We start from the raw sequence: 144,179 nt of genomic DNA, 5'->3' as shown, positions 1-144,179 counted from the left end.
ATGAAAATGTCCATGTCCTGTTAACAAGAGCTTGAGGTTGTGAGGACCACTTGTGTCTTCCTTCTATATTTTATATTCCCCTTGCAATAAGAGCTGTGTAACACCCAAATTTCTCATTCGTGGGATAATAAAGGTTTATTCTATTCTATTCTATTCTATTCTATTCTATTCTATTCTATAACAGCAATGAAGACTAATCTAGTCCATACTAACTGATACTGTAGTGCAATAAATCAGCTATTCATTTTATTGCATTTTTTTTACCTGCTCACCAATTGCTTGGCCCACAGCGTGCAAAGGCCACACTCTCTACCACTGACACTGTATTAAACTCTATTCACTGAGTACCGATTGGTGTCACAGTGACATGCAGCCCCGCTCATTGCACAGACAGCTTCTTATGTGACAACTGCAACTGTGACTACTTTCTCTGCCCAGGAATTAAATAGCATGCTGTATTCATTTAAGGAAATTAATATAATATGTCACCAGCCTCTCTTTGTAGGCTGGTAATACCACCCTTCTGACCATTGTTGATCATTTCTCCAAAGTAGTGTATTTCATTGCTCTCCTCAAGCTTCCCTCTGCCTTGGAGACACCTCAGCTTCTCACTGACCATGTTTTTTTTTCCAAATTCATGGCATCTCAGACCAAGTCCCCTAATTCACTTCCTAAGTGTGGAAGGAGTTCTGCACTGACACTGGAGCCCAGATTTGGGACGTAAACGGTGGACTTTAACTTGACCTCCAAGACATCCTTCAGGTTATTGTACCTGCCTCTGCCTGTAAGTGGATCATCAGCTTCCTGACAGACAGGCAGCAGTAGCATGGTGTTATTTTAGTGCCTCTATTCTGAGAGCACGTAAAAAGATTTTGCAAGCGCAAATGTTGCATGTTGAGGAGAAAATTATTTTGAGCGAACAAAAGTTTAATTCGAGCGAACAAAATTAATTTCTGTATGCAAGAAATATATTTCAGTGTTTGCTATTATCCATATAACACACAATAACAGCCCCTCTCGCTCAGATCTCTGCTCTGTGCGCTCACAGACATCTGCAGACCTGCTCTCAGTGTATCCTTCACGCTCACAACATCTCTGCTTCATGTGTGCTCAACTCTTTCTGTACACCATTATAATGTGCCACAAAACCAACCAATCACAGACTTGGATGCAAAAAATTCTGATTTGCTGTTTTGGTCTCCAATCAGCTCACTAGCTACTGTAGCCAAACCCAGGCAAATATCCCAGAATGCATTTCATGCAAAACTCAAACGAGGCAGTTGCAGAGGAACACAGAGTGGTGGAGTTTGAAATATTACTCTTTCTGGGTCACAAAATAAACTTTTAAGATATTTTCAGGCGAGAATGTTGCCGTGTAAACTTCGAATGTCTGCTCGATTTATCAAGACATCACATATGGTTAAAATCTCTATGCTAACTTGATTTTGGCCTCTAGTGTTCTTCTTCATGGAGGGTACTTCTTGTTCAACTTGTAACCAAGCTGCAAGCCTGGCTGATCAGCCAGGAGCTAGTTTCAACATTTTTCCATTGCTTTGAAAAGTATTACAATATCTGGTGGTGCATCCTCAGCTACATCAGCATCCTCAGATCTGCCATCATTACTGCGAGCAGTGACTAATCCTGATCCATCTTTTTGTTTTTCTTGCAGCCATTCATCATCACTGCCACTGGCATCATCAGTTGACTCAGATGGTATTAAACTCCACTGTCCTGTAGGCCTTTCTTATCACAAGCTGTACTTGGACTCTACTACATAAAGACACTAATATTTCCTCACGTTATCAATATGCAAAAATATTGTTTTGTTGATAAAAACTGTTAATTATATTCTAATAACAAATATCAATTAAATACCAATGTTACAGTAATGGTATGAACTGCAGTTAAAATAAAGTCAATGATGAATGGCGTCTAATTTTGAGGACATGACATTAATCGCAAATTTCTCAAAATATAAAAAAATATTTGGACATTTTAACAATTATATTAATCATTAGATATAACTTGATGCTAATATATTTTTTCTACTTGCAAGGGTGTCCTGCTATGCAAGAATTTAAAAGCATACCATAGATATTCAGTATTTCTGACCTCCTGTTGGCCATCTTGGTTTTTTTATTCAAATAACCTGCACTTCCCATCACTGGCCATTAGGAAGCAGTGTGTGGGACGATGCACAAGTTTCCACTGTGGTGATTAATATGGAACTATAATAGTAAAACACATACATATACAAGAGAGTAGCTTTTCAATAGCTGTGCTCTGTAGTGACCACTACGCATGAAGGGGCTGTTGGGGCAACATACAAACTAAGAACACTTTTACATGTAGAGGGTGAAGATAACAAAGAGGGACAGAGATACACTACTGACACGCCAGTGCACACAGACACTCTCTCTTCTCAAATATTGTTTGCTGTTGAGTAGATTATATTAGCCACCTGTTGCTGTCTGGCATTTTGACAGTGCCTTCTAATGAAACGGCTTCTCATATAAACCAAGCAGTCATGTCACCTGGCCCACTGAATAGAAATGAGATTCAAGGAGATTATTTCAAAAGATCAGTCACACAGTCTGTTGTTGTTTTTACTCAGTTCCCTCTTTAAAATCACTCTGAGCTTCTTCACTCCATTTGCAAATTCAGAATCAAAGGTAACTGATCAAACAACAGATGCCCCTTAGTTGGTGCACTGACTGTGACAACGGGGTGGTAGTCAGTGTTCTGGCAATAGACAACAACTATTGCCTATCCATAAATTAAATATCAATATTTACTACATGCTGCATAGGCTCTTTGAGGTTGTTGGGAAAATTAGTGCAACAATGTTTCTGACTCCTCTTCCTGGTGATGCCAGGGGATAGCTGGATTATGACTAAAACAGCAGACCTACTGTTGCTGGTGAATGCACAGTCCAGTCTTCTTATATCTCAGTGAGACTAATTTACCGCTGTGTCACTTTCGAGGCTGTCTGCCCCAGGATGGCACAGCTCATGGTCTAACCGGAGCAGTGCAGTCCGCTTCTATGATGGCTGGATAAGAGAATTAACTGGCAGATTTACTGACTACAATTCCTGTGTTTGCTCACTGTGTCTTACATCCAGTATGTCTGTGACAGCTGTCATTTTATGTTATAGCCTGTGTCAGGTGAAGTTACTTTAACAGGAAAGCAGCTGCCAGACTATGTAAGCCTGGGTGGTGCTTACATGCCACCAAAGTCCATTTCCAATCATCATATCATCCAATCACCAAACATCTGTGGATGTCAAGGTCTGAGATGAACCATTTATGGCATGATTCACGCCACACCTTGGTTTTTACTGAGGGGACGAATGCCGTCTACGAGGGGCGGTCCCATTTCTCATACGCTCCAGATTTCCGAGTGATCTTGTTTTCCCTTTTGTATGGATTCACACTGTTGGGCCAATAAATTACATGTGAACGTGGATGACGTCATTTCTCTCTTCTGCTCAAGTTTATAAGTCCAGAACAGAATTACTAAAGCATTACATTAGTTGTTTTTTTTAGGACTGTAACTGATAGAGTTAAAGTCAGCCTGCATGTCTGACAGCCTTGGGACCCTGATAGCTGACCTTTCAAGTCCTTTGCATCACCTTGTCTTTAATTGTCAGTGTGAACTTTGAGCAGATTCGTTATTCAACCATCACAAATCTGTGGAGCAGCACGACCTCTGCAATCACCTATTATCCTGTTTGTTTTCAGAATAATCCCCACATGCATATATCCACACATCCATCCATTCATGTATTTTCTCTCCTTGTCTGATCCTGAGTCAGGAAAGGCTGCAAAACCCTTTTGGCTAAAACAAGTTCCCCACCTCCCAGGTCATTGATAATTATTGTGGGTTTGTCTGGGGTGGGAAGGTGGATGGTAGAGTGTTGCTGTGTGGTACAGTATATTGGACATTGATTTTATTTTTACTTGTGTGAATTCATGCTGTCTGTTGCCTAGCTTCTCATGATAACACTATAAGTTTTAAAAATCAAGAAATCACTGAGTTCCACACTAAAACTAATTTTACTGACATAATACACGCTTCACTTCGCAGTATTATTGGAAAGCATAGCATACATTTTCACTGCTCTGCAGATGTTACCCAGCTTTATCTATTCACAAAGCCAACTGGCACACACCAGTTAGTTATACCGCAGGAAGACATAATGGCCTGAATTCCTTCTAATTTCCTTCCCTTAAATTCAGATAAAACTATTAATGTACTCAGCTCTCGAAATCTTAGAAACATGACCATATACAGTCAGGGAAAAATTATTTGAACCCCTGCTGATTTTGTCTGCTAATACAGAAATAATCAGTTTTGAAAAGGGATCAAATACTTATTTCCTTCATGAAAATGTGAATTCATTTACAACTTTTTTGAAATGCATTTTTCTGGATCTTTTTTTTTTGTCGTTGTTATTGTTCTGTCTCTCACTGTTCAAATAAACCTACCGTTGGAATTATGGACTGATAAGGTTTTTTTTGTTAGTGGGCAACCTGACAAAACCACCAAATAATTTTTCCCTGACTGTACTCATTCTGGCTGGCATGGATTGGCCCCCAGTAACACAGGAGGGTAGTGATAAAGTACTTCTGTTGGCCAAAGAGCAAGGGGGCAATGGCAGAGATGACAGGGCACCTGAGGAGGTTGTGAAAGTGACCAGATACCTCTGGTAACCTTGTTTGGGGTCAACAACAGCAAAGAAAACTTTCTGGGGGTTAACAACAGTGGAGGTGAGAGGACACCATCAGCAGAGATGGCAGGACAGTAACTTGGCTGGGGGCTGGTGATGATGAAGGAGAGAGAGCTGATGAAGGAGACTCCCAGGAGATCAGCAGTGGAGGTGGAGACCCTTGCTATCAGTCTGTTTGATTGCAGTGAAGAGAGAACTGAGAGTAAAAGCAAAGTCTTGATTCGCTGGTCGACCTATGTCCCTACCCTCACCTATAGTCACAAGCTCAGGGTAGCATAGCTGGACTGGCCTGATGGTGATTTTTCGTTTTTATGGGCCGATGTTTTGTTTTGTTTTGTTTTCTTGTAACGGTATAAACAATGAAAGGTGGTGGATTGGCCAGATGCTGGCCGGTGTGTAAAAATAACTCAGTTGTTTGGTGGAGGCTGTGGCGGAGCTTCCACAGAGGCCAGCAGGTGGATGAGAGAAGGGGGAGGCAGGAGGGGGAGAGACCCGAGGCGGCCGCCGGTCCGAGTGTCAGGTGAACTGAGCTTCAGGTAAGAAGTTATGACCTGCAGTCTATCTGGGTCAGATATAAACCAAGTTTAGGTGGAGTTTATTTTCCTTGTGCTGACTTTTTACAGTCAGTTACAATAACTCTGCGTACTAGCTAGCATGACGGAGTTTCTGTACAGCTGGGTGGGTGCTGTGGTGTTACTGATATTGAACTTTAGGTTAGTTAGTAGAGTTACCAACTGTCCTGTAAAAAAAAATGGAATTGTAACCCATATTTAAGGATGGCTTGGATAAAATATACCAAAATGAAAAAGGGACCATTAATCTTAGCAGTACACTCTGTTTATAGTGAATAAGCCATAGGTGCAGCAGTTAAAGAGTTAACTGCTCTGGTGTAGGCGTGAGTTGCTCTAAGCCAATGAGCTGCTGAAACGTGGTGCAGAGCCCCGCCTGCCATCTCCGTCTGAGAGAGCACAGGCTTTTCCTCCTCTCTCTCTCGTGCGCGGACTCTCCATGAGTAAGCTAGTGAGGAAAAAGACACGGCGATTTACTGAAACGAGGTATGGAAAAAAAGTAATATAAACGGAGAGTTAGCACTCGCCGCTTATGAAAGATTGTTTTATTGTATGTCTGTGAAGGTTCTCAGTCATCCAGGTCATCGTAGTCAAAGGAGCTTGCAAAGAAAAGCGTCTGGACTTCTTTAAGTTACTTGAAGACGTTTCACCTCTCATCCGAGAAGCTTCTTCAGTTCTAAGGTTCTATTGTGTGTGTACTGCTAAGACGAGTAACTAGCTGGTTCCTTTTACATTGTTTGGTCGACGAAGGTCAGGAGTTAGAGACGACGCCATTTCATCATTCCTGCGCCATCTCGCGCTGCTCGGCCTTTCTTTTCTGAGATCGGTGAGCAAAGTATTTTACTAGTTCATTGTTTATCTGTGCTTTTCATGAGTTCTTTGCAAGCCAAATGTTCCAGTGTTTATTGGATAATTGTTTAAAAATATTTTGTGGAAAACTTTATTCAATTAACTGAAAAACAGCATTTGAAGCAAATGCACAGATTGTGTGTTTTACTGTCTATTTTCAATTTGTAACATGGGTAACGTTGTAAATAATACATTTTAGGTGATAGGACTGTGAACTGTGATTATATAAGGAACTTAATATGTCCTATGACACTGTTGTTGACAGGTCAGGTTTTTTTTGTGTTTCCCTTTGTATCTTCCTTTTGATGCATTGCAACGGATCCTGTAATCGATGGCGAGCCAACCCCGTTGAAGGACCAACTGACTTTGTTCTGTGCTGCACAGCAGAGTGTGGTAGGCCAGCTGCAACAAAACAGAAACACACCACGCCACTTTGAACTTGTTGTTCCCCTTCTTCACACACATCCCCCTGGACTTACGGACGGTTTATTTTAAGGACTTTTTACGGACTCTATACATCCCACAAACAGGAAGGGAAGTGGGTGTGGGCGGTTGGATCTATTTCTCCAGCTGAATAATTGTTGCAATTTGTTAACAAAGTCTATGAAGATACAAACAAGTGTTGTCATTTGGATCTTGGTAATTGAGATTGAGGTTCATTTTGAACGTGAACTTTGTACATCTAGAAGGGTGCACCCAGGTAAGGTTTCTTTTTTTAAAGTGATTACTGTGATTGTGCCACAGGGTTGTCACTGAGGAAAATACTGGTACCAAAAAGAGACACTTTTATTTGTAATGTTTTGTATGTTTGTCATATTTTCTTTTGTTTTGTTTTCTGGGTGAAAAGAAAAATACAAAGCCGGCATTTTTCAAAATTCACAGTTGCCTGAGTCTCATTCAGTTTGCCTCTCCTGTACGTAGACGAACCTACTGGTCCAAATCATTGAGCTCTTTTGCATCAAATTTGGGTGAAGTACCTTTTGATCTTGGAGTATTTGAAGCACATTAGTGTTACAGTATCGTCCTGCATTCAGAGAAAATATTACACGTTTCGTATTGAGCTGAAAAGGAACACAGTTTGTCCTGGACTTCAGCTACAATGAAAAAGACACAAAGCTGGAGTTATTCTGTCTTTACGCTGCACAGCTGCCTCTTCTTCTCTCATTCTCTCCTGTTGCTACTTCAATCATGAAACTGATCAATGATCAGCTGATCGTCTCTCTTGTTTGTTTATCTCCCACTTTGCGCCAGAAAGAGGAAACCAGCGGATGTCGCGCTAAACAACAGCAGCACGTTTAAGCTTGATCAGCTGTTGTTAGCATTTATTTAATATTAATTTCTAGGATCAGCTGATGTTTGCTGGAGCCACAGCTGTAAAGCTGCTGGTCCTGATGTCGGTTTGGATATGTGGTGAGAGGGAAACATGAAGATGAAACCAGGAGATGTCCTTACTGGATCATCAGAGCTGAACAGGTGATGGAGAAACAGGTTTACCTTTTAGGTGACATGAATGAGTTGAAGTTATGAACTGTTTCTGAGAGACAAATAACACCAGGATCCTTTTCTAAGTAGCTGACAGCTGGTAACTGTGCAGGGGCGGGTCTAGCAAAGTGTTGCCAGGGGGGCAGGTAGGGCACTAACAGGGAGAGGGGGGCACAAGGAAATACTTTTCTTTCTTGTTCTCATTTAAAATGTCTCGCTTTTAATAAACAATTATCTGAATCTTACAACCAAGGTAGTCATGTGATGTCAAATGTATAGAAATCTATTATTGTATATAGTAAATTTTTTTCAGGGTCCCAACATAATTTCTTCAGAAGTAAGTACTGTATATGATGCCAGTATTTTCCCACATTTTCTAGATACTAGATACCAGTACTGTGTGTAAAATGCCATCAAAAAGTCAATTAAGTTTTATTCTTTCTCACCTGTCTTTCTGTCTCCTTTCACCTTTTAAAGGTTGCCATAATAGAAAAAATATTTTGCCCTGCCATGCTGTTTATTAATGTGGTAAATAAATAGTTTATGAAAATATCACTAAATCTGTCATTTATTATTTTTAACCTCCTTGGACCTGGACATCACATTTTGGGTTATTTAGACCAAAATACTCAATTTTGCTCCACAAGGGCCTGATATCCACTTACGAGGACACTATACTGCTACTGTTCTATCGATGTTCATTGTGATTGTAGATGAGCAGCGGTTATCCAGCCGGACATGTTGGGGGTGGTTGGTCAGGAAGTCCAGTAACCATTTGCACATGAGGGAACTGATGCCCAGCTCTGTCAGTTTCCTGATGAGTTGTGAGGGGAGGGTTGTGTTAAACGCTGAACTGAAGTCTATAAACAGCATTCTGGGGTAGGTGTTGTTGTTGTCCATGTGTGAGAGGACAGAGTGCAGTCCGATGCAGACTGCATCCTCTGTGCTCCTGTTCTGACGATATGCGAATTGGTGGGGGTCCAGGGTGGGGGGGAGACAGGATTTGAAGTGTGCTAGGACCAGCTGCTCTAAGCACTTTGTGACGATGGGGGTGAGGGCTACTGGGCGGTAGTCATTGAGGCAAGATGGGTTGGAGTTTTTGGGTATCGGGACGATGGAGGTGGTAATCAATTAACCTATCCCCGCAAAGTGCATGTCTTTGGACGGTGGGAGGAAGCTGGAGTACCCGGAGGGAACCCACGCAAACACGGGGAGAACATGCAAACTCCACATAGAAAGACCCCGGCCTGATGGTGAAACTGATCTCGGGACCTTCTTGCTGTGTGGCAACAGTGCTAACACTTCTGACAACATGACAACGAGTCTAATGACATGCAGGGCCCTCTGGAAATGTAATAAGAAAACTGCACTTTAAAGCCACATTAACATTTGGAAGGTCCATAAAAGCCAGTTTATACAGGGAGTGCAGAATTATTAGGCAAGTTGTATTTTTGAGGAATAATGTTATTATTGAACAACAACCATGTTCTCAATGAACCCAAAAAACTCATTAATATCAAAGCTGAATGTTTTTGGAAGTAGTTTTTAGTTTGTTTTCAGTTTTAGCTATTTTAGGGGGATATCTGTGTGTGCAGGTGACTATTACTGTGCATAATTATTAGGCAACTTAACAAAAAACAAATATATACCCATTTCAATTATTTATTTTTACCAGTGACACCAATATAACATCTCCACATTCACAAATATACATTTCTGACATTCAAAGACAAAACAAAAACAAATCAGCGACCAATATAGCCACCTTTCTTTGCAAGGACACTCAAAAGCCTGCCATCCATGGATTCTGTCAGTGTTTTGATCTGTTCACCATCAACATTGCGTGCAGCAGCAACCACAGCCTCCCAGACACTGTTCAGAGAGGTGTACTGTTTTCCCTCCTTGTAAATCTCACATTTGATGATGGACCACAGGTTCTCAATGGGGTTCAGATCAGGTGAACAAGGAGGCCATGTCATTAGTTTTTCTTCTTTTATACCCTTTCTTGCCAGCCACGCTGTGGAGTACTTGGACGCGTGTGATGGAGCATTGTCCTGCATGAAAATCATGTTTTTCTTGAAGGATGCAGACTTCTTCCTGTACCACTGCTTGAAGAAGGTGTCTTCCAGAAACTGGCAGTAGGACTGGGAGTTGAGCTTGACTCCATCCTCAACCCGAAAAGGCCCCACAAGCTCATCTTTGATGATACCAGCCCAAACCAGTACTCCACCTCCACCTTGCTGGCGTCTGAGTCGGACTGGAGCTCTCTGCCCTTTACCAATCCAGCCACGGGCCCATCCATCTGGCCCATCAAGACTCACTCTCATTTCATCAGTCCATAAAACCTTAGAAAAACCAGTCTTGAGATATTTCTTGGCCCAGTCTTGACGTTTCAGCTTGTGTGTCTTGTTCAGTGGTGGTCATCTTTCAGCCTTTCTTACCTTGGCCATGTCTCTGAGTATTGCACACCTTGTGCTTTTGGGCACTCCAGTGATGTTGCAGCTCTGAAATATGGCCAAACTGGTGGCAAGTGGCATCTTGGCAGCTGCACGCTTGACTTTTCTCAGTTCATGGGCAGTTATTTTGCGCCTTGGTTTTTCCACACGCTTCTTGCGACCCTGTTGACTATTTTGAATGAAACGCTTGATTGTTCGATGATCACGCTTCAGAAGCTTTGCGATTTTGAGACTGCTGCATCCCTCTGCAAGATATCTCACTATTTTTGACTTTTCTGAGCCTGTCAAGTCCTTCTTTTGACCCATTTTGCCAAAGGAAAGGAAGTTGCCTAATAATTATGCACACCTGATATAGGGTGTTGATGTCATTAGACCACACCCCTTCTCATTACAGAGATGCACATCACCTAATATGCTTACTTGGTAGTAGGCTTTCGAGCCTATACAGCTTGGAGTAAGACAACATGCATGAAGAGGATGATGTGGACAAAATACTCATTTGCCTAATAATTCTGCACTCCCTGTATTTCAGCCTGGTATTTTCAAATGCCTGTCACAGTCCGGGTCCACAAGGCTCCTGAACCACCTGGTATTGGCCCCTGGGTAGGACTTTCATTCACCTGTCTCGCACACCTGGAGCTGGGTTTGAGGCAATCAGGCCGGGGAGACTTACGCACCACCTCACCGTCGCCTCACCGCCAGTTTGTCAACCATTCAACGTTGCTAGTTGGCTCCTTTAACGTTTGCTCTTGCTATTTAAGAATTTACTGACCTTGTTTTCCTTGTGCTGCAGCTACTTGGAAATCCGCTCGACTTCATTGCTCTGACTCTTGCACCAGGATCTCTGGAAAAGTCTCAGCCTCATTTGTGTGATTCAAAACAAGTGACTGTGAAACAAAAATAAGAGGTGACTCTCCATGTATTTTGTGCTTGAGGCTGCTTCTGGCTCTTTACTGTGTTGTAATACTCAAACACTCATGTTTGATCACTTATGGTGATGACAAATACACAATCCTGTGTGTTTTAAACCTTCACTATTCGTGGGTTACTTGCGTCATTCTGACAGGAAAGCTGTTGATTAGGACACAAATACTGCCAAGGTGTAGCAATTAGCACATGACCCGAGCTGTTAATTAGTCAGCTTTTGAACCCCTCTGTGCTGCACTTTCTCTGTTAATATTCAACTGTTTTGTCAAAGCTGCTCGTGTGTCTGAGATATAGATGGTGTTGTTTAGTGGTTTTCATCAAACCATCAAATATCCTCAAAGAGATATTTCCAAACTCTCAGTTTGACCAGAACCACCCTGCGTGTCTCATTCAGCCTCCCTTTTAACAGGAAGAAACCTCCAGCAGAACCAGGCTCAGGGAGGGGCGGGGCCATCTGCTGTGATTGGTTGGGGTGAGAGAAGGAAGACAGGATAAAGACATGCTGTGGAAGAGAGACAGAGGTTAATAACAAGTATTATTCAATGCAGAGAGGTCTATTAACACAGATTGGCCTATAATTAGCTAAGACTGCTGGGTCTAGAGATGCTTTTTAAGTAAAGGTTTAACTACAGCCAGCTTGAAGGCCTGTGGTACATAGCTGATTATTAGAGATAGTTGATCATATTTAAGACTGAAGCATTAATTAATGGCAGGACTTCTTTGAGCAGTTTTGTAGGAATGGGGTCTAAAAGACACGTTGATGGTTTGGAGGAAGTAATTATTGAAGTTAACTCAGAAAGATCAATTGGAGAAAAAGAGTCTAACTTAACATCAATGGTACTAAGAGTAGCTGTAGATAATATTACATCTGTGGGATGATTACTGGTAATTTTTTCTCTAATGATAAGAATTTTATTTGTGAAGAAGTTCATGAAGTCATTACTAGTTAACGTTAAAGGGATGGTTGGCTCAACAGAGCTCTGACTCTTTGTCAGCCTGGCTACAGAGCTGAAGAGAAACCTGGGGTTGTTCTTATTTTCTTCAATCAGTGATGAATAGTAAGATGTTCTGGCTTTGCGGAGGGCTTTCTTATAAAGCAGCAAACTATTTCTCCAGGCTAAGTGATGATCCTCTAAATTTGTGACACGCCGTTTCCTCTCCTCCGCTTTAGTGACACTAATTTGGGTCAAGTATAACCCTTCCTGCTTATTAGTGGTAAATAGACGTACCATTTCATGGTTTTTCAAAGCAGCTTTCTCTGATAAAATTTTGAATAGGAGGCAACATAAAAATATCCTTCAGCCATTCACTGCTTAGTTTTTGTGACATTAAAGTCACTGCTAGACTTTGAAATTGGATTATCATGGTATTTGTGTGACTGTAGCTGGAGCTGGTGTAACAGTGGCAGAATCAAGTTGACTTATAGGATCAAAAACTTAATAAATTTCACAGCAAATAGAAAAATACCAGCAGTATCACGTCTTATGTGACAAATAATTCTCTAGTCCACCATTTAGATCTGTGAACAAAAAGAAAGAAACATAAGAGCGCAGTGATTTTGTGAAAAAAATGATTTGGATGCACCACAGTCACCAACATCTTATACCGTTAAATAAGATTCACATGTTGTTTGTTGTGAAATGCTATGCCAAAAACAGTAATTCAACTCCTCTCTACCATAGTTAGCACTCAGGTTTATAGTGGACACACACAAAGGACTCGGATAAAGTTAGCTTCTACTGTCTTATACCTCAGAATTCATATTTCCTGAAAATACTGCCTTAATAAGTGAAGTGAAGTGCATATAAACTAACAACTCACTTCAGCTCTAATCGTGCATATATATATATATATATATATATATATATATATATGTATATATATATGTATATATACACATACATATAAATGCAGGTTATATGCAGTGAAACAAATTATTTAAAAAAAAAAACAGCAGAATAATTTACGTTTCAGTTTCAGACAAACACCATCTGACTTCACAAATAACCCCCAAAAAACTGTACTAGTCGTGTTAAATTATTGTAGGGTCTCTGCTTTACAATATTAACAATATAAACTTGAGATGACTGCTAGCACTATATAAATAAAACTGAGTTGAACTGAACATAAAAGAGTAACAACTTTACAGGCCGGGTTGGAAAAAGGAAGAATTTATTGAAACAATCTTTAGCTTCAGCAACCGTTTCTCGTTGTTCCTCATAAGACTGCTGATAAATTCTGGCATATCCAAAAGGTGCACATTTGTTTTCCTGGAAGAGGTCGCTTATCTTGTTAACAGTATTGCATCTTCACTGCATTAGACTCTTGATACTAAATCAGACGTACTTGACTCTGCGGTGTAACTTTCAATAGGTTATCTGTACCTTAAAGCAGATACCTCATAAGCTGGAGAGGAAATGGTGCATCAATAATTTAGACGATCTTAATTTAGCTTTGAAAAATTTGAATTTCTTCCATATATCCATTCTGTTCCACTTATCCTTATTAGGGTGGGCTGGTGAAAAGTGGGGTACACCGTAGCCAATCTGATGCAAGGACAGACAGCTATGCCAGTTCCACAGGGTTCAGTACTAGGACCAGTTCTATTTACATTATGCATCCTCCTCCGAGGGGGTATTGAGACTACATAAGATACGTTTATTGTCATTGTAACACACAGCAAAACTGGAGGCACTGTGAACTTGGTGTATACAGACAAATGTAAGCAGTCATCCCATTTGACAGCCATTTTATTTATAAGCATCTCAGGTATGACTATAATGAAAACAGACCTATAGTCTATGAAAAGCATTCTGACTGAGGGTCCTCAGAGCTCTAGGTGGCTTAGCAGTGGAAATGGCACTATCCATTGATCAGTTTGGTCTGTATGCAAATTGATGGGGATCAAAGTCAGGAGGAAGTCAGGCTCTGATATGTTGTGCAGACATGGCTTACATTTTTATTGCTATGCAATGACCAGTGATGACCAATTAGTTAAACTGCAGGAATGCCCTGAAGACATATGTCTGACCAGATACTTACACTGAATAGCATTAGGTTGTCCTCAACTAACACTGTGAGGAATCTTGGAGTACGTTTTGACAAGGACCTGTGATGTGAATATTGATCAAATATGTAGGAGAGCTTTCTTCCATTTGTGCAACATCTCTAAAATGAGAAAAATCTCAGAGTCTCAGAGTGACGATGAAAAAGCAGTTCAAGCATTTATTACTTCCAGGCTGGACTATTACAATTCATTATCAAAAAAACTCCCTGAAAAGCCTTCAGCTAATCCAAAATGCTGCAGCAAGAGTCCTGACAGGGACTAGAAAGAGAGCAGATTTCTCCTGTTTTGGCTTCCCTTCATTGGCTTCCTGTTAAATCCAGAATTCAAAATCCTGCTCCTCACATACAAGGTCTTAAATAATCAGGCCCCATATTATCTTAATGACCTTGTAGTACCATATCACCCTATTAGAGCACTTCGCTCTCACACTGCAGGCCTACTTGTTGTTCCTAGAGTATTTAAAAGTAGAATGGGAGGCAGAGCCTTCAGTTTTCAGGCCCCTCTTCTGTGGAACCAGCTTCCAGTTTGGATTCAGGAGACAGACACTATCTCTACTTTCAAGATTAGGCTTCAAACTTTCCTTTTTAATAAATGCTCATGGCTCATGTGACCCTGAACCCTTCCTTAGTTATGCTACAATAGGCTGCTGGGGGCAGTTCCTTCCTCACTCACCTGTTTTCACTCTCTATACATTACTTTTTTTTAATCATTTCTGGCTCTTCTACAGAGTCTGCGTCCTTTCTTCCTCCCCTCGTGGCAAATAGCTGCTCCTCCATGAGCCAGAGGCTTCCTCCTGTTAAAAGGATGCATACAATTACAAATAAAATTGAATTATATATACACCCTAACTCTAAGTTGCATCCATTGGAGTGTGAATGTGTGTGAATGTTAGATACAAACGTCTTGATGAATGCTCAATCAACCAGGTAAGGAAATCCCAAAAGAGGACTGAAGAAGTCCCCTGGATGAGTGACGAAATGTTTCTCTCACTGAAAACTCTACGTCCAGATGAACAGAATCAACTTTTTGGGGTAAGATAAAAACCAGTCAAACTTAGAGAAACGTGTTTGTGTGAATTAGTGAGTGAATGAGCGTTATATAAGAACCAGTCCATTTATCATTTACTGTAATTCTGACAGTGTCATAAAACACGTTCTGGGGTTTTATCGTCTCCACAATAGTCACATTACCCTGCAGAGTGTTTCACTATCATAAATAAGGTCCTAGCAAACATGCTAGTGCATGGCCACAGTGGGTAGGCGTGGGTGAACTGTGGGGCTGTGTGGACTGGGCTCTCAGACCCAGAGTTGGTGTTTCCACACAGGGGCCACAGCAGACTTGCCCTGATGGTTTGTCTGGGATAAGGATGGTGTTCTTTAGTGGTGGTCCTAAAAGAAAATGGTTTTATTCTTTTATAGTCTAAAACATTATCGATGTAAATGTACCCTGAGACCATGTACATGTTCAGAATTTCTGCAGTAATTCTAAACAAACTCATCAAATATCCTCAAAGAGATATTTCCAAGCTGTCAGTTTGACCAGAACCACCCTGCGTGTCTCATTCAGCCTCACCTAGCATTTACTTTGGCTATAACATAGCTCTTGTTATGGATGTGCAGCAACTGGTAGCCTGGCTAATGACACCATCACCCTTAATGAGACTGAGATTACTAACAGGTATGATTCAATGCAGAGGTCTATTAACACAGACTGGCCTATAATTAACTAAGACTGCTGGGTCTAGAGATGGGCATGTTTGCTGCGACATGATACATAACAGTGGTGAGTATATATGCGTTTACTCTCATGTGGTAGATACAGATATATTGGCCACATGCAGGTGTTATTTTCCAGCCTTAAACTCATTCCTCTGTGTGTATTAACTGGTCTGAGGAGATGGTGAGCTGGAAATCAATTCAGTCTCTTTGGGTTGTCACTGCAGCGTATCTTTTTCCTCCTGACAGATGATCAACGTGCTCTCCTCCTTTTTTGTGGTCCCGATCAGATTCAGAGGCTTCCTGTGGCTTCAGCACCTGGATGGTGATGTGATCCAGTTTACATCATCACTCAAGCAAACAGGTCAAAGAGATTTTGTCCTCTTTAGAAGGGAAAGGCTTCATTTTGTCAGTCCAGACTGTTATAGAGTCACAATCCAGAGAAACAAGGAGCTAACCTTTTTTGAAGCCTTATAAATCACTAAATTATGTGTTGTTCCCTCTGTTTTTCAAACACATATTTATTGTGGATTCACCACAGTACTCTAAGCTAACCTCTTTATCTTGCACAGAACTGTAGAGTATTTTCATGCAACACTTGAAGAACACAACGTTGGTATAATTAGTTTGTTTTGAATGAAGTTTCACAATGTGAAAAACTATTTATCAAAACACATCCTATACAGATCCAACATGTTATTACAAATAATGACATTAGAGGTGATTTTTAAATCTGCAGTTTTTCAAGTGTCACTGAGCAGTCCTTACCTTTAAATCTAACCTCTCTTCTACCATTTATCTCCACATCTAAACATCTCTACCCCTGTTTTCTCTCCGTGGGGACTATAATAGCTGGACCTTTACCCAGCAACACAATGTATGACACATTGCATACGATCACTTTGTGTGTTTGCTGACATTTCTTGAGCTATTAAAAATCTAACATTTGAAATTACCTGCCACCTGTAAGTTACTTTAAAAAAGTAATTAATTACTAATTACTAAGTCAATATTGTATTTAAAATACTTATCTAATTACTGTGTCAGAAAAGTAACTTAATTACTAAATAAGTAATTTAACTAAATACTTCTTAAAATCCCTATAAACCTTGAGTGGCAAACAATAGAAATTAAACTCTTTAAATAATAAATAATTTTTTTTAAAGACGGAGACTCTACAGCAGCGGTCCCCAACCCCCGGGCCTCGGACCGGTACCGGTCCGTGAGTCGTTTGGTACCGGGCCGCGAGAGTTGAGGCTCAGGTGTGAAATGTATAGTTTTCAGGGTTTTTATCGGTTTTCAGCGTTATTTTGTTATGGTTCTTATCGTTAACTCGGTTTTCCTGGGTCTTTTCACTTGTGTTATTTTCGGTACCGGTACTAGTTTTATTTTGTTGTATTTATCCGCGACACCTTAAAGGCCGGTCTGTGAAAATATTGTCGGGCATAAACCGGTCCGTGGCGCAAAAAAGGTTGGGGACCGCTGCTCTACAGTACGCAGCGGTAGCATCTCTTCCACAATGTAGCCTGCGATCATTTTTTAAGCTCACCTTCAGACGCTTTCTGTGCTGCTGAAGTAAAATCAGGTTTTGCTGCTTAGCAGGAGCTGCCGCGGTGTTATCCATGGATGATGAACAAGAATCACTCAGAAGTGTTCGTCTATGCTCTGTGTCAGGCGCTTCAGTAGATTACTCGTGCTATTAACAGCAGCCGATAGTTTTTTCTCCCCAGGACATAGCTTACATATCACTGTAATGTTCTTGTCTGCTTGTTTCAGAAAAGTGAAGAGACGGGAATATGTCCATGTCATAAAACAGCCACTCGCTTCAGCCGAGTCCGACAGCTTCCGCTGTAGAATACGACTGTGCAGCAAACTGCCGCGAAAAGACGCGCAGCTGCGCTACAGCGATGTTAAAGCGGCAGAGTTTACTTCTACGTTTAGAGGACAAATTATTGAAATTAAATAATGATATTCAGCGAGTTTAATTATTTTACATTGTAACGCAAGTACACTGTAAGTAACTGTAATTAAAATACCTAAAAATGAACAGTAATTAGTTACTCTACTTTTTCAGTGGAAAAGTAATTTAATTACAGTAACGCGTTACTTAGTAACGCATTACACCCAACACTGCCTGCCACTTAAAAAAAAACTTTACTCCTTTTTTGCTCACCGCTCTTCTCTAACAGTAGTTAGATGCTGAAGTACATGACTTACAGACTTCTGCACACATTTCAGCCACTTTAACTCCTGAGTGTAGACACTATAAATGATACTGTTAAACTTAATGTAAGTAGAAAGAGCAGATGTTTGTGTTAAACTGTAAGGAGTAAAGGTAAAAAGTTACAGATACCTGAAACTTCTACTTGACTAACACTCTTTTAAATTCTATTTAGGGGTCAAACTGCAGCAGGGCCTAACAGTAATGAACTCTAACTCCAGACATACATTTTTAGGTCTCATACATCTAATGAAATCTTTTTTCTTCCAGGCACTGACTCAGACTGGGAAAACATGCAGGACGTTCATTTAATGTAATGTGGAAACTTAACCAACAACATTGCTTCCCAGAACAGTGACAGTGTTAAAATCAGCTAACATGACCATGGGGTGTGATGCTAAATAAAATGTAATGAAATGGCTGTTCAGTTGTAAGCTAGAAACCAGACCTTATCTACTAATATTACGCTGAACCTCACTAATGCTCTTGTGGCTGAAAGAGAGCAAGTCCTTGCAGTCAGATTCCAATTATGCTATTCCAGGAGAGGAGGGGACTTTCGGTATGTTGCATCATCATCAGTAACATGTTTTAGAAACAGAGCTTTTAAAATATGTTTTGGTAAATATTTTTAAATGGTTTGGTCTTGAGCTAGTCAGACTGAAGCGCTCTAGAAAACTAGAAAATTGTTCAAGCAATCGGTATAAAATTGTAGTCTGAGCTTAATTTATGTTTAAAGCTGGTCAGAGAAACAAACAATCTCGACTCTCCTCTGAGAATCCTACATGTTTGTGCTGTAGCCATATTGACGGGACTACATTTGTGTCTGCCATAAAGAGACAGGGAGAGATGAGAGACCTCTGTAATCCGACAGTATTAAAACAACCTGCAGGGAAGAAGGCCATGATTAAATTTATTAGTCTGAGACAGACCCTACATTTTGTGAGTAACCCAATTTTAGCTGTGTCTGCTGGGGCCAGTGAAAACACTGCTCCCTGCGCTGCTTCCATCCAGCCACCATAAATCATCTCTGCTGTTTCATCTGGCGACTGAGAGCAGGGAAAAATATCATCAAACCTGACCTCCATGTCCTACATTTTATGTTTTATGTTTTCCATCAGAGGGAAACTCACTCTCTGTCTTTGTTTTCCTACACAGGGTAGCACCCTGTAATGATGAAAAGCCGGGAATAATGAACACAGACCTAAACAAGAGCATCATGTTAGATTGTCTTAGTGTTAGTGTCTTAATGTATGTCTCAATGGAACCTAAGATGCCACAGTGCTACTGCAGTTAAATGAACTTTTAATATTACAAAAAAGAATTCCTCAAATAGATTGAAAACAAAAAAGAGGGTGAAAACCAGAGCAAAAACAAACAAAAGATGAAGATCTGATCCAAATGGGCTTCAGAGTCGTGCTCTCCTCAAAAATAATATCAGCAAACTTAACTAAAGAGACCAAAATTCAAAAACAGGACTGCTGGTAGCCTACGACTCAAATTCTGATTAATATTCTGACCATGTGAGGGAGAGAATGGATGAGAGACCCTACTCCACCTTATTTAAATTTTTTTTATTAAGCGTGCTGCTGAGCCTATGAGTGAAGCAGGAAGAGAGAAATCACATAAGAATGATAGAATAAAACAATCAATGTGCATTTGCATCCATTTGCACTAACCAGAATGATGATTTAGCAAAGACCTTGAGCTTTTCCACTATTTTTAATGCAATTATTTACCTCTGTGAAATGGGTTAAGTGGCAAATTTGGCTCTGAAATTGTTACATTCCATTTAAAAGGGAGTACTCCTCTGAACAAAAGCTCCACAGTCTAATCTATCCGTCTAATTCATCCAAAGTGATTTTCTGAAATTCTTCAGAACAGAAAGTTTTCATTAATATTATTTCGAATCATGCTGAACTGTATTTTTCATTGTTGAATAAACAGTGTGTAACCCATGTGAAATACAGGGCTGCAAAATCCCTTTTTCTTATCTAAGGCTATAGCTTGTTATTGTCACAAGGGGATGCTGTGATGCAGTCTTGTGCTCTGACGACCTTGCGTCTAGTACGCAGGAAGCATTACCTGTCTCTTCCTGTGAGATCTTCCCTCTCTGATGGTGGTCAAGTGTGTGTCGGAGCGCATGGAAAAGTATCTTGGTATGCAATGCTGCAACCCGGTTAATGAGACCAGATTGTTTTACGTATAAATGCTAATAAGCTACTTTTATTAGGCCCCAAACTCTGACCACAAAGGGAATAACGTCTGTCAATTTATTTGTGTAGGAATATCCCGGTGAGTCACATGCCTTTTGTTAGCTACCTGTTAAGTTAGATAATGTATTTCACTAGCCGATTCAGCTCAGAAACTTTGGAAAAAAAACAATCGGGAGCTATGAGAATCTGGTGTGTTGTTTTGCTTCTCTTCTTGTTCTTTACAGTGTGTTAAAAGTGTTGAATGCTTTGAGTTAAAGATGTTTTACTGCCGATGCTAGGTGCGATGCTAGCTGTTAATAGCTGTTAGCCACCCCCCCGAAGCCATATCCCAATCGGGAAGGTATTCAAATAGAAGCACTAGCTCTGTTTATATTAGAATGGTTAGGTCTTAATAGAAATGAGCATATTTCAAGTTTAATAGTATTGTGAGTTAAGTTACATTTGCTTGTAAGCCTTAAGGATGAATGTCACCTTCATTGCAAACGATGACTGTTTACATTACTGTTTAAGCTGCTGAGGTTCTTTATTGTGATATAATTGTGATAAAATAGTTGATACTGGTACAAACAAGTTACTGTAACTCCTGTAACTTGGTAAAGCTAAAGGGAATGCCATTTGTTATTAATGCATTTGGAAAACAAGTTAATGAGCTCATGTTAAGAATGCAAGATGGAAAAGAAATTCAGTGTAGGGCTGGGCCATATTATACCGTTCACGGTAATACCGGTACAATGCTAGGCAACCATAAGAAGATGAAATATCGCGATAGAATATGGGTAAAACGCGCATGCGCAGTGCCGAATAAGCGCGGTGGTAACGGAGAATGAGAATGGGGAAAGCAGATTGTTGAGTGAAACGGATGAACCAGAATTAGTTTGTAAAAATGGTGCAACTTAACTGATTTGGTGTTTGTCCGTCAGATACACAACAAAGCACATTTTTTGTAGAACATGCAAGCGGGCCATCCTTATTGCTGTATTTGTCGGACTAAGGTGCTCGTAAATCTGGGAGTAATCTGGGTCCTAAAATCCATCCTTTAAGGTCCCAAAGTCAAACGAAAACTGCAGCATCACTGAGAGTTAAAAACTGTCTAAATTCTTCCATCTTTAATAAAACGATCAGCGTTGCTGCTTTACCAGGTGTAACTAGGATGTTTAACATCCAGGGATCCATGAAAACAGAATTCATTACATTTAACGGAGTTAGAAATTAGCAGGAAGTTAGCGGAAGTTAGCTCGCTAGTTTCGCTAGTTACCTAAGCATGATGTAGCATGTTCTGACTGAGAGATTTCTGAAAAAAATCAAACATACAGCTCTGCTATCACTTCCAACATAAATGAAGACAGGAAGCTACACAACAGTGACTTTTGTAGGGTTACTGAAATTGGGCTAGATGGTATATAATGATGTGCAACGTGATCGCTAGCGACGCAGCTGTGTTAGCATAACATAAACAGTGAAGCTGGAGGATGAACGCTAACACTTTTCCACTCGATAAAAGTTAACGTGAAGGTTCCTGATGGTTAGAGACAAATGCAATCGCATAGCAGGACGCTGTAAACGGACCAAACTTCAGTCAGGAGAACAACTGAGATAATCCATCCACAATACGAGGTTAGTCATTAATATACTGCAACAACATGGGAACAGAGCAGCTGTGATAGAATACAGCATTAACGAATCAATGGTACAGAAGTGGAGGAAGAAAGAAGAATGAGTTGAATAAAGTTTGATTTATCTGACTGCTTTGTTGCCTTATAATCCCACCTTATGGTCCGAAAAATACATATTTGACTTTTTTATTTGGCACACTATCAACCTCTTAGATACCTTGGCTCCCCAAAAAACTCGAACTGTTTCTTTCTCTCACTCAGCGCCATGGTAATTATCTGAACTTCGCCAACTTAAAGCTACTGGTTGCCGCCTGGAACGTCTCTTCAGGAAAACAGGACTTACTATTCACAAGGATATGTATCTCAGTCATATACAACATTATAAAGAAGCTATTCATCATGCTAAATCTGCTTACTACACCTCTGTTATTGAATCCGCTGAAGGAAACACTCGCACTTTGTTTTCTACATTGCATAATATTGTTAAACCCCCAGATACCTTTGCCATACATACACACTCTGCCGCAGTTTGCAACAAAATTATGGACTTTTTTACACCAAGATTGAGAATCTTTATCAACAATTGCCCTCGTGCTGTTATATGATCAATTGTTCTATCTGCATTTTTTGTCCTTCTCAGCTGTCATCCTCTCTATCCAATTTTGAACTTCTCACAATAACTCAGCTATCTTCCATAATTACAAACTTAAAGTCGTCATCGTGTAAACTTGATCCACTGCCGACAAATCTTGTTAAACTCTCATTCCCGTCTCTTGCCCCACTGATCGCTAATATCGTACACTCCTCTCTTATATCTGGTTCTGTTCCTTCTTCTCTTAAAACTGCTATAATAACTCCCATACTGAAAAAGAATGGTTCAGATCCCTCCAATCTAAATAATTTCAGACCAATTTCAAATCTCCCTTTCTTAGCAAAAATTCTGGAAAAGATAGTGGCTGCACAGGTTCATCGTCATCTCACTTGAAATAACTTGTACGAACAGCTTCAGTCCGGCTTCCGTTCATGTCACAGTACAGAAACAGCTCTAGTAAAAATCACCAATGATCTTCTGCTTGCAGCTGACTCTGGACTCATTTCCATCTTCATTCTCCTTGACCTTACAACAGCTTTTGATACTATCTCCCACTGCATCCTCCTTCACAGATTAGCATCTATACAGAGGGGAAAGGAGACTGGAGGTGAGACCTGGACATAACTAAGCACAAACACAACACGATGGCTGGGGGAAAGACAGGTGGAATGGGTCACAAGGGGAAAACATGTAAAAGAGGAGGAGACGGGAGACAAAGACATCACTGAAACACATGAAGGTCGAGGGAGACTCAAACACAGGGGGAATCTAATAAACAATGAACTATAAGGGCAACCTAGGCAAAATGGAAATGAGTTTAAGATAACTAAATGAACTTAAACATAAACCATAAACATCAAACTATAAGAAAACACTGGGTCAAACGACCCAGGATGGTGACACCTTCATCAGGTTGCAAGTCCAAGAATGTACATACGGCTATTTTGAAATTTGCCACTGAAGTTCTTTTGCCTACCACCTGTCTTCCCTCATGTGTCTTCCAGTTTAGATTTTTGGATTTTGGATTGACTTTCTGCTTGCCTCAATAAAGTTTTTTTAGTTTTATTTATTTACTTTTTCACCACCTGAAGCTCTGGTGATAACAATGAGCTGGTTAAGCTTTTCACTAGCCATCCACTCACAAAGTACTCTGGTTTCCTCCGACCGTCTAAAAACACACATCAGATTAGCTTCATTGGTGATTATAAATTGACATTAGGTGTGACTATGAATGTTAATGGTTTTATATCTCTGTGTGTTACACCTGCGGGGTGCACACTCCTCTTGTCCTGTGACAGGTGGAATAGGCCAGACTAATCTTAATGCTGTTGGGCATGACACATTCTTCTGCCATAATGAAGCATTGTGGCAGAGGATTCACATTCATTAATGCCAGGAGTCATTCTTAGAAAATTTGAGAAGCATGCTATGGCAGAGGATTCAGCTGCATGAATCCCATGATCCTTTTTGCCATCACACTAAGTCACTCAATTACATGGACAGCAAGTGATGTAGAAAATTCTTGAAATCAGCAGCTGATGAGAAAAGAACAACCTGAATGTGAGCTGAGGACAATGTTCTCCAAAGTAAAAGTTGTTAAGGCCGATTTCTGCAGGCCATTTCTGCCTTCGTGGTTCCTTGCCACTTAACTGCACATATATTGACTTTGAAGAATTCATATTCATCTATTGAGGCTCCAGTAACCCAGGGAGGGAAATGCAATCAAGTGGCTTTACTGCTGAGTTATTTACCTGCATTTTAATTCATGTTTGAGGAACACAGCAGAGGTTCTTGCTGCACCTGATTACACACACACACACACACATCTCTACTTGCTCCTATTTGGTGCACTACCGTGTCACTGTGAGGATCGATATGCCTCGGTAATGGCTGCCTGGAGAGTGGTGCGCTTGAATGACAGTTCTGGGACCGTGGCTGAGTGATGGAGCACTATTGCCAGCTTAATTAACTTTTAGTCAAGTCTCCAACCATGTTCAGCACCTCACCACCCTCTGCCGCCTCACCTCTGCAATACTCCTCTCCACCTCCACCATCCCATAAGCATAAACAATGTGCCAATTTAAAAGGCTGCCTGCACATCCACACCTCTTTGTTTGACACACAGCTCTCTAAATAAGCATTCATCTTGGTATCTATCAGACTTGTTTATTGGATCATACTTTATTGCTCAAACAGTTTTGCTAATGAAGGAAGGTTTTTCCCTTCTATAAAATGAATTTTACATGGCAGCCTTTACTTACTGTGGAGCTTTGTATGGAGACATTTACTGCATTTCAGTAACTGCACATTACTACTAAAGAATTCAATTTTCCCCCTGTCAATCCACATTTAACTCAAAACCTAATTTGCTTGCCTTGTTGTAAGGAGGATCAATAGGTTGAACAGTGAAAGTGGTGCTGTTGGGTGAGGGGGGAATTTCAAGAAAGCGTTACTGAATGGTTTACGTCTGCATGCACATGTCAGGGAAGGGCACACACGCTCCACACCTCCACAAACACACCTCTACAATGTGTATATTTTTTCCCTGATGGAGCACAACAGCAACCCACAAAAGTACGAGAATTCAGCTTAGCTAGCAAAGACCAAACTGTTTGCAGATGCAAGTCAGTGTTTCAAAAGTTCCAAGCGTTAGACTGCCAGTATCGATTTATTCTAACTCAGCTACAATACAGCTACTATGCAACAGGAGTCAGTCTAAAGTTTTGCAGCATTTCACATTGTATTAGTGTGTTAGAGGAAAGGTGTAATGCAAACCTTCAGCCTGAACAATACATTGGCTTCTATAATAAAATAAATGACACAACTGATGGTGTAATCCTGAAACTGTGAAACATCTAAATGACAGTCGGGAGAACAACAATGCAGAGATCAGGAGGAATTATGAGGCACAGTGATGTGCATTTGGAGTGCTAATATAAATTTCCTACCACAGCTAAATAAGTCACGCTCAAATAACAGTTGCCAGCACAAAAAAGTAGCAAGCGCCGAAAATGGCTGACACTGCCCTCACAACTATGCTCTGTGAACCTCAAATTTTGCCAGGATCAACTTCCTAATTTTTCCTTATTTGGTTGATCAAGTGCTTAAACATGCTGCCTGAAACACAAGGATCAAAAATGAAACATGAGTCAAATTATTTCATGTGTTGGGCACAGACTGGGAACTTCAATTTAATTCATTTCAGTTCAGTTTCATTTAAATCAAGTCCCCTCAAGGCGCTTTCTATTGTAGGGTAAAGGCCCTAAAATTGTATATAGAAAACCCCAACAGTTAGACAACCACCTATCAGCAAACATAGGTGACAGTGGGAAGGAAAAACTCCCTTTTGACAGGAAGAACTGGCAGAACTAGACTCAGGTTAGAGCAACCATTTGCTATGTGACCGGTTGGGAAAAAAGGAGAGCTAAAGGAAAATGAGGAATGCTTCCATTTTCTATTTACAGCAGTAAAAACCTACTTTGTGTTTCTGTTTTGCAAGAAGAGTGTCCCGGTTACCAGTGTGCTTGTTTTAGGTTTGTGTTTATCTGGAACTAAATATACCAGGAGTTTTTTTCCCTTTTGAAACACATTTCACTGGCTGTAGGAGAGCTGAGTCATCACCCTGTGCCAGTGTTGCCAGTCCCACTAGATTACACAGAGACAGACCGTGCAAACAACGTGGTCACGTGTGATCACCTTCAGGCTCGTGCTGAGTAGTGGCTCCATAATAACTTATTTTCTGCAGTCTTTATCTGACTGGCTGACTGACAATGACTGAGTGATGCAGTAATAGTAACTATTGTGCTTTAACTTCACTTTAACTAAAATGCTACCTCTTTCAATTACTGCAAAATAATTAAAAAAATATTTTTCTGTTAATCAAGAGTAAAAATGATCTAATGACATAATACAGAAAAAATACATAAAATTACATATAAATACTTTTAACACTTTCACTGAAGGACTTTTAGCTTGGTTTCTTAGTACTTTTACTTAAGTAAATAGTTATTATTCTACTAAATAGTTTTTCTACTGCTGGTTAGTGTGGTGTCATCTGAGATTATACTGGTATAAATTGTAAATTGAAAATGGTTTTATCGGAAGAGTGCTACGCCCTTTGTAAGCGTGTATGCCAGGATGCAGTGGGCTGCTCTCATCCATTGACAGAGTCTGGCATCAACAGGGTCCACTCTTTGCTTTATGGACCATCCTGTTATCCTTCTACCTCAGTTTCCATCCTCAGTTTGACATCTTGCATTGATTTCATTCCTCACTTGTAGACTCCAGTGGTGTCCTCATGATTGTCCACAGGGTAATCTAAGGTGAATTTAACTGATGAGTGTCACCTGGTGGAAACAGGACACTGACAGTAGCACAGTCACAGTCAGTTCCACACACCAAACTTGTACGTATGGATGGAAATGTTGGTTTCCAATTTTGCACAACCCCTTATTTCCCCTTGAAGAACACACATTTCATTTGATACTTAAAGCCTTAATAATTATGTCAATGAAACAAAACAAAAAAGCAAGCTTCAAATAAACTGGAACTCTATTCTTGTGTGTGTGTTTGTGTCTTCTTTGGTTTTTTTTATTGTGAAATTTGTGTTATTATTATTTTGACCCTATAAGTTGTAGAAGGTTTTTTTTTTTTTACACGTGTTAGCTCATTTTTTTTCTCTACTTCTTCAAGTATTTTTTTCAGACTTTTGTTGTATGACTGTTGTATGACTTACATTTTAACTACTGATTTTATCTACTGTTCTGATTTTATCTGTTTTGATTTTATATACGGTTTTGTTTGTTTGTTTGTTTGTTTTAATCAATTTTAAATCATGCTTTTTATTTGTTTTTGTTTCTAATGTCTCTGTAAAGCACTTTGAATCACCTTGTTGTTGAATTGTGCTATACAAATAAACTTGCCTTGGCTATGACAGTGGAATCACAACAAAATACTTGTTTTTAATCACTGTTTTTACTGTGATAAAAAATGACTAGTTAAGCTGACAGAGTAATTTCTGAATGTTTTAATAAATCAAAGTGTTTTTTACTAAATAAAACACAGATGAAGAACGTGAGCGTGAAATTGTAACAAGATGAACATTTTAAAGAATTATACTTAAAACAACATGAAAGACTTACCTTTGCAACATCCTTGTTTCAGATAAAGTTTGAGTTCTTGCTGTGAAGCTGTTTTTTTTATTATCAGGGTGGCTGTGGCACAATAAACCCAGATAAACTTCTAATCCAGCAACTCTTGTGTGTGAGTTTATTTCTATAAAATATAAATTGCTGTAGAAATATGTGTGCAAAGGTGAATGTGACTTTGTAGGAGTGAAAACGCTTTGACGTGTGCTCTTTTGTCCAGTGGCAACACTCTCCAATTAAACACACACCAGACAAATAATCCGATCAGACCTTGAACCATGTTTCTTTTCTATCTCTCGCCCATTTTTTTATTTAGAAAATACTGTGATATTTTATTAAAAATGTTGCAGAAAAACTTTATACAAGTGTCCAGAAATATGCGTAGTATTACCGAAGGCAAAACTGCAAATAAATACAAGACTAACTACTAAATAAGGACTTTTCAACTCTATATTAAAACCCTCGTCATCTCGACTGGTTTATAGACCAAATGAATATATATTTAATAGAATTTACAAATGTAGCTTAAAATCATCTGCCTCTTTTTTCATAATAGGATGCAAAATGGAAAGAGAGTTATGACTACTCGTGTTGTAATTTCATAATAATTAGCATCATTAATATTTACACTCATTCACTTTTTTGTAACCCAAAATATCACAATCCTGGCACAATACTTTACATATTGCTAGCATATGACAATTTAAAATATCTAACATATATTTCTTTACAAACATATCCAACTAATATTAATACAAAAAAATCACTGCCTTTTTATTTCTAAATAATACATTGCTGGTCACATCGTAAGCACAGGCAGTGCTGAGATTGCGAGACAGAAACTGCTGGAAGCATAACAGGGTGACAGCAGGTGATGGGAGTGAGTCAGTCCATACTGTCAGACAGTAGATGTCTGAAATGCAAAGTAAAGCTCGTTCTGGACATGCAGTATCTAAAACGTGGACACGAAGCAATGCACGAGACAGTACTGTATGCGGTGACCTGCAAACCCGCAGTGTGCAACTCTCCGAGTGTGGGATTGTGATCGCAATTTGGTCATTGTGCGAAAATGAATGAAACACAAGTCGTAACAGGAAGAAAGAATGACAGATGTTCAGGTATATTTACACAAACCTCAACATAAAGCACAAGCAAAATAAAAATAAAAACAATAGTTTCAGGAGCAATTTTAATATTGTTTTTCTTCTTTAAAACTTTTTGTATTTCCACTCATGTCTATATACCTTTTTTCGTGTTCTTTTTATACAAAGTTTTCATAAATACATTTCATGTGCCCAAGTCAGCTGCATGGAGGATCATGAAAAGATGGTGTTCCATTGTTGCTTTTCACCAACTGTCGTCTTTGTCTGTCAACACAGAAACTGCTGTTTTTGTGTCATGAGATTATATAACAGTCATCCACTGGTTGCCCTTTGTCTTGGTAACACTCCTCGAAAACCTTCGTGACAATTTGCTCCAAACAGAGTTATTACTGTAATAACATTCATTTTGAATAGTTTTGTGAGTTTATGATCAATTTATATTGTATATACTTTTCAAGAAGGCTTGGTAGCAAAATAACATCTGCTGAATAACTTATATTCTCCTCGTGTGGGTAGTTGTTAATCCAGAGGGAACCTGGCACAGTCCCGTCCCAGCTGAGCTATACCCGCGTGGTGGAGTGGCCGTGGGGCAAGTTGGTACTGTTCTGGCTGCCACCAAAAGTGTTGAAATTGTGCAGAGGCTGCATGCCAGCCAGGGAATTGGGGATCATGGTGATGGTGCTGGGAGTCATCAGTGGTATATCATCAGGTGACCTGCGGAGAGTCAGTGTGTAGTCTGGTGGGCAGGTGAGCCGCAGCGTGTCGTGGGCCTGAAGTGAGTCGCACTCATGGTGGTGCTCGTGTTCCAGCTGTTGCTGCTTCATCTGTAGAGACATCAGTTCCTCACTCTGCAGATGGGCTACATCATTGGCAGTAGATGGAGTATTGGTTGGAGCAGAGTTGCGCTGCGGGGTGGGGACGCGCTGGTTGGACTCATGGCGACGTTTGTCTTTCTTGTAGTAGAGTGCTGCAAAGGCGAGGATGTTCAGAAATAGCAGCGATGCTCCCACGGCGATCGTGACGCTGAGCTCAGTGGAATAGTCCCGTTTGGTCTCAATCACCACAGTTGACTCATCAGTCAGGTCCCCGCTCTTGCGCTGGTTGGTTGTTTGCTTGGTGTTGGCAGAAGGAACTCCCGGGTGGCGTGTGGTGGAGGGCCAGTTGTTTTTACCCGGGAATCGTTTGGTATAAGGATACGGTGTAGTGTCCTGTGGAGGTATCTTAGTAGTAGTGGATACATATTGAAAAAATTCATTAATGTTGTGAAGGTGTGGAACCAGTTCGAGCCAGAACGCAACCTTGGTAGCTCGGTAGTGGTCTCGGACTCGAGGTTTGAGGCCAATGTGAAGGTAGAGCTGGTCCTTGGGGTTGTACTTTGTCCACGCTACCTCCTCGAAGCGGTTAGGCTTTGTGTGGATGAATTTGGTATCCTGTGGAACTGGCTGATTTGGATCCCTGAAAGAGAAAAGCAGAAGAGATAAAACCCTTTTCAATCAACATGCCAAGGATTTCTGGACAGCTAATTATTTCTACAAAAGCAGGTTTTTCTGACTTTGAATTAGCTCTTCCTCAAATAGTTTTAAAGTGATGTGATAATACAATTCAACAATGTAAGAGTCCATTAGATGCAGTTAGCACGAATTTGTGACACTTCCAGATGAGTCATTAGCCCCAAACCCCAAAGTCTTTCATCTGTTTTCATCTGTTCGCTCCTTCTTTCCACAGCTAATGTGTTTGGAGGTGACTCTGAATTTGAATGCACAAGCTGAAAAAGTCTTCTGTGTCCTTATACACCAATGACACGTTTCCAGGTCTGTTGTCACATTTTCTTAATATTCAGTGTTACTCAGTGCACTTTCTGGTAGCTTGAGAAAGAGCTACCTCTCCAGTGACTTTGTGAGAATGATTTCATTAACTTTGAAGAATTGTGAGGGAGTGAAAGCTATACAACAACCTTGGAGCTGACACGTAGATTGTGGGTTGTTGTCTATCTCAGTACTCAAGAGGAACAGTTCACACATTGCATTTTAAGATGCAACAAGAAGCACTGTTTGTGACGTATTTTGTGATTACAGACAGATGTGTTGTGTACAGTCAGTTTCTGGCTGTCTGAATGAATGTGTTAGAAAATATCCGGTCTCTTGACTTTCTGTTCAGTGCTTGGTGATTTGCAGTCCACTTCTTTTCAGTGCCTCGAATCCTTAGAATCAGTTTCTTTTAAAAGTATTATTATTATTATTACTGTGAATCTTTCAACGCTTAAGTGAAGCCTGAACTGAAACATAGCCAGAGTATAGTGCTGCATATTGCTCTTTATGCACTGCTGCCCTCTCAAACTGACAAAAATGCAAAATTCACTTAATAGTTATGAAAGACATTTTTAATGCTATTAAGGCCAAGTTTAGCCTAAGAGCATATGTATAATTCCTACTGTCAGCAATTAAAGATTGTATTTTAAGGCGAAATGTTCATGATTAGCTCGTTGTGCGTGTGTGTGAGAGATGGTGGATTCAAATCCAGGACCTTTTTGCTGTGAGGCAACAGTACTTATTGTAATTATTATTATTACTACAGAACTGCTGCCCCTGACACTCCATCCGTCCAGTTATTCCACATATCCAGAGCTGAGTCACAGGAGAAGCAGCCTAAGGAGAGAAGCCCAGACCTCCCTCTTCCTAGCAGCCTCCTCCAGCTTTTCTGGTGGGACACCAAAGCGTTCCCAGGCCAGCCGAGAGATATAATCTCTTGTGTCTGCCCCAGGGCCTTTTTCCGATGGGACATGCCCGGAACACCTCACCCAGGAGGCATCCTTGTCAGATGCTCAAACCACCTAAACTGACTCCTTTCAATGTGACTCTACTCTGAGCCCCTCCCAGATGGCCGAGCTCGTCACTCTCTAAGGGAGAGGCCAGCCAACCTTTGGAGAAAGCTCATTTACGCCGCCTGTATCTGCGATCTCGTTCTTACAGTCACTACCCAAAGCTCGTAACCAGAAACGCAGATCAACTGTTAAATCGAGAGCTTCACTTTTACTCTCAGCTCTCTCTTCACCACAAAGCACTGGTATGTCTGATGACTTAAATCTACTGCCGAGTCTGTTTATTGGTGTTTATTATTCTTAAAGTGTCTTATCTAGGCTCGAAACATGACCGTGTCCAATGAAATAAAGTCTTAAGGGAGAAAAAGCTGACCCAAGAGTTCTACAATCGCAGTTTCCGATATGTTATTCCATATATTATCAAAAAATTCACAAAAATACACACACACCTACACACACACACACTTGTATGTGTACCTTCATATACATGAGAATATATAAGGAGCTTAGTAAAACTGGCTAGATACTGGAGAACTGGAGAATCAAACTAAATTATAATGTTATATTGTTATTAAATTGCTGGTCTTTAAGGTTAAGAAGATGTATTCATTTTGTAATCCTTTAAATGTTTATTAAACCCTGTTTTTTGTAAGCTATAGCTCAGAGCAGGTCATAATTGGAAGGTTGGTGCTTTGTTTCCTCCAGTCTGGATACCAAATATGCTTGGGCAAGATACTAACCCCATGTTGCTCTCCAATGCATCCATCAGAGTATGAATGTGTGTGAATGTTAGATAGAAAGCCCTTACATATAAAGAGCACAGTGTTTGTATGAGTGGGTGAATGAGGTAAGCTGTGTAAAGCGCTTTGATTGCTCTGATAGAGTAGAAAAGAGCTGTATAAGAACCAGTCTATTTACTGTTTTACTCTATGTGATTGTATTCTTTCCATAGTATTTACACAGTAGCAAAAAAATAAATATACCAGTGCAATGTATTGCTATATACCAAATAAATAAACAGCTAAACAAATACATTAGTGTAGACATTTATGGGGTGGAAATTGTATTTACTAATATTTCACATGTCTGGTATACAGAAGTCAAAGCCACAGCTTATGCTGTACTACCCTGAGCAAGCTTGTCTGGCCTTGGAGGCTTTGCAGATTGGGTAAAACTCTTACTCAAATAGCCTTATTTTGCTACAGAGATTAGCAGATGCCGTATATAATCAAGGCACTGCACTGCAATGGTTTGAATCTATCTAACAGACTCCAATTTGTTCATGTAAATGAGGAGTTCTCTTCACACAGGTCTAATCGTGGTGTTGCAGGGTTTTGTAATACATGCTTTGCTTAGGCAGCATTATTAGAAGGCATAGCAAATTCAGATAAAACTCTGGATGGCATTACTTTGGACTTCAACGGACATTTTAAACAAATATGTCGGACTGCTTTCTTGCATTTGTGTAATAGCTCTAAAATCAGAAGCATCTTTTCTCAGGTGCTGCATAGAAAACAACATTATGCATTTCTTCTGGGCTGGACTACTGTATTTATTATCAGGAGTGCTAAAATGCTGCAGCATTTTGGATCAACTAGAAAGAGAGAGCAGATTTTGCCCATATTGGCTTGAATGTTCTTGAATAATCAGGGCCCATCTTATCTTAAAGCCCTTAAAGTACCATATCACCCCATTAGATTACTGGATGGAAGTGTTCATCCATTCTCTTCCACTTATCCCTTTCAGGGTCGCGGTGGGGGTGGAGCCTATCCCAGCTGTCCTTAGGGTAAGAGGCAGGTTGCACCCTAAACAGGTCCTCAGTCAGTCGCAGGGCTAACACAGAGACAAACAACCATTCACACTCAGATTGACGCCTATGGGAATTTAAAGTTACCAATTAACCTAACCCCACTGTGGGAGGAAGCCGGAGTACCCAGAGAGAACCCACAGAAACACAGGGAGACTGTGCAAACGCCACACAAAAAGGACCAGACCAGGTGGTGGAATCAAACTCAGGACCGTCTGGCTGTGAGGCAACAGTGCTAACTACCATGCTGCCGGCAGGCCCTAACTATATGCTTTAGCAAAAAGGAAAGTTTGAAGCCTAATCTTGAAAGTAGAGATAGTGTCTGTCTCCTGAATCCAAACTGGAGGCTGGTTCCACAGAAGAGGGGCCTGAAAACTGAAGGCTCTGCCTCCCATTCTACTTTTAAATCCTCCCCAAGTCTAATTCTGACAGAGGTTTCTTCCTGTTGTTAGGGAGTTTTTCTTTTCAGCTGTCACCAAATGCTTACTCTGTATTATTGTAGAGTCTTTAGTTTAAAATAGAAAAATGACTTGATGTGTCCAGTTCAGAAATAATTTAGAAATAAAACACACACAAAATGAGACCCCAGCTGACAAAAAGGCTCAAAACCAGAACTTTCTGGCTATGTAGCCAGCACAACGCCACCATTGCTTTCTGCACGTCTTTAAGAACTTTCACAAAAATGAAGACTGCAGTTGTATGTATCTGCTAAGCAGTCTGCTTCGTACTTACATCCATATCTGTCCAGACCTATTCAAATATTTGTTCACCACCTTCTGTTATTGAATAACAGAGCTGAATTACAAGCAGATTTTCTACCTTGTGTGGAAGACATGAGTTTGTATTGAAGTTTGACCTCTTACCTTTGAGCGAGTGAGTGCCAAATTTGAAAAACCTCCTATAAAATGTTAAGGAGAGATATCATTTGGGCATGCTCATGGATGGGTGTCTGATTATGTAAACCCACGTTTCATTTCAAGTAAGGAAAAAAAGTCTGGAAGGCAGATGGATACATACAGAAAACAAACAGAACCAACAAAAACCAGCATCAGTGGCATTCATACCTAAACACTTCACAGTATCGATGCTTTCTATATTCTAACAGGTAATGTAGGCCATAGAAAATATTTCTATACAGTTTCCAGTTCAAAGACATGAGTGTAATATGTTCACAGCACCACCTGTGCCATTTCATAAATTTGTCCTCTCATTAAAAAGGTTGATCACAGCAACGCTGCGAGGCTTGCCCTCCAACTGGTGCTTACATATGGACTCATACATTAGGTGTTGCTAGCAGGTGGCGGGGTTTCACTTAAGGCCTGTCATCTCAGCACTAACATATGCTGGAACAATATGCCATCCCCTACCACTGCTATCAGCTTTAAGAAATGTCAATGTTTGAGGTCCTCCGTGCTTATTGAACAGCAAAATATATACTCCTCTTCCATGTTTCCATCAAGCATCCCATCTGTTGGAAACAGCGACTCTTGCTGTAAGTTGGAATCCTACATCTGTGTTCCTGTCCATAAAGCAGGTGTTTTAAGGCATATAATTCACAGCTGCAATGCAATGTCACTACAGAGGTGCAACAGATACTTTCAGTGTTACTTTGTCCCAGCTTAAAATATCTATGAATAAAGTAGTATATTAAGAAATATAAAAAAAAATGTATAGAATGTTTCAATCCTGTTTTAATCTGAGTTACAGTGATGGGGAATGAGGTAGAGGCCAAATACTTTACTTTGGGCGAGGTAAATCAGCAAATGATGATATTATGAAGTGAACACAGGCTAAAACATTACTTAAGATTGCAGTTGCAATGCAGCTTTTATGATATCACTTCATGAAAAATGGGAAATATATGGCACTCATAAAACTCATAGAAGACAAAGAGAGGAAGTGAGAAAGCATTTAAAGCAGTGAAGGCTGACATACTGCTGATTCTTCCACTTTCTAAATCAGTTGTGGAGACTTCAATATTAAAATCGCTCTAGGACTGAACAGAGAGAGACTCTCTTACGACACCAACTGTCTGCCATCTATGATGCGGTTCTGAGATCCTTCCCAGACGCATTAATGCCCACATACATCTTGAGCCATTTGACCGCAGTAAGTCATATGATAGGGTGAGACTAGGTTTCACAGTGAGCTCACCCAAAACTTGCTGATTGTGACCCACACCCGTTTTCACACCTTGGCTTGTGTGATTAGGTAGAGGATCAATAGGGGGTCCATGACCCTCTTGGGGACACTCCCATAGGGCTTAAAATCTGGGACTCTCCACCAATTGCTCTTAGAACTGAAGAAGCTTCTCAGATGAAATGTTTTCAAGAAAACCAGACGCTTTTCTTTCCAAGCCCCTTAGACTCTCCCTACACATACCTGTATCAGTGCACTGGCAATTCAAAAGTTCAAAACTTCTAAAACGTATGCCTGCTATGTGACAAATGGCAGAACTGTACAGCTGATATTCTGAAACTCAGCTGTCACTGCATCATCCAACACATCACATCAGTATGTTTCAGTCATATTGAAACGCTTCATCTTTAAGTGGCAGCCATGAAAGGCAGATAAACTATTTTTGATGATATGCCACTTCTTTAAAGAATTATGCTGATGTGTTTTGAATATTCAGCGTGCAGTTAAACCCACATGTACACTTATTATTCAGCTGTTATCTCAAACAACGTGCTTTGTACTGTCTGTTTTAAAATGGTGATCTTTAGAAAAAACTATTAGCAATAAAAAAAAAGGATCAATGGTGAGTTCACATTACATAGGTCATCGCGGTTAGCTCTATCTTAATCTTAAATGTTGTTTGGGATTATACTTAATTACTTTGATCTCAGGAGAGCAGTTTATTTTTCCTCCTTTTTACTCAAGACTCAAGTTATTTGTAAAATACCATGGTCAGCAGTGGGCTGTGTCTATCTGAATATGAAAGCCTGGGATAGCACAGTGATTAGCACTCTTACTTCATAGCAAGTAGGTCTCCCATCTACCATCTCCACACTGGGGTGCTTTGGAGTGTGCATGCTTTCACTTACTAGGTGTTTATACACCTCTGCATTTAAACATTATTATTCATCTTTGGCTCTCTTCCACATTGTGTCTTTGTCCACATTTGCGTCTTTTGTCTTGGCTCCCACACCTCGCCCTTAGCCATTCGCAGCAGATGGCCCTGCCCCTCCCTGAACCTGGTTCTGCTGGAGGTTTCTTCCTGTTACAAGGTAACAGGAAGAAACCTCCAGCAGAGGAGGTTTAACTTCCCACTTGGGGTGGCTGTAGCTCAGGAGGTAGAGCAGGTCATCTACTGATCCGAAGGTTGGTGGTTCAATCTCTGGCTCCTCCAGTCTGCATGTCAAGTATCCTTTGGCAAGATACTAATCCCTAGTTGCTCTCCAATGCATCCCTTCCAGAGTGTGAATGTACTTAGAAAGCACTATGTATAGAGAAAGTGCTTGTGAGAATGGGTGTGAATGTGGCATGTTGTCTAGCTTTGAGTACTCAGAGAGAGTAGAAAAGCACTATATAAGAACCAGTCCAACTCCACCTGGGTGTCTATTGTCTTGTGTAGTCTGGAAGAAGATTGGATGATGGGGTGGGTGCAGTTTTCTCTGCGGTGGAGTCGGGTGGGCTGCCCCGGACTCTGTGGAGGGGGTGGTGCTGCTGCTGTGGGCCCCGGTCCGGATGGGGCTGGGCCCCCTTGCCCTGGTGGGTTCCAGAGTGTGGGGGTGTCTACTGGGGTCAGCGGGGGAGCTGGCCCCAGGGAGGGGCCGCTTGCCCCTCCCTCTCTTCCCTCCCCATCCTCAGCTGCCTCCCTCTTCCTGCTCCTCCACACCCACACACACAGGGCTTGGGGTGCAGGTGTGTCACCAGGGTGCAGGGGAGGCACTCCCCCTCTGTCCCTTTCTGGCCGCCTGTGTCTCAATTTTATTCCGCAACCTAGACATCCACATTACTCGTACTCTCATAACACATACATATAGGGCCTTGGGGGTGGGCACGTCATACAGCGTCCAGAGGATGGTCGTTGTACTCCAACCCACCTCTGGCGCTGGTGCCCTACCCTCAATTTTAAATGCATATAGACACTGAGGGTTTTCGGGAGGAGCCGTGCTGCTCTCTGAGAGGAAGCTAGTACCAAGCTCTCCTGAGTTTTAAATGCACTTTAGAACAGCACACAGCAACACTACATATGAGCGGGCGTAGGGAGGTTTGAGGTCTTCACTCACCCCGGTTCTGTTAGCCGTCAGGGCTGGGGGGCTGGGAGGAGGTGCTGGCTGTCGGATTGGGGTCTGGGATACGGGGCCTCCCTGCTACTGCAGATAAGGAGGCGGTCTGCTTTCCTCCACCCCAGAGAGAAGGGTTACATCTCCTGGGTCTGGGTATGGTTTGCCCTTCTGGGGGCGGGGGTACCTGGACCTGGGATATAGAGTATGTTTGGGGAGTGCGACTGTCTGTGCAGTGTCTATTTGTGTCTGTCTACACGCTGGGTGAGTGCCGAGTATTTGGTTGTGCATATGGGGGTGGGAATGCACGTCTGTGTCCGCGTGTGCCTGTTTGTCTGTGTCTATATGTCAGGTTGGGTCTTAGACTCAGCCTCTCTGGGAACATCTCAGGCCCTCCAAAGTACGGAGGCCTATCTCACCACACTCCCTGCCGGTGGCTGATGCCCTCAGACGTTGGTGTGTCGGTGGTTCTTGGTGTCTGGGGCTGGGCGCTCATGTATGTACCGACTCACTCCTGGTGGCCGATTGGCAGGGCCTGGTGCCTGTGGCCCAGCTGGGCCCCTTCTGGAGGGTGGGATGCCCTCAGGCCTCTGGCCTCTGGGCCTGAGGCCCGGTCCTCTCTGGCACAGCTGGTTGCCGGCAGAGCCCGCGGACACGTCACTGCAACCCCCTCTGGCCTCTGCTCCGTGGCTGCTGGGTGACCTCTCGTTTGGGGCTCTACTCAGCTCTTCCCAGGAGGGTGGCACGGTTGCCCCCTGGTGGTCCTCCTTGGGTCCTCGTATTCTGGGGCCTCTGGATGTCTGGGGCCTGGATCTCCTCCATACCTGCTTCATGCCCTGGGGGACGGGGCTATGACTCCCCACATACCCTAGCAGATCGTTGCATGGAGAAACCTTTTGAATACAAGCGCGCTGATCCACCCAGGTGTGCACACAGGTGTACACCTGGGTGTTCACCCAGGTGTACACACGGGTGTTCACAGACACAAACTACACCTTTCTTAGCTGCTACCTCAAAGCACATTGTGCGCTGTTGATCTTGCGTGCTGCACAATAACATGTAATATTTAGTATCTACTGTTATCTACTGTTAGCTAGTTTATTGTGATGGTGCTGTTTTTATTATGTTGCTCTTTTGTTTGTTTTCTCTTCTGGTTTTTTTTCTCCATACAGGTGATCCAGGTGTTTTGTTTGTTTTTCTTTCTTTCTTCCCCCCTTTCTCACCGTCTCTTCTCCCCTCTGGTTTTCTTTCTCTCCCTCTCTTTCTTTCATTCTTTCTCCCTGTCCTATCCCCCAGTCATGTCTGTCCCGTCTGTAACAACCGAAAATCAAATCAAATAAATACATAATTATAATAAAGGTCAATCAAATGGACCAATATGGCAAGGCCATGATGATCCACTTGGATCCGCTTGGCATCTTTCTTGGCCTTCAGGCAACAATTCTGATGGCTAAAAATCCAAACGGGACAGGCCAAAAAACCAAACTCTATAACTGTAGGGTCTTTATCCTATTATATGAAGCACATTGTTGTGATTTGGTGCTACATAAATAAAATTGAACTGGAGTGAATTCAATGTTCTTCCAGTGTCTGCTTGAGTGCTCTTCAGGTACTTTGCTTCATCTCACAATCCAAAGTCATGCAGTTAATGGGATTATGTTAACTGGTTTTTCTAAATTGCCAGTGGCTGTGCATGTGAGTGTGGATGTTGTGTGTCACTCTGTGTTAGCCCTACAACAGAGTGGCGACTTGCGAGTCCAGCAACCCCTTAAATTAGATAAGCGGAAGAAATCGAATGGATGTGATTTAACTTTACATGCTGGCATTAATTTCTTTTGGTTAACATGCACATATGGTATCATGCTCAACTTGTCCAATTCTCTGCAGTGATCTGAGGAAAAGTAAAAAAAAAACATCACTCTGCCATGATTCATGACAGTGCTTTATTCTGTGCCCATTAAAAAAGCAGCGAGAGAAAAGAGTCTTCCAAAATGTCTGCAAGTCTGCCAGAATGAACACTACAGAGTATGAAGCTGATCATGACTTTATTTATTCACCTTAAAGTGAATTTTCAGTATGACTGGGCTGCAAACACACTGATACCTAATCTCAAGGTGTGTGTGAAGCAAAAGCGTGATCCAAATATAAACAGCAAGAAAATCCTTTCATCAAACCCAGCACTGCTGCAGCAGCTGGGCGGATTTGACTTGATCTTTTTGACTCACATGTTAATCATTCAAACTCTAGGCTAGCAAGAGTTTATGTTCTGTCTATCCTTAGAATATTAAGTATTTATACACAGTGCGTATTATAGGTTACCTGACGTGTATGCATGCCACCATACTGTCATTTATTGTGTCACAAACATACAATAAATGCATCTCATTAGGGTTTGGAGGTCATTTTGCTGCACTAGATTGGATCCACCTATATTTCTTTCATTTAAATGAAAGTCTTATTTCAAGTGATTACCTTTACCCTATGATCAAACATTTCTGTCCTTATAGGAGGAGTCATCCATTGCCCATTAGGGCTCACGGAGGTGTTTGCAAGTAATAAAAATGATTAGAATCACACGTTATGTCTTCACAGTCACAGGATCTGATGGTGATTCATGGCTTCAGTGCAAATTTTAACTGAAAATAAAAATAAAAAAAAACTACAGAAGTAATTAAATGACTATTTGAATCCACTACAGTCATGAAAACACGTGGAGCTGGTTTCTTGAGAAACAAAAAACACTTTATGATGCTTTTTTGCCACTTCACTCACAGTACAATTAAACCAGTTATGAGAATAAGAGGGTAGCGAAATGGAAATATGAATTTGGTTTCTTCCATATAGTGCTTTAAAGAAAGTACATTTCAAATAAATCTGATCCCAAAAGAATGGCAGATTAGCTTGGGTAAAAGACCGAAAGTTGAGGCACACAACGATGTGTGCTGCTGGTAAAGTTTCTGGGCTGCCTTTACTCATAACAGCCGTCCCTCAAGATTCTTTCCATTTATTGGAGATTATGTATCGGAATTTCAGGAGCGGGACCACGACTCCAAACACGCTTCTTCCGGTTGTCATCTACAGAGGTTCCCCCAGTTCTGCAAGCTGATCATTCTCGTTTACGTGCCCTCCCTCCCTCCTTGGTCTCCATTTTTTAACTTCTTCACTTCTATTTAGTCCATGAGGATCTGCCAGGCCTGGGAGCCGTCGCCAGTCCCCTTCGAGGCCTTCCCAAAACCGCAGCTCAATTCATGTCAAAGCATCACCTTTACCTACTAAAACACTGTCAAACCTAAAATGAGGACGTGGGCCCAGCGAGTGAAAAGCAATGCAATATCAGGGACTATAACATCTAATCCTTTTACTAAATCTGATGTTTTTGGCTTCTTTAATTATTTGTCTGTTTGTCTTGTGTTATTTTACGCGTATTCAGAAGAGTTTCATACTACTGATTCTATAGAGGCATTAAATAGAAAGAGCAGTGAAGGAAAAGAAGCACTTACCCTGTTTTAGCAAAGTTCGTCCAGTAGGTCATGACAACAGCACTTAACATCACGTCATTCTTGGAGAAATTGCAGTTGAAGAGATCCGTTGGGCCGATCATGGGGATTCCAAATACGTATGGGACTTCATCTCCATGAGCTGAGTCAGCCCAGCTGGGCTTCATGTCACTCTGACAGTGGTGATAGAAAGCATAGAAATATGTGGGCGAACCATACTGGGCATGGAGGTCAGCTGTGGCCACAGCTGGTGCCACCCACTGATGGTCAGTAAACAGAGCCACCAGGGTTTTGCGGCGAGTTTCTGGGTTCTCCTTGTCAGCCCAGTCAGTGTACATGAATTTGATGGTCTCACGGAGAGTGTCTTTGCCCTCAGGGTAGCCATACAGATGGTCAACAAAGTCAGAAACAGCAAAGTCAAAATCATTGGCAGACACGCCATCCTCACTGTCCACAATGCCATCAACAAATTTGAACCCCTCACCCTGATTGACCCCCAGCATAATGTCATAGTTCAGGAACTCCCCTTGCTCCATGAGAATCTGGGGGTCATCGGGGATCACATCACCATCGATCACTGGCCCGAAGGCAATGTGGTACTTAGCGGGTGTGATGTACTGCTCAATTAGTTCCTTGTAGTTCTTCTTCTGCAGACACTCCACCAGGTCGATGGTGTCCAGCATGTTGCAGCCCACCTTCTCAGCCAGGGCTCTTGTATATTTGGCAGGCTGGTAGTTGACTGCCCAGCTGGACAGAGCAGTGCCACTCTGGATGATGGCTTTCTGGAACAGATCTGAGATTGGAATTCGTGTTAGTAATATACACACTTCACTGTATTCATGCTTTATGGTTTAAATTGGTATTGCAAAATCGGCAGTACTTTTCTCTTTCAAAATAGATTTTAATGGCACTCCAATCTATTTAACTTTTTGTCTGGTTACAGTGATTACTGAGTACATGCCCTTTTACCATTTAATTGAATTCAGAATCACTGAAAAATTCTGTGAAAGTTATTTTCAGATTCATTGTCACACATTGTTAAAAACTGGTGCAGCAATTTATTGAACATGGAAATACAACATATGAAACAAAAACTGAGTTTTCAAGTTCAAACAAGCTAGAAAGTCAGTATTTGGTATGACCACCTTTAGCAAAGCCTCAACTCTCTTATGCAACCTTTCACCTTGATAAAGCAAATGTTTTGCCACTTGTTTGTTAACACTATACCAAGCAAGACAAGCACAGTTATGATCTTGGAGAACTAATTCTCAAGCAAGTTGATATACATTATTCTATTGTAAGACTATAGTAAGTAACCCTCTATGGCTCCTCTTCTTTCTTGGGTTTTGCTGCTTGAGGTATTCACTAAGCAAATGACGAGTTTTGGTCATCTTCCTGATGTACTCATGGGTCTTTGTTGTTTTATCCTGGATAGTAGTTCTGACACTCACTAGTCCTTGGCCACCTTCCGCTTAGCTTACGGTCTCAGGGTGCAGGACTTATGATCCCAGCAGGGTGTAAGCATTGATTGCCCAGATCTTGTTATTCCCATTCAGCTCACTCCTCAGGACTTGTCTACTCTCTGAAGGAATTAAGTGTTTACGGCTTTCTTAGTGGGCTCTTCATCATTCCCATTTGCCTGTGGGATTCCAAGGTACTTGTAGCTGTCTTCAATATCTCCAATGTTGCCTTCTGGTAGTGCAATCCCCTCAGTTCTGACTACCTTCCCTCTTTGTCCGAATGATGTTCCAATGTCTTTGCTGGAGTTCCGAGTCGTGTGGATCAGTGAACTGATGTCTTGTTCACTCCTGGCATACAGCTTGTAGTATGCCAGTAGTATGTAATATCTGTAGCCAGTCTTATTAACGATCTGGCTGAGAATGTTCAGGCCTATGCAGAACAGCAGTGGGGACAGGTTAATACTTGGGAAATCCCGCACTTGATGGCGTTTGCTATATACCCATAAAATTCCTGACAAATGCGAGTTGGGTCTTGTTGAATTTGTACTGTTTTAGGCATTTCTGGATCCATGTCTGATGCAGTGTTGCAGCTTTTCTTATAGTCAATGCAGGCGGTGCACAGGTCAGTTAGTCTGGTCTTACAGACTCGTAAGACTGCCCTATCTACACGGAGTTGGTGTTTTGCCCCTCTGGTGTTTCTGCCAGTTCCTCTCTGGGCCCTGCTGATGTATTGAGCCTGTTCATCTTAGCCGCTATGATGCCTTTCAGGAGCATCCATGTTAAGCTGAGGCAGGGTAATGGCTGGTAGTTGGATGGGACCAGTCTGGGGATCCTTGAGGATCAGGACTGTCCGGCCTTCAGTTAGCCATTATGGAGGCATCTCCTCCATTAGTAGCTGATTCATTTGTGCTGCCAGATCTGCTCATGTAGTAGAGTTAGTTTCTTTTTGGTTAGCCAGTCCTCCAACACTTCAACACTTACAGAAAACATTTCTATCCATCTACCCTACATGTAAAAAATAAAAATAACAAAATGTACTAAGTGGGTACAAAGTGTGATAAAATGTGTTGCCAAAGAGGTCATGACTACACATTAGTACATGATGATGTGATGTGGGTAAGACTTCTCAAATAACACTGGGCATGCAGACCAGTATGACAGAATTCTAAGAAGCCATGTCTCCATTATTTCCAGCACACATTTCATAGCAAATAATAGAATAATTCATAATATTTAATTTACGTCTTTCTGTCTCTAGCGAATGAATGAATGATAAACTGGCATATAGAAGATATTTGCTGTTACTATACTTCAGGCTGGTTCCACATTCTGGAACATTGTTAGCATGACTTCTCGAGCTGCCAGTCAGTAAGTGGGCCACAGTACGGTAGGAATACTGAAGTCATGTATAAATCCTTTTTTTCCATCGGTTCTATTTATATTCATGCGAACACAGTGGTGACTCAGCCGGGCTGAGTTGAAAGTATGTTATACGGACAGAGCAGATGTTTCCCATAAAGCCTGGTTAGTCGTGTACAAGCTTTCACCACTGTCACTGTTAGTTAGATGTTCACTCTAAAACTATACAGACTGAAAGAGTGAGAGTGTTATCAGCTTCTGGTATGCTGCTAATGCAAATGTTGAAGCTACATAAATCTTTATGGCAGCTTTACAACAGAGATCCAACTGAGGCAACAAGTGACAATACCTTCCTTTGTGAAGTCTGATAAAATGAAGGTTGCCTACAAGAGTGTATGGGCACCATGACTGCTGCAGCAATTGAAAACAAGGGATTTTATATGTGTATATCAAGCCATTCATGTTTCTTCAAGTACAAGATAAGGAAAATGAAACACCAAAATAGCCAAGACATAAAGAAATAAAAATCTTCCCTTGCATATTTGGTAAAGCGAGCAGGAGACTTTTACCAGCAAGATAAAAATATGCAGAGTTTTGTTTTTCACAAAGTTTTCATATCACAAAGAGAGGACAGCTGAAGGGGAACTGTGAGAACATTTTCCAAATCTTCCAAATCCTGTTTTTTGCTTGTTTGTTTGTTTTTACTAGAAGAATTATCTTTTGTTTTTTTTATTAAAATTTTCCATATTATTGTCTGTAAACAAAGATGTAAGATGAGTCTTTTTCTCATTCATACCTCATGCTCCAGTGTAAATGACTACAGACTGCATTTCAGTATCAAATATGATAAACAACCCAAGGAACGTGCATGTTTGTCATACGTATGAAGTGTTCTCTGTTTTAGAAATATTCTAAGAGACAAAGAGCAAACACTCCATTTTCATACAGGAATATTTTTTGTTTGAAAAAGCTACAAAGTACACACGGTGAACAGGCGGGGGCGATGGATATACAAACTGAAGCGCTTCCTTCAGCTGAGCAGAGCCTAGGTTTATATTGAGATTATGTTCTCTTTTCTGTGGTTTTGTTTCTTTGTTTACAAAAATTGCCCATCGACCTCTAGTTGCTGTGCACAGTAAAAGTCAATTAAGTGTTTGATTTGCTAGATATAAAAATGCTAACTGAATATAAACGAATCCAGTCTATGTTTGAGAAAAATCTGATTACCTAGGTATACATATATTCACTCAAGGACAAATAAATACTTCAAAATAGTGTTGCCATTGTTAACTATTGCACATGCCCCTTGCCACAGATGTATATAAATGCAAAGCAAGAGGAAACAGATGCAGGAGCTACTTGTTTGCATCCTTGATATCAAGGGTAAGTGAGGGATTGGTCTAAATAACTACAAAAAATGCAAATGCCTCAACTCTCATAATGTATTCGGTTTTAACTCTCCACTATCCATAACATATCCCAGCTATTCTAGCACGAAAGGCAAGGTACATTCAAGGCAGGATGCTAATCTTCACACCTATGATGAATTTAGAATCACCAGTACACCTAACCTAATGGATGCCTATTTTTCCACAGAGAACATGCAAACTGCACGCAGATAAGCCCCAGGCTGGATTAGAATTCAGATCTTCTGGTTGTGAGGTGCCAGTGCTAACCACTGTAGCACTGAGCCACCCTAGCATTATGATGCCCTTTAATTTTAACTAAACAAGAGAAAACAGATGTCTTTTTGCTACATTGTTTCCTCTACTATGAAATGTGTTATCATTTCAGGTCTGCTTTAAAAAAAACTTCCACGCTTCATGATTCACTGTGGGTTTGTTTTTGATGTGAAATCCACACTGCATCAAAATAACAGCAGGAATTATAAACTGATGAGAAGACCCCTGCTTTTCACCATATATTACTGTGGTTGTGCCTTGATCCGTGAAAAAGAACATGTACCTTCTGAGTAATGTGAGAGGGTTAGCAGGCTGACACACGATGCTCCAGCACCAGAGCCAAAAATGGTCACTCGCTTTGGGTCTCCTTTGAAGGCCTGGATGTTTTCTTTGATCCACCTGAGAGCCTGAATTTGATCCAGCAGTCCGTAGTTGCCCTTGGCTGCCTGGTCTCCTGTGCTTAGAAACCCTGTATTGGTGAAAACACACAAGAGAAAAGAGATCTCTTCTTTACTTCCAAAAGGCACTGATTTAATGGGAGTATTCAAATTACAAGTAATTTTTTAATCTCTGAAATGCCTAGTACACTTTTTTTTAATCTCAAGGCAAGTTAAACTGGTGAAATAGTGTTGTATTTCTCATCTGAATCAATGTGACCTTGAGTATATTATGAAAACAGAAGATTGTGCTTCTCTGTATAATTATTTCATGACTGGACCAAAGCTGCACTTCTTTTTAAAATCTTCTGAAACCATCTAGAGGTACTAGTGTGTACAATGCTGTAGAATATAGCTTAAACACACTTGAAGAAGTACCTACTATCTATTCAACTTAAAATAGTAGCTATCATCCTCGTTTCTACAAGCACAAAGCAAAAGAACCAACCAAAAGCCCATAAATTTCCTTTAAATGTGCCTCTAAACTGTTATGCACAGAGTGTATGTGCACTAAACTGTCTGGTAAATGCTACCTCCTTCTGGTGACTTTTTTAAAAATAGGAATCTTATATATTAAAGTTTCAAAGGGAACTTGTGCTAAATTCCAGCTCTGTGTTATTATTTTCAGTCTGTGTTGTTTCCTGTTTTATTGTGAAGGTCCAGGTCTGATGTCAATGTGTCTGGTTTTGCTTCCCCTGTTTCGTTAGGCCTGATTTGCCCCAGCTGTGTTTCCCTCCTGTTACCCATTCCCTGATTGCTCCCTCTGTGTATTTAAGCCCCGTGTTTCTCTGTGTCCTTATCTAGCTCTGTGTTCTGTTTGCGTAAGTGTATTTTGTATTCCTAGTTTTGTTGCCCTTTTGAGTTCAGCATTAAAGCTGTTCTGAGTTCACGTTCCGCCTCCGAGCGTCTGCACATTGGGTCCTACTACCACTCCCACCTGCACACAGCTGTCACATAACACTCTGAGGTGATTTGAGCTATGCGACAAAGACACAATAACACAATAACAAATCTCCTGCTGGAAACAGTGATTAGAAGATGGGGGCACTGGTGATAAGTGGATGGACATGGTCAACAACAATACTGAGGTAGGTTGTTGTGTTTTGACAACCCTGCTGGTTCTAAAGTGTGTTAAGAAAATATCCCTGTTGCACACCGGCCTAGGGGAGCCGGAGTGCAACACAAGGAAAACAAGAAAAAGAAAGCAAAGAAGTAAAACACACAGCCAGTATTTGTTTTATTAATTCGACAGGTAGTGAGCGTCAGGGTGGGCATGGACAAAACAACAAACAAAACACACTAGAAATGAAACAGAACTAACTTACCTACAGTGAGAAAACCCTAAAAGAAAATACAAGCCTCTTACCCGTCTCCCTAACCGAAACACGAGAAAAAGGTTCTAAAAAGAAGCGGCTTCCCAGCCCTACAGCTACCATGTCCAGATAGAGGTCTTTCTAAACTATTTACACTGCAGCCTAGCTCTTCTCATCTCAGGAAACTCAGTCACACAGAACACAGGGCCGAACGCGGCTCGCTAGAAACAGGAAGTAGGAGAGGCTGCCGGCCCAGTCAGGTCCCAATTTGTAGCCGGCCTTATTCCATCTTCCACCAATGGTCAGGCTCCACCTGGAAACTTACATAACACAAACATCACAGAGTACAAAGTTTTTTTTTTCTTCGTTCAATGCATCATTAAGTCCTTGCAAAAATGACACAAAGACAAAAAAATCACTGGAGAGTGTCTTTGAAAATGGAGAGAAAGCCAAAGATGTGACACCAGAAGAATCGGAGAGCGCCAACAAAAAGAAAGCTGCATTTAAAAGAAAACTTCAAGAATCATTATATTTGCATTACATCACCCAAACACACACACAGACAGTTTGTCCAACGTGAAACTGGTCCATGATAAAAAAGGGTTGGGGACCGCTGCCTTAAATCACCTTTTTTCCCACTGCCATGTCATTGGCTGATTAGATTTCTGATAAAAACACTTAAACAGGTATAAATAAATCAAATGGCCAGTGATACAGCACAATAGATGTCATGGAATGACTTTATGTGATGACCAAATTGATGTGAGGAACCACAAACATGCCTTCCAGTTTACGAGTGGCAGGAAATGTGCCATTTCTTACACCAAATTTCAATTTTATTCAATTCATTATCATTCTAGCATTAAAGTATTATCTGAATAATATCTGAATTCATCTCTATAAATATGCAGAATGATAAAAAATAATTTGTTATCGTTTACAAGCGACTCACTGTCAAGTATGGAAAGTCCTTTGAATTTGATTTTGCCCATGCCCACACAAACGCTTGGCCAGCAGACATCCATTTCAGTCAAGTGCCAGACCGAGCAGCTTGGCAGAAGCTTCCACATCCAAAACTTGTTGACAAATTAGCAAATGTGCCTAAACCCATTAAGAGGGTTTCTAAATGCTGACACTGGGGGAGTTGGTGGAGCGTTCTTGCCAGGCCTGGGAGCTCGGCAGCCAAGCCGGGCAGCAACAGCCAGTCCCTGTGAGTTAACCAAGAGTGAGGCAGGGCAAATGACAAATGGGATGAGGGCGGCTGGGTAAGAAAGGGGAAAGAAAGACAAGAGGTAGCCTTTGGCTTTTTCATAGAGAGCCGATCCTGTTTGTCATGGTGAAGTGGAAAGGATGAGAGAGATGGGATGGAGGGCAGGGTAAGGGGAGATTACAAGGCCTCTGGCAGCCTCGTACACCCTGTAGGATGACCACTGGTCCTGGCACTGCTCGCCTTCCTTTTTCCCTTCTCCCTTCAGTCTTTCATTCCTGTTCTTTTCCCCGTTTCTCTCTCCCCTCACATATCTCACCACAAAGAAGCCAGAGAGAGAGGCACGCCTATCAGGCAGTCTTCAGGATGTGTGAAGATTAGTCAGTGCTTCATTTCAAAGCACTATGTCCTCAAAATAGACTGCATGCATAACTAAGCCTACAGCCTAGAGATGCATCATTGACAACATTTTATAAGCACAGGCTTAAAGAAAAAAATAAATCTACATGTCAATTTGAAACATTGTTTATGTCATGGTGCTGGGTCGTTGGTCCAGCGTTTTGTGTTTTATGATTATGTCCCTCTGTTCTAGTTATTCTGTGTCCTCCCCCCTTGTGTCCGGTTCGGGTTCTAGATTTCCTGTTTTGTTCTGAAAGTCTGTGTCTGTTGTCATTGTGTTCAGCTTGTCTCCTCCGGTCCTCATGTGTATTGGGTTCAGCTGTTCTTCCCTCCTGTGTGTGATTACCCGATTACCTTGTGTGTGTATATTTAGTGGGTGTCGGTCTGTGTTCATGGTCGGCTCGTCTGCGTTCTATGGTGTTCCTGTTCCTTAGTCTGCGTCTCTCTGCTCTGCTCCCCGTTTCGTTAAGATTTCAGGTTTGCTCTTTAGTTTCTCCCAGTTTAGGTTTCCGTTTGTAATTACTCACGCTTCGTTGCCTGTTTCTGCCACCTTGTAAATAAACATCACTCGAAACATCAGTCACTGCCGCATTTTGGGTCCTCCTTTTCCTCCACACCACACGGCTCAACCCGCCAGCCGTGACAGTACGAGCCGACCAAACATGGACCCAGCAGCATCCGCGCCTTCCCAGGAGTTTCGGGAGGAAGTAATCGACTCCGTGTCAAGGTTGGTCAACCTGTGGCTCGAACGTGAGGGAGAGGAATTTCACCGCGCTGTAGAAGCCAGGCTACAGCAGCTAATTTCTGCTCACTCCTGGCTACTCGACTCCCTTCACCCGCTCGCACAGGACTTTATTCGGAACGACCTCCATCTTCACCCTCCAGCTGCTACCGCTTCCCGACCCAGCCCGGTGGTGAATGTTTTGCACTGCCCGGCGGGCAATCTGCGGCCCGGCCCGCCGGATGTGGAATTACCCGGCCGGTCGGAGCTATCTCCGAGAAGGAAGCGACGTTCACGCCGCCGACGCCCATCGCCACAGCCGGGCCCCGAGAGTTCTGAGTTGCCGGCTGTGGTGAGTGGGAAAGACACCCTTTCTGTTTCTCTGGACTTCGTGACTGTTTATTCTGGGGCCGTTTTCTGTACTGCCAGTGAGGGTAACGGCGTTTTCCCTGGCTCGCCTGCAACCGCTAATGTGAATGTGTTTCCTGAGACCGTGGCTGCCCAGCCTGAAGCTCGGTTAGCTGCCCAGCAGCCACTAGCTCAGCTAGCCGCTCAGTCGTCACCTCCATCACATTCAGCCTCACGACCCATAGCTCAGTCGTTACCACAGCCAGACTTATTAGAAACTATGTTACAATCCATAGCCCAGTCAATAGCTCAGTTGGTAGAAGACTCATCAGCCTTATCATCAGTTCAGTCACCCTCAGTTCAGCCTCCTGTTCAGCAGCCACTAGCCCTGCATCCTGTGTCACTCGCTACTCCGGTACAACAAGCTCAGTCAAATCAATCTGAAAGGAACTGTGTTTCATCCGTTTGTTCCAAGCAGAGAGACAAACCTAATAATAATGTAATCATTCCTCAAAAGCTGGCCAGTTCAGAGACTGACGCACTCCAGGGCCTCCCCAGAGGCTGGGCTTCAGCCCCCAGCCGACTCTGGACCCCTGGAGGTTAAGAAGCCAGCTGAGGACTGCACCCGGCTGTCACTGCCTGAGCTGAGTCACTGCTCTGTGCAGCTGCAGTCTGCCTTTTGTTTGCCAGAGGCCCGTGCGCCTGCTGGTTCTGATTTGTTCCTGCCAGAGGCCCGTGCGCCTGCTGGTTCTGATTTGTTCCTGCCAGGGGCCCGTGCGCCTGCTGGTTCTGATCCGTTCCTGCCAGAGGCCCGTGCGCCTGCTGGTTCTGATCCGTTCCTGCCAGAGGCCCGTGCGCCTGCTGGTTCTGATCCGTTCCTGCCAGAGGCCCGTGCGCCTGCTGGTTCTGATCCGTTCCTGCCAGGGGCCCGTGCGCCTGCTGGTTCTGATCCGTTCCTGCCAGAGGCCACCGTGACTGCTGGTTCTGGTCTGTGTTTTCCAGAGGCCCGTGTGCCTGCTGGTTCAGCCCTGCGTGTGCCAGGGGCCCCTGTGCCTGCTGGTTCAGTGACTATTTCCGCTGGGGGTTCTGGAGAGCCCGGCCAGCACTTTCCTGTCTCCGCTGGAGGGTCCGAGGGGCCCGTTCAGCCTCCTGCCTCGTCAGCTGGAGGGCCCGAGGAGCCCGTCCAGCTTCCTGCCCCGTCAGCTGGAGGGCCCGAGGAGCCCGTCCAGCCCCAAGACTCGTCAGCTGGAGGGCCCGAGGAGCCCGTCCGGCCTCATGCCACGTCAGCTGGAGGGCCCGAGGAGCCCGTCCGGCTTCCTGCCCCGTCAGCTGGAGGGCCCGAGGAGCCCGTCCAGCCGCCAGCTGCAGCTTCATCCACACCGCCGGCAGCAGCCTCCTCATCTGCTTCAGCGCCGCCTGCAGCAGCAGCAGCTTCATCCTCGCCTGCTGCAGCCTCATCATCCTCGCCTGCTGCAGCCTCATCATCCTCGCCTGCTGCAGCCTCATCATCCTCGCCTGCTGCAGCCTCATCATCCTCGCCTGCTGCAGCCTCATCATCCTCGCCAGCTGCAGCCTCATCATCCTCGCCAGCTGCAGCTCCAGCATCCTCGCCAGCTGCAGCTCCAGCATCATCAGCGTCGCCTGCAGCAGCCTCATCAGCTTCGCCCGCTTCGCCTGGTTCAGCTTCGGCTTCGCCTCCGCCTGGTCCAGCCTCTGCATCCGCTTCAGCGTCGCCTGGTCCAGCCTCCGTCTCACCTGGTGCTGCGGGGGCCACGCAGCCTTCAGGTCCCCAACTGCCGCCTCAACATCGTCGGTCATCTGCCAGGCCGCATGTTGGGCATCTTCGCCACCGTGGCCGGCCTCCGGACTTGCATTGTCGCTGCCGTTGCCGTCTGCACGGTCGGCCGCCTGAACTGTTTACCCGTCGCCGCCGTTGCCTTCCACATGGTCGGCCCCCGGAGATGTACTGTTCTAGGCTCCTGAGTTGTCAGCCTCCGGGCCGGCCTCCTGAACTATGTTTTGGGACCCTGTTCAGGGACTCCAGTGTGTGTTGTGTTTTGGACAATTCTTTTGGATCACTGGAGCTTGTTTTTTGTTTGGTTTTGGTCCCTCCGTCCTGGGCCCCCCGCCGCCCGCCCTGGGTTGGTCGTCTGTTTTTGTTTTGGGCTGTCTGGAGCCAGCCCTTGGAGGGGGGTTACTGTCATGGTGCTGGGTCGTTGGCCCAGCGTTTTGTGTTTTATGATTATGTCCCTCTGTTCTAGTTATTCTGTGTCCTCCCCCCTTGTGTCCGGTTCGGGTTCTAGATTTCCTGTTTTGTTCTGAAAGTCTGTGTCTGTCATTGTGTTCAGCTTGTCTCCTCCGGTCCTCATGTGTATTGGGTTCAGCTGTTCTTCCCTCCTGTGTGTGATTACCCGATTACCTTGTGTGTGTGTGTATATTTAGTGGGTGTCGGTCTGTGTTCATGGTCGGCTCGTCTGCGTTCTATGGTGTTCCTGTTCCTTAGTCTGCGTCTCTCTGCTCTGCTCCCCGTTTCGTTAAGATTTCAGGTTTGCTCTTTAGTTTCTCCCAGTTTAGGTTTCCGTTTGTAATTACTCACGCTTCGTTGCCTGTTTCTGCCACCTTGTAAATAAACATCACTCGAAACATCAGTCACTGCCGCATTTTGGGTCCTCCTTTTCCTCCACACCACACGGCTCACCCCGCCAGCCGTGACAGTTTAGACAAAACTTTTTGGGGTAAATTAGCACTTTACATGTAGCGCTAATGTAAAAATTGCTGGATGTATAACATAAAGTTAAACAAGGTTTGGGTTTGCATTTTTTAGACGTAAACTTTAAACAGCTGGGGTTTCATTTTAATGATGACGCTAATTTCAAATAGACAAAAGGGACTCAAAGTTTGTTTTTTGTTTTTTAAAAGAAAAATATCAAAAGCTGAAAAATGTGGTTCATTAACGCATTTTCCTTATATCTGAGTCTCACCCAGTCCTCATTAGTAGTCCTACAATTCATCAGTCTCACCTGTTAAAGGTAGTTCCCCTACTGACTGTGGCACTTGTCATTTCTGGAATGATTTTAGTAGCCTGGACAGCAGGCTCCAAGGAAAGATTCATTTAGTGCCACTAGGTTTTTATACAGTGCTCTTCTACTCTGAGCACCCATAGTGCTTTGCACAACTTTCACACCAGCACTTTATTCTATGCTCTTTCTAAGTAAGTGCTTCCATCCCACAGACATTCAGACAACGTGGGGTTAGTATCTTGGCCAAAGATATTTGGCATGCAGACTGGAGCAGGCAAGGATCGACTGGTAGGCTCTACCACCTGAACTACAGCCACCAGGGGAAAACCTGTAAGAGCTATTTGCACTAATAAAGAATAATCCTCAGACTTTTACCTTTACTGCTCCATAAAAGGTTAAAAGTGAATGTCCACAATTTAGAATTTTATTCAAGCAATTTAGCAGGAGCAAAGCAAAATGAAGCAGTAGGAATCCTAAACCAAAAATCAAATCACTTCAACTGTACCTAACTGCTCTGAGCCAATCTGATTTTGTTCTTATTTTGGTGAAGAGAGGTTTATCCCCTTGTTCTGAGTTGATGATAATCAGCCAACAGGAAAGCAGCATCCCCTGGGCATTCAGTGGAAGTATGACGTAAATCAAAATCCTTCTGAATTAACCATCTAACTTGGCAAAAATGAGCAGACAGGGAACCAAAGGAACCTCAAAACCAATTAGCAGGTTCAGAGGTCGGGCGGGGTCGATCCCTCTAGCATCCCTGCTGGAATTTTCACGTGTGAACCTTTTAGATCGGCTCTTCTGAACTGCTCGTCTCGCAGAAGACAAAAGGGAAGAACCCTGAATCTCTGTCATACCTTTTATATCTGCTCACCCTTTCTCCCACCTCTCCTACTCGACGTCACATCTTCATATTCTGGTCATCCAATCAAGTTGTTGACATCTAATCATCCAATGACACCTCCTATATCTCTCTCCATCTCCCTGGCTTACAAGATTTAACACAAAGTTTGTTCTTTTAAACTTTAAAATCACTTACATTACATTTGCCTTGTTATTCTTAACATGAAGAATTGACATCACATTTAAACATCACATTTAAATATAATTCACTTCATGTTTTATTCAGTTTATTTAATTCTACCTTAATTATCTTCAGCACATTTTACGATAAACATTTATTGTAACATAATTGCTTTTTGATTCAAATGTAAAACTCTGTGTTTGTCAATCACCATTCATTTATTTTTATTTGTTTTACAAAATATATAATTTAATACAAGACGTTAGAAAGTCAGACATCAGATTAGTGACTCCAGTGTGTCGTTTCCACCCCGTCCTGCACCACACACACACACACACACATTAGAACAGTTATTTCTACTACTCAGACTTCATGTATATATTGATCAAATGTACAGTATATTTGGATTTACACACATGCACATATTTACCAACATTCGTTTTAATTTGAGTACATTTACAACAGTAACTAACTAAACTAAATTAAAAAATACACCACATTATAAAGTTACAAAATACAATAAATAGCTCTAATTATAAATATCCCAGTATGATTATGCAAAATTAAATATATGGTTGACACTGAGCTGCCCATATTATTATAGTTGTTATTTTTCTTTGTGCAGATATTAAGGGTGAGCAACAATTGTTTTAGGTGGAGGCGCTGCACAGAGAGATATCCACACTCAGGAATGATTTCTTGTGTCGTTCAGTAGTGCATTATGGGTAATCTCAGTGTCTCGCTGAGCGCGCTCCTGTGACTGGCCAGCACATCATGGAGTGGTCTGGAGGTATTATCCAGCAGTGTCTTCACCTTGGACAACATCCACCTCTGCAGCTCCACCCCAACAATCGTACTGGCCTGGATCAGTTTATTAGGTCTGTTTGTACCTCCAACACGAAACAAGGATCGAGTACGGCACGTGACACAGCAGAACCAGAGAAAATCCAGAGAGTGATCTGACATACATTAAAAGACCTCAGCCGCCTCCAGAAACAGTGACGGCTCTGGCCCTTCATGTACAGTACAGTAGTGTTTTTAACCCAGTCCAGTCTACTGTCAGTGTGTTCTCCAAGATATTGATAGTCCTCATTGAACCCACAGACTTAAACATGGGTCACTGGTTTCCTGGTCCTCAGTCATCAGTCATTTCCTTGCTCTTTGTCATGTTCAGCTGCAGTGATTCTGCTTTTGCACCACATGACAAAATATTTTCTCAATTTGTGTTACTAAGAATTTAATTAACCTTTTATACATTTACCATTATGTGGGTCTCCCCGAATTTCAGTTGGTATGGGAAGTTTGGTTAAGCTGGTGGAAAACATTACTTTAAGTTTCCTGATGTGTAACCTAACAGGTAGGAGAGACAAGTTATACCCAAAGTTAATATTGTGATGACAAGATTGTCTTACCTGTGTTTTCTCCTGATCGTGTGCCAGCCAAAAGAGTCCCCAGGCATCTTGAGTGCCCTTTTAAAGGTTCCCAGTGGCACTAAGCATTTGAAGACGGGATTGAATAGCTATATTAGATTATACTTGGTAGGTCAAGGGGGGAAATATTTTATTTAATAACTGTAATTCTGGTAATTTTGTCTGTTGTAGTGATTTGACGTGAATAAAGGTTATTAGATTAGATGTGTGTGTGTATAGGTTATTTTCCTTTCATAGTCTGTTTTTATTCATTTATTTTGAAAATAAAAAATTACATATACCCCTATATCTTGTGACTATTGTTGGGAATAAATAATTTTTCAGTGCCTCAGTAATGCTATGCTTTTTATTAATAAGTGTTATAAAGTTATATAGAATGAGAGAGCTTCTGTAATAAAACTGTCAGGGGCACACCACCACCGCGGCAGCGTGTCGTGCAGGACGCATCTCCCTTCTAGAAGTAATAAAGTGTTAAATGGTCTACTGAGCAGTGTTTTGTCTTCCATTGGATGCCTCTGAGGAATCAAAAGAACTTGAAGTGCTGATATTAACAATTGGGGGCTCCTCCGGGTTTCCAATAGGAGGCTAAGGAAGACAGATTGGGTGATCTGGGGGCTCAACCAGCAAAGCGAACAGAGACCTGGGTCATTTCAAAATAAAGGTAAGCACCACCTGTTAAATCAAAGTGTGCATATTTTAGCATATCTAAATTGTCTGTTTGCCAAGTTGATTGAATTCTCAGTGTCAGTTTGCGGCAGTAGACAAAGAGGTGGTGTGTGATCCGTCCCAGTGGTTAGAGCAACTGAATTGGGGTGTAATAAGCCGAGTATACGAATTGGCTGTTGCGGATGATGACTGAAAGTAAGAGAGTAATTATCTTCAGGCATGGCTCACTCCACTCGCTTTGGACGCAAAGCGAGACCCGTGGGACGGGAGATAGGATGGCGACCTTGGGGAGTTGAGGACCCCTGAATAGCTAAATCGAGGTGTGGGATCCTCGTCACAGTTGAAGTTTATACAGTATAGGCTCCCCCACATACTCCGCTGGACAGATGGGCTGCGGAGGGGCGTGAGCGAAGTCTCTGCAGCAGTGCTTCTAAGCTGTGTGTGTGTGAAGCGCGAGTGGTCGCGTCTCGATTGAAATCGAGTGGCTAAATTCACCACAGTTTATTACACTGTATGCGTGTGGGCCCAAGTTCTTTCACCGGTTAGATTCTGAGCTGAGAGCTGGGATTCCCGCTACGGGGGTTTTAGATTGTGAGTGTGTATATTCATTCGATAGTCTTTATGTTGCAATGGGGCCGCGTTCGTTTGGTTGATAATCTAGATCCCGGGCTATGTTCGCAGGTTATAGTGCCTCTAGACTGTCAGGGTTAAATTTGGGGTTAATTTGCGTCTAAAACCGTGCAGAGTGAGACGCGCTCTGCAATACTGTGTGAGTACTAGAATAGTGCAGAGCAAGAGACTTTTATTAACAACTGCAGGTTGATGTCTGCTGGCTATAAAGTGTAAAACTGCTATGACCAGTGCCTGCAGTGCTTGGAAAAAGAATTAACATAAATTCCTGATTTTGAAATGTGTTTTATTTTGATGCCAAAGGGAAATAGGATCAGAACAACATGACATGAACATTTTTGCTATTTTGTTAGTAAAATAAGTCTATAATTTATTCTGGTGATGAGTCATTTTGGAAACCAAGTTGCTAATTGACATTATCAATACTGGTGTAGGGAAACCAAGATCTTGGAGCAAGTTACACTAATGCACGCTAATGGAATATGAGCACAGTCACTCCAAACTTACTTTATCCACATAGAAAATCTGAGGTGAAATAAAAAAATGAATTTTTACTATGTATATTTAGAAAATACCATCAGATGACATACAGAGTGAGTGACACATATGACAGAAAGTGAAACTGGCACTGCAGCTCTGTGGACAGACGGTGACTCGGCAGAATGCCAAGTGCTGGAGCTTTGGGCACAAACTGTTCACAGGCCACAGAGCGTATGAGTCACTGTGTTTAATTTAATAACATTCACTTACACTCATACTGGAAATGACAAGCATTTCTTTATCTCATTGAAACTTAAATGTATAAGTAACATTTAAGTTAAAAAACAAACTAGAATTACCAACAGGATGTGAATAAACAGCCACAATCTCAGACATATGTCAGACATAATATATGTTGCAACAACCATGTCAATATGTAAAGCCATTAGCAACATTGCAAATCTTACCTCATTTAAACTTAACCAGTTAATGTATCATGACATATAGCACAGCTGTCTAACACCAGGACCAAAGAAAATAATAGCTTTTTTCTATTAAAACTCTCTGACGACTCTTTCCAGCCCATATTTCCCGATGAAGCCTTTTATGAAATGCAATGGAGAGTTTTTGGTTACACGTGACCATAGAAGGCATTTTAAACTGTATTTGAAAAGAGAGTGCCTCAGAGTTCTATGATCATTTTGAGTATATGTATGCCTTCCAAAGATCACCTCAAACAAGGATAATGTGAATCTAAGAGCCGTTCTTTCTTAAAAACTGTTGAGGACCATACCTGAGGTTGGCTGAGGTTGGTATATAGATGCATATTTTTAAAAAATGAATTAATAATCTATATAAAACAAGCAAGTGATCTGCACTGGTGTCACCTTTTGTCTTTGGTAGTACAAAGAACAACAATAAATGTGAGCATCATGCTGTGACCATTATCGCAGCAGACAGTGGCTGCATGAACAGCTGGTTAACATGCAGACATTATCATATTTCCAACACCCGGCTAAGAAGCACCTGAAATCCTGTTTAATTTCACCTCCTGACATTTGTCATCATCACAGTTTTCAGAAAGTAATCTCTCCATGAAACATTAATTATCAGAGAGAATGGAAGGCAGTGATTTAAGATAAGCTTAGCAAGGTCAGCAGCTCTCAGCCATAGCCATGTCCAAACCTTCCTCATGTCACATGCAAATTTGCCGAACAGGCTAAATCAACTGAGCACAATCACCGAGGCAAGGGAAGTTGAAGACAAGGCATTTAAAGCGTGTCAATTTCTGGTAATGAGAAAGAAGAAGCATTAAAGCCCACACGGGACATCCCTGGCATTAAACATTAGCTCCTCTGACCGACAGCACAGCAGTGGAACCAACAGACCACAGCTGTCAGGTACGTCAGCCACTGTGGGTGCATTTGAGGGTCACATCATGTGGCACATTTTTGGATGGCAGCAGAGCAATGAGTCACACTCACAATGGCATTATGATAATGACTGAAAAAGATATTCCTCTACTAACTTCTCTTTTTTTCACGTAAGCTGCAGATTAGCTTTGGTTGGCTAGGCATCATCCTGTCTCTGCAGACTACACATATTTGACAGTATTTGGGAGGTTAGCACCAATGTCATTTTTTCCTGTCATCATTAATGGAGGTACAAATACATGTAATGTATGTCAATTCACATACTAACACAGTAGGTTTTACTTCAGGTCCATTAAAGAGTCTCACAGCGACACAGTGTTGCCTTGAATGATGTCATCCATCATGTTCAACAACACATGCTCCACGGTTTCATTATGCTGTCACTTTATTATGCAGCCAGTTACCAGTTTAATGATACTATGTTAAGATTATCCATTACAGCGCCCTGCTGGTGGCAATGGGGGCACAAAACAAAGGTAAAGACCAGAAAATGCCCTATGATCTATCAGTGACATAATCAGTAGAAATTAAGTGCTGATATAATCTCACTGCGTAAGGTGACGTTGGAGTGATGTCTTTTAGAAAGACCTTCTTGTAAAGGCTATTTATAGTCCAAATGTGGTCATTGTGGACATCTTTCAATCTCAAACTTTGTTTTTATAATGTTTCTACATGTATAGGCTCTGCAGTCCCATGTTTTCAGTGGAGGGCAGGTTTTCTGGACAGAAACAGTCATGTGTGAACGAATGCAGAGGGAAGAGCATCTCCAAGATGGCGCGAGCTCCTGAGCTAAAACAAAAGTGAACACCTGCACGGTGCAGAAATGTCCTCAGCTTCTCGCAAGCAGTTTGCAAAATGTGAGCATGAACTTGTACAAACTTCTACTTTAGTCGCAACTTCTCTCAGTCCTGCTACTGAACACAAACACAATTACTTCCTGTTACAAAGCTCTTCATGATAAAACCCGATACCAACCTCACTAAAATAAAACGCAAATGCTCTTTCAAACGTATTAAACACATTGTACTCCTTTTAAAAGGAATTCAAACTTTTTTCTAAATACTTGAACCATTATTATTTTACATTTTAACATCGATCAATTTAATAAATGACAGTTTTAACCTGGTTACAAACAAATAGGTTGATTAATTACAATAAATAAACCAATTAAAGAAAAGCAGGAAAACCTACATGCACTGAATGAATCAGCAGGCTAAGACACAATAAATCGTGTTTGTTTATAGATAATCAGTATTCCTATGTATCATTGCTGATAACAACAATGTTAAGATTTGTAAATAAAAATAATTACTTTTATTAATCCTGTAAATTCCCTGCATCTGTCATAGACGTCCAAAGAAATGAACCAGTCCAACGTTCAAATGCTGAACATCATGTTGATGTCCAGGTTGGGTCATGGTTGGACCTCCAAACTGTGGCTCAAGTTTGGACGTCAAACAGAATTAGTCACAGGCCAACGGACCGAATACAGGCGCGATCCGCACGTCTATCCAACGTCCAGTGCTTAGTGGGGGGTTTGGTTCAGTCTTTTATTAAGTTATTTTAGCAATTCTTAGTAAAATGCTTTGTGTAGCACATCCTCCTGAGACCCAGCCTATTCACTACTCTCCTCTGTAGTGGGCACATAAATAAAAATAAAAAAAAGTTCAACTGAAAGATATTTTCCTCAGTCCTCACGAGGTTTTGGTCCTGACCATTCAATAGAAATTCTTGGAAACTTTTCTTTTTTGCCATCTACAGACTCAATGTGGTGCAGCTACCCAAACTTTGGGCCCAGTGAGGTGGATTATTTTGGTAATTGTGTTGTAACCATATTGGATACTGAAAGTAACAAATCAAAAAGAAAAAAATCAATTCACCATAACTCAAAAAAACTAGACTAAAAGCAGAGTGATTCCATCTGGCCTAGAAAATCGTAGACTCTTGTATAAAAAGCTCTTTGGAAAGCTAGGACAGACACTTACTATTTGTTATTGGAAAACAAATATTTATTAAGGCTGCTTCTCTTGTGTTCTTTCCTATTTAATCCAATTCATCAATGTGACAATTAGAGCCCATTCCTACAACACTGTTTCCATTAATCAATGCTACGATTTTAAATATCAGTTTATCTCTAAAACGCTGTGTTCCACAGGCTTTTAAGGGGCCTGCAATTAACCCACCTCTTATGAAGCCCTTACTTGATCTAGCTAAATTTACACTAAGATTCAGACCACAGCTCAGGAAAATGCACAGGCTCCAGCTCATGAATTTGATCAGTGGAGGAAATGGAGATGGATGAATGGCACAAACCAATTACTTAAAATACAGGCATGTCTTTTTCGGCCCTCTAAATCTTAGAAACATTTAATTATCTTGGGATTACCTTGGTCTCCAATAACTATGAGCAACCTCGGACTCATTTTTGACCATGATGCATTCTTCACATAAAACAAATATGCACTACCGACTTCTTTCTTCTGTGCTATAAAATTAGAAGCATCATGTCTCAGAGTAATGCTGAAAAACTAGTTGTTACTTCTATGTTGAACTATTGTAATTCCTTATTACCAGGCTGTTCCAAAATCTCCTTGAAAAAGCTTTCATTGATCCGGTTGCACTTTACTGTTAGACTATAGGCCTACTTGTGTTTCTTTGTATTTTTAAGAATAGAATGGCAAGAAAATCCATTTGTTATCAGATTCAGGAGACAGACATCCTGTTCTATTTTTAAGATTAGGTTTAAAACTTTCCTTTTTATTAAATTGTATAGTTGGGGCTGAATCACGTCACCCTAAATCATCCCTTTGTTACTTGTTGTAAATTCAGGCTGCCGGGATACGTTAAATGATGCACTGAGCATTTCTTCTGTATTCCACTCTTTTCACTTGAGTTTGACTTTTGTGTTCTCTCTCCTATAGTGTGTGTGTGTGTGTGTGTGTGTGTGTGTGTGTGTCCCTTCCTTCCTCCTTCCTTCTGTGTGTTCCTTCCTGTTCCTGTTGCTTATAGGGCATTTCTGATTGTTTGAATTCTTCCCTAATATCGTAGGGTCTTATTTTAAGGTTCAGCCTGTAACTTGCCTCTTGCGTTTCAGTAAGTGGTATGGGCGCCAACTAAGACTGAAAGTGTCCATAACCTGCACTGTATTAGGACATTGCAAGAAGAGTGATAATTAAAAATAATTACTGATCATTCAAAGTGAAAGAAATGGAAAAGAGCACGAGGGAGACAGTGAGTGAGAGAGAGGCGTCATACTGAACATGTTAGTCAAGATGTGTAAAAATACAATCATTGAGGGTACAGAATTTTCACATACTGCAATGTAACATAATAGTACAAAAAAAATTATTCTATTATTAAATAATAGAAATATAAAGTATCCTTCCTGGAATATGTGCTCCTTTCTTGTTCGCTAGATGTTGGTAAAGTCAGAGTCAGAGCCAGCTGTAGCGTCCGCTAATCTGTGCTCTGCACACACACACAAAAGATTATGTGCCTATAAATAGATCAAGTTTTAATGAACAGGCATTCATCCATACACTTTTGTGGTGTTTGGAAAAGAAGACTTTGATGGCAACTTGAACCTGAACACAACTTCTAAATTCTGGGAATTCTTCTCAATAGTTCGTATACTGCCAGATGAACCCAGATGTTCCCCGTTTGAATTATTTGAGGACATTTCAAAGTGGGTAAACAATGTGCATCTGTTCTCTGAGGCTTTTTTCTCACTTTGAGTGAGAAAGTCTTTGATGAGATGCAACTTTTATCACAATAGCAAAGTCAGAGTCTTCTCCTTTTTGTTTACTTTGACATGAAAGAGTCTGTTTCACAGTATCAAAGGGAACAACACAGACCTCATTTGTGGATTTGGTACAGCTTTGGGCACAAATAAAGCCTTCTACACATTTATTCGCTGCCTGCTTAAATACTAATGACAGGTTTTTAAAATGTGATCAGATCAACACTCGTGATTAGATCAGATCTACACCAGTGGAACACGGATGCTGGAGCACCCCCCAGAACTCCTACTCCCCACAGCCTTGCTCCTATTATGTGTAATGTAACGATATCAGCGGTACGTGTGGTGTACTGTTTGTCGCTGTCATTTTTGTCTGTTAGCCTGTTGTTTGTGACTCTTGTCATTCAAGCAATCATGTTCATGCCGGTGTATGATCGACAAACACTCGCCTCTGTAGACACGCTGGTTAGCTCATGAAGCTGAGATCTGTCAGCTGCATTTTTCTACTGTTTTCCAGACAAAGCAGGAATTACCACCTTGCTTCTTTGTGTCCTGGTGCTTCCTGGATCCCACTGACACTTGCCTGGAACTGTGGTTAGCCTGGATGAGGTGTTCCAACCCCACCGCCTCTGTTCCCCCAGGCCTGCCTGCACAGGGTTAATCTCAGGTCCTAACCTAGAGGTCCTGCTGAAGTCCTGCTGCTCTAGGTCCTGCCAGGTTCGGTCTGGTAAATACCAAATCACCAGAAAACAAAACTTTTAACCTTAGGAATGTGTCAGTCACACAGAGAAAAGTTTAGGGGAGCTGAAAATATCCCCTAGTGCAGCAGTCCGCAACCTTTTTTGCTCCATGGACCGGTTTAATGTCAGACAATATTTTCACAGACCGGTCTTTAAGCTGTCGGGGATTAATACAACAAAATAAAATGATACAACCAAGACAAAAACGGTGGTATTTTGTAAATATAATAATAAACATGAATTCACTGTGTAACTATTAGCAGCGTCCTCCTGAAATGCACCGACAACATTGAGAGGAACATCCTCCTCTCTGCCCCTTAATGCTCTCTGGTCGCTATGGTAACGCGTAAACATTTCTTTCAAAATAAGACGCACGACTACAACACGGGAAAGACCCAGGGAAACCGAGTTAACGATGAAAGCCCTGAAAACCATACATTTCACAATTTCACAGCGATTTTAAGCTCAACAGTTAAATCGGTGCAGTAGTGAAGTCTTGTTTCTTTTGTTTAAGGTGAAAGATGAAACCTGTCCTCTTTAGCATTTGGAGACAGTACAACATGCCTTCATTATGCCTTGGCTAGTTTAGTGTAACGCACTTGATGCTGGAATTAGCCAGTCTTTCCTCTCACAGTCAATTCAAAATGAAGCGCCTCTTCTCTTAACTGGAACCTGCACATTACACATGTTCTACCTTCCCTCCACTGGCTGCCTGTCAACTTTAGTGTTTCCTTCCCTCTGTCACCAAGTGCTGGCTGAGTGGGAGTCGTCTGATTGTTGGGGTTACTGTAGGGTGTTTACCTTACAACATAAAGCATGTTGAAGTAACTGTTGTGATTTGGTGCGATTGACGTTTTGCATGTGATATCATGCGCACATCTCTCAAGAGCTGTCCACCATATTGGACGTAATAATGGGTAACAATCACATCCAATAAATCATACGTCGTTAACACAGAAATTTCCATTGTAGCACCCAACAGTGGAGCAGAATATAGACATTGTGAGGGGAAGAAAGCAGTCATCAAGATAGAAAGAGAATCATTCTTTTTATCACTTTCCCGCTGATTTGGATAGAGGAAGACGAAAACAAATGTTTACCTGATATAGTAGTATCAGTTACGCGTCTTTTGAATTTTAAAAATGAACAATATCTGTTTCAAATGCCGGCTAAACAACAACAAAGCATTATAAGCTACTGTCATGCCAGCTAACATTAGACTTAGCATCCTAAAACTCCTAATATGTTTTTCCTTCATAAAAACAGTTTAATTACACTCAAATCACATGAGAGTTTACTTGCTGCGTGCTTGTCTGCCCACATTAGCTTCACCTCAACAAGACTTTGAGTAACAGCAGTGAACCGGAGCTAACAGCATCTAACAGAGACAAAACCTACTGATGGGAAATTACGGACATCTTCATCAGCTCACCTCAGTATCAATGTCTACCTCAAATGAGATGCATTAACTTGTTGACAATGTCAGAGATAATAAGCAGAGACATGGAAATTTAAAAATGTAATAAAAATCAGGTAAATATGTGAGCAGTGACCAGCGACTCTAATTCCAGGCAAAATCAAGTGACTTTGGTTTGTGACCCCTCTTGACAGAAAATACTGATAACCATTCAAACTTTTGTAAGCCTTCAGATCCCATCCAGTATCGTCTGAGGGGTCAATTTAAATCATGTGAAGTCAGCGATAGTGACAGGATTTCACTTCACAACATCAGTAAGCTGAAACTTCCATCTTCAGCCCACCCTGCCTAAAATCTTTACATAAAGAGCAAAATGCTCACCATGAAAGTGTTGTACTTCCTCTGAGCGATATACCAGGGGTGTCCAACTCCAGGCCTCGAGGGCCGGTGTCCTGCAGGTTTTAGATCTCACCCTGCTTCAAAACACCTGAATCAAAAGATTAGTTCATTATCAGGCCTCTGGAGAACTTCAGGACATATTGAGGAGGTCATTTAAATCAGCTGTGTTGGATCAAGGACACATGTAAAACCTGCAGGACACCAGCCCTCGAGGCCTGGAGTTCCCCACCCCTGGTATATACTCTTGTTTGTTTACCCTTTAACTACCACACCAAGTAAAATCCGATGGAAAAAGCCTAATGTGCTCGACCATTTGGTTAAGCAGGTTCTCAAAGGGTTAACTCGTCTACTTAATGTTTAGGAGGTTTTTACTCACTTAACGTGCCAGGATTGTCCAACATGTGTTCTTATCTAAATCTGGGTAAGATGCTAAATAAGTGTATGTCCCAACTGAAACTTTACGAGGAAAGAAAAAGCTGATTTTTCCGTGTACTGCAGCAGTATTTAAATATCAGCTTTAAATATATTTCAGCTCCATGAAGCACAGCAGTGATTCTTTTTGTTTTTAATGTGATCAAAATTCTAAGCACCCTGAGAGGTGGTTTAATGGGATCGTAATGCATATTCAGGAACATGCACCGTTTGGATTTGATGCATTTTTATGTGATTGCAATTTGAACACTAGGGACATTAGGTAAAATCCCTTTGAAGTGATATCTATGTCCAAGATTCTGTGGCATTTGACTGTCTTCAAAAGCTCGAAATGGGTTTGATTTAGGTAGACCAATGCAACACTGCAGAACAAAAACACTTGAACAGAATCAAACATTTAAACAGTCTGTCCTCTAAAAAAGATTTCAGCAAACTTTAGTGCAGAGAGGAACTCGTCGCCATTCAAGGAAAAAAAAGGGGAGTCTGTGTGTGAGAGAGACAGATATTCTGCTACAGCGAGCCCTTCTCAACTGTGGAAAAGCGTGATTGGTTTCACATCCATTCATCCAGGGTGCTACCCCAGTCATCCACTGGCGTATGTTCATTAAGTTCTGTAGAGCTAATTAGAATCTATTTGACATCCATGGGGAGACATTTGCACAGCTTGCAGACTGCACAAACAATTCACAGGCACAAGTAGTCGTGCGCACTGTAAGCATTTTACATGGGGGAAGATGCTATCATAGCATGCAAGGTATTATAAAGCAAGTGAATAAACTTGAAATGTTTCATTAGCAGTGCGTATAATGAAACCAGTTTTGACTATTGCGCCTCCTTAAATAAGATAGGTGGGCCTGACAGCTGACGTCATTGTTCTTTTATATTATTGGCTCTTTGCTCTCTGAAACAGATCTCGTTCCGTCCCTTATTTGAACAATAAAGCAGATTTAATTACATTCAGTTACTGGCTGTGCAAAAAATGGAAAAAGTGTCCCTGTACCCCCATCAGAGTTCATGTTGACAATAAAAATCATTTGAGAAGTCAGAGTTGAAACAGAACAAAACTTGTAATATTGCAGAATGCACTGGAGGCACTTTGAGCACATTTAGCAAAATAAAGTTCTAATTAATCAAATTACTGCAAACCAACTGACAAGTGATGGATGTGGAACGCTCAGGGCTCCCGTGGGTTAGTGGCCTGAGGGCCAGCAGCCCATTGTACCTGGTTGCTGGTGAAGCACTAATAATAGAAACTCTCCCAAAGAATCCTTTTTTAAATTATTATTTATTTCTTCAAATTGACACAGATGTTTAACAACATCATCAGTGAGCGGGGAGAACATGTTTGACGAGTTCAGGAAAAAAGAAAAAATGCAAATGTTGCTCTGATCAGGATCAATCCTGAGCATTATTTCTCATAACAGCAGAAACATAATTTTTAGGACTTAATTCACAATGAAAAGATCAGAGGCCATATGTACAAACATTTATCTCAGAAAAAAACTAAGATGAGAAAATCAAAGCCAAAATTACCAGATCGCTAATCCACCATCATCTTGATTTTCTTCTTTGTCTTAGGTTGCTCCCTTCAGGTTGCCGCATTGGATCACCTGCCATCGCTACCACCCTACACCTGGCTTTCACCCACCTGAGCTTGCTGTGCCTGAACACCTCCCTCTGCAACTGGATCCTGGACTTTCTGACGGAGAGAACTCAGACAGTCCGGATCGGCAACAGCATCTTCAACACCACCACACTGAGCACTGGAGCCCCTCAGGGCTGTGTGCTCAGCCCACTGCTGTTCACCACATCATCAAGTTCGCTCATGACACGACTGTGGTTTGTCTCATCAGCCCAAGTGATGAGTCAGCATACACAAAGGATCAAACATCAATGGATCCTCTGTGGAGGTCGTCAAGAGCACCAAATTCTTTGGTGTCCACCTGGTGGAGAACCTCTCCTGGTCCCTCAACACCAGCTCCATAACCAAGAAGGCTCAGCAGTATCTCTACTTCCTGCGCAAACTGAGGAAAGCCCATCTCCATCCGTTCTCACCAACTTCTACAGAGAAACTATCGAGAGCGTCCTGAGCAGCTGCATCACTGTCTGGTATGGTAACTGCTCTGTATCGGAGTGCAATACCCTACAAAGGATAGTGAGTGCAGCTGAGAAGATCATTGGAGCTCCTCCCCCTCCATCACCGACTCTTACAGCACCCGCTCCATCCACAAAGCCACCAGCATTGTTAAAGACGCCACACACCCCACACACTCTTCACCCTGCTGCCTTCTGGCATTCGGGCCCTCACTGCCAGAATGCGATCAAGTAATTTTTTGCACAACCCACTGTCGTTGTTGCACTTCTCTAATGCACTGTTGTGTCTGTATCGCTCTGCTCTGTGTTTGTTTTGTTGATTGCCTGTCATATGTAGCACCATGGTCTTGGAGGAGCGTTGCCTCACTTCACTGTGTACTGTAGCACTGCACATGGTTGAACTGACAATAAAGCCACTTGACTTGGCTAGTATGCAGTAAGTAGCAGTAGTAATGATCAATCTTCACATTTTTTGAAGCTACAAATATGGTGATACGAAGCACATCAATAAACAAAGCACTGTTTTTCTTTAAAAATGTGTCTTGCTGTGCAGTACCTACTGTATGTGCAGTGCACAGTGGGTACCTCTGTAATGACTGTAGCATTATGCAGCATTTTTATGTTTATGTTCAGTAACTTGTAAGTAAGTGACAGAAACAGATGGGGAGGTGGTCTCCACAGTGACCTGCAATATAACATGTTTATTTATATTTTTTAGGCTCACTATTGTTCTTTTGGAGATTAAACCACAGATAGAAATCTGGATGTGAAACCGCATTTTATTCACTGTGTGCTTTGTGTACTCACCGTTCAGTCTAAACGCTTTCCAGTTTTGTGGATGTCTCTAAAACATTTATTGCTTGCATCTATCTACCGTGCATAAAATCTGGCTGCTGTGCATATGAGTGAGTTATGATTAATTTATGAAGACACCTGCATGGACACTATTCTTAGCGTCACTATCAAAACACTGCAATGCAATATTATATGCGGAATCACACTTTCCACTCCTCTGTGGTACTGAAATAGTTTGATATCCTCATAATTTATGTTCTAGGTAATGAGAAGAATTATAAAGCAAAACTAAATCCAGCACAGTTTGTAGCCATGCATTGGCTACATTTTGTATTAGAGTTTTATGCTAATGTAATTAGACAGTTTAACTACTGCTCCTTATAGTTGCTTGGAAATGCTTAGTTCAGTGATGGGCAAATGTCAAGCTTTGCCAAAAAGACCAAAACTTGAAAAAAAAATGATCCGACCATTTTTTCAGGTGCACCCCACAAAAATAATACCGTATTTTTTGGACCATAAGGCGCACTGGATTATAAGCAATGTTCCCCCTAAGCTGCACAACTGCGCACTGCTGGCACGTCTCTGCACACAGAAAATCTGCGTTGCGCACAAAAAAATCCAACCTGAATTGGAATTAAAATAAATACTTTAACAATTCTGTTCTGCAGTGTTAGTCAGTGACTGGCTGCTCCCGTATGGGATCAGAACGACGCCACCTTATCCCATAGTCCAGCCAATGATGCGATTCACATTCGTATATACGCAGCTGATCAACGTCGCTGACAGGCTATGACAGCGTCCTTATGTGCCGACGCCGGTGTTTTAGCAAAGCGGCTGATGTGGAGTGAAGCCACGTTAATGACAACGTGTACAACCATTGGAGATGTGAGCAGGACAGACGAACAACTGACGGACAAAGTGTGGACTTTATACCAGTTTTTAAATTGTGTTGATCGGCCACGTAAAACCAGAGTTATGATAAAAATATCTGCAATGTTTGTTTTTCTTCCTGAATACTGTCGTTGTTTATATTTACTGCGGGAAGAAACGGTAAAAACGGCGTTTTATAAGGAAAACGCTCGAAAGCCTGTGAGCAAAGACAAAACCAAAAAACCCCGCCCTTTCCTATTGGTGGAAAAAAGTACCATGTCGACCAATCAAAAAATGATATGGCAACATCCAGTAGCAGTTTTTGATACGGGCGACACGGGCGGTTGTCCGGGGCAGCATCGTGGTGGGGGCGGCATCACGGGCATCGGCATAAAAAAATAATAAAAATTGCTGGTACTCATGCTGCCCCGACATCAGCCAGCGCATATCGGGAATGGCATAGGCACCGATCGGTTTTCTATCACCCATTTGCTGGGAGTAAGGGCGCCCTCTGTTTGCGAGGTGCGCCTGCTGCTTGCGGCACAGGGAGGAGAGGGCGGGGCGGCGGGGGATTCTCTGGCTGGCTGGAGCAGCGTCTAAGAACCAACTCACAAAATAAAACAAAATAAAAACAAAACAACAAACACGAAAACACCAAAAATTATGATACAGACTGATAATTTGCACCGATGTTTTTTCGAAATTCTATACGCAAAAAGTGAGCGCGAGAGCCCTCGGTGCGCCTGCTCGCTGCTGAAGTCAAAGTAAACTTTATTGTCATCTCCGCTACAGACAGTCCAGCATATAGAGAGACGAGACGACGAGGCTCCAGTTACAGCAGTGCAAGGAAACAAACAATAAAGAAGAGTAAGAAAATAAATATACACTTTAGGACTCGGGGTAAAGGGATCAATAACAATTTAAAATTTATATTTTACAGTTTGATGATTTAAAGTCTCACACAACCCGTCAAAGGGGGAGGGGAGCCTGCTGCTTCCAAATAGAGCACATTTCATTCATAATGTTGTAAATCCAAGCCCATCATGTATTCATGATTTGAAACCTTGGTTGTGTGAAATCCCAGAAATAAACCTTAGACAAAGTGAATCTGTGAACACAGGTGTAGGTCTATTAGGTTAAGTTGTGGTGATCCTCGGGTTGAGGGATGGGTGTTCATACTGGAGTGCAAAATTAAAACCAATGGAAGATGGACAAGAAAAGTTCAAAGCCATCAGGTGCTCAGTTTAGAAAAAATAGAAAAGAAGAGGAGGAGAAACGAGCAACAGATCCAGGTAAGCAGATGTGTGATTGGATAATGGCAGGTCATCCTGAACCAATCAGAGTCAGAATACTTTATTAATCCCTAAGGAAATTATGTGGGTTACAGTTACTCCAAGAAGAAATGGTAAAAATAGTAACTGTAACAGACTAAACTGCAAACAATATATTATGTTACAGATTTTAATATTAATTAGTCATTGTCAGTTGTTGATTTGTTCTGTTCTCATTGTATGACGGATTATGATGGCTGTTTGGTAGCCGTTTGCATACAATGCATACTCTCTCTCTTCATATGTGTGTGTGTGTGAGGGGGGCGCAGAGGGAGTGTTCGCCCGGGGCGCCAAACAGGCTAGGACCGCCACTGGCAACATGGCATTTAGTTGTTTATGGAGGGGGAAGTTTTAGGAGTGACGGCGTGTTTGAGATGTGAGAGATTTGAGACGTTTAGCGCAAATCTTGTGTAGTTAGTGTGTAGTTAGTGTGTAGTTAGTGTCTAGTGTAGTCAACAGTTTTGTTGTGTGTCAGAACAATGAGGCGACTGCTGAATGTTACAGGTGTTACAGCAGTGATACATCTGCTGCTGTCAGGCCTGCAGGTATCAGGCTGTTGTTCTCCTTCATCTCATAGTGGACAGAAATTATTTTTTGGAGCGGCACAAATAATTTGTGTGGCATCAGATTTGATGCAGAACAGCTGATTGTTCTGTAAATAGTTTGAAATGTTTGTTTTTATGTAAACAGCTGCAAAAAACTTTGTTGTTTGCAAAACTCAGTTACTTTTTTGAAGAAGTAACTATATAATTAATTGCCCAACATTGGTCTTTATTTACTGTATTTTGCAGACAGAGTTACAGACTCTCTCCCAGACCACAGACTCATAATACAAGTCAGAGCTTTATATAAAAATAAAAACAGAAAGTTGTGTTTTCAGAATTGGAGTTCAAGTTATTTTTACTTCCAATAGTGTTAACATGCTACACAGGATATGAACAAGATTTTTTTTTTTAACCTCCTAAGACTCGAACTCTTCCACGACATTTTTAATTTCTCTTTGATATTTGGGCTGAGTGGGACCCGATGAATGTAAAAACAAAGAATTACCAGATTTTTTTTTTACCTGATTTTTGTTTCTAAGAAAAATGAGAGCCACATATGAGGATATTCGTTTAAAATTTCGATAGAACATTGGCAGTATAATGTCCTCGTAAGTGGATATCAGGCCCCTGTACGCCAAAATGTGATGTCCACATAGTGGACGCCAGGTCCTAGGAGGTTAAATTTTCATTGTAAGTGGGCTAAAGCAGTTAATTAAAAGTCATCTAACATAAATGCTGTAATTTGATTATTTTAATAAACATGTAACTTGGATGGATTGGATGCTGGCGTGACCACAGTGCACACGTCTGCTGCTGCTCACAGTGGTCCACGGGACGCTCAGGGAGTTTGTGTGTTCGCTCAGACACATGAAACATTAGAGGGAACATTGATTATAAGGCGCATTAAGTGAAACAAAACAGTCAGGTAAGTCAAACTTTACTCAACTCATTGTTCTTTCTTCCTCCACCTCCATAGCTCTCGCAGCTGCTCTGTTCCCATGTTGTTGCAGTATATTAATGACTAACCTCGTATTGTGGATGGATTATCTCAGTTGTTCTCCTGACTGAAGTTTGGTCCGTTTACAGCATCCTGCCATGCGATTGCATTTGTCCCTGACCATATACCAGGTAGTCCAACTTCAGTAACCCTACAAACGTCACTGCTGTTTAGTTTTCTGTCTTCATTTATGTTGGAAGTGATAGCAGAGCTGTACATTTGAATTCTTTCAGAAATCTCTCAGTCAGAACATGCTATATCATGTTTAGGTGGAAGCTAGCGAGCTAACTTCCTGCTAACTTCTAACTCTGTTAAATGTAATAAATTCTGTTTTCATGGATGCCTGGATGTTAAACTTAATTGTTACACCTGGTAAAGCAGCAACGCTGATCGTTTTATTGAAGATAAAAGAGTTTAGACAGTTTTTAACTCTCAGTGATGCTGCAGTGTTCGTTTGACTTTGGGACCTGAAGAGGACGGAGTTTAGGACTCAGATTACTCTGCGAGGCTCCTGACTACGATAGCCGTAATGCTCCGACAATCCATCAACTGGTGCGGCTTCGTAGCTTACCAAAGTCGTACTAAAACATTTTTGACAGATTTCTGAGTGCCGTGTAGAACAGCGGTCTCCAACCTTTTGTGCGCCACGGACCGGTTTATGCCCGACAATATTTTCACGGACCGGCCTTTAAGGAGTCACAGATAAATACAACAAAATAAAACTAGTACCGGTACAGAAAAAAGAAGATTTATTCATAACACACGTGAAGACCCAGGAAAACTGAGTTAACGATAAAAACAATAACAAAATAACGCTGAAAACCGATAAAAACCCTGAAAACCACACATTTCAGACCTGAGCCTCAACTCTCGCGGCCCGGTACCAAACGACTCACGGACCGGTACCGGCCCGAGGCCCGGGGATTGGGGACCGCTGGTGTAGCACATAAAATCGGTTTGAGGTCAGTAAGCACAACCAGAATTCATACATAAGGCGCACTGTCGATTTTTGAGAAAATTAAAGGATTTTAAGTGCGCCTTATAGTGCAGAAAATACGTTATTGATAATTAATATGAATTACTGTCATATACTACTGGATACATGTGTCAGTTGTAATCTTTATAACTTTTAAAAATCAAACCAACCAAGTCAGTTATATCTTAACCAACCATAACAATACACTATATATTACCATATGTAACATGGGTATAACTAAAATTGACAGTTGAACTGACTGTCACACAGTGCACGTTAGTGGCCACTGTTCAAACCCTAGGAATGGTGTTCAGTTCAGTATCACTTTAAAAAAGCACATACTCGGCTGAATCACCTTGAAAAACTATAATGCAAACATGTTTTATCACATTAGAGCACAAAATGTGATGATGAGATCCTGAGGCATCCTGTGTCATTGCTTCATAAACGGCAGCAGAGTACCCAGACTCTGACCATGTGTCACTGCAAGTCAGAGCTACCTCCTTACTTCCCCTTCCTCTTCTTAGCTTCCATCTGTGCCTGCAAGCCCCAGGCAGGACTGCTGTAGCTCAGACACCCACATCTTCAAAGACTCATCTTTGAGTGGCCATCCACATGATTTTACACACTCACACTCTGTGAGTGTGACAGGAGTGATGCAAAATCTATGAGAGAGCGCCCGCTCCTCTACCGGGCAAGCAGATAGACACTCCCATGCTTGCCTGGTAGAGGGAAAAAAACAAAAAACAACCACAGGCTGAAAGGATGCATCCCAATCCAAAATATTTTTTCTCTACCTTTGAGTTTCATGACATTTACCCTCTCGTCATCATACAGCTCGGTTAAGTGGGGGTGTCAGCCCCCTCTTAGTTTCCTACAATGGTCCTGAAACCCAGCCAACCATGGCATATCTGCAGTTGGCAGAGAAATGAATGAGGCCACACGGAGAGAACTATGCTTTCAAAATGAAACGTGTTTCTGAGCAAGATGACCCCTGGGAAACTGACTTGATAACAGGGTGAAGGAGTCACTCAGTCATACCGGCTGATAAAGCCAACCTTCAGGATATTCATGTGAGGACATTGCTGCACAAATGCATGTGGGTATGTTATGTGTAAGATGCTTCCCTGACCATATATCATATTAAATAGTCACAATAATGGGAATTTCATTCAAAATCAAAACTGTAGGTATTGCATTGGAGGAGGAATACAAGTGCATTTACTCAAGTACTGCATGGAAGGAGTTTCTCCTTTTAGTTTCCAAACACAGTCATGACATACGCACTCAGCATGGATAATAGTCATCTATTTTCCTCCCGTGTTTATTTTAACATTTATTTCTTCAAACTTGCTTCCTTCCTCTCTAACCTTCCTTCTTTACATTCCTTTTTTCTGCCCTTGCCCATTTTATTCCTTCCAGTCCCGTCTCCAGTCTTTCTTTGGCCCCTCCATCTTCTGTTTGTCTTCTCCATCTACCTTCCTTTTTCTTTTTGGTTCCTCCCTCTTTTTACATTTTCTGTCTGAAGTTCGCTGAGTTCTACAATTTAGTTGCAGTTGTTTCTAAACAGTGATTCTGTCTTTGAATCTTTTTCTGCTTCTGTTTGTTCTCCCTTTTTCCCTTCATTTTTTATTCTGTTGCACTGTTTAAGCTGTGCTTACATCTTTTCTTTCTATTGTTTTATTTTACAACTTCTTGCTTATAATATTACTTTTGGTAGTTTTAGTAGTGTTGATTGTTTAACTTTAATAAAGCATCACAATATGCCTTGCATGCAGCATCTACATAGAATAATGGAAGTGTACTTTGGTGTCATCAGAACACTTTACACTTGTCATGTGGGGAAATGGGAGACAGCAAAGAAGAAAATCAGTGGAAATTTGAGGTTGTGGATCTGGCAGTGAGGCTTAACGAGCTTTCCACTCCCACCTCAGCTGTGCTCGTCCCTCCTTGGAGGCTACTGCCAGCTACGGCGTACATATTTCGGGGTTGTATGATGTGTAACAGAGCTGTCACAGGTATCGAGGCTGCGTGCAGCAAATCCAATGACTGTGGCGAGGAGTGCGGGGAGGACAGGCCAGGCAGCGGGAAGTAATGGTGGGATGGAGGGGGAGAGGAGACGGGAGGAGGAGAGCTCAAATAGAGTGACAGCTTGTCCAGGTGGGGGACAGCTTGGTGACAGTGATGGAGGGGGAGTAGCTCCATCGCACACTGTCATCATGTTCCTATGGTCACTGCTATCCTTTGCAGCATTGCAGACTTTCTTTACTACTGAAAACCCAGCAGCGTTTTCAGATTTGTGCAGTGAAAGCAGATAATTCAGTGTGGACACACTGCAGCAGAGCGAGCTATGCACACTCTGCTACAGCACTGAACCCTGGACACAGCTCTGGCGAGATCTGGGTCACAAGGCATTAAATCCCCCTGTTCATCAGCTGCCCTTACACACACACACACACACACAACTGGGCCAAAATATGCAGCCTACTACTGTCACTTCACTGCATCCCATCTGTCCCCTAAAAGCCTGGCTATCAAATCCACCAGGGTCTGATAGGTCAACTTCCATGGAGCTGCCAGACGCACGTGAACCAGCCAGCTGACAATGCTCACATCCTACTAACAACAACACAGCCAGCAGAGAACAGAGGCTGTTGCTCTAGGACTGCAATGTACAAAACAGCATCTGGAAACATACCTATTTACAGCTCACTCAAATATATAAAATATGACATATTTTTCTTAATAATTATGAATTATGAAAAAAAGACTTAATATTGTAGCCCCACCATTCTCAGTCAGATTACTGCAAGCTGCAAGTGACCATAAAAAGGAGTATAAACAGGTCAGAAATCCAGAGAAGGAAGATATCCAGCAATTCAAATTAAAGGCTGTCTGGTGAAAAAGGAAGACCAACAGAGCTGAGGAGATAACCACATTGCAGAATTTTTTGAGGAGACCTCAGCACAGTTGGTGTTTTTCCAGCTACTTTCCACTGTCAGACTTCACCATGAAATTCTTGAGCTGATCCGATGTTCGTTTTTACTTCTGAAAATCAATCCAGGGAGATGAGAAAGCTGACTTCCACCACAAAACAGGGGAAAGGGTGCAAGCAGACGTTCTCTTCAACACAGTCTTAGTCTAGATTCACTTGATGCTTAAGTTCAGCTGCAATAACAACACCTGAACTGCTGTAAATAACCCAAATCAAATTTCAGCAATGCTATGTTCAAGCTCTTACAGCTCCTTTATGTTGAGGATGAGGCGAGAAATCCAATTTAATAAATAATCAATATCTGTGATTACATGTCTCAGACTGTTGATTTTATGATGTACCTTGTACCTATTTTTGGCTACATTCCATCACCTCAACCATTGTGTCGAGTCAACAGACGTAGGTGGAGAAACACATCAGGAATCACCACTAAGCAACATGCAGGCATATCAAAGCAGCTCTTTGTAGGAGGTGCTGCTTTCAAGAGCCACATGGCATTCTCAACAGAAAGGCTGATAAAGATGCTCTGCCACCCCAATGCCTGAACAAAATAAAGAGACAAACATCCATCCCCTGTTTGGGTCACGGGGCAGACCTCACTCTTCCTGACCACCACCTCCAGCTCGGCCAGGGGAAAGCAAGGCATTCCCAAGCCAGCCAAGAGACACGTGTCTTGGGTATGCCCTAGGGCCCTGTCCTAGTAGGACACACTTGAAACAACTCACTTAGGAGGTATCCCGGAGGCCTCCTACTCAGATGCCCACACCACATCTAAGTAGCGTCCCTACTCTGAGCCCCTGCACCATGTGATCAAGCTCCTCACCCCTCCTTTAAGGGAGTGCAAACTCCCATATGAATTCCCAGAAGAGCAGATTATCTTCTCTGGACGATCTTTCTTTTCTTTTTTTTAAACCACACTTGCTCTTCATGTTCTAGAATACAAGAGATAAAGGACAACAATGTACAGCTCATAGCGCTAATGTGCTACATTTTTGCACATCTTTGTTGCATCATTCTTTGATACCTTTCTCTTAAACAACCATCTTCACCAGTTTTCAGCATCCAGTCTGTATCTGGAGGGATCATTTGGAGAATCACTTGTCAGGTTGCAATGGGTTTGATCAATGCATTCCAGTAAGATCTCATGCATGAATAGCAACCTATTTCGTTGGGGTTGTGCACATGTGCACATGTGTTATGAGTAGTTTTCATACCTACTTAGGTATCGCTGTGTACTAGAAATTATATTAGACAACTGCCTGTTTTCTCAGTCACACCTGAGTGAAACATTATCCCTGTCTTGATTACACTTAGAGACAACGTGAGGACTACATGTATGAATTGCATGAGCTGGCATAGGCTAGACACACAAAACCAACAACTTCATTACTTATTTTAATTTCTCAAAAGAGCCACAGTGTATGTTTTTAGGAGAGCATTCACAATCTGAAGCAGATTATCCATCTTTTGCATCCTGAACAGATAAAATCAGATTCAGGTGTTCTGCTGGGGAGTGCAGACAAAAGCCCAGGGTGCAGGAAGCATCAGACAGCAGAGACAGAAACACTGTTCATGCTTTCACTGGATTATGTTCACTTGTGTTCTTCTCAGATCAACTGTGGTGCTCTCAATACTCCCACATACCTTAAACACAGCTGGCACGCAGAAAAGGCAGCAGGATAAAGTCCAAACACTTTCAAATTTTTCATCTAAATGCTAAAGAATCACAAAAGGACGAGAACTGGTACAGACCTGTGTTAAAAATACATAGTGAGTAAAATAAATCCGCTTGGCATCTTTCTTGGCCTTAAGACAACAATTCTGATGGCTAAAGATCCAAACGGGACACAAAAAAAAAAAAAAAAAAAAAAAAAATACATAGTGAGACATAAAGTCAGATCTTGCTCACTTCTGTACAAGTTGTAAATGAGGTTTTGATAATGTACGAGATATTAAACATACTGATGCACGCTCACCACATGTGAAACATCCTGGAAATCATAAATGAGCCATAGCAGCAAATGCTGCTCTGTAGCTAACATGAAGTCCATTCTACAAAGACCGGCTGGTGTCACAAGTACCCAGAACCTATTGAGAACTCAACTGGAGATGTTATTTGAAAATACATCTGTTAATCTCCACATAACATTGTTTAGGTAACCTGAATAATTTCATGTCTTGCTGACAGTTTTATCTGGTAAGAAGACAAAATTGCCATGTTTTTAGACTGAACACAAATTAGCCCATATGCTGATCCATAAAGGTCACCATGCATGTAGGAAGAATATGACGTTAAACCATGTGATATGTGTGGAGGAGCTCGCATTCATCAAGATTCATTTGAACTGCAATAGGTTAATTAAGGAAATAAGCACCAACCGCTGCCTCCGTGCTTGTGTGTTCAGCACATCAAAGCAGCGTTGGCCCCGCGTGGTGGTCGGTCATCTCACTCTTCTCTATCTTTGCCCTCAAGTTGTTGAGCGACAACACTCTTTAATGAGCTTTGCATCTGGGGAATGCTCTCCCTCGCAGATATCATGCAAATGAGGCTACTACTCTTTGGTGGGGCCTGATGCATGCTGGTGGTTGGCTGCTATGCAATCAGCCCTGAAATTCGTCTTCTGACAGTCTCTCAGGAACAAACACAATTTACCTCTTACGTTCTGTGTGGGCTTCCAGATGGATGGAAGTGAAAAGTGATCTTTGGTTTTGCTAACAGTGACTAAGACTTTATTGAAAAAGCTGTGGTGAATGTACCAAGAAAAAACCCATTCAATGACCGGTGTGCACATCTGCAGATCCTTCAAGGGCCAAAAGAAACTTTGATTTTGTTCATCTCTGTTAAATCTTAGATTACATTGAGTGCTTGAGTTATTCAGGCGAATGTCCAGACACCTGTAGCAATGACCCACTCTACCTCCTGAACCACAGCCCTTCAATAATCAGCCAGTAATCACATTTTCATATATCACTTTCATTTCCATACCTCACACCCTGATCCAGGATACGTCAGCCTGCAGGTAAGAAAGAATTCAGTCTGATGGCTGTTTTTGCCTTTCTGCAAGTGTAAGGAAGAGCTGTCTCTGATGTCCTAAGTGTCTGCAGGAGCTGAATAAAGGTACACTGAGTCTTTGTGCAGACAACCTACCTTTCAGCCACAATGGGCTGAGTGTGATATGAAAGCTCATATCGATGGTTGTATAGTCACATCTCTGAGTAATCTGGAACGAAGCTGACATACCAGACATTTCTTTTCAGTGCTGTTTACTATTCCATGCTATGGCTTTTATGATAAGCATCAATCAGATTCCAGGGTCTGGGCTCTGTAACATCTTAAACACGCTTTAAAAATATGACAGCTGTGATGCAAGAGCAATGGCTGAGTGGTGACACAATGAAAGCTAACTACTAAGGATAAAGGTTGAACAAAGGTGGGAAAAGGAAGACTTTACTAATATTCTTATGAAATGAGTGATGTTGAGCATTTATTCTGCATCACTCGCTGGGCCCACGTCCTCATTTTAGGTTTGACAGCGTTTTTTACTAGATAAAGGCGAATGGCTTCAAGATGAACTGAGCCGCCGTTTGGGGAAGGCTTCGGAGGGGGCTGGGCATTTCTTTTTTCTTTGCTATGAGCCCAGAGTGATGTACAATGCTGCAAATTGCAAATACAGTACAGATGGAGTCCATTATGTCAACAAATGAGTGCCAGTGTGAGGAAAGTGTGAGGTAGTCACAGGACATGACAGGGGGAAGTTAACCGATGCCCACTGAGTGATACCAGCTCTTTAAGCTCTAAAATCTTTGCTGTTATTCTCCTTCACTTTGATTTACATGTGTTGGGGATATTTTTGCTTTGTTTTCTCAGAGTGTTCATGTGGATGAGATCATTTTCTGGTCCCTTTTATTATCCTCCAAACCTGTTGTGCTGCTTTTCATTCAGAGAAAAACAAGCAGTCCATCTTGTCTATACGCAATTACTAAAAAATCATTTGTAGCTTGCAATTATCTTAACTATTCTTTGGTTGTCATAGCATTTACTCAGCGAACTATAGCGTACTCATCTAGCACAGATCTCTGAGAAAACAGGACAGGTCCCCACCCTATGCAGCCTTTGTTGTTGCTGCTGCAGCCAGCTTCTGTCGTCAGAGGAAAACAGTTTTGGATCATAGAGGTTTCCGGAGCAATAGACAATTAAAATGAAAAGAAAAAGAAGAGAACAACTGTGCTTCCCTTTGGCCATTGTATCTCCTGTTATTGGCTGCAGCACAGCTATGTTTATGTGTAGGCTGATGCTGCGAGAGGCATCCATCTCCATTCTGCCTTCTGTATATGGAGAGTAGCAACGAAAGCTAATAAAATTTCAAATGTAAGGCAAGGCAAGTTTATTTCTATAGCACAATTCAACAACAAGGTGATTCATAGTGCTTTACAGAGACATTAAAAAACAAAAACAAATAAAAAGCATGATTTAAAATTGATTAAAAAAACAGTAGATAAAATCAGTAATGCTAAAGAAAGTAATGCTTTCTTACCAAAAATTACTCAAACAATTCAAAAACTCAAATGACAAAAACTTTCCAACAAGTAGTAAAAACCAACCGAGTGCCGTCCCAAAAAGACAAAAGCTGCTAATCCATTAGTACTCGCCACGGCTCGCCACAACTCGGTTTGCCATTACAATTGAGTACCTCTAGGCTCTCCGAGGTACGGAGGCCTATCTCCCCTCACCACACTCCCTGCCAGTGGCTGATGCCCTCAGACGTTGGTGTGTCGGTGGTTCTTGGTGTCTGGGGCTGGGCGCTCATGTATGTACCGACTCACTCCTGGTGGCCGATTGGCGGGGCCGGGCGCCTGTAGCTGGGCTGGGCTCTTCTGGGGGGTGGGGTGCCCTCAGGCCTCTAGGCCTGAAGCTCGGTCCTCTCTGGCACAGCTGGCTGCCGGCAGAGCCCGCGGGCACGCCACTGCAACCCCCTCTGGCCTCTGCTCCGTGGCTGCTGGGTGACCTCTCGTTTGGGGCTCTCCTCAGCTCTTCCCAGGAGGGTGGCACGGTTGCCCCCCCGGTGGTCCTCCTTGGGTCCTCGTATTCTGGGGCCTCTGGATGTCTGGGGCCTGGATCTCCTCCATGCCTGCTTCATGCCCTGGGGGACGGGGCTATGGCTCCCCACACTCCCTAGCAGATCGTTACATGGAGAAACCTTTTGAATACAAGCATGCTGATCCACACAGGTGTACACACAGGTGTACACACGGGTGTTAAAAGACACAATGTCAGGAGTTGTGTGGAGGCTAGGAAGAAGGAACCCAAACGCAGGACTCGCAGGTAGGTGAAGCCTGGTGATTTATTATGATGAGCAGATGAAACAGGACATGAAACAGAGGGCTGGCTGAACTGGCTGGATTAACTGGCTGGATTGGAAACACGGACAGCGTACACAACATCAACATCAATGAAACGACCAAGAACTGGTGAAACGAGGAACTTAAATACACAGGTTGAATGATGACAATGATTGGAAACAGGTGAGTACAGGGCTGAACATAATCTGACTAATGACACAAGAGACAAGCTGACACGGGAAAAAACAGGAAGTGAGAACATTGATGTGGCGAACTAAACTGAACATGAACAAACGACCCAGGAACCCTGACACACAAACTACACCTTTCTTGGCTGCTGCCTCAAAGCACATTGTGCGCTGTCGATCTTGCGTGCTGCACAATAACATGTGATATTTAGTATCTACTGTTATCTACTGCTAGCTAGTTTATTGTGATGGTGTTGTTTTTATTATGTTGCTCTTTCTTGTTTGTTTTCTCTTCTGTTTTTTCTTATCTCCATACAGGTGATCCAGGTGTTTTGTTTGTTTTTCTTTTTCTTTCTTCCCCCCTTCTCACCGTCTCTTCTCCCCTCTGGTTTTCTTTCTCTCCCTCTCTTTCTTTCATTCTTTCTCCCTGTCCTATCCCCCAGTCACGTCTGTCCCGTCTGTAAAAACCGAAAATCAAATCAAATAAATACATAATTACAATAAAGGTCAATCAAATGGACCAATATGGCAAGGCCATGATGATCCACTTGGATCCGCTTGGCATCTTTCTTGGCCTTCAGGCAACAATTCTGATGGCTAAAAATCCAAACGGGACAGGCCAAAAAACCCAAAACAACTGAGTACCTCCTAATGTGCGTGCTTGTTGTCATAGCGTCCAAGCGTCCTGTGACATAATTGCTATGCGACACGAACGCTACAACAAAGGTAGACGTCGATACCTGCTGCTCAGTCTGGGTCAGACTCGGGGACCACGGCTTGTTTTCTGTAGCCATTTTCCTCATTGGCGGGTTTCAAAAATGGTGGTTTTGATCTTCATGAATGAGATGGTCTCATGACTCATCAGATGTTGATACTGACCAGCCAATTGGTGGCATGTAGTCTGACAACGTCACATTTTACTTGCTTGGATCACTTGGAACCCCGGCCGAGCAGGTACTGTTTTAGTACGTGGTACCAGGTACTATGACCTACTGGGAAACCCCAGGAACCATGGTGAACCATGCCAAGTCGATCTGAGTAGGTCCTTATGGAAAAGCAGCTTCCTACCAAGCTGTGATGATCATTGGCATTACAGATCTGATAACAAATAGTTCAGTTTTTTAAGTTTGATATGTAGAGCTACTATTAAAAACATGTTCACACATAGTCTAGTGGGAGGATATAAATATAAGGGTAAGCAACACAGCAAAATCATAAACTAGAAGCAGGGGGAAACTGCTAGCCTGGTTTTACCAAGATTTAAAAACACATCTTTAAACAACTTTAAAACTCACATGTAATATTATATTTGCAGTACGCTGGCTATAAATACCTCATTCACAGCCTCAAACTCAAACTGAACTAAATTATGTGCATGCAGGTTTTAAGAATTTCAATATGTGTATTATAATATATTGAATCTGTTTTGCTTCTTTAATACTCTGAATTGAAGAATGTTAACACTAGATTTACTAACCCTGCGCAAATTTGCGTAAATCCCCTGGTGTGTGTGTGTGTGTGTGTTGGCTTAAACAGGTGGAGATTGCTGATTTAATAAAGTTTCACCTCCCTGTTCTGAGTGGTGAGGTTGAGGTTAACCCAAGCCCAGGGACGAAACATGAATTTGGGTGTGTCCATTCTTTCTTGTGTTCATTGTCCTTGTTGTTGCGTTGGGTAAGTTGCTCTTTGTTATTTTATTTTATTTTTTCTTGTGTTGGGGTGGCACTATGGAGTTTAAGTAAGAGGACTTTAACTGTAACTGAAGAAAAGTCGAACAGGTGTAAGAAAGATGACCTCATACCTTTTGCAAAGTTCTTTGCTTAAGATTTAGGTTTTGCTGGTGTTCCTGGCCGACTGCAAAGTCCCACTGTGCAAGTTGGTGCTTCCATGGAGGAACTGCAAGTAATGCATCTCATAAAGGAGCTAGAGTTGCTCATTTAGGAACTGCTCATGAAGTTAGAGGTCATGCATTAAAGGAGAGAGCTCAGGAAATGGAGGAGCTGCATCTGCCAGTCCTTCCACTCTTTAGTCAGCCCCTCGGTCATCATCCCCTAAGCCAGAAGACAGCTTTGATGTGAGCAGTCACAAATTAGTCCCACCTTTCAGAGACTCTGAAGAAGATTCACATTTCACAGCATTTGAGCGCACTGCAGGTACATTACAATGCCCAAAGAGTGTGTAGTCTCCTTTTTTGCATGACACTGGTTCAAAACATCCCCGTATTCATGGCGTAGTCCTACTGTTTCCAGCTCAGTCCTACAGTGGCAGAGATGGGTTAGCGTGTGGAGTTCTGCATGGTGTGTGCGTCATTGCATTTCATTCAGTAGTTGTCCCAGATTGTGTCAGACAAATTTAAAATCGCTGTGCAACCTCAGTTGCAGTTGCGGTTATTGACATTATTCTCTGAAATGATTTGGCAGGCAGTGAAGTCTTTCCATTCCCTGAGGTCATCACTGACAGATACGAGTGTCATGAAACTCTGTTCCTCTATTAAACTTATAGTCGTGTCTCAAGTCTAATGTTGTGAAAGTCTGTCTCTCATTCCATCCATGTCAAATTACAGGTAAACCAGATCATGTGAGTCCTGACACGCCATTAAAACTGATCGCGGGTATTGGAGAGCCAGTCGAGCACGTGATTGTTGACTGTGTCGGTTCTTTTCCAAACACAAAATCAGGAAACCATCACATTCATGTCATTGTGCTTTAAAACCTGCGCCACTGTGAAAGTGCTTATCAGGTTTATTCAACCGTTGGGTCTTCAAAAGACATCTAAACAATCAGGCCACAAACTTCATGTACAAAATGTTTACCATAGATGTGACAGAACTTTACGTCCAGCACTTGTTACACAGAGAGCCAGAGTGCATGAGAAATGTTCTACCAAACCCAAAACACTGCTTTGCATGAGTGCCATGAGAGGTCATCGCTTCTGCTGTTTGCTACCAGAGATGTGTCAGGAATCTTTGGGGTTCAGTCCTACTGATTTAGTTTTTGGTCACATGGTGCACATTTTGTTACGTCTGCTAAAAGTCCAATCCAGAAAGAAGCATTTTGGACTACTTTACTTTGTTTGTGACTATAAATTCTTGTGAAGCTGACTCAACAGAGAAAACAAACTTTGGCAAAAAGTGATTGGTGAGTTCCTGAGTCCTTGAACTCCAGTTGACACCCAGAAAGCCAACCAGGTGAGTATGAGAAGTCTGAACAAAAGTTGCTGGGGAACATATTCTGATATCTTCTAATATGTTTGTTGTTTTGGAGCATTTTGTAAATAGTTTGTGAATGTTGAAATGAGTCAAAGTTAGACAACTGTCTTTAGTTTGCCTTTTACTCTCAGTTAGGGAAAACTAGGCAGCATTAGAAATGAGTTTGGTTTTGAACTGCTCATCTCTACAGCAAATATACTGCCATCTCATATTTTCAGTGGTTCTGTGTTGCTTGTCTTTTCTTGGGGGGTGGTTGGAGTGGGGAGTGGCACCTCGTGTTATGTGGAGGTTACCCTTTGTCTGGGGATGTAACACTAGGCTACTAGGCTAACATATCTACATTCCTCTGCTTTAAACATGATAGTAACTGTTTCATGACATTATTATACATTAAAAAATCAGAGTATTTCTCGGAAATTGTATCGAACCCAATATCCTGAATCAGTGACACATGGGGGGAAAGGAAAGGGCAGATGTAATGAGAACTAGTAGATACTGCTGAGTAGTTGGGACCAAGGCACTGGCACAATCTGTCAAAGGCACACAGAGCAACATTTGCAGAGCAACATCTGTAAGTGACAGATGACTCCACTCACCATCATCCACTCACCGTCTTCATGTGTACAAGATCAGAAGCATGTTTTTCAGGGTTTTTCAGCCCTTTTTTTTTCTTGTAGCAGAATGTGAACTGCAGCTCCAGCCATCGGCCTTTCTGTGTCATGTCAGAAGACATTACCTCATACCCTGACTCACAAGCAAAGTGGATAGCTGCTGCTCACCACTGTCGTGAGGCGACAACAGTGACAGCATATTCTTCTCTCTCGTCACGTGCTGTCATCGCTGCACAACCAGGGGGAAGAATTCTGGAGTGGTAATGACCTCCTCCCAGCAATAGCTGTCCTTGCAGAAACTGAGGAGTTATAGAGAAGCAGGAAGAAGAGGCTGCTTGGGAGGCTGAGCACTTTGCCTCTGACTACAAGAGAGGCTGGTAAAGGATTAGAACAGAAGAATTTAGAATGAAATACTAGAATAAAGAGGAATCACACAGAAAACGCAAGACAGCTATGTGACTAAAAAAGAGTTTTAAATAAAAGTAACAAACTATCAGCTTTCTGTCTCCCTATTCTTAACTTCTCTGCAATAAGCTACAAAAATCTAACTTTGTTAAAACTGTTATATGTTTAATTGTGCTCTTTGTTTGTGAGCAGGTACTATGCAGTGGTTTGATTAGAGTTCTCTCCCTCAAAGCAGTTGTCCGCTGAAGGAAAAAGAGTAACGAGAGCAGTGAGACTGAAACTCAAACTGATGTACGGAAACTAGTCTTAAAAAAACACACACACAAAATTGTGCAACACTATTACATAAGGATTCTTCCTCTTGGATAGTATGATAAAATTAAAACAATGTAGAGGAAATCCTTGTTGATGTGTGGTCAAGAAACATTTTCAGAACTAAATTCTGGAAGATTTAACAACAAGCTCGGTGCAGAGCACGGATGGTTACGTATGATGAGATTTGAAGGGGTTTTGAATCCTAATTAGGAAGGATGGGGTCTATGTCTGGATTCATTTGGGGATATATGGTGCTGGACCGTGGTGCAGATGTATCATGGATCCAGGTGACAAAACAATAATTATGTGAGAAGAACAATAAGGTCACGCAAGAGACTTTATGTTGGACCAAGATCTAAGGTGAGGCTGTGAGGAAAGCAGCAGTGGCGTTGGGCCTCATTTATGGTGTCTTTGTATAAATCTGAGTGTAAACTGTGCATATGAGCATTTTACATACAAATATATGAATCATTGGTATTTTCTTACCTTTCTTTGTTCTCTATGAACAAAGAAAAACAAACGATAAAGGCCTGGCAGTACTTGTATTTTTGTTCAGGGTAGGAACGTCTTTACACATATTAGTGACTGTTAACTGTTCTGTGTTTGTTTTTAATTAACTGTTATCACTTGTCTTGGGTAAGGAAAGCTGTGAGATGTGACATGAAAGGTGTGTTTTAGAGTGATGCTCTTTTCTTTGTTGCAGCTCTGCTTCTTTGCCACAGATTCAGCAATCAGTCACTGTGGTGCACAGTAACTGGAAAGCTTTTGTTAGCTAATTAGTGATATTACTGAGATCAAAACTAGTTGAATTACTGCAGTAGCTTGTAGCATTCCTTTCAAACTATAATGACTTGACTTGAAATTCTTCAGTGCTGCATTATTTCCACAGTGGTCTGAAAGTCAACAGCAGCAGTCAAACTCAATAATAGCTACATGCTCACATTTTGAATGTCAATACTAAAAAGGCTATTTGAAAGGAAAGTGTATTTAATTCTTCGCCAATGCAATGTGTGTCTTTATTTTAATAATTTCCAACAAGTATGTAATTTGGAGGGAATGAAATTGAGTGTTTGCGTGTGATAAATGTGTATTATCTTCCTTTAGCTGTGGTTTCAGCTTTTATAAAGTGTTAGCTTTTGTACACAAACCATCTGCATGCCCCCCCTTCCCTGTATCCATGAGCTCTGTGGTCTTCCTTATTTGCTCCTGCCTTTGTTAAATATATCCCTCCCCTGCACAAACCATCTCTGCCTTGCCTCTCCAACTTTGTCTCCAAAGCATTCCACCCGAGGTGTCCCTCTGTTGTACCCATATGTAGTCCGGTCTATTCTGGTCATCCCCAACAAAATCCTTAACATATTGAACTCTGCCACCTCCAGCTCTGCCTCCTGTCTGTTTGTCAGTGCCACGGTTTCCAAACCATACATCAAAGCATGTCTTTCTGCCATCGTGTAAACCTTCCCTTTCTCTCTTGTTGCTATCCTTCTGCAATAAATCACCCCTGATACTCACCTCCACCCTTCCTGTACTCTCCCCTTCACCTCTTTTGTGCACCGTCTGTTGTTTTGGGTGACTGACCCCAGTAACTATGCCTACTCTTTGCAGCTTCACTGTTACAACCAAAAAATGAAAATGATGAGCTGAAAACGAATGCTAAACGCTTCACAGTGCCAAACTCCATAGTTCACACTAATTAGTGCAGCACACAAAAACATTTGTCACAATACTGTTGCTGCAGCGCACTGGGATATTTGTCACTAAGGGTAATTGGAATCAGCTGTGCAGTTACAAGTCAATATGGTAGAAAGCATAATGCAACAGAAGATGTAGAAATAATAATTTCACACTCAGTGCAACAAGATCCAAAGATATACGACACAAACTGAAACTTTATTTTATGTCCAATCACTAAGGGTCTTTTCCTCCTTTAATGGTCATATAGTGAGAGATGCGCCACAACACTGACATGTGAGGTAATGCGCATGCACATTTGGATCCTGACATGTATGATCCACACAAGCATCGTTCTTGCTCCCCCGCATTGGGCAGCCGATATTGGCCTGACCCAATATTGACATGTGCTACTTTTTGACACATTATAGCAGGTTAATTTTAGCAACAGGGTGGATTGAGTTGTACACTTGTACTGTGGAAACAACAAGACCAGAGCAGAGCAATGTGAGATGTGGAAAAAGGTGTAAATGATACAGCCACTGACGGCCGTCCAGCAGGGAATTTGATGTTAAAGTGGTGCGAGCTGATGAGTGTTTGATGACTTCTTGCACCCGTCTGCAATCAGCCTGCCGGCACAGACACTATCGAGCTGCTCGGCCTGCAGAGATTGCTGTCCCTTCACACTAGGCATCTGCTTCAGCCCAGTGTCACACATTTACTCACTCACTGAGTCAGGCACCATTGCATGTTAGCACCTTCTCAACAGCTGCTGGAAATATCTGTGTGAATCCTTTGAACTGCAACACTCAGGCAATAGTGAGGTGACAATACTGCCGTGTTTACAGATGTTTCACAGACGATTCTCATTCTACCTGTTTTGTTCTTCCTTTGGTGGAGATCCACACTGGAGGATGAGTGTGAGAGCAGCGTTATCACAGAAACAACTTCTCACTGAAATCTATCTAAAATTGCAATTCTTAAATAAAAAGTCATTTTATTTATATAGTTCCAGTTCACAGGTGCTTTATAGAATACGCTACAGACCATCCTGTGTTAAATAAATAATAACAAATAACATTGTATTTATATAGCACCTTTAAGTTAACAATTCATAAAGGTAAAACAGACAACATAAAACAGGCAAAAATGAACCAAAAGCGGTTTTAAAAAGGTGAGTTTTGAATTGTTTTTTAAAAACACAGTTCTGAGTCCACAGTTCTTAAGGTTTGGGGGACAGAGTCCACAGTCTCGGGCCACAGTGGCAAAAGCTCTGTCACCCTTAGTTCTCATGTTAGTCTGTTTCATAGCAAGTAAGCCCTGATCAGATGACCTCAAGGACCTGCTGGGGACATCGGACTGTAGCAGATCAGAGATGTAGGCTGGTGCCAGTCAAAACCAGGATCTTAAAATGGACTCTGAGTTCAATAAGAAGCCAGTGTAGCTCAGATAGCATCGGTGTCATGTGTGAATACTTAGTCAAAAGCCCAGCTGCAGTGTTTTGCACAACCTGCAGAAGCTCCAGAACCTTTGACACATAAGCAGTGAGTTACAATAGTCGAAGCGTGAAGAAGTAAATGCACGTATAGCAATCTCCGGTTCAGAGCGAGATAAAGTAGTGCTTAACTCAGCCACATTTCTTAAATGATAAAAACAAGACCGAACCAGAGATTTCACGTGCCCATCCAATGTGAGAGTCGAGTCAAAGGTGACACCTAAATTCCTGATAGAGGATTTAACATAGACCGAGAGAGGACCAAGGGCTTTCACTATCTGGGATTAAAATCTGTCCGGAGCGCATACGAGGACTTCAGTTTTCCCCTCGTTGAGTTGGAGGAAATTTGCAGCCAACGTTTGATAGAATCTAAGCAGTCATTCAGAAGCTGAAGCTTCAATAATTCATGGGGCTTAAAAGAGATGTACAACTGAATGTCACCAGCATAACAGTGATAAGAAATGTTCTTGAAGGAGCCCATTATATGCTGGAGGGCGAGAAGATATATTAAAAACAATAAAGGCTCCAAAACCGAACCCCGAGGGACAGCACAAGTTAGGGAGGTAGAGGATGACCTAAAATCAGAGACCACCACAGAAAAACATCGGTGATCTAGATACGAAAACCACTCCAAGGCAGCTCCAGGTACACAAACCCAATGTTTAAGCCTTTCAAGCAGGATGTGGTGGTCAACTTTGTCAAACACCGACGCGAGGTCCAACATAAGCAGAACAGATCATTTTCCTGCATCATTACTCATCAAAATGTCACTTGAGACCCTAAGAAGGGCTGTTTCCATGGAGTGAGCTCTGCGAAAGCCGGACTGAAATTTAGCGCAATGCTGTGGTTTTCCAGAGCTGCTATAAGTTGCTTAGCCACAACATTTTCTAGAAGCTTAGCAATTAATGGTAATTTGGAGATCGGTCTGTAGCTGCTCAAAAGAGAAGGGTCTAGCTGAGGTTTTTTTAAAAGTGGGAGAATAGCAGCATTTTTAAAATAAACCAGAACTATACCAGACGCCAGTGAAGAGTGGATTAGAGTGAGCACAGATGGACCAATGGCCTGGAAGACATTTTTGAATAATTATGCAGGTACAATGTCAACTGAACAGAGGATGCTTTCACTGAATTCCCTAGTTAGAGAGAGATAGTTGACGATGGTTGGGCACAAAGGCTCTTTAACAGTCTCTCATATTTGACTGGGAGAGGAAGGGAAAGAAAAGTTGGGAAAAAGTGCACAGAGAGAATACAAAACAACAAAATAAAAAAACTGCAAGAGAGAGCAAACACAAGTTAATGGCATAGAATAGTAGCACTGGAGAGTCAAAAGCAGTGCATTAGAGGTTCTCCAGTGAGCTGAGCCTAAGGTCTAGAATATGATTTAGGGTCACCCTAATCATTCCTGAGTGTCAGCTTTTTTCTTTTTATACTCAAAAAGTGAAATTTTAAGCCCACTGTTAAAAGCAAATGGGACATTCTGAATCCAAACTGGGAGCTGGCTCCACAGAAGACAGGCCTGATAGCTGAAGCGCTCCCATTCTACTTTTGGAAACTCAGGAATCACAAGTAAGGCTATGCTCTCAGTGGGCTCGTTTTGTTTGATGCAGTATATAGGGGTCTTTGGAAGATATATAGGATCAAAACTTGATAAAACCTGCAGTTAGGGCTGATCCAGTGACCCTGAACGATTCCTCACTTGTGTTTTTTGGCTCAGACTGCTGTAGGATTTCATTTGCACTGTGGACTCCACCCACAGCACTTTCTTACTCACCCACATTCATACAAGTACCTAACACTTTAAGTAAACGTTCACACACTCACATGCTGATGTAGGTATTGGGGGCAGTTTGGGGTTCAGCAAGGACAAATGCAAAATGCAGTAGTCGGGGATCAAACCACCAACTTTCCAAATAGACAATCCGCTGTACCTCTTGAGCCACAGAAACGCCCCAAAGCTTGCAGTATTTGGTATTTCCAGATGGCTTCCCATCCAAGTACTAACGAGGCCCCATACCGCTTAGCTTCTGAGATCAGGCGTACTCACGGTGGCGAGGCCATAAGCCTTCCTATACTTTCTTTTTTGAACTTGACAGATAAAGTGCCTTGAGATTATTATTGTTGTGATTTAGCACTATATAAAAAAACCTTTTTGAATTGAAAACTAGATGGGGTTTGTTTCAAGTGAAGGATTTTAAACTGAAATGGTCAGTCAGTTTGGGAGAAACTCTCTCTGTAGTTCTTGGTAGTAAGCTTGTTAAATCAGATGGTTTTCATGGAACTGAATCTTTGACTTTTGCGTCACTTTGCTTTCTCCTAAATGTAACAGAATAATTTAGCTGTATTGGGAAACACTTTTTAATAGAGCAGGATGATGATAGAAATCTTAAAAATCAAGCCAGTCAAACCCTGAAACGTCCCATCCTCTGTAGGAAAAGAAACAAAGTAACAAACACAGAACTGTCACCAGTTTGTTCATAACGCCACTCTACGATGCTTAAGTAACCAGATTGATGCTCATGAGTGATTTTTTCCCTTTTTTTTTTCTTTGTTACATAAAGATTTTAGTATTTGAATGTCTGGATGCATGGTTAATCCAGAAAGGTGATTCTGCTGAAAGCTGAACAGAATCAACTTCCTGGCTACGCTGCCATTCTGACTGTCTTTTTGTTATTTGTCCTAATGTTCTCCTTCATCTGTTGTCTTTATCTGTTTTTTCATCTGTATTCTCTCCCTCTTTTTCTCATTCTCTGTCTCTCTTCTCTCCTCTTTTTTCCTCTCTGCAGTGCACACTTTTCCAGAACACCTTTTCCCCCCGGCTCCCAGGAAACTAAATATAGAGACTGGTGCAGACAGCTCAGCCTTATAACAAATGGTAAGCAGAGCAAAGCACGGCACAGTGCAGCAGAGCAGCGGCAGCGTTCATAAGGATATACTGTGGCTTCACTTCACTAAACAACAAACCTCATGCAAACAGCAAACAAACCATATGGAGTGCACTTTCAATTCAAACCCGGAAACAACAACCATGAAGGAAATTTGATATTTAACACCGAGATAAGTGTTTTATATATGTGTGTATCTGTATAACAAGGTGGTTGTTGAAAACAGCTTCATCAGAAGTGAACAACAACTGGTGTCAAGACAAGTTTCACTCATCCATATGTACAGATGAGTGACACATTTAAGAACAATATGCAAATAATTGAAATCCCATGTTATAGCCTTGTAACAATAAGATCTCAGCTCCGTTGAACACCTATGGAAGTTTTTCTAACGGCGTGTTAGACAGGGTTCTTGTTGGGCTCTGCCTGAAAATTTCAAGCACAGGAATAAACACGACAACATGAGACACTGAAAAGAGCAAAGGTCCTACCAGACCAGTCTGACTGGGGTTCATATGTGGCTCCCTGATCTGCAAACATTCGATAGTCTATTTCTGCTGCCTGTAGCTTTTCTACATGAAAGCCATGATCACCATGTGACTTCAAGTTTACACCTACAGCTGAAGCACAGATGGTTGTGAGAAACTAAAGGCCAGGGAGGTTGCAGCAACAGGTTTACATCGATAATTCATCGGTTACATGTCAGATATTTTTGTACACATTTTGTGTACAAATTATGCAAAATTATCTTAACAGCTTGGTAGGTGTATAGCTAACTACTCTAGCTACTTTCCTCCTTGGTTTCAGACTGGCTCCCACGCTGGTGCTTGTTTTTACTATTTAGTGCTGCATTCTGTACTTCACTGATCTGATGAGCAGATGCTAGCCTGTAGGAGATCATCATATATGGTTTGTTCAATGCACTTGTAGCTGCTCTTATCCTAACAATTTCCAGGGACTTCCAGGCTTCTACTACCAGCAGGATTTTGGCTTGTCCAGGTAACTTCAGGGGTAACCCTGGGTTTTCAGTACTATGAAAGCATTTCACTTCTTACTAGGGTAAATCGCCATGGTAACATGGTAACAAGTTCAACATACTCACACTCAATCCGGTCTTTAAGTCTGACGTGACTAGCCGTGTCTGGGCCTAAACTCCGCTGCAGGTCCATATATCAAACGATCACTATGGCATTACTGAGAGTTGAAAAACTGTCTAAAGTCTTTCATCTTTAATAAAATGATCAGCGTTCTGCTCTACCAGGTGTAACAATTGAGTTTAACATCCAGGCATCCATGAAAACGGAATTTATGACATTTAACGGAGTTAGAAGTTAGCAGGAAGTTAGCTCGCTAGCTTCTATCTAAATACAACATAGCATGTCCTGACTGCAGGGTTTTGGAAACAAATTCAAACGTACAGCTCTGTTATCACTTCCAACATAAATGAAGACAGAAAACTAAACAGCAGTGACGTTTGTAGGGTTACTGAAGTTTGGCTAGCTGGTATATAATGATGTGCTACGTGACCGCTAGCGACACAGCTATGTTAGCATAATATAAACAAGCTAACTTTTTTTCCACTCGGTAAAAGTTAACGTGAGTGTTCTCGGTGGTCAGGAACAAATGTAATCGCATGGCAGGATGCTGTAAAAGGACCAAACTTCAGCCAGGAGAACAACTGAGATAATCCATCCACAACACGAGGTTAGTCATTCATATACTGCTGCATGGGCTGGGCTGTAGTTACATCCTAAGGTTTTAAAAACTGAGCTTAAATAAATGATTAGCGGTAATAAAAGCCGAGGGAGGTCAACAGTGATCACTGACTGTTTTAGGAGCTTTTTGAGATTAAATAGAAGAAAATACAAAACATTAAACATGTTAACAACACAAAAGCCATATTAAACGCAGACTACTTTAGGCCCGGAAGTAGGATTCGTCACGTCATCACTTAACGACCGGATATTCTTTCTGTTATATGGATTCACTTAACATAACATTAGCGATTAGGTGAAGCAGCCACATAAAGCTGGTTATCAAGTTGTAACCTCTCCAGCTTGTTGAATGGTGGGGGAGGCTGTAGTGTTTTATTATGGGACATCCTATGTGAGGGTTCTGTTTTCTTGGTTAGTAAACTTCCTGCCTTTATGACCCTTTTGGTGAGCATGAGGTCACACAAACGCACCCCCAAACACAAACACACACACTCACATGTATACAGACACACATACACACACGTGCTTACACGTGCACACACATGGTGCCTTATCTTTTCGAACCATAGGGGGGTTTTACAATGGGTGGTGCTTGTGTGTACTGTAACTGTTTTCAATAAAAGGCGGCAAGGAAGGCTTTTTATTTGAAGCTGGCTAGGAGACAGGTGAGGAGCGTTTAGCTCCAAGAGCCTGGTTCCGACCAGCCTCCCTTGCTAGCAAGTAAAATCGATCGATCGCTGATTGTCTTGCTTCCTTGTCGTTAACGGGAATACGTTTCTAAACCAGCGGGGCCTGTGGAAGCGCAGACCCAACAAATGTATGTATGTAATTTGTTGATTTAGAACATGGTGTGCTACTCGATGCTAATCTGCTGCTACTCGAACACAGAACGCATACCAGGAATACCTGGAATAGTCGGTCAAACAAATGTCAATTTATCTGCCAAGAAATAAAAAGATTTCCACACCGTCTTCATTAGGCAGTACCCTTAATCATTTAATCCAGTTCAACGTTTGAGAGCTGTGATGTGCAGCTGTCACTTGAGAAATAAACAACAGCATTGACAGCACACACTAGATTATATTTTGTTTTCAAAACTTAATTTGATGTGTTTCATCAGGTTTAACAGATCCTTTAGGTTTATTTTCATAGTCACTAAATTAGTGCAACAGGTCATTAAGGGGAGAGTCTGTCTGGTAGACAAATCTGACTTGTGGGACTACTCAGTTAAATGCTATACATGAGGAAGCTGGGTAGGCACTGCAGGCAGGTAGAGCTAGCTGTGTCTACCCACCACCACTTTAAAAGGGCGACAGTCTTTAGAAGCAGAGACTCTGACCCTTTAGACAAACAGTTGGTCGAGATTTCATGTATGTAACAATGTACCAGTCAATTCATCAAACTTGATGTAAAGGAAAATCAAAGTTGTATGATGCTTCTACAAAGCAGTTTGAACACAGACACAATATCTTCCTCTTATCTTACCTAACTGAACAATTACAATCATGCTGAGTGGAAACAGGTTATTTGTATCTAAATCTAAGACATGGATGCCAAAATATGAGGGATTTATAAATATTATGCATGCTATAAAGACACTATAGAGGAAATATGGACTACTTATTCAAACTGGTAACTGTAAGTTAGTACAACTGTTAAAAGGCTTCAGTGCTTTTATCCATCTCTGTTTTATAATTACAGCGCTCCCTCGTTTATCGCAGGACTTACGTTCTAAAAATAACCCACGATAGCTGAAATCCCCGAAGTAGCCAGCTTTATTTTTTACAATTATTATAGATGTTTTAATGCTGTAAAACCCCTCACTACACACTTTACACACTTTTCTCAGACAGGCATGAACATTTTCACACTTTTACTCTCAAAGTTCAAACCTTCGTAGAAAAATAAGTCCAGTACTATAGAATGAAACCAAAGGCGCCCGCAGGTGACGACGTTTCGTCGACATTGTTGTGTCTGTTTGGCCAATCAGGACTCAGAACAGAATGCGCTGCACGAAAAAATAAAATAAAATAAAAAAATATCAAAAAAATTGCACAAAAAAAATCAGCCAAACAGCGAGGCCGCGAAAGGTGAACTGCGTTATAGCGAGGGACCACTGCACATCCCTGCAGAATGGTTGCACGCTGCCATCAGGAAAAAATGAAGCAAGTAATAAAGTTTATCAGAGAAACCAATGATTTTAGACTCATTCACAAATTCAACATACATCTTAATATACATGCATCGTTGTTTTCTAAAGGAAAAATCATAGTGCCTTTATGCCTACCTCATCATTAGCAAGATTATCAAGTCAGCAAGCTGTTTTGATCTTGACACAGTTGGACCACCAAACACAAGCCTTAGCACCCAAATCTTTGTCCATTTGCATCATGACTTAAATAATTACTATAATGACAAAAAGTGCAGCTTTGACTCTAAATCTGACCCTGGAAAAGTGTATCTGTCTTCATTTGTACATTTTCTTCTGACAACCTGGGATAGCTAGGTTAAAGGGTTTCATGTCAAATTAAAGAATGTTGTTACAATTTGATAAAATACTTTCAGAGAAACACGTCTCTTCATAGTTCATCTCGAAAAGAAAAGGGTAATTGTCCTAATAAGAAATGTGGGCTGCACTGATATAAAAGTATTTTAAACAGAGATGAATACAGACAAAAATGCAAACCACGTCCTAACCTGGCAACATGGAGGATTGGAGAACAGGAGAAAGAAACTGCAGCTTGAAAACTCCACGATGATGAGTGGGAATAGTGTATCAAGTATATCTGTGTACGTATGAATTTCAGCTGCAAATCAATTTTTGAGGAAAAGTTTCAAAGATAAATATGTGATCAAAGAAGAACATTTCTAATGTCCTGCTCCCTGAATGTAACAGCGAGCCAGTTAATGAAAGAGGGGAAGCCAAACAGTCAAATCAGTCAATAAATCAATGAACCACTTATGCCACAATCAGCACTTCTCCAAACCAGTTAAAACACCACAATTAAAGCGGCGGACTCACCGAGAACTCCGAGCCGGTAATTGATTGTGATGACGATGACATTTCCATAGCTGGCCAGGATGCTGCCATCAATCATGTTGCCAGTTCCCTCCATGTAGGATCCTCCGTGGATGTAAACCATGACTGGCTTTAACCCGTTCTCATCGTGGATATCTGTAGACAAGAAAATACAACAAAAATGTCTTTTTTAATTGAACCCAATGATTTTTTTAAAATCAGGAACTCGTTTTCATGCAGAATGTGATTACATTTTATTTTATTTACAACTTTTAAACAGATACACTAAAAGTGTTTTCAGTGCTATATTGGCACCTGAATCTACAAAAATCAGGAAGCGCACAATAATGTTTTACTGAGGTTACTAAAACAACTAAACAGACTAGATAAATAATCTGAGCTAATATTCAGTGTTTCACTTTTGTTTTATGAACTGTTCTAAAGACAGTATGATAACATATAACATATACCATTTTAATGTGTTTTAGGAAAACATGAAGCACAAATCAAATGTATGCAAAGATGACAACGTTTCTCTAACTTCCCAGACCATAAAGGGCTCCAGGCCGACTGTGACATTTGTTTGTCATTAGTGGAAAGAGATTACATCAAAGCATCAGATGCTTTAAAGACCTTAAGGCAACCACTATGTTTTAATTGCGGGGCCCCATATTGACAGTGTCATGATCTACTGTTGGGTTCTTATATTTCACTTAATGTGAAACTTTCAAACTGAAAGTGGTTTACATCGTTTGAATCACAAGGCTCTGCTTTTTGAAATAACAATTTAAAAAACTCAAACTTCCCTGTTTCAGGGGCTGAAAGATTATGAGGGTAATGACTATAGTATTACCATACTATACGATACACAGATTATTGTGTGTATGGTTAGCAGAATGATGTAAAGTGTAAAAGGTCATTCCTCAAAATAAGATCCGTGGCTCCTCCAGTTCATGTGTCAAAGTATCACATTTGATACGTCCGTTGAAAGAGCCAAGAGTATGAATTTGGTGTAATAGACTGACTGACTCTTGTAGTAGCAAGCACTACTGCTCACGTTGTGTAGCATGGCACCTTTCCGTTCACCAAACTGGATATTCAATGTTATTTTTTTACATTTCAGTAGAAAATATGACAACAAATTGTGCATTTGACTGGAAACTCATTTGGTAGCTTTTATATCAAAAAGCAAATACATCAATATAGTGTGACTGCATTATGACGACACACACAGTTATGTCGCTAACTTTTACGGTTACTACATAATTCACTTTCGTTTCATTGAACACTGTCTGAGAGTCATTTCTCTGTGGTAAGAATTACTGGTTACTGTTGGCAGGAAGCAAACATGTACAGTTGTGTTAAAGTTTCCACGTGTCTCTGTGCAGTTCTGTTCCAAACTGTGATTCAGCGGGTCCTGCCACAGTATTGAGTTGAGGTCTGGACTTTAACAACTGCAAGTGTCTCAGTGTTTATTTTGTACCTAATTCCATTTGTCAAAATAACCACATCTGTGGATGAATGCCACTGGAAGTGTTGAACTGAAGACAGATTGGCTGAGGTGGGTTTTAATGCACAGCATCGTATATGATTAGTGTGCATTAACATCTGTGCATCCACTGTAATGAACATATGACCACGGTAAATTATTTAACTATTGATAAGAAGAGTTTTAGTGCAGTGTTGTCATTTTAAAGTGATAAACTAGCTCTATAACATGTCTGTGAAGGTTCTCAGTCATCCAGGTCATCGTAGTCAAAGGAGCTTGGAAAGAAAAGCGTCTGGACTTCTTTAAGTTACTTGAAGACGTTTCACCTCTCATCCAAGAAGCTTCTTCAGTTCTAAGGTCAAATGGTGGAGAGTCCCAGATTTAAACCCAGTGGGAGTTTCCCCCCACAGAGGGACAAAGGACCCCCTGATGATCCTCACCTGACAGCTCCTTGGAGGACAGGACCAACTTCACACCCGATCAGCTCTGCACACTGTTAGACCTCTGCCTCACCACAACATACTTCAAATACAACGAAGGCTTTTACAGACAAAAACATGGCTGTGCCATGGGCTCCCCCGTGTCACCTATTGTAGCCAACCTTTACATGGAGGAAGTGGAAAGGAAGGCTCTTGGCTCTTTCAAAGGAAGAGTACCCAGCCACTGGTACAGATATGTGGACGACACCTGGGTCAAAATCAAGACACAAGAAGTGGAATCCTTCACTGCGCACATCAACGCTGTGGATAAAAACATCAGGTTCACCAGGGAAGACACAAAGGACGACTGTTTGCCTTTCCTGGACTGCACTGTGCACATTGAAGAGAACGGAAACCTCAACATCGAAGTTTACCGGAAGCCCACACACACGGACCAGTACCTCCTCTTTGACTCCCATCACCCTCTGGAACACAAACTTGGAGTAATCAGGACCCTACACCACCGGGCAGAACATGTTCCCTCTAAGCCTGAAGGAAAAAAGAAGGAACACACACATGTAAAGGAAGCACTCAAAACGTGCGGCTATCCTAAATGGGCGTTCTTAAAGTCAGCAAAGAGGCACAGAAAAGAAGACCAGACACCAGCGAGGGAGGATAAGAAGGACAGACGCAACAACATTGTCATCCCCTATGTAGCCGGTGTATCAGAGAAACTCAGGAGGGTTTTCTCCAAGCACGACATCCCGGTGCATTTCAGACCCAGCAACACACTGAGACAAAAACTGGTTCACCCGAAAGACAAAACGCCAAAACACAGACTTAACAATGTGGTGTATGCTGTACAGTGCAGCGAGGAATGCCCAGACCTCTACATTGGAGAGACCAAACAGCCACTTCACAAGCGCATGGCACAACACAGAAGAGCCACCTCCACAGGACAAGACTCAGCAGTCCATCTGCATCTAAAGGTCAAAGGTCACTCTTTCGAGGATGCCAACGTTCACATTTTGGACAGAGAGGACAGATGGTTTGAAAGAGGAGTGAAAGAAGCATCTATGTCCACTGTGAGCGACCATCTTTGAACAGAGGCGGGGCTTACGACACCAACTGTCTGCCACCTATAATCCAGTTTTGAGTTCCCTCCCCAGATGCCTTAATGCCCACTCACACCCTGGGCCATCTGACCTCAGGAAATCACATGAGAAGGTGGGGCCAGGTTTCACAATGAGCTCACCCGAAACCCTGGCTGATTGGGACCCACACCCAGTTTCACACCTTGGCTCAGGCGATTAGAGGATCAGGGGGTCCTTTTGTCCCTCTGTGGGGGGAAACTCCCACTGGGTTTAAATCTGGGACTCTCCACCATTTGACCTTAGAACTGAAGAAGCTTCTCGGATGAGAGGTGAAACGTCTTCAAGCAACTTAAAGAAGTCCAGACGCTTTTCTTTCCAAGCTCCTTAGACTAGCTCTATAACAGCATTGTACACTGGCTAGGCTAGCTAGCCTCTGTGTAACTCCCTTGTAGATTTGTTGTTGTGCTCATTCTGCTGTTTCATGACCCAATTTTAGCCAAGCTGTAGCTGTGGGGCAGATGTCCTTTTCTCTAGAATACTTTGTGATGGACAATCGTGCATTGTAGCCAAACATCCCCCCTCCTCACCTGTCCTCCGAACATTATTCCAGAAGCAGTTCATTACTGCAAACCTGTTTTTGCAATTACTCTGACCTTTGACCTCTGGCTTGGGCTGAATTTCCTGGGCTAACACACACCCGAATGCTCCTGACCAGCAAACCTTTGTGTTTATAGATGTGTTAGCTTCATTCCTGCAGACGCAGCAACAGTGTCCTTAGTTTTTCACATGCACAGAGTCCTGTGAAAACCTTTTGCAGTTGTGTAATATTCAGTTTAGATCATACAATCAATATGCAAGTTCTAAAAACTATTATAGTGTGTACAGCGGGGAAATTAGTTTGACCTTTCTCTTCTTTAGTAGGACCCTTCCATTTAAGTACCAGCCCATTTTAAAGTGGACATTTGAGGAGTGTTGTGCTGGAGATATGGTTTGACATTCTCGATCACACCTGATGGCTTTTACCCAGTAATCTCTATATCTGTCTGCTCTCCCACCTCCTCCCTTTGTTCTTTATATAATGCACAGGCAGCATGGCAATCAGGCCAGATGAATACCGTGTTTATGAAGCTCCCCAGTTGTGATTAAGCAGCATGATTAGTACATGTGTAGGTGGTCATTATAAATTAAGAGCGGGTCCTTTGCATAAAAGAAGATGGAATGAGATGTAACCAGTCAGAAAAAGCAAGGGCTGCAATAAATCGCTCAGCAGCAGCTTCTTCATCTGGACCTCAGCATATTTTAACAAGAAAATATCTGAGAGTACTCTGGGAGCACTCTGCTGCCACTGACACAGGAAAGCGTTAGTGGACACATCACTTCTATTAACCCAAGGGCAAAAACTCTAGAATGGAGTTATCAGTGCTGTCCTCACATTGCCCAGCATCTGCTGCACTATAACAGTTCTCAGTGTCCTGAGACCAACTCCGAACGAACACATTATCAATGGCCCTGCTGACTAGACTGCTGCAAACTCTCCCAAATGTCATCTCGATGAAAGCAGCTACTGAGGAAAATACTGAACTGGGAGTAGAGGTGACCAACTAAACATCTGAAAGTAATGATTCTGCATATACTGACAGATAGAAGCCTTTATACACTTCCATAAACTTAGTAAAAGCTTCTGTTTGAGAGAGCATATTACTGTTAATCTAATGTTTAACAGTATCATATGTTTTTATATTATTTTAACTTATGGAAAGTTAGCCTGCTTCTTTTTTATTCTTGATGATAATTAAATGATGATTAATTAACACAATATTGTGTTATGTGTTACATGCTGAAGAACCTAAACAACACAACCACCCCTGGACAATTTACTGATAGTTTTATGTCCTGTCAAATCACCGTAGGTTCACTGAGGCTTTCCAGTGCGAGGCCTGTGATCACCTGTGATCAGCCCTACTCATCATTTAAGCCAGGATGAATAAGGTTATTCTAGCACGTGACATTTTTTATGGAGATTATCTGCTCATGACTTTTTGGCTCTTTCAAATTGGCTCAGGTTTTAGTTACAACGTATAGACTAAAAAGGGTTAACATTTATAGAACTATTAACCACTCTGTGTCATCTGAATGAGTGAAATGTTTTAAATCATGATGTTTCACATCTCAGTATTCTTAATTTTCTTTCCATTGTCACCACAACCATCTAAACAGACCAGTTAGTGTGGATGAGTCTATCTGATTTGGCTAAAAACAAAGATGTCAGCGGCAGCTAAAACTGGTCACTTACTGGTCTGTTCTTCAATTCCTGTAAGCTGTGTGGAAAGCACACTGATGTGTAAAAGCTGGCTGTATGTATGAGGCATGTCAGTAAGCTTGCTACAAATTTAGGCAGGCGGGCAGGTGGGCATGGAGCAGGAGGAGTGTATCACTCCACTCCTCTGCATAGAAAACAATGAAGTGAAGCAGTGGAGAGCAGCCCACGGAGAGAGGTTATTAATCTCTGCTGTGCACTGAATTTGTACCTTAGATTTGCTAATGTCTCTGCATCAAAACTCTCAGAAGGAACTGGCGCTGACACCCAAAACCAACCTTGGCTTACTATGCATAAAAGCAGGCCTGTTAATTACAGGGCCATGATGGCTGGATGGTGTTAGTGTGTTCCTGTTTATCACTCAGCTCCACACTAGTAGAGGCCCAGTGGAACAGTGTGGGTGGTGGAAACAACCTTGAAGAGGCAGCTGCAGAAAAAACAACAGCCGTTGCCACTGTCATAGTCTCTAACTGATAGGCATCTGATGGTCGCTTCAGGCCTCTGTGGGCTCAGGCAAAACTATTTGTTGGCTCTCCATCAAGCTAACAGACAAACCGGTACTATCCATCTCTTCTGGTGTATTGCACCAGTGGAGTCTGAAGTCAGGAGAGAAGGAGGAGGTGAGTGAATGCACTCAGGGCACTTTTATCCAACAGAGAGAAGCCCATAGATTTAGAGCTGTGTTTTATGACTGGAGAAGGAGAGGTGGTCTTGGAGCACCATGTCCCAATCCTGTCAGCTTGGAATGCACTTAGAATTAAAGAAATCAAAGTGCTTCAAGTACTCCTCTCTCTGCCCTGTTCTTACTATCTCTGTGTATCTGGCTCTCTGTACTCTCTTGGGCATGTGGAGCTGCCTGGGTGACTGTGCAGCAACTTTGTCCCACACATTCATCACTGCCATCCAGGCTGGGGAGAGAATGTATTCTTCTACTGGCTGCGCGTGTTGCAAACATTACTCATTTTATATGGGTGTGGAGGCTGAAGAGAGTGAAGAGAGTGGGGTAATGTTTGGGGTAGTGTAGTGGGGTGGAGGGGTCCTTCAGCTTTTTCTGCTGTTGGCAGTAGAAGATGGTTAATGGAAACTCGGTAAAGTGCATCTCCATCGCACCACTATCACTGCAATCACAGTGATATAACCTCCTCTCTCAGGAGTGATAGTTGCTTTTTGGCCCAGGGCATGAGAAACAAACCTGCACCGCAGACCACCTACTCTGTATGTTTAAACCCATCAGAGAGAAGAAGGAAAAATCTTAAGCAATGACACATTACACAAGAACGGGGGGACCAGTCTGATGTAGCGATGTATCTCCATTTGAAAGTTTTGAGTATTGACAACGTTTTCTTTATATTGTATATTACTGTTTATAGCCATCTGTAAAACGTGGTGGAGGCTCTATCACGGTTTGGTGCTTCATTCCAGCAGGTGGTGTATGGGACTGTGTCAAAACTGAACCTGGAAAAACACCATCGGATTTTCATCTACGAGTCAATACAACCAGTGTTGGGGAGTAACGGAATACATGTACCGCTGTTACGTATTTAAAATACAAAATATGAGTAACTGTACAGTTACCGTTACCATTACCATTTAAAGGGGTGGTATTCAGAATACAGTTACTTTGTTGAAATAAATGGATTACACGGCGGTATTTTCCTGTTTCACATGTTAGACTGTCCCCTCTCTATTTTTGGTAATTCCACACCGGTGTAAAACCAAACACAACACGCATTAAGAGGCTCTAATGCCTGTGTCTCATTCTCGCGGCCCATGTCATCCCTAGTAAATGGTACTGGTCTGTATTTGTATAGCGCTTTACTTGGTCCTAAGGACCCCAAAGTGCTTTACACTATACACAATCATCCACCCATTCACACACACATTCACACACTGGTGATGGCAGCTACATTGTAGCCACAGCCGCCCTGGGGCGCACTGACAGAGGCGAGGCTGCCGGACACTGGCGCCACCGGGCCCTCTGACCACCACCAGTAGGCAACGGGTGAAGTGTCTCGCCCAAGGACACAACGACCGAGACTGTCGGAGCCGGGGCTCGAACCGGCAACCTTCCGATTACGAGACGAACGCCCAACTCTTGAGCCACGATCGCCCCTAGTTGAAGAAATATTTTTAAAAATTATTTTAAAAAGTATTTAATAAGAAGGCAATAGGCAGAGTGTTACCTAAAGATGGCGGCGCACACTGTTGCAGCAGCTTACGGCTCTCCGTCTCAGTACTCCTTTCTACACCCGCCAGGGCCTTGCTGAGGCTAAAAAACAACCACACAAGCCACCTCTGCCAAGCCTCTATCTCTCCAATGCCAGATCCCTCATCCCCAGACGGTGTTCACATAATTGCAGGTGACTTTAATAAGGCCGACATAAAGACCCCAGTGCTCCCAAAGTTATCAGCATGTCAAATGTCCCACCAGGGGAGAGAAAACTCTAGATCATCTTTACTCCAACATCTAGCATGCATACCCCTCCCCCACCTCGCCCAGCCTACACCCCCCTCAGACGCAGTGCCAAGCCCACCACAAACACTGTTACAGCCTGGCCTGAAAATCCTCTCTCCAAACTGCAGGACTGCTTCATACAGACAGACTGGGACAGATTTGAACACCAGGACCAGAAACCTTCGCAGGATCAGTACTGGACTATTTAAAGTTCTGTATTGGAAATGTGACTGTTAAAAGGGAGTTTTTCCTTCCCACTGTCGCCAAAGTGCTTGCTCATAGGGGGTCATATGATTGTTGGGTTTTTCCTTGTATGTATTATTGTAGGATCTACCTAAAGCACCTTGAGGCGACTGTTGTTGTAACTTGGCACTGTATAGATATCATTGAAATGAAATTGATTTGAATAAGTTGTTACTGTGTACAACTTTGTTGAACGCAGCCTCTTGGAAGAGTCCTTTGGTTTCTTACTTTAGGACATTGGTAGCTAAACCTGGATGTAGTAAATGTCTGAATACTCGACTGGATGGCAGTTTGAAGCCTTGGCCAATGAACTGGTTTCTGTGAAGCCACTATACTCTAGACTCATCACAATGCTTTCCTAATCATGCAACACAATACAAAAGTGTGAAACTGTCTTTATACTTCATTTGCAGTTGTTAGAAAAGTTCAGCTAATGCTCAAAAGCAAACTTCAAGAGTGATTGTGGCAGATGAAGTCTAAATGTTCTCTGCAGTGCTGCCTGTTGCATCAGCCACTGAGGTATAGGTGGAACCACAGGGGAGCTACAGGAGTAATAAATTGCCACTGCAGATGTTCAAACAGTCAGTATGCATCGATCCTGAGTGCTTCCCTTAAAAAACAGGCAAGCCAAAGAAGTGCCTGAAGATGCTTTTTCGAGACCTCTCAGCATAAATCAATCTATTCTTCTGGTGCATCAGCCTATATTAAAATCTGATGTTTGAACTTAGCTGGTATATTACTCTTTAACAGTGAATTTGAGCTAGCAGTGTCTCAGTAGGAAAACTACTGAGTGCATAGTCACAGGCAGTGGGTTTCGCCCTTGCAGTTAAAAAGGTGGATATCCAATACGGCTCTTTTGTCTCTTTTCTCAACACCTGCTGTCAGCAAATAGTGTGTTTTCAGATCTGTTTTAACATCAAAATATCATCTCCCAGTGGACTGGTCCATCTAATGTCATGTAAAATGTGCTAACCCTCTTTGGGGTAAATGCAATAAACTAATGTAATGAAACCCCTGAGGAAATGCAAGGTTTTTTGCAAGATCCTAATATAAAACAGTAAATAAATAAATCACAGTTACCTACAAAACATTCAGAGTATTTCAAATGTATCACTTCATAATATTTTTTCAGCATTTTATTCAACCAACATTCATAGAAAGCAAGTTGACTACACAATAAAAAGCTTTACTCCTGAAATTGGTTCATCTGTCACAGATACCCGCTTGTGGAAATGATGTAATCAGTGGCTCAAACTGAGATAGACTGAGTTAGAAATGAGGATGTTAAACTGATGATGTTGCACATATGCTTGCAACATTTTTACATAATTAAATACATAATGATTGTAACTTTTTGTCAATCACTGTTTTTGCATCAGAAATAATTAATGTAACAAGTCATAGCTAATACATACATTTTAGTTCAGTTATTTCAGTTAATTTACTAATATATTACCAATCCAGAATTTGGGATGGGATACTGAGCTGGGGAGGAGAAGGGGAATGTGATGGGAGGCATGGAAAACAGGGAGGGAAGGGAACCTTTGATTCTGCTGAGTCGAGCAGAGAATTACTGCTGTGGCAAAATAGTCTAAGCAAGTAAAGACTAAAATTAAAAGCAGGGTTGGACAAGGCGATGAGACCAAACTGGGACAGAGTAAAGTGGGTCGTTGATAACAGAGAAACTGGTGGCAGATCTGGTGGAAGAGGAGGCAGCATTGAAAGATGAGATACATTTTTACTGTTCCTTATTTTATTCTCGCTTTCTGTTCAAAAACAGATTAGAAATTATACGAATGAAGATATTTAGGTTTCATTTAGTCATAGCCAATTTTCTGTGGAATTACTAACTCTATGGCTAACTAAGAGAGAAGGTGGGCAAAGACGCTAAAGTGAAATGTCTTTAGTTCAATGTACCCTTTAACTGAAACATGCACTTTGGCTTTTTAATCTCCATATGATCTATAATTGTGTACACAGCACAGAGAACTCGATACTGTGCTGTTTGGTTATTATCATGCATAGCAAGGTGTTAATAGAAGACAGGAACAAAGAAACACACACACGTGGCAAACGTTTTTCCAGAGCTACAAATTTCTCTTTCTAAACAACACAAGTTAGCGCTCATGCTGCACCAAGGAATGAAGGAAAAAATGTACAAAAGGATGTTTAGATGTTTAATTATAGGGACCTCCTTCCTACTTACAGCTACCCCTTTGCCTGAGAAACCTCTGATTTAAAAGGTTAATCCCAAAGATCAAGCCTGGATTTGAGTTTTCTCAAGGATACTGCAAGGAGAGCAAAAACTAGGAGACTCTTGAAAAACAGCTACGACCTGCAAGAACTCGGTCACATGATAAGTGAAACTGGCACATTTTAGTTATGACTTTTAGCAGCATTTGAAAATCACCGTTTATGTTTTCTACTCTTCTGATTTTGAGGCTTCGTGAACAAATATACACAGCCTATAAAAAGAAGGTATGTGTACCATATTAGTTTTGCTGCCAAAATTAATTAATTCATTGTAAAGTGTTTGTTTGTGTTAGCTATTATGCAAAACACGTTCCCTGCATTGCAAACAAGATTTGATATGACAATGTTTTACAAAAAGGTAAAAAACAATGACTCTGATGATATTATTTCTGCACAATACTTAGGTTAAGACTTTTGATCCATGGCCCAAACAACATTTACAAATGGTGTAACTAAGCCATAAGCATTTAAGAAGCCCAAATTAAGCCCAAGTGTATATCTTTGTTCTTGTTTAAAAAGTCTTAACAACACCAACTTAGTCAAACTAATAGCTTACATAGTACAAGTAACATTATACACTACTGGTCAAAAGTTTCAGAACAGCCCAATTTTTCAAGTTATTTATTGCAGTTCAAGTCATTCAAGTCCAACGAACAGCTTAAATGGTACAAAGGTAAGTGCTGAACTGCCAGAGGCTAAAAAGGTAAGGTTAGCCAAAACTGAAGAATAATGTACATTTCAGAATTATACAAAAAGGCCTTTTTCAGGGACAACATGGGTTAACAGTTTAAAGCTGTTCTGCAGCAATGGAGGTTGATCAAGCCTTGAAAGCTGCTGCTACTAATTCCTACAGCTGTTCCAACTTTTCTGGATTACTTCCCCCTCTGTCTGCATAAAAGCAGTGCTGCAACACACTGATGTACCCTCGTGAGCATCAGTTGAACAGTATTGTACTGCAGAAAGTAATGTGTTGCTACAAACATGGTGAGAAAGAGGCAATTAACAGTGGAAGAGACACAGACCATCATAACACTTATAAATGTCGGTCTGTCCTACAGAGAAACTGCAAAGAAAGTCAAGGTGTCAATGAGTCCAGTTTCCTTCAGCATCAAAGGCTCAGAAACTGTGACAGGAGGAGGTCTGCAGACCCAAAGACACGACTGACTCAGAGGACAAGTTTCTGAGAGTTAACAGCTGTGTGACGGCAGCTCACAGGACAACAGCTTCAAGCAGCTTCATAGTGGTCGTAGTGAGAAAGTCTCAGTTTCAGCTGTGAAGAGAAAACTTCGAGCTGCAGGTTTGACAGGACGAGTTGCAGCAAGAAAGCCAGAATAAGACAAAGAGGCTCATCTGGGCCATGAAACACCGACACTGGACTACTGAAGACTGGAAGAAGGTTTTATGGACTGATGGATGAAAATCTGAAACCTTCAGTTCATCACCCAGGATCTTTGTACACCGTCGAGTGGGTGAAAGGACTGTTCCACAGTGTGTGGCATCAACTGTCAAACATGGAGGAGGAAGTGTGATGGTCTGGGGCTGTTTGCTGGATCCAGGGTCGGTGACTTGTACAGAGTGAGAGGCTCCCTGAACCAAAACAGCTACCACAGCATCCTGCAGCACCATGCAGGACCCTCTGGTATGAGGCTAGTTGGTCAGGGGTTCATCCTACAGCAGGATAAAGACCCCAAACATCAGTCCAAGCTGTGTCAGAACTACCTCAGGAAAAAGAACAAGATGGTGAGCTTGAAAACATGGAGTCCAGCACAGTCTCCAGACTTAAACCCCATCGAGCTGGTTTGAACTGGACAGAAAAGTGAAAGCAAAGCAGCCTACAAGGTCCACATTTATGGGAACTTCTGCAACAGATATGGGAGAAGATTTGACTTCTATTGTAGAAAGAAGCCACGGCTGTGTTCAGCTGTTATATCTGTCAAAGGGGGCTCCTGATGAGTCAAAGTTTTGGTTCATTTTGGTCCATAAATTGATTCCATGATTTTTTTTTTTAAGTCCAATTGCTTATGTGCACAATGCTTTCATTTCAGAGTGCAGTGAGACATTAAACAGAATAATTTTCAGTGAAAAGGGATTAAAAAAAATGTGGTTGTTCTAAAAATTTTGACCATTATTACCATATATATTACCATGGAATTTTGCATTTCTAAAAATAAACTCTGTAGATGCTAGAATGTTTATTTTTGTGGATTCTGCATGAACTGTACTTCTGAGAACTGCTCTAGTCAAGGTTATAAATATTTTTCTGGCTATTCTATTTCTATTCACATTATGCATACGTTCCTTGGGCAGTACTATTGGAAGACATAACATAAATTTCCCCTGCTACACAGATGATGCCCAGCTTTTCTGTTTTGTTTTTATATATTTATTTTTTTGCTTTGAGAAATGGATTTGATGCAATTTGATGCCAGAGTGAGGTCACTGAAGTTAAACAACTCCTTGGTGGCAGAGCCCCTGGGTGGAGGAGGTTCGCCCTGAGAATAATACTGTAATCTTGCTTGAGATGCCTCTACGATGTTGCGTGTTGATCAGACCAGGGTGTTAAATCCCATCTTTATGAAGGGAGACCGGAGAGTGTGCTCCAACTATAGGGGGATCATCTCAGCGTCCCTGGAAATGCCTACATCAGGGTGCTGGAAAGTCTTTGGAAAGTCCTTGTCTTTTCATAATTTTTATGGACAGAATTTCAAGACGTAGCAAAGAGCCAGTAGGCTTCTGCTTGGGTGGTCTCAGAATCTCCTCTCTGCTTTTTGCAGATGATGTGGTTTTGTTGGCTTCATCAGGTGGTGACCTCCAGCTCGCACTGGAGTGGTTCACTGCAGAGTGTGAACCGTCAGGAATGAGAATCAGCATCTCCGAGTCTGAGGCCATGGTCCTCAGCTGGAAAAGAGTGGAGCGCCCACGTCGGATCATGGATGAGTTGCTGCCCCAATTGGAGGAGTTTAAGTATCTCAGACTCTTGTTCATGAGTGAGAGGAGAATGGAGTAGGAGACTGACAGACGGATTGGTGCTGTGGCTTTAATGATGCAGATGTTGTACCGGTCCATCACAGTGAAGAGAGAGCTGAGCGTAAAAGCGATGCCCTTGATTCACCAGTCGATCTGCCCTCATTTTGGTCACAAAGGTAAAAAAGGTAAAAGTGCCGGAAATGAGCTTTCTCCCAAGAGGGGCTTAGAATAGAACTGCTATAACTCCACATGGAAAGGAGGTGGTTCAGGCATTTGACAAGGATGCCACCTGGGCGCCTCCTGGGTGAGGTGTTTTGGGCATGTCCAACCAGGAGGAGGCCCAAAGGCAGCCTCAGGACATGCTGGAGAGATTATATCTCTCTGCAGGCCTGGGAACGCCTCGGTGTTCCCCCGGACAAGCTAGAGGAGCTGGCAGGTGAGAGGGAGGTCTGGCCTTCTGTGCTTAGGCTGCTGCCCCTGCGACCCGGCCCCGGATAAGCAGAAGAACATGGATGGATGGTTGGATGAGTCTTCATATTATTTCCAAATGCACATTGAGTTTTAATGACTTCCAAGTCATTCATTTTGTTTTTATTGTGTTTTTACATAACATCTCAGTTCTTTTGTAAGCTGTGTTGCATATCTCTGAGATACCAGTAACTTTGGCAAAATGGCAGTAAAAGAAAAATATACTATCAAAACCTGATTTGGGAGTCTACACGAATAGATGGGCTAATTGGGTTGGTTGAAAGTTGGCAAACAGCGTGGAAACTGATCTAACTAATCTAAGCTTATGGTATCACTCATATGCCACCATGTATTTTTCAAGGGCTATTTTAAAGATGATGACAGCCAGGTGCAAGATCACACACTTAAAATGTCACATCCTGACTGCTGTCATATCGCTGTCACCTCTGACAAGCAGACTAAGAGGAGTCTGCAAGACAGACACCACTTCTGTCTTTCTGCTACGTCTTGACCAGAGATGGGCAGTAACGCGATACTGTAATCGATTACTTTTTTTCAGTAACGAGTAAAGTAAGGGATTACTATTGAAAAAAAAGGTAATTAGATTACTGTTACTTTCCTGTAAGCACGCTGCGTTACTGTGTTACTAAAACCATGATTTTTTTGTGTCTTATGACAATGACGTAAGCAAGTGCGACATTCGTGGCAACAGCTGTGTGCAGATCAAAAATGGATAATATAACGAGTGCTGCAGAGAGTATGAGCGTGCAGCGTTTAAAGCGTGGAAGTGCTGACCTTACTTTGAGTTTGAGTCCTTAAAAAGTGACAAAAACATTAGCGTACAGCGAAAAAAAAACCTAAACGTCCGAGCAAGCATGGAGTGTATGCTGCCATGGGAATGTGAAATTCACAGAGAAGCTGCCGTATCCTTCCACTGACCGCTGCGGCACACCTGCACCAGGGCAAACCTCCGCCTGCCCCACTCCTGCTATACAGGTGAAAATAGAGCAACAGGACCGCTGAGTCTTTGATTTTATTTTTTTTCTGCTGTGTTTTACGTGCATTTATTGAGTGAGTGTAAACACAAAAAACTATTTTATTTTATATGCTGGAAATAAGTTTAAATGTTAAACTAATTTCTTCCAGTCAGAGAATGTTGCAGATAATTAAATTTTTGCTTGATGCGTAAAGTTAAAAGATTAAAACTAATAAAACAAGTTTTAAAAAGAGACTTTTTTATTTGATTACATTTTGTATGATCGATTATGCAGAAAAAGTAGAATTGGGCTGACAGATCTATCGCTTTATCACCTATTTAGGGGATAAATCATGTTTTAAAAAGTAACTAAGTAACTAATTACTTTTGAAAATTAGTAATCAGTAAAGTAACGGGATTACTTTTTTCAGGAAGTAATCAGTAATTAGTTACTGATTACTTTTTTCAAGTAACTTGACCAACACTGGTCATTTCCTTCGTCTTCTTCATGTGAATGAATGTGTGTCGTAACCTTTCCTGCCTTTCATGACGCTTTCAACTCTAGAAAGCTTAGTGCTGAAAAGAGAGCCAAAAGATCACAGCTGTGGTATTAGTGAAAATGCAGCCTTGAACAGTAACAACTGGGATCAGTAAAGCAACAACAGAGTCCGTTTTTAAAAGGTGGGAGCATGAAAGGCCTCACACACGCTGCATATTCATAAATCTTGGATGTGAACACGAGTCACTCAATACTTGACGGAAATTTTGCCATTTCCCCTTGCTGTTTGGTGGAATATAGAAAGAAAAATAAATAAAATAATACATTTAAAGATGTATTACTTCCTTTTATATCTCATCTTTTTAGATGAGAAGGTATAAAACATATATTATTGTGATAAGATTATGGTAGATATTCATCAAGCTAAATGGAGCAAGGTGCAGCTGAAAACAGGCAAAAAGGGTAAACAGATTAGCAACATTAATACAGCATTATTTTGTGTTTGTGCTTCATGGTTCAGACAATTCACTTTGCATTAGCATACTTTTTTCTTGATGCACTTGTTTGACTTGTGGTCACTAATTTTAGAAAAGCTCTATAAAAATATGACATTTTAATTACATACAGTGAAAAGACATGAAACAATGTGTAGTGTGTTTCAATGTTTGTTGGATTTGGCTGTATGTAGGCACTAGAGTCCATCCCCCTGAGCTTGTAGGGCACCGCAGTTAATTGTAGGTGCTGGATCAGTCCAATCATCTAACTGTGCGAGCACAGAAGAAAGGAGGCTGAATAATACTGTAATTGATTAGAACTTTTATAATGATAAAACATATAAAAATGACTGAAAATATTAATTGATTGATTTTATTTCCCAAAAGGAGACAATTTGATCCTTAGGGAAGTAAAAAGCTGGACTGGACTGGCTTGGAAAAGTCAGTCTTTTTGTCTTTGCTGCAACACTTTCCTCCAGTGCAGCACAAAGACCTGAAAAATGTCTTCTGGTTTTACAGTTTGGAGTAAATCATGAACACTGAAAGATTAATCTGCCGGTAATGCCAATAGAAGGGTATAAGAAGGAAATGTTAACACTTTACTGGGTCTCACAATTGAGCCTAATGTTAAGCAGTAAAACAGAACCAATGTGAGAGATGTTGGAAATGTAAAAAAGGGAGTGAGTCAGCCACAGCATTGTCTTACTCTGTGAGAAAGCCCCCTGAGGAAACACCTTCACTCTGATTAATACACTACAGCTGCATACCACCTCCCCAGTCTACTGCAGAGGCTGATAAAGGAACATACACACTCCAAACTGCCTCCCTTTCTTGTGCTTCCCATTTCGTGTATCCACATCTCCATATCCACATCCTCTCTTTATGCAAACAAATGAAAAGAACGGCTGGGCATTTCTGTTGCAGACAGCCAGCGCCTCGTTTGCTCGCCCAGTGAATTCAGTAAGAAATCTAAAAGGCTATGAAAATACAGTCATCTGAACGTGCTCAGCACCGGCTGTAGTGGATTTTACTCTTTCAACTTTGGATGACAAAGAATAGGTGTCTTAATCTCTCAACTCACTTGAGGTGCAGAAAAACTATAAATCCAGTCTGATCCTCAGCTGGCAGGATATTTTGACATTACACTGGATTTCTGAAAAGGCCAACTCAAGGGATATAAATATGATGGACAGTGAAGGGAGCTCTAACTGGGATACACATGTCACTCCCTGCTGAGCTCAGTCTGTAGAGGTAATTTATTATAACTCTTTTAGCCACTGTGCCTCACACTTTTGGTTCTATATGTGCAATAATAAGACCTAATGTGATGCTGACATAGGATGCAATGTAATATTTGGCCCATTTACCAAGCCATAGATGTTGCACAAGCTTCACATTTTGTGCAATGTCAAAGTAAAAAAGTCCATTGTAGGTGGCCTGCTGTAGTCTAAAGCCTCTATGTTGTGCTTCCCTACAGATTCACCTCCAAACACAGGGGCTCCCACAGCTTTCAAAATTGCATTAAAATAACTCAGAGACATAATGCTGCCTGGACTAATGTAGTGTGCCATGTTTCACCATGTCTGGTCTGACGAAAACCTTTGAAGACCCCGTTGGATAAATGTCATTGCAGTGTTGAATAGGGCTGAACAGCATCTGTTATGGAGGATTTCAACAAAAACAGTAAAAAATGAGGGTCGGTACGTTTCTTTGCCTGCACCAAGAATTGCATGTGGCTGAATCTTTTATAGGTCAACTCCTACCAAACACAAATCACAATGCACAGTAACTATAACAACACTTGCATAGGTATGGCGATATGGCAGCCTGGCTTCTGTCAGTCTGCCCCACGGCAGCTGTGGCTACAACTGTAGCTGCCTCCACCAGTGTGTGAATGTGAGAGTGAATGAATAGTGGAGTTATTATTATTATTATTATTATTACTCTTCTGGCCTGGTTATTGCTTCAAACATGGAAGGAAAGATGAGACATCACCACGGCTTCTATTTGTTGTCTTTGCTGCAGCATTTTTGATTCACCACAAACTGAAAAGACCTCAGAGAGCTTTGGAGAAAAGTCCCAGCAGTCTTCTCATGACACTTTATATTTAGAGGTTTCATTTCATTGTAATAAAAATATAGGTACAATTCTGTCTGTCACCTGCAGGACTGTTATCTTTTTTCAGCAACACTATTCTGAATCATTGAGTCTAGGCCTTTGTCATGTATGTATCCTGATAAAGAGCATTTAAAAAAAACACTGTGAAGTGAAAGAACCGACGTGAACAGAGTGACTCAATTTAGCCCAACTGAACTAAGGCCTTTTGTAACTTTGGAACCCAACTGAGATCCTCCTTATTGGCACCAAATCCAACCTTTTGAAGGCGAACCATTTCTCACTCACCATCGATAACTCCACAGTTTCTCTTCTCCTCAGGTTAAGAGCCTTGGTGTCATCCTAGACAGTTCACTTTCCTACAAATCTCACATCAGTAATCTCACCCGTTCTGCCTACTTCCATCTACGCAACATTAACAGATTACTTCCTTCTCTTTCCACCCAGTCCACGTCCATTCTTGTCCACAGTCTTGTTACCTCCTGTATTGACTACTGCAATTCTCTTCTGCATGGTCTCCCTCATAAATCCCTCCATAAGCTTCAACTGGTTCAGAACTCTGCTGCTCGCATTATCACCAGAACCCCTCCTACCAGCACATCACCCCTGTTCTTCAGGAACTTCACTGGCTCCCTGTGAAATTCCAGATAATATTCAAACTTGTTCTGCTCACCTTCAAGGCCCTTCATAACCTCGCTCCTCCTTACCTTTCTGACCTGTTAACCACTACCTGTTCTACCCGTTCACTTCGATCTTCCTCCTCTATCCAGCTTACTGTACCTTCCTTCCGCCTCACCACCATGGGAAGCAGAGCTTTCAGCTGCTCTGCTCCCAGGCTGTGGAGCTCTCTGCCCTCAGAAATAAGAAACACTGGTTCTCCCACAGTTTAAATCCCAACTCAAAACTCATCTGTTCAAATCTGCATATTCACTGTGAATCCACTGTTTGTCAATTTTATCTTGTGCTTTTGTTTTATTGTTCTTATCTTGCCATTGTTTTACTATGTGTCTTCTTATTGTAAAGTGTCCTTGGGTGACTTGAAAGGCGCTCATAAATAAAATTTATTATTATTATTATTAGTTAAATCATTTGTACAGCATATTGAAGAGGAAATCTTCTATTTAAAAAAACACTCCCACTGTGGAAGACAAACGAAGCTCTGTTACTGACATTACAGATCTGCACCAAATGTGTCTCTGGGATAAGAGATATCAATAATATTGCTTTATTTGACTGCAAAACACAGTCATCTGCTGGTTTAGCGGTAAGGGAAAGGTAAGTGACTAACAGGAGATGGGACAAAAGACACACATGGGAGACAGCCAGAGTTTAAAATGAATTACTAATTATTAAATGTATTGGTCGTATATAAACACAAAGAGAGTGACAATTTTATAAAAACTTGGATAAATAAAAACTGGTTCTGAAAAAAGTTTTGATATGTAAAATAAAAAATAATACTGCAGTTTGAACTTTCATAAACCCATATTCTACTCACAGAAGACAACATGTTTCTTAGTTTAAATATATCAAATGTTTAAAGTCAGAAAACTTTAAGAGAAATATTACATCATTCTGAATCTGATGGCTGGATGCAGGCAACAAAATGCTGGGACAGTCAGTCCTACTAAAACAAAACAGCTGGAAACAGTTGTGGGTGTACATGAGTATAAAAAGAGGATCTTAGAGAAGAGCTTCTCAGAAATAAAAATGGGCAGAACTTCACCAATCATCAAAAATAAATCTACAAATTCAATGATTTAACATAGAATTAGAGTCTCATTTGCATAAATGTAACTCATGTTCTTCAAGTGTTGAAATGCATAGAAATAAATACAAAAGAAATTTTGTTCCTCTAACACAGTTATATAACTATACCTTACATTTATTAAAAAAAAAGGTAAATACACAGTTCAAAGTGTGGCAGACGAAGCTTCCATGACAGCCTTCTATCTAAATGATTACTCTCGGTGCACTGTGTACTCTGCAGTCCGTATGCTCTCTAAAAAAATGTCTTCTGGGAAAAGCTTTACTGTCAATGAGGTTTTGGCACAACTCTTAGACAGTGAAAGAGACCTGGAGGAGACTGTGTCAGAGACACATGTTGAGGAGGACACTGATTTTGAGGAATTCTCATCCGATGAGAACGAGAGTGTTGACCCTCCTGTTGTCTCTCAGCCACCAGCAGAAACAGTCCCCTCCAATGATATGGTCCCTTTCCCAACTCCAAAAACAGGATAAACTGAGTGAGGCTAATATTATCAGAATGGTTCCAGACCCCACCAGATACGCAGTCAGCCATGTTGAGGACATCAAGTCATCATTTTAGCTCTTCTTGACACCATCGATGTACTTTGAATGACAAACTTAGAGGAGATGCTTTATGGGGACAGCTGGAAATACTTGGATGTAACTGAAGCTTACATTGGCTGCCTCATTTTGGAAGGAGTTTACAAGTCAGAAGGTGAAGCAACATAAGCCTTTGGAGACTGGAAGGGCAATATTTCCAGCCACCATGTCTCTCAAGACCTTCCAAGTTTTGTCCCAGGTTATACGCTTCGATGACGAGGAAACAAGGCAGGTCCGACAAGAACGTGACAAACTTGTGGCACATGTGGCACAAGTGGGTACAGCGTTTACCCCTGCAGTACAATTCAGACCCCCATGACTGTGGACAAATCCTTGGTTTCGTGGCTGCTGTCCATTTCGTCAATATATGCCGAGCAAACCTGCCAAATATGGCATCAGAACATGGGCAGCATGTGATGCACAGTCCAGCTTTGCCTGGAATATGCAATTTACATAGGCAAGTTTGACCTGATGGGGGCGCTAGAGAAAAGGGCATGCCGTCACCAAAAACCAATAGGGTTCATCCACTCGTGGTCATTAATGTTGTCAGTTATTATGAAAAGATTTGAATGCAAACTTTTCAAGATACATTTACTCTAAAAGTTTGGCCTGATGGTGGCGCTAGAGTTTCATTATCAATGGGGCTATTTATGTAGTCAAAAAATAAACAAAGTGCCTGACACAAACACTTGGTCAACAGTTGTATGTTTACCATCGTCTGGAGGCAAATATCCCTCAGGGTGAAATGGGTTGGTAATACAGGGAGTGCAGAATTATTAGGCAAGTTGTATTTTTGAGGAATAATGTTATTATTGAACAACAACCATGTTCTCAATGAACCCAAAAAACTCATTAATATCAAAGCTGAATGTTTCTGGAAGTAGTTTTTAGTTTGTTTTTAGTTTGAGCTATTTTAGGGGGATATCTGTGTGTGCAGGTGACTATTACTGTGCATAATTATTAGGCAACTTAACAAAAAACAAATATATACCCATTTCAATGATTTATTTTTACCAGTGAAACCAATATAACATCTCCACATTCACAAATACACATTTCTGACATTCAAAAACAAAACAAAAACAAATCAGCGACCAATATAGCCACCTTTCTTTGCAAGGACACTCAAAAGCCTGCCATCCATGGATGCTGTCAGTGTTTTGATCTGTTCACCATCAACATTGCGTGCAGCAGCAACCACAGCCTCCCAGACACTGTTCAGAGAGGTGTACTGTTTTCCCTCCTTGTAAATCTCACATTTGATGATGGACCACAGGTTCTCAATGGGGTTCAGATCAGGTGAACAAGGAGGCCATGTCATTAGTTTTTCTTCTTTTATACCCTTTCTTGCCAGCCACGCTGTGGAGTACTTGGACGCGTGTGATGGAGCATTGTCCTGCATGAAAATCATGTTTTTCTTGAAGGATGCAGACTTCTTCCTGTACCACTGCTTGAAGAAGGTGTCTTCCAGAAACTGGCAGTAGGACTGGGAGTTGAGCTTGACTCCATCCTCAACCCGAAAAGGCCCCACAAGCTCATCTTTGATGATACCAGCCCAAACCAGTACTCCACCTCCACCTTGCTGGCGTCTGAGTCGGACTGGAGCTCTCTGCCCTTTACCAATCCAGCCACGGGCCCATCCATCTGGCCCATCAAGACTCACTCTCATTTCATCAGTCCATAAAACCTTAGAAAAACCAGTCTTGAGATATTTCTTGGCCCAGTCTTGACGTTTCAGCTTGTGTGTCTTGTTCAGTGGTGGTCGTCTTTCAGCCTTTCCTACCTTGGCCATGTCTCTGAGTATTGCACACCTTGTGCTTTTGGGCACTCCAGTGATGTTGCAGCTCTGAAATATGGCCAAACTGGTGGCAAGTGGCATCTTGGCAGCTGCACGCTTGACTTTTCTCAGTTCATGGGCAGTTATTTTGCGCCTTGGTTTTTCCACACGTTTCTTGCGACCCTGTTGACTATTTTGAATGAAACGCTTGGTTGTTCGATGATCACGCTTCAGAAGCTTTGCAATTTTGAGACTGCTGCATCCCTCTGCAAGATATCTCACTATTTTTGACTTTTCTGAGCCTGTCAAGTCCTTCTTTTGACCCATTTTGCCAAAGGAAAGGACGTTGCCTAATAATTATGCACACCTGATATAGGGTGTTGATGTCATTAGACCACACCCCTTCTCATTACAGAGATGCACATCACCTAATATGCTTAATTGGTAGTAGGCTTTCGAGCCTATACAGCTTGGAGTAAGACAACATGCATGAAGAGGATGATGTGGACAAAATACTCATTTGCCTAATAATTCTGCACTCCCTGTATTTGAGGAGAATAGGACGGTTAACAACACGTGCAACTCTGCAGCCGTTCATGTAGTTACATTCAAACTCTGTAAGTCAACTGTGGTTTGTGGTTCCTCTTTGGATCCACAATCAGGACACATAGAGCTGAGCTAATTTTTATAGAGCACAAAACCAACGTCCGAGTGAAAACACAAATCTCACTATAGAAGCACTCTAGAATAAGATCAACCACACTCTGCAGGAGCTCAAACCACTCCTACCTTCCCCTATTTTTACAGAAGAGCCACCTTGATTGGACAAGACTCAGTTGTAAATCTGCATCTAAAGCAGGGGTGTCCAACTCCAGGCCGGTGTCCTGCAGGTTTTAGATCTCATCCTGGGTCAACACACCTGAATCACATGATTAGTTCATTACCAGGCCTCTGGAGAACTTCAGGACATGTTGAGGAGGTAATTTAGCCATTTAAATCAGCTGTGCTGGATCAAGGACACATCTAAAACCTGCAGGACACCGGCCCTCGAGGACTGGAGTTGGGCACTAAAGGGTCACTCTTAAAATGTCCACATTTTAAACAGAGAAGACAGATAGTTTGAAAGAGGAGTGAAAAAGGTCATCGATGTCACTCAACACTCAAGTCAGGACACCAATATTCATTCACAACGACAATAAAAACAATACAGCTAAGAGTTACTGGACAGGTGGGCATCACAGACATACATGTTTATAAGCATAATGTTAACAAACCAAGGATGTGCTATCCAACTTCACTCTCTATCTCTCAAGCCATAAGTGGTTTCTCACTGTTTGGCCAGTTGCCCTGAAACAGGTAAATCCACCTGTAAGCTGTAATGTGTTTGTAAATGAGGACTATGTGCAGGAGATCCTGTTTGAATCACCAGACTGACAATCTGGAGTCCGACACTCTGAGTTTCCCTCGTCCGCCCGGGTGTGATGAACTGCACAAACCAGATGTGGTCAGGACTATTTTATGCAGTAAAACAGTCTCATTTGCCAAGAACACTCAAACAGTTTATCACATAGTATCAGACTATTACATACATATTGTATGTATATATTAGTCTATACTAATCCATATCTTTATATGTCTGTGTGTGTGCGTGTGTGTGTTTTGCATGGAAGTGCTTAATAGTCCTTAATAATTTGAGATTAGCTCCCAACTCTGCACCAAAGTAGGATTGTGAGATTATCCCTCTCTTCAGCACTTTTTAATCTACAGCGTACTCAAGGGCTCAGACTAAATTTAGCATGGAACTGTCAAAGATATGAGCCAGACACACAACTTGATGTGTTTCACTGTCCTTTCAGAGTCTACAACAGATCTACAACCCCTGATCTTCATGACTCCGAGTTACACACTGTGCTTTTAGAATCCCGTCCAGAGACGATGCTGCAGAGCCTGAATTGTTGAAGTGCTCGGCTGGTACCATTAGCACACCTACTCCAAATCACAAGTACTCCTTCAAACAAGAGAGTGTGGAAAATCAGCTAATGTAGAAGTCTTCCACTCAAACCTCGTGCTTTTTAAAAAATATTTAATCAAACAGTGCTCTTGGTTAACAAAGCAACGTGGACTCTAAGCCATTTGACAAGAATTTCTGCATTTCCTCTTTCTTTGGAAAAGAAAAAAGAAAGAAGAAAGGAAAAATGTGGTTATTTCAACCACTGTGTGCTGACTGTCAGGAGACCTCACTGGCTGAGCCCTCGAAATCAAATTTGCCAAAGAAATCAAGTAAGTAATAAATTAATAGGTAAAAGGTGATCGGCGATTAGAATCTGGAAAAAAAAATCAGGCAACCTGACCAGGACCACCAAAGGACAGGTGTTGATTAGCTAATCACGGGCATACAAATGAGCAAGCATCACTTAAAGTATGTAAACAACAGTCGTGGGTAACTGGTCAGAAGAATCTGTTGACAGCTTGTGCAGGTGGTCCTCACTAAGCTGCTGACCACACTGCATATGTTTCACCTCTGTTACAGAGTTCACACATACATGTGGGAGATTCATTATATTTTGGTCATAAACTCAGACAACAACTAGTATCCTCCTCTATCTTTACATGACTTTCACCCAATAATGAAACTCCAGAAGTATCATATCTCAATAAAGACCATTCTAAAGTTTTTATCGACCTTAAGCAAACTGTGAGTGTTTGACAGGTTTGAGGTTTCTACCTGTGCTTTCTCAGGTGGAGAGGGGGCTGGGCCCTTCCCAGGCTCGCACTCCTGCACCTGCAGTGCATCCTCTCATTATGACTGTGCATTTATGAATCCACCGTGGTGCTAATTTGGCTCACTCATTAGTGCTTATTGCTGAGTTATTTGTCCCATAACCTTGTGCTTCTGTTTTTTCTCCCAGTTCCCCATCGGTAGCTCGATTCCTGTCCATGGACGATTTAAGTATGTTCCAGTAAGGAGTCACCTGAATGTCACACGTGACTCTCTGTGGATTTATGGATAAATCCAGTATAAGGTTGATTCAAAAATTTTAATGCTCTGTAATACTGAACAGGATGTATTTATTTATCATCACATCTTTTCTTGAAATGAAATATGAATGATAACATATGGAACTGGGTTAGCCAAAAAAAGATCAATAAATGGATTCGATGGTTAAAGATCAGTGTTATTAGCTAAAATTAACAGGTAGCGACTTTTTATTTCCCAGTTCATTAAATCATGTCATAATAACCATTGTGCTACTCACTCTGCTTTAAAGAGGTTTTAAAATGTGCTTTTATTAGCAGCTGACTTGCAGAATTATAATTCCTGTATATACCATGTTTTTGTTATATCAGCACAAAAAACAATTAAATGTTTTGTAGATGTAGTTAACTAGAAAATCACAATTGTGATTCTTTTTTAAAATATTGTTATGTAAATTATTTAACCTTATTACCCGGTGGATTCATGGAACTTTGAAGGAAATGTGGCGCTTTAACAACGTATATTTGAAAAGAGGATTGGGTCATTGCCCCGGCGCAGCACCTGTAGGTGATGCAGACCTGTCTACATCTAATCCAAGCTCATGTCTTCTATTAGTGGATGAATAATTCACTTAGTAAATGTCTTTCAGGGAACGGTGAAAGCAGTCTGTCAAGGAAAGAGCTGTGCTTTAGTCATAACACAATACAAAACTGCAGAATCATTACAAAATGGAAGTGGCAGATTGATGAGAGACTGAGCAGGTGTTGGGAGATGAATGTAAGTCTGCCAGAGGAATACTAAAGCTCAAATAAAGTGAAATATAAGCTGTACAAACACAGACACATGACAGCGAGCAGAAAAACGAGGTTTTCCTACCGTCCTCTGTGGGGACATAGATGTTCAGATAAAGGCAGTCCTCGCTCTGCTCCTGCACGTAGGTAACCACTGTATCCAAGTTAGCCGTGAACCACACGGGGAGCATATCATTGAGTAAAAAGCGGTCCTCTAAGAACTGAGGACAAACTGAAGGAAACTGAGTAGCATTCCTGATACCGGGCCACGACATGGGGGGCTCTGGTGGTTGGAACCTCCGCTCCCCCGTTGGGGCCATTGCATATGGAATCCCCAAATACTGCTCCACTGGTCCCAGTATCTCATTGGGCAATGTAAGTTTCACTCCCCGCAACTTCCCATAATTGGTGGTGACTACAGGGTGCTGCTGGGCTTGAACAATAGCTGACGAGATCAACACCAGCCCCATCCACGATAGAATGCTGACCTTAGCCATGCAGTAACACACCCATGAAAGGCCTCCAGATGCTGTCATGCTCCTTTTGTGCTGAGCCCGAGCCTGGCAGGTTGTGGTTTTGGTCCACGCTTGGGTCCTTGGCACCCCACCAAGAAGCTGCCTGCTTCTCCTCAGGATGCAAGTTGAGCACATGAGCCCCGGCCAGTCAAAGCAGCTTTCTCAGAGCTCCCCATCCCAAGACTCTGTGGAGGTTGATGGCTGCTGGGTAACTCTCACTCCCAGAAGAAAGCACTCTGAAGAACACTTTGGTTATCTCAAGTCCAGCTTGATGAGATAGATAGTCCTAAAAGAACAACAAAAAGAATGTTGAGTGTTTCCACTATGGCATATTTACAGTGTTATTGCAGTTTACCAGATGAGTCTGAGCAGATTAATCATCTTTAATTCAGCAAATTACTAGGGAAAAAATGACTTGGATATATGATGTGTATGCACACGTATGTTCTTGAGAGGGTGATCTTAACCTTGGTTATCTCCTAAATGGTTTTGTTGTTTAGGACGAAGGACAAAATTTTGACTTTAATTTAAAAAGTGTTCAAACTTTTATTTGAAATGATTTTCTGTGCTCTCAGAACATATTGTTTGGTTTAGATTTTCTTTAAACTTACCTTGACCTCACCCCCAACTGTAATGTTTCTATGTGTCGTTTTGCATCATAAATTGACACGTTAATGGTTTCAAAATGTTGCTTTTTAACAAGCAAAACCAAGATTCTTGTCTTATATTAAACAACCAGTTTGGGTGCATGTACCTAACCACATTTTGAGTGAAAGTAGCAGCAAATAGTGTAAATAAATATACTATAAAGTGTATACGAGTCTAAACAATTCTTCCTGTTTTCCATATTCCATCCTACATCCTGTTTTGCTGTTTTGTGTTGGTGGCCAGGAATGAAGTCAAAGTTTGATCTGACCTCTGCGACACTCGTAACTCTCTGCTGATTGTGTTTACATTAATTTGAATAAAACGTGTTAACTATACTTTATTATCATCATCATCATCACATTGGTTTTTGTTTTGTTAAAGTGACCGAAGGCATCAGTGTCCTGCAGTTATTCTGAAAACGTCTTCATTTTCACTGCTTACTGCCCAATAACTAAAAATGAGAATACTTTGTTGGCTCCAGAACAAAAGAAAAGAGCGAGCAGAGGACTGTGGAGGATTGAGACTGGTGGAAATGAGTCAATAACAGCACATTTTCTTTGGTGAGGGAGTTCTGGAAAGTTCCTGGAATTATAAATCTATCCTGTAGGCTCTGAAGCATCTCACTGATATTAATTCAAGGTCCTGTTATAGCACCTTCTTCATTTTAAACAATATAGTTTTCATATTTTATTGGTTGAGGAAAATCAGCTCCAATCAAAATGTGTTGATTAATTATCCTCCCATTAAGTGCCACTGAAAGCAGCCAAGTCAGTGATTCAATCTCATGCTGACCAGCACTGAGTCCTTTCTCAAAATGAAAAAACAAAACTGCATGAATAGATGAGCAGGATCTTAGTAAGAGAGTCAAAGTGCATGCCGATCTGTCCGATTCCAACAGCTTTACAATAATGATAAGTAAAACAGAACAGAGGGGAAGAAACTGTTGACTACGTAGTTAAGACAAAGACAAATGGCTGTACAGGCACCCTAACACTAACTGAGTGAATTTCCAAAACATTAACATCACAAAGTCAATCAGCCCTGTAATGAGTTTGGATGTAGTGAAAAGAGAGTATGTCCCTGATCAGCGACACTGCAGTGCAGCAAGTATAATTAAAATAATAAAAATTATAAAGAATTTTATAGTTTTCAACCAATGTTTTCATGTTTCAGGAACACTGTATATGCCTGTAACACTGTGTAACATGTGACTATAGTTGCCTGCAATGCACTGGGTGTCTGCTGCTGTGCTCCATATATATCGAGGATCATTCGTTTCTATGATCAGATTCACATTTAGTTTGTGAAAAGAGATTCACATAAATACAGAAAAACAAGAGACACAAGTATACACATTTGTGTTGGCAGCAAGTAGAAATAGTTTCCCTTACAAATAACTTCCATTCACTGAACTTACACAGCCAGTCCCTCAACATTTTAATGCTTTGAGCTCATATTTCTTTAATGCTACCTTTTAAATCTTGAAATGGCCTGACTCAGCGGTCCCCAACCTTTTTTGCTCCACAGACCGGTTTAATGTCAGACAACATTTTCACGGACCGGCCTTTAAGGAGTCGCGGATAAATACAACAAAATAAAAGGATGCGGCCAAGACAAAAACTGCTATTTTGTAAATATAATAATAAACATCAATTCACTGTGTAATTGTGTAACTTGCACCAACAACATCGAAAGTAACATCCTCCTCTCTGCCCCTTAATGCTCTCTGGACGCTATGGTAACGCGTAACTATTTCTTTCAAAATAAGACGCACAACCACAACATGAGAAAAGACCCGGGGAAACCGAGTTAACGACAAAAACCCTGAAAACCATCAATTTCACACCCGAGCCTCAACTCTCGCGGCCGCTGGCCCAACAAATAAAACACCTGAATACACGTTTACACCAGACACATGATAGCTGTGGAGGACCAGAAGAGCCATGGGCATCAAATTCATTTTTTAATCGCTGTATTTATTTAAACATTAATATATTGTTTAATCATTTCATTTAAATAAAAATTATATTTATATTTCAAAATGAATTTCATTAATAAATACTTCAAATTGAAAATGGATTTCACAAAAAAGAAATCTCAATAAAACCCTAATTTCAAGAAACATTTTTGAATTCCAAAAAACAAAACTTTTTAAAAATACAATTTAGAAAAAGTAAAATAAGTTAATGGATTTAAAAATCAAAGATTTATTTCTTACATTTAAAATTTCACTCCTGATTTTAAAAACCATTTCCACACTGCATTTTCCTTTGCTGTTAGCTCTTGGATCAGCTATCAGATTAGCTATTGCAGTTCTTATTTTGGTGATGCTTCTGGTCCTTGGAAAGATGATGCAAATTACATCTAATCCAAGCTCATTCTCATCTGCTCATTACTGCTACATTTATACACACCGTTAGTGCTGCAACCTACAGCCTTTAAACTCCTGATTAAAATGCTGACAGTAAACACATCAGTCCAGATGTTACCACATAGCTTTTGATACTTTTGAGTAAAAAGAATTAAAACAGGGGGATTACAACTGTCACTTTTGTCATTCCTTATACTGCTGCCCTTGGCCAAGGCAAAGACTAGAGATGACACTAAAAGTGTGAGAGAGAGAGAGGGTGAGAGAAAGGGAAAAAACCCACGGCTCCCAATAAGGAGCCAGCTCGCGTTGTTCAATTCAAAGAGTCGCCTCTAAGAGCCGTTTCAATCGCGACTGACACATCACTAATTTAGATTAATACTTGATAATTTAGCGCTAGCATGCTAGTTCAGCTGAAAAGCACGGGCGAACTTTTGAAATACTAAAAATGATCACCTGCGTCTTTTGTGAAAAGATATTGGTCACATTAAGAGGCTTCAATGGAAGGAAGCAGAGGAAGCAAGAAGAATGAGTTGAGTAAAGTTTGACTAATCTGACTGTTTTGTTTAACGTAATGCGCCTTATAATCCCAAAAATACAGTAACTTCCATTAGCACGTCCAGAAGTCCAAAGCATTCTGTACTGTACAAAAGATGCGGCATGAGAATGATTGACAATGGTCAATGCGCTTTAAAAAAAGTAAATAAAAAATTTAAAGCATACCAAATTGCACACAAAAAAAACAGTGAAACAGCGAGGCCGCGGAAGGTGGACTGCGTTACAGCGAGGGACCACTGTACTACATTGCAGAGTGCATAGGAATGAGTCTATGCACACATAAAACCATGTCATCTGCTAGTTCAGCCAGTGATACGCCAGAGAATGATAGTCAGTCTTATCTCAGAAACATGTGTCTCTTTTACCTTGAACTGCAAGGACAGCTGCTAATTCCTGCCTCTATTATACAGACTACTTGGATTTGAAGGGGAAAAGGTCTTCTGGACTACATGACCACAGTTGGTGTCAGCAAAAGCAAGACGTTCCTTCAGACTGATGCAAGGCTTCAGAGGATATGGGAACCCCAGAGTGGCTGCTCAGATGATGTGAAAGAGGTGGTCCTGCTTCTGTTCAGCTACTTTGAAGAGAAGGAGGAGTCCATGCTTTTCCATGTAGAAGATACATGTCTGGCAGATGAGGTGCAACTGGAGCAAGTGTCTCTGACACCCACTATTATTGTCTTTGGTAAGTCTGTTTCATAGCTCTCTCTCTCTCTTTTTAATTGCACTGTTTATAGAATGTCACGTCCTGCAGTTCTTATTAATATAACCTGTTAAATAATCTGTTCTCAGGTCAGTCTGCTATTACTTAAGATGATACATGCTGAGTCTTGATCGGAACCTCGTCAGCACAAACATATCCTCATTCATTTCTGCACTGTGCATCATGTTCGGGAGCTATTACAACTTTAACATCCATTATCTGAGCTGGCTTCCACTCTGGAGGTTCTTCAAAGGTGAGCAAATATGTCTTTCTTATTTCTCAGACCTGAGAATCTCGCGTTACAACAATTGTAATTGAGACTCTGGAATCCAGGTCTGGCTCTGAGTCTTGGCTGGGTTTGGACCCGGATTCAGACTGTTTTTATAAAATAACAGTCTGAATCTGGGTCCAAGCCTGGCTAAGACTCAGGGCCAGACCAAGACTTAGCTGACATCTGACTACCTATAACCTTTGCGCTGGATTTTTAAAATGCAAAAGTGTGATTTATCACTGCAACAGACACATGTTTTTGACCATGCAGTGTTCACTTCCCAAAGCATTTTGGTTATATTTTAACTTGAATTTGGGGAAACCAATTGTTATGGTAAATGGCCTGTATTTGTACAGCGCTTTTCTAGTCCCTAAGGACCCCAAAGCGCTTTACACATCCTGTCATCCACACATTCACACACTGGTGATGGCAGCTACACTGTAGCCACAGCCACCCTGGGACGCACTGACAGAGGCGAGGCTGCCGGACACTGGCGCCACCGGGCCCTCTGACCACCACCAGTAGGCAACGGGTGAAGTGTCTCGCCCAAGAACACAACGACCGAGACTGTCCAAGCCGGGGCTCGAACCGATTACAAGGCGAACTCCCAACTCTTGAGCCACGATCGCCCCGTTGTTGTTGCAGTTTGGCCATGACTGCATATATGTATGTACATGCTTGTACTTATTTTTTAACTGATCAATTAAAATGCTTAATATGCTTCTATATGATTTTATTCTACAGGTGTTTCTTCTCCATAAACCCAGAAAACGGAACCAAAAAAGAGAACAAAAACTCGAAGCGTCTTTCCAACAAGAACCCTCGAGTCCTCACAGGATCTCTCCGACCACGAATGGGGTTATGCCTGAATATTGACTCTTTGTGGACTGGTAGTTTTTACTTTGTTGAATCCACAATGTGTACTTTGAACCTTTTTCTGGTCAAGGGTCCGCCACCTGCTTGTTCCATGACGATGTTCTTGCTTTGAAGGAACGTTCCACAGTTTTTTTGTTTGTTTGGAGTTTTTTACAGTGCTGTTACTGCAGTGTTTATAGGTTTGTTTCCCCACAGGGGGCTTTCCTGATGTTTTGATATGGTGACACATGTGTTTTCAATGACCAGGGCCACGGTGGTGGTGACAGCAGAGTGCGTGTTATGCGGGATGGTGATTACGGTAATTTTCGCACAATATGTCATTTTTGTTTTAAAGTCTTAACAGGTTACTATGTAACTTTTTCTGGTAGAGGGTCTGCCACATGCTCGTGTCATGAAGATGGTTCTTGCTTTGTGGCAATGTTCCACAGTTTTATAGCATTTTGATTGAATTGTGTAACTGTTGTGCAAGTTGTTGTGCAAATTGTTGTGTAAGTTGGAAAAAATGCATCCAATTGTTGTCAATTGTTTTATTGATGATGGCTGCAAAATGAATTCCCCAAAAGTGATATTTTCCTCACTAGTCTTTTCTGAAGATGTGTTTTTGCATGTTTAGGTGTAGGCACAGCAGTAAGATGTTTGCAGGTTTATGATTTCAAATTTTACATTAAAACATGAAAATACAGCATAGTAATAGATTTTATGTATAATATACAGAGCAGCTCCATTTAAAATGCACAGTTTCACCATTGTTTTACCAGGTCAATTTAGTTTTTTGTTTGACATTTCCCTTTTAATTTTACAATTTATGGATCCACAATAAGCAATTATTACATGTAAAAAATACAGGAAATATTCTATGAATACACAACAATTGTTGTGTGAAATTAATTTCTTTTTTTGTAGATTTAACAGTTGTGTGTTTCATTCACTGTAAATCAGTTTACATATTTTCTGTTTTTTTTTCTTTCTTTTTTTTCCTGAAACCCTAAGGAACAACTTTATTACCAGACAAACGTGTTTCGGCTTGTGGCCTTCATCGGGGCTATTACAAGACACCAAACAGCTTGTGCTTAATTTAAAATAAAACAACAGAAAATAAAAAAAACTAATGAACCAATCAGCCACTCACACATAAACATAATCATTAATGGGGATGATGATTGTTCAAATAGGCTCTGGACCGAACCATTATAGGATAAGGTGACTGGATGTCACCTTATACATGTGAAAGTGGGTCATTCCCACAGGTGCACATAAAATGTAAACAAGATAAAAAATATACATAACAATCACAGGAACTCTAAGAAATGAATTCCATGAACTAAACAACAACAATTTGCATCACAATTTTTTAGAGACATTTTTTCAGAGACAAAAATAGATTGAATCACAGAAACTCATTAATAGCTAGATCTTCATTCATACCTTTGGGAAATAAACTCTTTAAATGGAATATCTAAAATGCCTCTCACTTTTTTCTGATGAAATTGATATAACCAGCTCTTTGACTGAGCTTAATGGCTTCAATGCCTATAAAGAATAAAGATGAACTACAATGTTTTTCATTAAAATGTCTTGCAACGGGGCTGGTTAAATCATTTCTCTTAATAGAACTTCTGTGTTTGTTAATTCATTCTTTCACAGGACAGGATGTTTTGTTGCATGCACACTGTATCATGTAGACCACATTTTTAGTTTTGCTGGTAATAAAGCTTTTTGCATCAAAAATCTTGCCACTTGGTTTTACATTTTTGAGTATTCTCAATGTATGGAAGAACCACAGTTAAAATGACCTTGTAGGTTATGAGTTACCAGGTGTTGTTTCTGGGGTTTTAGAATCACAAAAAGCTCAAATAACCCTATCCCTAATGTTTTTATCATTGGCGGTTCTTTAAAAATCGCCTGTAAATTCAAAGGATGTGCCAATGTTTTAAAATGATTTCTTTAATGTTCCTGGTTTTTGTTGTAATGGTTGTGCAAAAAACAGGATTTCATTTGGGTTTTGGAGGTTTCTTAGTTACCAGATAAAACTTTCTGTTTTTTGAGTCCACCTTATTTTCTGCAAATCTTGGCCAGTCCTCTTTGTCATTTTTATAACATCTTTTCTTTGCTGTAATTATATTGTTCAGGAATTTCACAAATGCATTTGAATCTAACGACTTGGCTTACAGGTAAACCTTTTTTGAGGCTGAAAACTTGCAGCGTGAAGTAATGTATTTCAATACGTAGGTTTGGAGTAAAGAGAGGTGGACAGATATTTGTCTTTTTTGGTTACTATTATGTCAAAAAAGTTCATTTCTTTACTACTATGATCAAGAGTAAAACATCAATCTGAAAAGTGTTCATTTAAAAATCGTACAAACTCCAATACTGTGGAGACTGATCCCTTCCAAAATAAAAATACATCATCTATGTACCATTTCCAAGACATGATGAATGGTAGAAAAGGATTTTTTTGGTGGTCGTATAAAATCTTCCAGATGGCCAACAAGTAAACAAGCAAAACTAGGTGTCATTTTCGTGCCCACTGAAATGCGAGAAATTTGAAGCCATAGTGAGTCATTATAAAAGAAATCATTCCTCTTCAGAACAAAAGCAGCCAGCTTAATTAAAAAATAAGTAAATGGTGATTTTGTAGGCCTGTAGGTGAAAATGTTCGACTGACTCTTTGTCTTTGAGGCTTTGTTGTTTTTTCTCAAGGATGTAACATCATTCATTGGTGGGAAGTATTTTTTTTATTTTTTATTGTTTTTAATTTCACCTGTTGAGAATGAAAAAAGAAAACAAGCAGAAGAAAAAGAGAGCAACATAATAAACAACATCACGATGATCTATGTGAATATAACAGTAAATACTAAATATTAAACATTATTGTGCAGCACGTAAGATCGACAGCGCACAGTGTGCTTTGAGGTAGGAGCCAAAAAGGGTGTAGTTTGTGTGTGTGAGCACCTGTGTGTACACCTGTGAGCATGGACGCGCTTGTTTTTAAAAGGTTCCTTCATGTAATGATCTGCTAGAGGGTGTGGGGGGGCCACAGCCCCGTCCTCCAGGGCATGAAGCAGGTATGGAGGAGATCAAGACTCCAGACATCCAGAGACCCTCAGAACACAAGAGACCAAGGAAGACCAACAGAGGGGCAGCTGCGCCACTGTCCCAGAAAGAGCTGAGGAGAGCCCCAGATGAGGGGTCACTCAGCAGCCGCGGAGCAGAAGCCAGGGGGGGTTGCAGTGACGCGCCCGTGAGCTCCGCCGGCAGCCAGCTGCGCCAGAGTGACCGAGCCCCAGACCGAGAGGCCGAGGGCACCCCACCCCCGAAGTGGCCCGAGCGAGCCCCAGGCTCCAGGCCCCGACAAGCAGCCACCAAGGAGTGAGCCGGTGTGTACCTGGACGCCCATCCCCGGACACAAAGAACCACCAACGCACCGATGTCTGAGGGCGTCTGCCACCGGCAGGGGAAGTGGTGGGGGGAGATAGGCCTCCATACCTTGGAGGGCCTGAGATGTCCCCAGAGAGGTGACGTCTGATACCCGACCTGACATATAGACACAGACATACAGGCACACACAGATACAAACATCCATTCCCACCCTCATGCTCTCATATGCACTTACTCAACACTCACCCAACGTGGAGACAGACATAAAGAGACGCTGTACACACAATCACACTCCCCAAGCGTACTCTAAGAACCGGGTCTAGGTACCCTTGCCCCCGGGAGGGGGAAACTGCACCCAGACCCAGGTGATGCTACCCTTTTCCCTGCGGTGGGGAGATACAGACCGCCCCGACTCCGCAGCAGCAGGGAGGCCCCACACTCCAGACCCCAGTCGGACGGCCAACTCCTCCTCCCAGCCCCCCGCTCCAGCAGGCCGCAGAGAACGGGGGTGAGAGAAGACTCCAAACCTCCCTCCTCCCGCTCATATGTAGTGTTGATGCATGTGTGTTCTAAGGTGCATTTAAAACCCAGGAGGGCATGGAGCTACCTGCCAGAGAGCAGCAGGTAAGCGCACAGCCCCTCCTGATAGCCCTCAATGTCTACGTGTATTTAAAATTGAGAGGTGGGCAACGACGCCAGGGGTGAGGTGTACACCCTGATGGTAATTTGGAGTCCGTGTAGCGTGCCCACCCCCAAGATCCTATATGTATGTGTAATGAGAGTGTGAGTAATATGAATGTCTAAGTTGTGAGATAAAATTGAGGTACAGGCAGCCAGAAGGGGACAGAGGGGGGGATGCCTCCCCTGCACCCTGGTGACACACCTTTACCCCAAGGCCCTGCATGTGTGGATGATTGTGGTGAAGCGGGAAGAGGGAGGCAGCTGGAGATGGGGAGGGAAGGAAGGGAGGGGCAAGTGATCCCTCCCTGGGGCCAGCTCCCCCGCTGACCCCAGTAGGCACCCCCATACTCCGCAACCCACCAGGGAAAGGGGGCCCAGGCCCATCCGGACCGGGGCCCAGAACAGCAGCGCCGCCCGGCCCCACCGAGCCCTGGACAGCCCACCCGACCCCACCACAGAGAAAACTGCACCCACCCCATCATCCACTCACCTTCCAGACTACACAAGACAATAGACGCCCAGGCTGAGATCTTCCTCGACCTCTCCTGTATCTCCCCCTCCTGCAGAGTGAGTTCCTGAAGAGAGGAGAGATCCTGCAAGATGTAACAGCCTCCCCCACCAGTTGAAGAGCCCCTCAGGTGGCTCGATGCACCGGCGGCACCCTGCGCCAGGACTGGGCCCCCATACACCCACCCGCCCACAACCCCAGCAACACACCAACCAGGACCCAAGGCCCAGCCAGGGCCCCAGCCCAGAGACGGAGCGCCCCCAGAACCCCACACCCGTCCCGGACCCACCCAGGGGCAGCCAGGCTACCAAGTCAGTAACCCACGTCCGTCAGCACAGACCCTCCCCTAGCCCCGCTGCACGCAGCCACGGGGAAACCGTCACCTAAGAGCCAACAGAGCCCTTAATAGGCCATGACCGCTACCCCGCGTTGAGCCCTCGGAGGAAGATGCTCCTGGGGAACCCCCCGACGCCCTAAGCCTGTCCCTACCCCCACACCAATCACAACAGCGGAGGTGGGACTAGACTATGACCCCCCACCCCCACTAGGTGATGGAGCTGATCAAAGGAGCCCAGAGCAATTGATCTGATGTGGTGGCAGAGGCTGTATCGAGACTAATGTAATCTAATAGATAATTTCTATATTGGTTAGAATTAAGATTATTTGTATTTTTCCAGTTCATGAGGACTGTTTTCTTGGCTATGCATAGGGCAGTGAAAACCATATGGGCTATATTCTTATCTGTAGTGACATTATCTAAGCTGCCCAACAAACACACTAAAGGGGAGGCTGGAATGTTACATTTCAGACACTTTGATAAGTCTTCACATATCTCGCGCCAAAACTTCTGAACTGGTGGACAGAACCAAAGACCGTGGATATAATTGTCCGGTGAGTTGGTTTGGCAGTGTGAGCAGTTGTTGGTAGACGTAAAGCCCATCTTGAACATCCGATGACCTGTATAGTGCACTCTATGTAGGATTTTGTATTGAATTAATTGAAGACTGGGATTTCTAATTAGATGAAAGGTTTTTAAGCAAATCTGAGACCAGAAGTTTTGGTCTAAGTTAACTGATAAATCCGCTTCCCATTTTGCAATAGGAAGTGATATTGATTCATCTGTTTTAGAAAGCATTCTGTAAATTTTGGAAAGTAATTTGGGGGTTTTAAGAGTAAGAAATTGAACCACACTTGGTGGTGTTTGTAGTTCAACTTGACCCGGTTTAAATTTCTTTTTTACTATGGATTTAATTTGTTGATATTCTAAAAATCTTTTCTTGTTGATCCCATATTGTGTAACTAGTCTGTCAAATGAAATAAATTCTGTTCCTTCTAATATATGTTCTAAATATCTGATTCCTTTACCACTCCAGTTTACATATCTTCTGTGTAAAGCTATCTACTGCTGTTTTTACAGGAAGTCCCTGGTAACCCCAGCTGCCAGCGTTTTCCTGTAAAAACAGCACTTTTTGTTTTTTTACAGTGATATATCTAAAGAAAACACACAAATATACATTTGTATATGTATTTTTAACAGTTAGTGCTTTTTTCCCTTTTAAAGCATATATTGTAATACTGCACTCAATAAACAAATCACCTCTGAGTCCATTTGTGCTTTCTTTCTTGCCAGCCACTTGGCAGCACTTCTGTTCACACAGCTGAGCCATATTTACTCTGATGGATGTTACAGATGAAACTCTGAGTACAGCTTCCAGGTGGGCATCTGGAAGCCCTGACCTGAACTTGCTTTAACAAGCAAGAGCTGGAATATCAGCAGCATGCAGTTCGTCAGCTGTCAGGTAGCGTCAATATCCAAATTCCCCAATCCATATAAGTCATCTCACACTTCTACTGAACTCAACAAAAAAATACTGGAACATCCATCTTTCTTTAAATTTTCTTCATTTGTCACCGAGTTTTCTTTTAGGTTTTCGAGAGCAACTTTACAAAGCATTCACAAAATTACGTTTAAATAATGATTTTTAATAATAATTAGTGCTGTCAGCATTAATCTAGTTAAAATGACGTTAACACCATAACTGCATTAAAGCGGCAAATCCTGTTAACGAGTTACCATGGATCACCCTGTGTGGGCTGCACGGTGTCAACGCGTTAGCACCGTTAGCTCTTTAACGATCCGTGGTAACTCGTTAACGGAGCATTAATGGATTCATCCTCAGCAGCAGAGGTGGCTCTTGGTCCTCGTGTCAGACAGTTTCATCGTGGTCTTGATGGTTTCTGTGACTGCACTCGGGGACACATTCAAAGTTTTAGCAATTTTCCGGACTGACTGAGCTTCAGTTCTTAAAGTAATGATGGGCTGTTGTTTCTCTTTACTCAGCTGATTGGTTCTTGTCATAATATGAATTCTAACAGTTGTCAAATAAGTCTGTCAGCTGTGCACCAACCTGACTGCTGCACAACACAACTGATGGTGCCAACCCCATTAAGAAGGCAAGAAACTCCACCAATGAACCCTGACAGGCTCACCTGTGAGGTGAAACCATGTCAGGTGATGATATCATGAAGCTCACTGAGAGAAGGCCGAGTGTTTGCAGCGCTGTCAACACAGCAGAGGGCGGCTACTGTCAGGAATCTAAATATAAAACATATTTAAAGTTATTCCTGAATTTTTTTCTTTGCTACATAACTCCATATATCTTGCTTCGTGAATTTGATGTGTTCAGTTTGTATCTACAATGTAGAAAATAGTAAAAATAATGAAAAAAACATTAAATGAGAAGGTGTGTCCAAACTTTGACTGGTAGTGTACCTGGTAATGCTGAGCATTCACTTGTTTCAGGTGCTTATAAGAGTTTTAAGGACTGGTGTCAGGCAGGATGGCCTCGTGGCTCTATGACTCCTACACCTGTACTTTCTTCCTCCCTCAGAGCTCTAGGATTTACCAGACCACCATGGTCTTCCACTACATTGCTCTACAAGTTCCCAAGGGCAATAAATCCTCCACCACAAAAGAGCCATAGTGTTATGTCTTCATCAGTGCATGCAGAAAACTACTGATGGATGAATTAATACAATTTTGGCTTTTCAAGCCACTACGGGTTACTTAACACAGGGAACCCATAAATAAAAACATTATACATGTTTGCATATAAATAATAAGGAAAAAGCATTTAAAAGTCTTATTAATGAAAATTATGTGAAATAAGCTATATGCCTTTGAAAATGGGCAAGGGCTTTTATTCACTGTAACATTATATAACTGCATATATACAACATATATTTAACAGAAGATGTATTGATTTTAGTGAGCAGTTGTTTGGTGTTTGACTACAACCGCAGGCTGTACATCACTGGCTCCTATTATGTTCAAGCTGCCTCGCATGGCAGCACAGGAGTCACCAAACAGTAAAAGCATGAATACAGCAAATGAAATGAAATTGTTACTCATTCTTAACTGAGGGTATATGCTTGTTTTTCTTATTTTCCCTTGTGTGTGTGTGTGTGTGTGTGTGTGTGTGTGTGTGTGTGTGTGTGTGTGTGTGTGTGTGTGTGTGTGTGATAAATTGACAGAGTTTATATTACTTGCAGTAATGGGGCATTTTATGATGTGTGTTTGGGGGATAGGGTGTGTTTGTGTTTTTCAAAAAAGTCCTTCAGATGGCTCGAGCTGAATACAGAGTATGCATCCATAGGTCTCCTTGATAGAAGCACACAGGAGATTCTGAACATTGTTCTGACTCGTAATGATTATATGAGATACGTCTTATGAATATCAATGAAGCCGCAGTCTGTCATTTGCATTTCAATCATCATAAAATGATCCAGTCAGGCACTCTCTACTCCTGTGGCTATCACAGGAAGTTGAACAGACATAAAACAATAGAACTGCAACATACAGTTGCAAGAAAAAGTAAATCTTTTAGCGTTGTCAGGATTTCTGCATTGATTATTAATAAAACTGTTCCGAGTTTCATCTAAGTCATAACAACAAAGCACACAATCTGACAAAGCTAATAACACACTTTTTTTTTTACAGAATCTCCACTTTACAGAAACAACCACTGTCTTTCTTGAACACAATGAGTAATCAGTAATGGATTACAGGCTGGAAAAAGTAAACGTGTCATTTCTCCAGAAGCTACTTGGATCAGCTGACTTTAGAGCAGCGCCACCAAAGAAATCCGTGCTGCCAAAATCAAACTGCACACCAACAGCAAAATATCACCACAAATTTAAAGAAAAGTGGAGGGAGCATCGGGGTTTGAGGCTGCTTTGGTTCATAATAAGTGAAGGAACAATGAATGAAAATGCTACCCACAGCTAGCTGCCTCATTTTAGACAGAAGATAACTAGTAGATGTTACATGAAAGAACAAGACAATAAACGAGCATATCACATGCAGAAAAAAGAGAAAAAATACATTTTTAAAGAAAATTCTAAGCTCTTTAATGAAGGCATCCAATAAATCTGAATAATCTGAAATATCTGAAGGATAAATGATCTTAAATCCCTCTTCACTGTAAAAGTGTCTTAAGCAGCAACAGGGAACGTGTGAAAGAGGCCAACGCTCCTAAAACACATACTTCCAGCAATCACTCTCATGTGCTAAGGCCAGATAGATAGATAGATAGATAGATAGATAGATAGATAGATAGATAGATAGATAGATAGATAGATAGATAGATAGCATGTCTGTTTTGCCCTATCCATCTCGCCTACTAACATTAAAATATTGGTTTTAAACCAGAGAAAGAAACTCAAATATGCTGTGATGTGAAGAATGTCTCTGTTTTCTCCTTCTTATGTTACACAAACATGATGAGTGACTCAAGTTGTTAGCTTCTTAAATATGTGTTTTTCTGAAGTATCCTTTACCAGGACGATGATGTTTACACCTGTGCTCTTCATCTCAAAAGTCATTTCAATATAGTTCAAAGATTTCATAGCATTTCATATAAATGACATAAAATGTTTGTGCTGATCAATAACTATTGACTGTGAGCATCAATATGACTGCTTAACACTAGAAGCACCAGGAGGCTAACTCTGATCCCTTGGCGAGTCATTCTATTAAAATAACTTCATCATCTCTTTTTTCATAACTTGTCTGAAGATTGGTTTAATCATCACAGAGTGATTTTTGAAGTGTGTTGGATCTCGATGCGCGGCCACCGTATCCTAGAGAAAGCAGACTGTGATCATTTTAATTTTGTAAAGAAACATTTCTCTGGGAAAAAGAACCCAATCTGATTTTTTATCAGCTTGTAATCGACAACATTAACTTTTAATTTCTTCTTCCTGATAAAGGCAGGCCCTTGCAACGGGGTGCAATGGTATGAATAGCAAGGAGGCTGCACTTTGCAAGAAGTCTTGTAATGGTACCATAACAATGCTGGGACTTTCTTCACAGCCAAGCCACTTAAGGGCCTGATGTCTGATTTTTTACATTAACGGTGGGTAACTCCCTCTAGCAAATTCTGCCAATTTATGGACACTCTGATAGAAAATGTACATAAAGGGTTCAAGATGTTTACAAGAAAGCATTCATACTTACTAGCAACCATGTTGCTAGCAGGTTGCCATAGACCTAAAATTTTCCATACAGTACTCTACTAAAAACACACACCCCATGTGCCAAGTAATTCCTGTTCCAGTTTAGCAGCAATGTGAGAAAGTATCCCAATTATGTAACCAATCTAACGTAAACATAACCTGCAAATGTCAGGGAAAAGACCACCTGCTTTGAGCAGCATGTGAAAATGCACTGACACTTTGTGTTTGCCAAGCTCATCCATGTTCATCAGGGGTGCAAAACATGAACTACCCACAGAAGCCACTGTGTGGTAAACTCACACTCCACACCCTCACATGTGTGGTAACATGGTGGCAGAACAACCACTGGCTAAGCATGAGTCGGGTCCATCTCTGTTTGCTTATTCTACCATCACAGAGGAGCCGGCCCTTTGCATTGGCCCCTGTGGACACCAGTGACACAATGAACTAAAAGTTAAGGTAGGCCTAAGCGCGTAGCTCATGCCGTCAACATGCAACAGTAAAACAACATTCTCTAAGAAAGATGATGCTGTCAAGCACCCTTCTTTGAACATGAGAGAGAGTACCCCCCACCACCACCACCACCCACACACACACACACACACACATCAGAATGAATCAAAGCTTTGCTAAACTGAAGTCTTGGTGTTTGAAGAATGTATTTCTTTAGAGAATCATATGATTATCAATTATAATCAATAATACTCCTGCAGACATGAGCAGCTTTCAAATGCAAAACATATGTTTCACCTAATGTTCACTCACAACATCTATTTTCTGGGTGTGTCTATGTTTTTATGGACCCTTTTGCACCAAGTTCACCACTCCATTGTGTGGTTCATGAATGACAACACATACAAGGTCATCCGTTTTTAAACCAGCAGCCTGTGTGGAACTGCAATCTGCTGCTGTTACGGAGCCAGTGTGAATGCCACAGATCCATTGAAACCACAGGATTAGCAGCGATGAAGCTGTAAATATCCACGCAAGAGACAAACCCCACTCAACCTTCCACTCTAACACCCTAACTGCCTTTTTTCCTGTTTTTTTCCTCCCTTTTTCTCAAAATCCACGTACAGATATCCACACCACCATCTTGTGGATGCTTCGATAGAGACGCACGCAGAGAAGTCCTGCTGGAAGATGCCCGTCTTTGTTGCATCCCATACACACAAGAGTTGTGGAAAAACGCGAGTGTGTGGCGTGTTGAAACGTTTTGCCACCTAGAGGGAAAAACGTTTTTAAACTGGTGGAATACATCCGCCTATCGTGTCGGCGCTGTCGCAATAAAGGTAACCGAGCTGTTCAACGGGCGCAGAGTTTGGTTTAAGACACGATTCCAAGTCTGCGTGTCTACACAGAAATACACAAATAAACAAAAAGTGCAGTTCGGGATTTGATATGTATGTTTATCATCTTCTGCATCAACCGACATCTTTACTGCAGCAAATCGTTTCTCTAATCAACACGTTCACGTGAACTGGAGTCTAATGAAAGTGCGCAAGAACAAGCCTGTCGTGCTGCGGGGTTTTCAGGTGAAAACATCGCCATGCCAGACTCCTAACAGTTTTTCCAACTGTAAAAAGGAAAAGCTTGATTCTATTAAGGTTACCAGTGTCTGGAAGAATTCCCTTTGGACTGTGCTATGTTGCGAGACAGCAGAGGAGGGGGTCAGCCCATGGAAACGCACAGACCTTCTCCCCTTCTCTATAAATCTACACTGTTATTTCTCGCTCGGGGAAAGCTGTGAGACTCGCCATGACATCCCGCCGGCAGCGCACTTACCTCAGCCTGTATCACCACCGTCTGACTTAAATGTAAGTCCCGACTTCAGGCGAAATACACACCACATAAGAAAAACGCGATAAAGTCCACGTCCAACCCGCTGCTCTGCAAATCCAAAGTAAGACGCGCAGTCTTTGCGCTCTGAAGACAGTTAACTGTACGTCCAGCATGTGTCTTTGAGACAGACTGAGTGTGTGTTTGTGTGCGTGTGTGTGTGTGTGTGGTATGGGAGAATAGAGATGCGGCTTTATCAGCACAGAAGATGTTTCAATGAGTCACTGCAGAGGCACTGGAAACGGTGCTGAATCTAATTGCTCTCGCAGACCGAGTGTATTGCGCGGACAAGATTAGTGATAGAGAAACCAGGTCTCTCTCTCTCTCGCTTGCCATTGGACTACACCGACTGAAATATACTAAGCCTGCAGCCAATGGATTGCCGCATTCTCTCCATCACCCTTAACCAGCCGCTGAGTTGTGGCAGCTCTGGCATGGAGCATGGCACCAGCTACTCTTCAAACCCGGTTCTGGGTGCTAACATCACTGCACAATAGCTCACAATCACAAGGCAGGCTTTGCACTCATGCAAATGAAAAATTTTGTCTTCCTATTCTTGTCATAGTTTAGGATAATCTGACAGGTTAGCACTGTCAGATTATCCTAAACTTCACTGTCCACTTTTAAATCACGTCTTAAATCCCACTTTTGGCTTTTAACCTCAGTGAGACTTAGTTTCTCTTGTAATGAAATTAGTTATTTAATTAATTATTTTACTTTTGCTTTTATTTGGCTTTTATTTATATCTTATGTAATTTTATTATATAGTTCCAATGTACAGCACTTTGTGTCAGCTGTGGTTGTTTTAAAGTGCTTTATAAAGGTGATGATGATGATACTGAAATCAGGTCAGAGAAACAAGACGTAGTGAATTTAAGAATAACAACGAAATGAACGAAATATATAATCAAGAGAAATAAAGATGCAGTATATTCGTGTTGGTTTAGTATGTGGGGAGCAGTGAAGCACACATGTGCAAGTGTTTATTGTCCAGTGCATAAAAGCAATGTACAACTCAATGTATCTGTCTGTGTGTGTGTGTGTGTGTGTGTGTGTGTGTGTGCACATGTGTGTAGTTTCTATTGGTTTTTACTTTAAGTCTGTTCATGTGTGAGTGACAAACTGCTGAAACAACAGCTACACCAACTGTGCTGAGTCCTTTGGAAGGGATTTGTGTTTCTGTCTGAACAGATTTTATTTTCATTTGTATTGTTGTTATGATAAATAACATGTCTGTGGTCCAAGTAATGTGGTCCTGTAATGACATAGTAACAACTACTGAGTGCTGGTGGGCCTGAACTTCAACATGTTGTCAGGCATTGTGGGTGAGGGGATCTCATTCCTTTGAGGTGCAATGTACATATAGATATATATATATATATTTACATGTAAATATATATATATATATATATATATATATTTACATGTAGAATATTTATATATATTAGGGGTGCAACGATACTCGTATCGATATTGAACCGTTCGATACAGTGCTTTCGGTTCGATACGCATATGTATGAACAATACAAAATTTTTAATTTATTTTATCAACTTTCCTTCTGACGATGCTGTCTGTGTTGAGAGCTCAGTGGATCTGCGCTCGACAGTGCAGCCTAGGCGGAGTAGTCGAACGCAGACTTACTGAGCGCAGGGCAAGCTAGCAAGACAGAAGTTAAGCTCTCCTTGCAACATGGCAAATTGAACCTCCCCCACCCTCATTCAGATCTGGCGTTTGGAACTATTTTGGTCTTCATGTGACGTATGACCCTGAAGGTAAGCGCGTCATGGACAAAAGTAAAACAGTATGTTGGATGTGCCACGCAATGCTCAATTACATGGGTGGGAACTAGTGTGTTAGCGCAGTTTGCTCGTTAACGTGTTGGCCGTCCAGCTCCACGCACGGGGCGATCCGCGGTAGCTCGTTAACGGAGATTTGCCGTGTTGTCCCGTTAAAGTCATTTCAACGAGATTAACGCTGACAGCACTAGTGGGAACACAACGAATATGACTGCACATTTACTCCGACATCATCCCAGTGTTGCCAACTCCTCAGTAAGGAAAATCGCTATTGGTTGTCCTAAAAGTCGCTATTAGTCGCTAAATGACGTCATCACCTAATTTGCATAATTGGTCATGCTAACGTAATTGTAACCTACGCTGTTGGAGAGAGAAATAACATCGTGGAACAGACATAAAGTGAGTAAAAAACGTCCTAAATGCATTTAGAATTTATTTAGAACTACAAATTAAATTTATTTTAGCAATTATTGTTTTTTAATGTCACAATTCCAACCCTGCTCCTTTATCCGGGCTTCGACCGGCAAAAGTGACCCGAAATAGGCACTCTGGTGGAGTTACTTTGTGTGTGTGTGTGTGTGTGTGTGTGTTTATAAGTAGTTTTAAACCTTGTGATCCACAAAACAGCATAACAGTAAAAGAAGAACTGACTGTGTTACAGTCGGTGCGGGATCTCATGCGCGGTTCATTTGCAGTTTGGACGCATAGGTGTGAACATCTCCTGCAGCTGGGGGAGGACTATCCTCCTCCCGTGAGCGCTTTACCACGGGTGAGGTGCCCACGGCAGCACCCGCTGCTTGGTGAGAGTAAGAGCAACACACCCTTTGTCAAAAAGTCGTCATAAATAAGTCTCCAATAACACCAGAAAAAGTCGCCAGATTTGTCGCTAGTCGCTTTTTAGAAAAAAAAGTCGCTAAGGGGTCTGAAAACTCGCTAAATATAGCGACAAAGTCGCTAAGTTGGCAACACTGCATCATCCTAGTGCAAAGACAAGTGGAAGCAGACAAAAACAACAAGCACGCATGCTACAAACTTTACCCGAGTCATTTAGACAGCCGTTAGCACAGGATTCTCCTTATGGGGACCTGATATGTTTAATATGCTGCTGAGAATATAGCCCAGAAGAAGCGTATAGTATAGCTTTTATTTTGGAAAGAGACATTTCTCTGTAATAAACTCTCTTTTCCAAAGATGAGAGATTTCTCCATCAGATAGATTTATTTTTTTTATTACTTTGTTGTTTCAGCAACATTAAATTTAAAAACTGTACTTTTGAGTTAAAATATATATTTATAATTTTAATAAATGACAAATTAAAAAGGCATGAACATTTTTTTTTGTATCGAAAAAATATCGAACCGTGACACCAAAGTATCGAACCGAACCGTGAATTTTGTGTATCGTTGCTCCCCTAATATATATATATCAGGGCCCTGGACTAACTTTTTGCCATGGGCGTACCGGTACGCCTAACTTTAAAAAGTTAGGCGTACCGGCACAAAAGTTAGGCGCACACAAATTTTATAATAATTTATATAATATAATGTGTTTTTCTGGATACACTGTGCTTTTTCAGCTTTCAAAGATTGATGACACCGTGTCAGAGCACTGGCTATGAATTTCAGAAGGATCAGACCTTAACTTAACAGAAAAGTTATCAATAGTTCTTTTCCTATTACAGCTACATCCACTTCTGTCGTGCCTAGGCTGCTCACTAGGGCTGGGTATCATCACTGATTTCTATAATCCATTTGATTCTGGTTTTCAAAGTCCCGATTCGATTCAACTTAGCCTCAGACAGTCAGAAATATTATAATTCTGGTCATTTATCAGTACTGACTTCATCAGAATTGTGAGCATCACAGCAGATGCCTTTGTGTGAAAGTAACTGAGAATAAAACACAGAAAAACATGAAGGAGATTTTCCTGGTCTGACTTTTTATAGCAGATAACCTTAAAAATATTCTACAATGTTCTGCATATAAAGTTTAAATTTCTTCAGTATTGAACAACAGA

At 41.6% G+C, this 144,179-nt stretch overlaps 1 protein-coding gene across 1 annotated transcript; it reads right to left on the bottom strand.

The window, feature by feature from the left end:
- Window positions 1–27,840: 27,840 nt before the first annotated feature.
- On the bottom strand, window positions 27,841–140,786 carry nlgn4xa (neuroligin 4 X-linked a). Its single transcript, XM_084922098.1, has 6 exons — window positions 140,313–140,786; window positions 122,591–123,306; window positions 96,826–96,978; window positions 45,823–46,008; window positions 41,042–41,831; window positions 27,841–30,139 (listed from the first exon to the last, which is right to left on the bottom strand). Exons 2-6 carry the CDS (start codon window positions 123,153–123,155, stop codon window positions 29,245–29,247), a joined length of 2,589 nt encoding a protein of 862 aa, XP_084778224.1. The 5' UTR covers window positions 123,156–123,306; window positions 140,313–140,786; the 3' UTR covers window positions 27,841–29,244.
- Between the last annotated feature and the right edge of the window lie 3,393 nt (window positions 140,787–144,179).

Source organism: Perissodus microlepis, chromosome 23, assembly GCF_051167445.1.
Source record: "Perissodus microlepis isolate ML-2025 ecotype Zambia chromosome 23, ASM5116744v1, whole genome shotgun sequence".
NCBI classification, from domain to species: domain Eukaryota; kingdom Metazoa; phylum Chordata; class Actinopteri; order Cichliformes; family Cichlidae; genus Perissodus; species Perissodus microlepis.
Note: the sequence above shows the minus strand (reverse complement) of the source record. Positions and strands in the feature narration are given on the sequence as shown.

Excerpts from the sequence above, each read along its gene's own strand:
- nlgn4xa (XM_084922098.1), bottom strand. The coding sequence starts at position 123,155 with ATGTGCTCAACTTGCATCCTGAGGAGAAGCAGGCAGCTTCTTGGTGGG. Across the intron at positions 46,009-96,825 it reads TTACCGGCTCGGAGTTCTCG|GGTTTCTAAGCACAGGAGAC; the intron begins GTGAGTCCGCCG and ends TCACCAATACAG. Across the intron at positions 41,832-45,822 it reads CCTCTCACATTACTCAGAAG|ATCTGTTCCAGAAAGCCATC; the intron begins GTACATGTTCTT and ends TTCCAATCTCAG.